Raw genomic sequence first — 144179 nt, forward strand, 5'->3', positions numbered from 1 at the left:
AAAAAAAAAAAAAGGTGGTAGAAAACGAGTTACGTGGGTGCGATATGAGCATGCTCCTGCTCTCTCTGTTTGATGGGGCCTTAAAGAAGCTTGGTGAGATTCATCCTATGACCGAACTTGCCAAAACTTGCTTTAAGAGTCAGAACGTGCCGTAGGTATAGCTAGCCCAGGTGCAGCACATAACTTTGGAGACAAGTAGAGCAAGTGTGTGTGTGTGTGTGTAAGGGACGCACATGGACTATATATGGGTTTGCACCCAGGCATCCTGCAAGCAGGGTGTTGCTGGCTGACCCTGCCCTATAGCATGCCTAGGGGCGTGCTGGCAAAATCTGTTGCTGGTGCTCTGGAGATATCTGTGACACCGACATTGGCATTTCTCCAATATCTCTGTCTTGCGTCACACTTTAAGGTTATTTGTACCTTGTAGCTCAGTTTGTAATAAATCGCACTGATAGCCATTTAGTGCAGCCGCGGACTGTTGTTGTACTTCCAGTAATCACCCCGCCTCCCTGCTTTTCGGGGCATCTGTTGAAACTTAAACTCGTCATCCCTGAATGCTAATGGCTATGGCTGTGGAAATAATCACAAAGTCTCTTTCAAGCAATTGTTGTTTGGGGATTTGTCCGCAAGCCGGTTCTTGATTGGGTTTTTTAATTATTATTTGTTGGTGAAGCTATTCCTCAAGCTTAGTTGTTGCTAATCCAGTGGAGGATACCCAAGACAGAAAACCCTGAAATTCCAGACTGGGGCAGTGACGGAGTTGGATGCTGAGGAAGGAAAAAGGGAAAAATGAACTGCTACTGCTAGACGTGTGTCGTACTTGGGAACGTGTCTGTACAGGCATAGGAGCCTCGCACGGTGGAAGCGTGGGATTTGTGTGTGAGGGTGCACGCTCATCCTCCCCAAAAAAGTAGAGAAATGTTGGTGACCGCGTTAGAAAAATCAGAAAACAGCATCGTGAAAGATTCTTCTTAGTAAGCTCTGATACAAGAGTCCTTCCTTCGTTCATTTTCTCTTTTCCTATCGGGGTCTTTGGCAAAACAAGCAAACAAAAAGTTCTTGGCCAAAAGTCGCTTGTGAAGCCAATGATATTAAAACACAGAATTAAAGGGCAGAGCCTTAACTGGCTGAGATGGATGTACCTCCGCAGCTTGCCTGGACCTATAGCGGTTTGCAGTTGCTGAGGGTTTAACTCGGTATAATTATTCCAGGGGTGTATAACAATAAATCATGTCGGAACACTAAATAACCTTAAGACCCTTGTTTATATAATGAATTCAAGTCTTAATTGTTCCATGGAATGAGATAATTGCTTGACATGAAAAATTAGCTTTATTTCTATAGGTGAGAAGGGTGGTTTACCAAAGTTATGGCTGACATGACCAGACGGTACGCACTATTCAGTGAAACACCCGCTAGAAGACTTTGGGAGGAAAAAGCAGTTACTTCGGGTCTAAAGTCGCATCCTGCTGTAAGAGTCTAGACAGAAGAATCGGTTTTGCAGTGTTAAGTCTGAGTCCAACAAATATTTCCTTTGCGCTGTCTGATGACTTCCAACTTGATCCGCGTGAGAGCGTAATTCCCACTGCCTAAAACTAAGGCACTCTGAAGTTACTTACCACGCTCTCCAGCTGTCATAAACGTCAGAGTTAGATGTCAAGTGACATCTACCCTAGATGAAATAAAAGGAAGTAGAGCAGGAAGGTCCTTGGCTGAATATTTGCCTTTACAAAGCAAGCCGCTAACCAAATGCTTTACTCGGGAAAATCAGCATGTGACTCATTTATGAAGTCGTATCATATATTCCTCTGTAGCTGCTGCAGCTATGCCTGATTTGTGCTCGGTATCCTACCTTTAGAGAGTTCTGTATTTGTCTATTTAATGTCTCCTGGCTGGCTGTAGATGGTGGGTTTTTCTCACCTGGTGGCTCCTCTGATCACCTGCTTTGCTTTCCCTTGATTGTTTTCTAAAGAAATCCTGCTACGTCGTTTAGCTCTCCAGTCTCTTCTCCCGCATCGCGTGTCGCCCTCGAGCTGCCCCAAAATGCACTCTTGCTTCTTGCTGCATCTCGTCACGCTATTCACACGTGGCAATGCGCAATGCTTTGTTCTTCCGCTCGTGTGTCAGTCACTTGTAACTCCTGGGAGGGGAAAAAAGCGCTTTTCACGCTGCCTACTGTCATGTGTACCTAGGGGACTACATTCACGGCCCAGAAGTAAAAAATTACGTCTGGGGACAATCAAATGCACTAGCGAAGCAGAGGTGGTTCCCGAGCGCAGAGTCCACGCAAGCGCCGTCCTTCGAAGAGCGGAGGAATCGCTACCCCGTGCTGGAGCTGAGGGGACTGAACGGCTCCGAGCGCTTTGCAGGACCCCGTCGGGAAAGCTGCAGAGGAGCAGGAGAATATTTCCGCAGCCTGACTTTACAAAAACGCTTCTCTTGCCATGTAGCGTCCTGAAGGTTTTACGGTGCCGCCGCTTTCAATGCGACGCCGTTGTCAGCGTAGGAAGAGCCGTGGCAAAGTGTTAGTTGAGACTAACTCGAGGGGAAAAAAACTCTGAGAACTAGCATTTTCTGATTTGTCTGATGCCTGCGTGCCTACCTCTAGCATGGCTGTAGCCCTGGCCCTGCCCTATTCTTCAGTCACGAATAACTAAACCAAGCAAGGCATAACCGTGGCAGCAGAAGCGCCATAAGCGCAGGCAAACGTGCCAGTAATCTTGCCCGTTCCTTTGGCAAACAGGCAGAGGTACAGCCAGCCATGCTTAGGTGATTATGCAAATAACTGGAATAGCATCTCAAAGTGCCATATCGTTCTGTAGTCTGAGTTTGTTAATAAGCTAATAGGTATGCATATTAGAAGGATTTGTAAGGTATTTACATGGGCACAATAGACGACGTTCAATCTTTTATCGCTGCGGCGGCAGTAAAGAAAATCAATTAAAGGAAATAAAATGCCCTGTTCAGTACTATGGATTAGTGCTGGCAGAGATTTCATTAAAATAGAAATCTTCTAAGAAAAAGCCTAAACTGATAGACTTCAGGGATTTGACTGTGGGGTGTGTGTGTGTGGTTTTTTTTTTTTTGTCTTAACTAACAGGCTTATGTGTTTTGCAAATGCGTTTCAGTTGATTTAAATGTTCCACTGGTGAGTAGTGCCCCTCCCTTTCTTACCACCGCGTTCCCCAAGTGAGAATCTCGTGCGCTAGCCTAGGAGAAAACTGTCATCCTTTAAACTATATCGAAATCTTGAGAATGAAACATCTGTCACGTTTGCTTCTCTGCGATGAGCTGCGACAGGCTTCCAGGGAACGCAGCTCAAGTGCAGTAAAATGGGTTTAAATGTAAGTAGGTGCTCCAGACCAGCTACCCACCAAAATCTCCCTCTACCTTCCTGCCAGAAACTTACTTGTTACTTCGTCTGTCTGAAAGGAAGACGAAGCACCGTCTTCCTCGCATATCTTCCTCTCGCTCTCCTAGTACGTCTTGCTGACTAACGCTGTGCTCCCGGGCAAATATGCTGTGCGGTGTATCCCTGCAGTCGACACATTAAATCTCCTAAGATGTGTGATAATATCCTAACTGTTCCTCCTTCCGGGGAGGCAAGAGGTGGAGGAGTCCAGCGGTATTTTAGCGTGTATTTTTTCCAGCGGTCGGTAACAGTTTCTTCTTCAGCCACCGGCACGGAACAAAAACGTATTGCACGCTCGTGTCCTTCACGCATACGGAGAAGGTCCAAGCGGGATATGCACAGAAAGAGATTTCGGAGCTGTCTTCTGGTGTTAGTGCCGCGTTTGACCTGTCGCTGTAAGAGCCGCTTGAACAAAGTGGTCCTCGAAAGCCAGTTAAAGCCAATAGCTTGGCAGAATAAAAATGCTCCTGGTTGAACCAGAGACTACAAAAGTCCTCCTGAATGGGCAGGTAGGTGATACTCTGTAAGACAGAATTGCTGTCATGTCTACTCAGTGCTCCCAGATGACCTTACACATGGATTTAATTCCCTGGCCAAGCCCCACTGAAATCAGTGCGAGTATTGCTGTTGCCTGCAACAGGTTTCCATGTGTCGCTGTGAGAGCGTGTGTGTGTGTGTCTACACCTACGTGTCTGTACTTGGCGAATTCTTCATTAAACTTTGTTTTCTTTAGTGAAGCGGTGCAGGGGCAGGAAGACTGCTCCGTGCTGGAAGAGCCTACTTTGGTTTTCCTCTCAGTAAGTCGGGCTTAACCGCTCCAAGAATGGATTACGCTGCTGCGTGGATTCAGCACGCGGAACCTTGTCCGTGTTGCAGTTTTCACCAACGCAGGCTAACGGCAATACTGAACCTTTTCAAGAGCCAGAACTCTTCTTAAAATGCCTTAAGGGCATGAAGAGCCCCTCATCTCCCCTGAAGCCAACAGGAGCTGCACCGCTGATTCCTCTGGATCTAGGACTAGAACACACATACGCAGTATCCGCGGGATGAGGTTGTTTTCACCGTTGCAGAGCCACGCAGAGAGCTGTATTTCCAAGACGCGATTCCATGCCCGACAAACTGCTGCGCGGCCTAACCTGCGTATGTAACACTCGGTTCGCAATTATACCGGAGGAAAGCATAGTGAAACATCATGGTTCCAGGCTGAGGCTGAACAACTTGGAATACAGCTAACTGCACGGTTTAAATATTTGCTCTTGTGAAAGACATCCGTTACGTTCCTCATCTGGTAAGTTGCTCTCGCGACTCGTTCCAGTGTTTGCTCTCTGATAGTGCGTTGCAAAAAAAGAAAAAAGAAAAAAAAAATTTAAATGGTCCCATCCTATTTTGGACGGCTTGTATTGACCGTGTAGCCTACGCTTTGTTTACAGCGAAGCTCACAGAGTTTTTGCCACCTAGAAATAGCTGCAGCTCCTCTGAGGCAGCAAGGGTTTGGTACGAAGAGTTAAAAGGAGCGCTGCTGGGAGAGCATAGATTGAAAGCTAAAAGGCCCTTGACGGCCCTTGGCTCCACCAAACGGCCTACTGTTTTTACGACTCGCACTAGACCGTTATTTGACGTTACAGCATAGAAAACAACATTTAAACACGCCGCGTGGCTTCCAGCATAACATATAGCGCCAGCTGACGTAATGCGTATACGCACCAGCGTAATAACGGCGTGCAGTGAGATCCTGGTACGTTAAGGATTTTTCATCTCTCTACCTGTATTTTTGTTCTGTCTTGGGTGGTGCGGTTTCCACCTATTACCGTACAAACCTAACGACAGGTACGTCTGTAACTGCGTGGGCTCACTGAAGCAACCTTTCTCGAGTGCACGGTCGCTTCTCGAACTGAATCACGGTGCTTGCTTTAGTTCTGTGTCGTATGCGTCTCGGACGTTTGCCTCTGTGGCAAAAGATGTTTCCTTGTGCAAGGAAGGCTTTCGGGCTGTGATGTTTGGGTAACTCCTGTATCTGCGCTGAACAACCTTTCCTTTAGACCTTTCCTTTAAAACTTTCCGCTTTATGCGAAACAGGCTCGTCACGTGAGCTCTGCGGGTAAGCTTCTCGCGGGTAAGCTCTTCAAAGTACACGTTCTTGTCTGAATATTTTGAGCAATGCTCAAAATGCTCTTCCAGGCCACATCTGCCTCCACGTTTTGTTTAGAAAAGGTGGAGAAAAGCAATTGCCAGACACTCTGCGTAGCCACCGAAGAGCGCGCGCGCGCTCGCTCACCCAATGCCCCTGGCAGAGCCTTTAAGCTGACTAGTTAGGCTGTGTGGGGCGGGATTATCGTGAGTGATAGGAAAAACCTTGATGGAAGCTTTCTCCTCAGTGACGCTTTAGGAGCCAGTGTAACGTGCGCAGCCTCAAAATCCTCTGCGTCACTGAACGGAAAGCAGCGCCGGATCTCGCTCCGTAGCAACGGACGCCCTCAAGGCAGGTCCGCGCAGCAGCAGGTGCAACGTCACGTCGGACCCTTACCGCAGCTTGAAAGAACTACGGCAATACAGGCAACGGGAATAACATGTATTATTAATGGCCCGTTCTGAGGATGCCGAACCTCACTGTGAGAGGTGATCTTGCCTGAGCGTTTCACAGCAAGAGCTGTTGCAGAGGACTTCAGAGCGGAGTGAAATATGACCGGACTCTACTGGTGCGGCCCTAACTCCATCTGAAGCACCTACAGCTAGATGAGGGAACACAGTAGGGCCAGGAGCTGGAGAGAGGGCTCAGTTCTGGGACCGTGCTGTCCACCCAAGCTGAAACATAGCAGCCCTTACTGGAAGGCGGGAAGGATCAGCCTAGCGGTGAGGGAGCATCTGACTATAGGATGCGTGCCCTGGAGTGTGCAAACAAATGTTGCTCCGTAGTTTATTATTAGCTTATTATTATCCTAAAAGGTGACCAGTGAGGCTCAGCATTCTAGACAGATGCAGATGGCATCAGTGTAATAGGGAGCCTGAGTCGTTCCTACCCCAGCCTTTGTGCCAGCAATAGTCTCTGACAGAACCGTTAAGATAATAATCCACTGTCTGCTGATGCGTGTGGCTTTTTTTTTTTTTTTTTTTTTTTAAACACTGACTTACTGGGCGGCACTCGTGAAGGACAAAGCGCAGACCGTTCGGCAGGATGAAGAACAGCGCCTTTGCAAACGCAGGGTAATCAATGATTCCTATTTTCTGAGCAGGACTGCGCTCAGTGGTAGTGCAGACAGACTTCCCTCTGGGTGAATAAGTCGCTGAAGCGGAGAACTTTATTTAGCAGCATTTGGCGAGAGTCTCGCAAGTCGCCACTGAATGAGTAGGAGCGGTACAAAAAGCCTGCCTTGTCTGAGAGTTAAATTCTGGTTTCCGCATGGGAGCGTGTTGGTGTGCAGCAACGCCGCCTCCCTCCTTCCCCGCCTACACAGATCCGCCACGTGTGGACTCAGTGAAGGGCTCTCGGGGTAAATTGCCCAGGCTTCCAAAGTCCCCCTGCTACAGTTCAAAACTAAACAACGGGGATTTATAAGAAAAAATGAGAGAACCACGTTGTATTTTGTTCTGTCAGGGCGCACCAGAAGCGCTGAGGCTCGCTGCGCTGATTGTCAGCCAGATCAAGTTAATGCCTTAGCAAACGTTGTTTGCTAAGGGCCAGATTGACCATAGAAGGGGGGGGAGCTGCAGAGCACTAACGCCCGCTGTAATCTGGGCTGCTTTGTTTATTATTTATTTCTCCAGGAGCGTATATGCTAGATAATGTACACGCGCATGGAGAAGGAGCTGCTTGCTTCCAGCACCTGTGTTCACAAGCTTAAGGTACTCTGGACATTATTGACACATCTCTTTGCATTTAAGCCAGGTACAGGGCTCCTCATCAGTGAGGAAACGCTGCCTGTGTTTGTGTTTTGTACTGTGGAGAAACCACAGTACGCAGCGGCACCATAGGCCTTGCAAGAACACGCATGCTAGATGCAGACATCAGCTCTTAGCCCTAATAAATGGGCTGGAGACACAAGTGTGAAGACGCTTCCAAGAAAAACCAGTTGGTCTGTTATTCTGTCATGCTTCCCAGCTTCACTGACCTATTTCCTAATTTTTTTTTTCTTTTTTTTTTTTTTTAAGAAAGTACTGATTCATTGCTGTGCTCCAAATTTGACCCTGCCTCTTCCAAACAGCTGTACGGCATGAACGTTTCCTTGGGAAATGGGAAAACGAGTTTTCCAGTCCTCCTCCTGCTACTTGAGTCTGAAGCTGTCAAGGTTGGTCCTCTGCGTGAATGCTATTCACGCAGAATAGCATGAATAGGGGACAGGTCTCTGCTTTTGAGGCTGTTCTATATAAAAAAATTAGCTGTTATTTATCTGTCTGTCTCGTGACTGTCCAAACTGCTGGCCTATACTGCTGTTACTAAGTCTCTCTTTCTCTGCAATTCATCTTTCACGCTCATTTAAACACAAACAAGCAAAACCGGAAAGGTTTTAATGTGGAAGATTTTTGTTTATTTTTTATCTTGACATAGAGGAGAAAATTATATTAAAAAAAGTACACTTGAGAGGGAGAACGACTTCCAAGACACTGTATTCCCAGTGCATGTTTTAGTTAGTTATTGGAGATTTGTCTGGGTTAATGAATACCTATCTCTCTCTCCTTTCTGGTCAAATTGGAGATCTGTGATTACAACCTATAGGTTGTAAAATTTTTTTGTTTTTAATGACATTTCTGAAGATGCAGAAAGTCAATGGGAAGCTGAGTGAATGTGTCCTAGACCTTCTACTTTGTAGCCTAATGGTGGTGTCCCCTCGCTGAGTCCGGCTTGGTCCTGGCTTAGAGAAAGCGGCAAGATGACCCTGGTCTTTCTTCTCCTCCCCCAGGGTCACCTCGCGTCACCTTACACGACCGCAGTGCCGTGTACACGACCGCAGTGCCGTGCACCGCCGGAACGAGCGCCGCGCTCGCTTCCCGGGGCCGGATGGCAAACGTGAGTCCCTCGGGAGGAATTTGACTGAGCACCGGAGACACCGACTTCGGAGGCGCCCACCACTTGCAGTGGAGGAGGTGAGTGTCGCCGGCCTCCCTCGGAGCACAGCCACCGGGGGGAAAAAAGCATAAGGTAACGCTTTTACCCCGCTTGTCCGCGTTACCAGAGTATTTTAACTGACGTATGACAAGCAAAGCCAATTCAAAACATTTGTCTGTGTGAGGGGTACATCTGGCTGGCACGCTACAGGATTGTGCGGGGATACCCTAGCTAGCTCTCTCTGAGCTAGTTTGAGTCCTGCAAGTAATGCAACCAGTCTCGCGTGGCACTCTGCCCAGACTAATCTATCTGTCTTTTCAAAGCCAGGAAGCCTGACGGGTCTGCCTTATTCAGTGCCTCAGTTGTCGCTAACGAGCGCTGTGTAACCGGAGCCGCAGAACAGCACAACAATCGATTTAAAACGGCTCTTGCAAGAGCTCCTTGCAGTTGCGTTGTCGGCCCTGTTCGCAACGATGCAAGACGAGAGTCCGCCTAGGTAGACCGACCGTCTGGCGTTAGCGCGCACGGCAACCGCACGAGCGCGACGCGAGGTAGGAAACGCATCTCCGTGACGGAAAACGCGCGTCCTCGCGTCAGCTCCTGAGTGCCTTCAGAAACGCCAGGGTTGGTCCACCTGCGCACCCGCTAAAGGTTACAGGTAAGACATCACGGCCTGGGGACAGTGCTCGACCTGTGCTTGAAAAATCCCACCTGCGGTCCGGAATGACCCTGTCTCGGCTATAACCGCCTTTCAAATTCTTCAGCGCGCCGTTAAGTCAGGCCTTCGGCGAGAGGGCAGCAGAGATGCTAAGTTTTGTTGTCTGGCCCTGGCTCTTTGCTTTGACGTTATGATCTGCTTTTTCCCTTCTTCTGTCTGTTTAACCTGTTTGATTTTTTTTTTCAAAGCTTTCGGCCATCTCCTCAAGTTATTTTTCTTTCTAGGCATTACTACGTTTTTATTTTGCAGTGTTACGGACACGCGTGATGCAGGCAAACTGATATCTAATGCTACACTAAAGCAGATAGACAGACAGACAGACAGATAGATACAGAGGAATCCCAGCTTCCCAGTATCATCATATTTATTAGACGTATCCTGTTATACACAGGCGACCCTAATGAAGGCAACGCAGCTGCTCATGTGTAAAAACAGCAGAACTTGATCCGCTGAGTTCGACGGGACCTGGCGGCTCTCCAAATTTTCTGAACCGAACTAGTCTCGTTTCAGACGTCACCGTCACCGGTTGGAGCCAGTCCCCTCCAATAGCAGAGTGGCGCTTCCCAGAGGCAGCGCTCTGTAGAATTGGTGATCATAACACGGCCTCTGCAAATATGATCTCAGTGACTCTATGTACGCTCTCAGCTGGAGGGGAAACTAGTGTACTGTGCCTTATGTAATAACTTGCAAAACAGTACTTACCAGAACGTGTCATAGCCCGAGTTCTTTGCGCAGGCCCATTTGTAAAAGTCGCGGAGAAATGCCAGTTCAACAGACGGTAACGAGTCAGAAACCTGCACCTCTCTTCCTGAGCGCTCTCCTCGAAACTGCAGTTTCAGTTTGTCCCCCGACCCCTCTCTATCTAGCCTTTCTTCTCAAACTTGGAAAGAGCAAGCAGAAGTACCTAATCCGGCTGTTGGAGGCCCTCCCTGCTGGGTCCTCTCCAGAGCACGGTGACCCAAACCTCCGTCCCTGCTCCCGCCGGGACATCGCCATGCCCTGCATCCGGGCTAAGACTAGAGCGCAGAGGAACTTCGGAGAGGTTTTTCGGTCCCTGTGCCTCGGTAAGTGGCAACGCTCATAGGTGGTCTTTTCCGTTTGTCTCCACGGCTAACGCTCTCCTCGGCTCCGATCGTTTCCCGCCTCGAGTACTCCTGCGTGCCTTTCGCTGGTTTCGGGAAAAGGATGTTTTCAGACTGCCCGTACGCAGGCAGCGTCTTGCTGAAAATCGCTTCTCCCTTAGCTAAAGCGGCTGCTCTAGCTCTCTTCCCATCTGTCCTCATATGTGAAAATACAATCCCGTTTTCTGTGATGTTACAAAAGTGGTTAGCCTGATGGTGAGAAACAGCACACGAGCGTTTTGGCCACGGGCTCCTTGCGCGTTCCTCCCTGTTTGTATTGTCTGCATGTTGTACCTGGAAAACGTGTTGTCTCCATCCTGTGGAGTTCAGAGTCTCGTTCTTTTCGCCGCCTTTGTGCAGCGCCTGGCACGAAGGGGTTGTAATAGTAAGGGTTTGCAATTGGCATGAAAGCCTAAATTACAATGATGTCTTTCAGTTATACGGAACGAATGTGAATGCTATTTACAGTAACCTGGAATAGCAAGTATCCTTCTGGGGTGTTTCTTCTGCACGGAGACGTTGATGCTTCCTGCAGTTGAAGCAGATATCTATCTATCTATCATCTGGAACGTCGAGCCTCTGGGCAATGTGGGGAGCTGAAAATCCAGAGGGGTGAGATAGACAAGCTGCCAACGATTGTTTTCAAAGGTTAAAAAAGAGAATAATTAGTATCCTAGGACTTTTAAGGGGAAAAGTGCAACAAACGAGTCGGTGGTGAGATGCTGGAAGCTGCCGCTGTTTTGTTTCTGTACCACCTGGCAGCCCAAAAGGATGCAACTAAGGATAAAAAATCTGCTAACGTTCGCTATTGTATCGTTAACCCCATGGAGCGGTGTCATCGTTGTAAAAGGTAAACTTCCCGGTTGCGTGGCAGACCGGGCTGGGAGGAAGCAGTTTTACCCAAGTGACGTGTTGAGCCCAACTCATACAGTAACTGCAACACCTGTGTGAGATGGAAAATGGTATCATTCCTACTGTTATTCGCTGAAACGCACACGGGTTCAGTACTGGGAGAAGGAACTCATCGCTATCTAGCCCTGACCGATATGCCAGCAGGTGACTGCTTTTGGAGCCAGTACTTTGGCCTCAGAGAAGACTATGTGCAAACATACAGACTCTATTGTGTCTTCCTCAGGACCCTTTTTCTGCCAGCATGTCAATTAGATGCTAATCGAAAGGTGCGCTGGGAAAACGTCTCCCGGCGCACGGCGGTCTGGAGCAACGCGCAGCACGTTCATCGTTATGTTAGTGAGGGATCCCCAAAGGCAGCATTGCCTTCAAGGCGTACTTGAGCACGCCCAAGTTTTCTCTTGTGTCGGTGGCAAAGCCACTGGTAAGATCTGTCATTCATAAAAACGCAAACACTCCCTAGGCTATGCAGACCACTTGGACATCGAAAAGTAAAATAACGATGTGCCTTAGTGGGCTATTTTTTTTTTCCACGTGCAAGTCAGGAGTGGTTTGTTATGTGTGTGTGTGTCCACTGTTGTTCCCCTTTTAGAGATGACCTAAATGAGGCACGGAGCTTGCGGCACTATGTGTTTAAATGGCGCTAGCTGGACCCCTGTGCCGTTTGGCCGCTCCCAGTGGTAAAGCACTGGTGAGTCGCTGGGATTTTTCACCCGGATACGGAGTTGCACCTAACGGTAAGTCCTGTGTGTTCCCTAGCTAAACAAAGGCACAGAAAGCGAAGAAGGCAAAAGTGGCGCAAACTCCGGACACCGTTGAAGTCACTTACCGCAAGGCAGCTCAAGGGCGGGGGACAGACGCGCGGCTCCTCAGTCTCAGCGTGTTCCAGCCCTCACATCAGGTGATCCTCCAGAAACTTGCGTGCCTTTCCAGAGTCACGTGAACCTCTTCTCTGAAAAGAGAGAGAGGCAACTCTCTGGCATGGTATTCCCGCACGAGTAAACGTCCCTGGACTTTCAGGTAACCAAATAAAGCTGAAGATGTAACTGAGAACGACTTTGCCTGTGTCTCCTTATGTTTCTTCTTCTGCCTCATGCAGATAAAAGGGATGTACAGAAACAGCAGCAGAAACGTATACACTTTAAGGTCAAGGTAACCTGGCCAACGCAGACCTCTGGGCTGGGTCACTGCATCCCAGTCCCTACTGCTGCTGCAGCTACCAAGAGCACAGACACGTATCAAGAACCATCAGTAAATCGGTCAGACGTCTTATAGTTTTCCTCTCCCCTTACAAGGGCACTGCTACAGATATGTGCCGATGTGTACTTCAATTATTTTGGAGGTTACTGGCCCAGTGGGGTCTGCTTACTTGGAGGCAGACTTCTGCTGGCTCTGGGCGTGCACAGGGACCGCAACAGGCCTGGTGAGGGCTTCAGGTCCACAGAAGGCACCAAGGGGAGAAAAACAAAAAGAGCAAGCAAATGAGTGCAACAGCAGCTCTGGCATGGACTGCACAGGGAACAAGGAGACTTCACCCTCTGTGCTGCTGAGAGCAATGAGCTAAGCTGCTGCACCTGGGACGGTCCTCAGCTCAGCTTCCAGTTGCAGCACAGGTCAGGTGGTCTGGCACATGCTAAGACATGCCCAAACACAAACCACAATGAGTCCGTCCGTCCGTCCGTCCGTCCTTCCTTCCTTCCTTCCTTCCTTCCTTCCTTCCTTCCTTCCTTCCTTCCCTCCTTCCTTCCTTCCCTCCTTCCTTCCTTCCCTCCTTCCTTCCTTCCCTCCTTCCTTCCTTCCCTCCTTCCTTCCTTCCCTCCTTCCTTCCTTCCCTCCTTCCTTCCTTCCCTCCTTCCTTCCCTCCTTCCTTCCTTCCTTCCCTCCTTCCTTCCTTCCTTCCCTCCCATGAGGAACTGACGTTTTTAAAACAAGGCAAGAAATATCATCTGAAGAACACAGCATAACAATTACACATGTTTACTACTGGCAGTAAATATTGCGCCGGTTTCTACATAGCCAAAGTTTTCTAACACTGCTGCAGGCCTCCTTGTACTGCCCGAACACAAAGAAATCCATAAGAGGACTAAGCACGGTAACCTTCCCCGCGCTCAGAGAGCCTGATCCATGGACCAGCTAAGGCAAACTACGAAACACATGCCAATGAGCAGAGCCGGACTGGCACCTGTACCTCAGGGGCTTGGTATGCAAAGGCCCACCCTTGGGCACTGCAGGTTTAGCCAGAAGCACCCACGCTCGCCATGCAATACCTTTGCACACATGCGTTGCTTTACGACAACCTGACTGTGAAACCTGGGAGGAAGGTGCTGCTGGGGTACAGGCAGGAAGCGGAGGGAGCTCAGAAATTGGCATTGGCTTGTCCTCGGCAAGCCTCCTTCCAAACTCTGCCCGTTATCAGTGTTTTGGCGGGGGCACCTACACAGCTCCTGCGCTGCTCCCATCCGCGTTGCTAGCGAGCGCGCAAGGCAACCGCCACGCGGCGTGTCACGGACACCACTGCAGCGGGCTGCTTTCTGCACCTGAGGCCAAAACCAGGTCCGGATAATCTGCAAATGTTTCAGGGCGGAAGTAGCGAGGCAATGTTTCGGTCCATTGGCTCTGCAAACGCTCAAGCATTTGTGCTCCCGCTTCACTTTCAGCACCCGGAGGTTGTTATCGTTAATCCTACATGGTCCACACCCCGTGTAAACCGTTAAGACATACGAGGGCTCTTCCTCGTTCCTCAGCCCACCCATCCACCGTAACGTGGCCGAGGCTAAGAAGTCCAGAATTGGGTCACTACGCGGCCCAATAAAGTAGTACTTCTGTACGTGAAACGCTGCAAAACTTTGCAAAATAACATCAAACAGCGAGAAACAAGTAACGCACTGCAGTCGCCGTTCAAGTGACGCAAATCTGCTCGACGCTCAGGGTTTAGGAATAGTTTCGGAAACTGCCTCAGTTCGCGCTTTCATACACAACTTTCAGTTTTGCTTTACGAACCTGAGATCTGGTGCGCAGGCCCCAGCCAGCCGCTAAACTCTTTCCTTTCGGTGCCACGCAGCAACCTCAACATCCAAATCAATTCGTTTACAAAACGCCGAGTAAATGCCTCAGAACGCTTTTAAACCTGGTTGCAAATGGCTTCGTAATTTCAGGATCGGTAACATAACAGTCTTTTGTTTATCCTTCCTTAGCCCGCTCTTTACCCCGGTACAACACTTTACAGTAGTCCGGATGCTCTCCGCTCACGAGGCTAGCATTTGCCGTCCTGTGCATTACATAAACCTGCGAGCCACAGCTTACAGCACGAAAGGATAGCTCAGCACCGCAGTGGGTCCCCCAGAGAAAATGCGGGAGGTCCGTTTTTGGCAGGATTTTAAGAACAGGCTCCACGCAGCCGTCAGTAGGAAACGGCTAACAAACATGCCCGAGCTGAGCAGCTGCGCTCTGCATTTGTCCGTCACTAGCCTGCAGGCTGCTACAAGCGCGAGCTCGTTGGAAGACACCTATAAAATAACCGGGCCAATAGAAAGGCACAGCCAAACAAATACAGGCTTCCTACCTACACAAGCGACAAACGCTTCCAACGGAGGAAAACCGCAGTAAGAAACGCACGCTCCGAGCGCAGCTAGCTTTCCAGCTGAGCCTGGAGAAGCTCTCCAGATGAAAACACTGTAATCTGGGGTCAATCCCAGAGTTCCCCACTCCCTCGGGACATCCCCGAGCGTGAGGCACCCCAGCACGAGCGGGTCGGAAGAAACAGCTTTCCAACGCCAGAGCCGAGCCTTCACCCGGCCCGCAAGGACGGGGCGCCCGCGGAGGGCCACCCGCCTGCTGTCTCCCGGCACCTTGTCCAAGGGTCCGGCAATAAGACACGCCACGGCCTGCAAACCGCCTAGGAGGCGGTCCCGGGTGCTCGCGCCTTCGTGCGAGTCCGAACGGGCTGCGTTTCCCTGCCGGCCCATAGCAATGCGCCCAACGCAGAGGCTGGTCAAGCGCTCGCCGTCCGTGACGTTTGAGGGCAGGTGTCATACCTCCCCGTCCTAGAGCTACGTTCTGCCGATGCCGATCCCGATCTTGCTCCGAAAGGGCTGGATGCTCAACACGAGATATAAAATATTTCTGAGCTTCTGTTCCTTCTTGGTACTCGGGAAGGACGGGGAAGTTACCTAAACGACCGACGACCTACTGGAAGAGGAATACAGAAAAGGACGTAGTGAGGAACTGGTGCCTGCTATCCAGTATGACAGACACAGCTTCGCCCTGGTTTGTACAGCTCCTCGCGTGACAGGGCTCGGTTGCACGGCAAGGATTCCTACGTGCTGCAGCCGTGCAAACGGCAATCAAAGACTGGCGCAATTTGTCCGCGTCTTTGCAGCGTGTTCGAGCTGTACAACCGTTTTTACAGTGTGCTGGCAGCTGGCAAAATACTGGCAAATAACGAACAGCGCAACTTAGTTAATAACAGAAAACCAAACACATTGGTCCTGTGACAGATCAGCTGATGGGGCTCGCAGAAAGCGGGATCTTTGCCCCGTGTTGCTAATTATTTCCAAACCTCAGAGGCTGTGAGCGCTCCACATTTCAGAGCTTCATCACTCTAATGGGAGAGAGATGGGCACTCCAGGTAGAGAGAGACGCATTGCAACTAGATTGCCGCTATCGCTACTACCCTTTGGATACCTAATTACCAATAAGCGCTCTAGGTCAGAGGGCTGCTTGCATCCAAGATCTGCTGGCACAGCAGAAGGGCGGTAGTAATGGCAAAAGTCAGCTACAAGCCGTCTCTGAGACCCCCTAAATCCTGCAATATTTCAGATTTGTGAATATGCCGGCAATAATCCTCAAGAGGCGATTACTACAAGCAAAGATTTTGGCATCTCAGCAGCATCCGAGCCACACCGTCTTCTCACCACACACTTGTATACTCTCTGAGCGGGGGGCCCTGAAGATCCCACTGCCCACCGAGATCGACCCGCGCACCTGCGAGCTCAAACGTGAGCTCTGCAAGCACAGTACTCCCCGGGGCAAAGAGGGGAGAAGCAGGAGGAAAGAACAATGTTTCTAGCGCATTATGCGGCGCAAACCTCGAAGCGTTTTCTTGACGTTCTGTTTTCTAGCACAGTGCACACAGTTTAGTTGCCTACTAGCATGCTGTTTTGGTGGTCTTGAGGCCTGGTACAACAGTGAGCTGGGTTCAGCTGTCGATGCCACCTGTGTTTTCCGTTTTTAACGCGGAGAACTCGCATCGTCTCCAGCCTAAGGAAAAGGATGCTGATTCCAAAGACAAACTGCAGTCAAACCGCGTTTGAAAGTTGAGCGCACCCGTTGCAGTTTGGAGGCGCTGGCTTTTGAGGATTAGCTACGATTTCATTTGCACGTTCCACACCGACAGCCAGCATCCACGACATGCACAGTTGCTCCATCTTCCTCTTTAGATGGCAATCACTAGAGCCAGCGGCCAAGGAGCGGAAGAAGTTCGCTCGAAAGCAACGTCTGCCGGCACTTCAAACTGCACATTGCGCAGTCGCGTTTGCTTTCCATCACGTTTCACGTGTGAAGAGCGCAGGCATTTCTACCGTTTTTAATTTGCTTGTGCAAAATGCAGAAAAGCTACCTGCAAGATTTTGAAGTAAAATCTCATATGTTTGGAGGTAGCATTTCACAGATGCAATGCATTGCACGGTGTCGTTGACTTCTACTACGCGACGCCGTAGCACGGATCAAATCGTCTGCGCTCACGCGATACTCGGATCCTAGAGATTCTCTTTCGTAACTACAGGAGACCTTTGGAGAGCATCAGTGGATAACTCGCGTGCGCATCCCTGTGGCCGCACCTTCAAGCGACGTGAAAGAGCCTAGCCTGGTACAGCCGTAACGAATTTAAAGCAGCTGTGAAAAATAGATCCTCTACGGGTCAGGCGGGCGACGTCTTTTCCCCCCCGCTAACGGTGCCGACACTAGAGCGGGGCAAACGCCCAGACGGCGGTTTAGCGGCAGTTTCTGCTCGTGATCTGCAGCGGCCATCTGCACAATCCACCGTGCCGCTGTGCCCGTGTTCGTTGAAGTCCCTGAGAGAAATATTTAAGTAAGGGCGGGCGAAACTATAAAAGCAGGGAATAAATTTCTAATGATAACCACTTTCGAAAGTTCTTCAGGCGTCCGCCAAGATTTCTACAGGTGACTGGTGCATGTATGCATCTCCCTGGCAACACAGCAAAAGGACCTGATCTTCGGAAAAGTGCTGAACATCCAGAACATTTAATATGCTACGGGACCCTCCTGAAAATCCAGGACACGCTGTGCATAAAGGTGAAAAACTTAACAACGTGAATTTAATTTGCATTACGCAGTACTTGACGTTGCAAATTCTCTCCTTTTTCCAAGCAACAGACGATACCCTAAAACGCTACATTCTCATAAAAGCGCACTACGCATTTTGTCCTGCAAATCCATGCCTGGAAGGACCTACAGAGTGAAGGTTTTTTCTCCTCTATATGACTATATAGGTGTGAGGCTTGGCGGTTTTTTTTTTTCCTTTTCTTTCTGAGACCACGTCGTCAAAAACTGCATAACGAGGACTCGGGAACTACAGAAAACATCTGCCCTCTCAGACATATTTACGCGAGTCCTTTCTTCTTGCATGGGTTGGGTCACACCTGGCCTTGCCCAGGAGAAGAATTCAGAGCAAGAGGAACTACTGGTCAGATAAACCACTGCGTCTCCTTTCTGCCTCCCTAAGGTGGGAGCGGGGCGGGGCGGGGGGGGGGGAGGGGGAAATCAAACCTGCAGCTCACACTCACTGCACTAAACCAAAAAAAAAAAATCCATGAGTATTGCTGAGACATGAGGAAGCAAACACAGATGAAGCAAACAGACCCTGGGACGATTCCAGGGGCGTGACACGACTTTCCAAAACCGGATGCTTGTAGTTTCCTTCTCCTCCAGCTATCTCGCGTTGCCTTGTCAGAGGAGGAGTCCAGCAAGGAAACTGATGCTTCATTAGGTTTCCTTTTGGCTTTGCTGTGGTAGCTCACCTTTAAAAGTTGGGCGCTAAGCGAGCGGGTGATGGAAACGACGCTATGCAGCCTCTTGCAGAGCCTTCCCCAGCGTCAGCAGTTGTGCGGCCGTGTCCCTGGGGATTTCTCAAGGACGGACGGTCTGTTTTTCCGCTTCAGTGTCCGTATCTATCCTAATTAGTTTGAACGGGGCTATGAGGATTAACCAGATCCCTTCAGTAAGAGGCTTTGCAGACAGGGTGACCTCACAGCCTCCCAAGTTGTGTGCGTGCGAGCTCAGCTGCAGATGTCGGGAGCGACGCGCGTGGGAGAGCCGCGTTCAGAAGCGGCACGTGACACTCCCGTAATGTTTTCCCTTTAATCTCTAGACAGCAGACACCGAATTTTTCCCTTACACAATTTTTCATACCACTCTAAATGCCACCAAAGTTGACAAGAACAAAAAATATACATCTACAGGCCTGACAGGAGAAAATCAGCCCCTGAATATTTCCTGTCTGGACCTCAAGTTTTTGCCGTCTCCCTGTCATACTCTAATCCTCCCGTCTTCTCATTTCCTTATCGAGGCTACCTTAGGTAAAATGAGGCTGCTGTGCATCTAAACAGGAGTGACTTTTTTCTGCAGCAATCAATGACTTTAGCCTATCTTGGGAAGTTTCGATAGCTTCTGCAAGCAGGATGCGCAGCCATGACAGAAACTAGCACGGTCGCAACAGGCCACCAAAACGCAGAGGCAGACAGAGCGGAAGCTCTAGGGCAGAAAGGTCGTCTTCCCATGGCAGCGCTTAGGGAAACGGCTAAAGCCACAGCTGACGTAGCGTTGTTAGCAGTCGCTAGGGGCTGGAAAGTTAAGGCCAAAAAGCACAAAGGGCAACTGAAAGGCACAACGTGCACAAAGTTCACAAAAAAGGTAAGGTCTGAGACGGCGGTAAAACCACAGTCCTAAAGTTACTTCAGATTCCTGTACTCCACGGCAATTTCTACTTAATGCTACCATCAGTGGGATTTCTTGCCTTGGCCATTTCAGAACTTTCCAGTAGCAAAAAGGCTGAGCTCTCACTAGGCAGGTTCCCGTTGCCGGCCAGGATATAATCCCAGGCTGCAGCAAAACGGTCCTGGACTGACACCAGAGCCAAGCAGAGCAGGCTGCGGCTCGCTGCATCTTGCCTGAAAGGTCACTGTTCTCCGGAGATTTTTTGCCCCGTTTGCAGCAATTTCTCTTTTGCCTTGCCGTTCAGTTTAGCTGGCTATTCAAAAAAAGATATCCTTTCTCCTTCCCTTTCCTGTCGAAGCTTCCACTCCTAACTCTGTCTTCGTTATTAAACGAGTCCTCCTGATGCTTTTGGCTACAGGCGCTTGTTATTTCACAGGGAGATGCTACTCTCCCAACTTTTGAGTTACGTTCTGCCTGTGTCCAAGCCTACCGAAGACAGAGGAGCTCTCTCTTTGACCGGGAGGATAAAAACGTTCTGCCTACACAACGCTGTACGTGCTGGAGAAGCTTGCACGGCTGTATGTCCCAGCGTTCTTCCGTTTCCCTCCGCACGTGCAGACAGCGGGCCGCGACCACATCTGCCTGTTGCTCCGGGTATAGCTGCCAGTCAGCTTGTCTGCATTTCTGCTGTCCTCCCTCCCGCCAGCCCAATGTAATCTGTTAATTTCGCTTTTGGGGCGAGAAGCCCCAAACGGCACACGTTGCAGACCGCGCCCTTACCGAGGCCGCAGAGAAGCCGTTACTTGTAAAGAAGAAAAAGTGATTTGTTTCAGTCACTCAACTCTTATCCTTCGCGGGCCAGGGTAAGCTGCACTAGGGACACCTCCTCGTGTGGAAGGCTCAGCCAAACGTGGAGACTCAAGCACCGTATCGCCTCTGTGTCGTAGCTATTACGCCCTAATGCACTAAGGATGGCTGAGTTAGAGACAGGTAATGTCTCTATATGACAACTCATTCTTTCGTATAGCTATCTCGATGTTGCTTTTGCAACATAACTGGAGAGTCTTTTCCCCCTTTGCACGTGGGATACCTCCCGCTATCTCCACTATGCCGCCTTCACCCGTCGGTATTTTTTTCTAAATGGCAACGCCGGAAGAACGAGTGACACAAGCGATAGAAATGCAATGGAATACTACGGTGGAAGCGAGAGGGTGCCGATGCACGTTGCGACCTTACAGGGAAACCCTTCAGACTTCTCCCCGCAAACCTCCCCTTAAATTCGGCAGAGCCGAAGCGGAAAGCGCCCAAGACGTGGCCCTGGCAGGCTGCGGGCCAGCTGGCCGCGGCTACCGCACGCTGCACCCCAGCCTTCATACCTCTCCTGGCGGGTCCCAACTCACAGGCGTTCAAACTATATTTACACGATTGCACAGAGGCAGCACCGAGGAGCGGAGCGACCACCTCAGCCAGCCCCAGCCCGTCGGACTGGCGGGGCGCGTTGCAGCCAAAACCGGTGTTGACGAAGGGACAAAGCACTCTGCAGCGAGCCCTGATACTGGAATAACGTCTCGTGCGGACTGCGTAATGCCTTTCAGCTCAGCGATCCCCAGCGGTTTACAAGCGGAGTACAAATATTACTTTCCTAGATGGACTGCAACATCATCGACTTAAGTCATTTAACGGTGTAAAGCAATATCGCTAACATTACCTCCTGGCAGCAGGTTTTGGGGAATAACCGGAACTGTCCTAGCCGCTTGAGGTGCGATGCAGTTAGGACAAAATCCATCAAGAGATATTTGACCAGAACCCGAGCCAAAACAGCCCTTCTTTTTAAGGAAGAATCGGAAACTAGTATCGCCTCTGCTCTTCCAGAATATGACGTTTTACGACGCAGGACAAGAACTTCGAGCGATCCACAAGGACTTCAAGGAACACGTCCACGATAGCAGGCCACAATAGCATCGACGGGGAGGTTACGTACAAAAGCAGCGTTACATCCGAGTCGCGCTTATTTTTGGTTTTCCTTCAGAAACGGACGAAACACACGAAACGGACGCTGCTTGGCAGAGGTCCCTGTACCCCCCCCCCCCCCGCTGCGAGCCCCTCTGGCACTCGGCCCGCGCTGCCCCACGCCCGTCCCCGCGAGCTCGGGGGCGGCCAGCAAACCCCCCGTTGCGGGCTACAGCACGAGCGTGCCAAAGCACGAGTGCCCCGTGCGTGACACCTCTGCACGTTACTAAAAAAGGTAGGTGCGTCTCAGCAGCTTCTCACACAAAGCCTACTTGTTGCGACAGGTTTGCGGGAGGTTTGTCGTCACGTCCGTTGCAACGTGCCGCCCCAGTGCGTCCTATCGAGAAAAGGATGACAAAGAAAGAGCCGAAGGTTTCGTAAGACTGGGGGAAAAGGACCGGGCTACCCCTGAGGCAAGAGCCACCCTGGAGTTAATGACCCTCAATTTCACCTTCAGCAGAGGAAGGGGGAAAAAAAAAAAAAAAAAACCCAGAAACTCCTATCTTTCATCCACACCTGCTTGATTTTAGATTTGACTTGACTTTAAATATACGCCTACAATTTGCGGCCTAAGCATACGCTACGATATTGCATGTATTCTCACCTATGCTGCGATGCAGTACGGAGCTGTTGCATGACACAGGCGACTGAAGTCCAAATACACCAAATGCATTTACAATGTTGGCACTTACCGTAAGGGTTACGGGGTTTGAACCACGCGCAAGAAATAGCCGAAATCATACATTGTGCTATAAAAGCTCCAGTACGTTTATCTATCGACAGCGCTTGATGCATGAAAGAATAAAACTCCACTACTTAACACAAAAGTCCAAACAGTCCTGTTTTCTAAAAAATCTGGTATTCATTTCAGTGACATCAGTGTCTATTGGCTTTCGTGACTCTGACTAGAGACTTCCCTGGGTATTACAAAAGCTAAAAAATAGGAACACAAGCGCCAGAACGTCTGAAAAACAGGTTAAATCCTCCCATTTATTCTGCGCTCTGTGGCACATCCACGCCGATTTTTCCACTGGTTACGGAAGAGGCTTCACATACGCGTTCGGCAATTACGTGCAAGACCCACGTTATACAAAGCAAGCTCTATTACTTCTTAGGGCAGAAGTAATACGTTAATTAAGAGATAATTACTGTCTTAATTTCAGTCCGCAGAGCATCACAGGGGAAGACAAGACAACGTCTCCGCAGACAACTGCCCTCTCCGCGTCGCGAGACGTCCAGCAACCAGTTGCGCTCCTGAAGCCGCCGAGCGGTTCAAGCAAACCCCAGCCCTCCATACGCTCAGGCAACACACCGCAACGTGAGAAAACGCGTCCACCTCTCCCGATACCAGGCCCTGCTGCACGTTCCAGGGGCTGCACGATACAACACGACTTTGCGTTCTTGAAGCTCGTGGGTTCCTCCACGTAAGGTACCCCTAGTCGTAACTTTGCAGACCCGGGGAAATCCACCAGCGCCAGAGCCTGGGGCGTTTGGGCCCGTCAGGGCTAAACTCCAACGTGAAGTTTGAGATCGGGGCCTTTAAGACGCAGAGCTCTCCCAGATTTTGAAGGCCGCTCCCTACGCAATGCAATAAAACAATAAACGTCACACTGGGAGGCTGCTGCGCGTTTCTGAACGCCTAACCTTCATTCACTCCTAATATTGCAGGGTGACCAAGACGAACACTCCACGACCCAATAAAAAAGGAGGCGTGCATCGCCGGAAGAAGCTCTCTTCCGAATTCTATCCCATTTCCAGAAACGGGCCGCAGCAACTGCTCCCGAGACAGACTGCGGACCACACATTTTCAGCTCGCCGGCCTCTTCGTTACAAGAACGACACAAGACGCGCAGCTTCCCAAGCACAGGCCAAGCGGCAGATGCAGGGACGCCACAAGGAGCGAAGCACCGAAGCCGCGGAAGAGAGAGTCCCTTCTCTTTTTTAAAAGTGGATGACAAAGAAAGACGCACAACACCTTGGTGCGTTTCCAGGTCTTTTTGGACTTGACTGGAAGGCCACCCGCTCTAATGATTCCCTGCCCTGATTGCGCAAAAAGCAGCTTCCCACTTACTCGTTTGCATCTATTTCTTGTCCCGCTTTTCCCAGTGGGATGATTTAGCACCACTGTCCCCCGAATAAAAAAAGCCTGATTAACGTGCAGAAGCTGACATTAGAGCATATGCGTGCATGCAAGTGATGGAAGACCCTCACGTAATTGGATCAGAAATTGAACAAAATAATGAAAAATTTAACACAGCCCTTGTCTTTATATGCTCCAGTGGGACGGCTAGGAGGTCAGGAGAGCGGGAAACAACCAGGGGCATTTTATATTCTCTCCCAGTAAAAATTTGCCTAATACGGGCCCATGATTAAAAAGAATGTGGTATCCCACTGCGGCACAGAGGTACAAGAGAGGGAATAATAAATCGGTGGCATTGACAAGGTGTCATTTATTATCCGCTTTAAAACGTCAGGTCATGTCGTTGCACTGAAATATTTTCTCTCTTGATGTATGTCTGACAAAGCAAGTTCAATGTTTGGCACTTTTCGATTTCAATAAAAGAAAACAGCTTTTAATCTGGAAACTACAGTCACCAACAGGAAAATAAGGTCAAATCAAGGCTGCTATTTGAACGTTTTTCTCACAAGCCTGTCGAAAGAGCTCGTTCTAAGAGGCTCTAGTTCATTGCAGGGCCCCCATCTTCCTCATGAAGCCCTGTTCTTCCTCACTCCCTCCCCCCCCCCCCCCCTTGATGAAGCACGTTTCTGTGATTTCGGTAACAAAGACTCAAAAAGACAGAAACGCTAATTTCCACAGAAATTGAGCGTGACAGCAAACAAACCACCTTCCCAGTCGTGGAAACTATTAAAGGAAAATTTCCCAAGCTGACATAAACTGCTTGCTGCATATGCTTACGGGGAATTAAAATAAATTATGAAATGGCATTAGGTGACAAAAATCTAATACGTGAAGCGGCCATCTTATAGGGGAGAAGAGTGGTTATGATTTCTGTACTTCTTGCATTAGTTGAGAATAATTAGAGATGAGTGAAATACTCCCGGCAAAAGCCTGCTTTTCCCTACAGCTATTAGAAACGTGAAGTTTGGAGAAGGGGGAAGAAGTATCGATAATGACAGAACGCAGTGCAGTTTTAAATTGCTTAAGTCACTAATTTTACTCACAGGATGCATACTGCCCGCCTTTGTTAGAAAAAAAGCAAACAAAAAAAAAACAAAACAAAAACACACACACGCACAACAAAAAAACCCTGTAGCCAAGGACTGCGGAGAAAACCTGAAGCTTGCTCCTACAAAGTACTCACAAGCACGCTTTCTACGGAGGCTGAACCTTAGTTACTTCTTGAACCTACTCCCTCGGGAGTACTTTATGGTCCCGCTTGGGAAGCGAGCCATGAATATAAGCAATATGCCAAAGCTGAGAGCTTTGGAGCAGGAGCAGAACCGAATTTATGGGCAGACCTAGACCCAAGAACGACGGCTCCGGACCTGTCTGCTCCTGGAGACACAAAACAGCTGAGGGAAGGGGTGGAAAAAGAGAAATAACTCTTATTTACTTTTTTTTTTTTTTCCCTTAAATTCCTGCCTGACAGTGCGATTTGGATCCGTGGAGGACTCTCTTTGGTTATTTTACGTCTATCGGAGGGCTTACTGGTGCCCGAGCACTGTCACCTGAGTAGGTGGCTAACGGTGCAGGTGTATTTGAGTCTATATCCAAGTCTGCTTTGCTGCACGAGGCTTCCAATCTGCCTTCACAGACCGAGCAGCAGCCTTGGTCTGGTATCGCGTCGTCCTAGCGAAGACCAGAATTTGCTCCAGCAAACCTCTTGTTTCTCCAGCTCTGCTGCCTCTCGGGGTTACTAATTTTCAGACTGCCTGTCCCTACCACAACTCCTCAGCATTTATCCCCAGCATTTCAGAAGCAAAAAATCGTGCAGGGTGAGGCGGGGAAAAGAACTTTTAAGGAATGAAACGAAACCACGTACAAAAAGGATATATATACACACATACATATATATATATGTATATTTTTTATATGTCATATACAAAGGTGTGCTTTACAGAATAACAGTAATTAAAAAAAACAGTTTGGCCCAGTTTTCTGGAAAATAACTGCTCCCAATGTGAATGGACAGTTTGCATGACATAATACTATAAAGTCTAATTTATGGTCGGCCTTCCACGAAGCACACGGCAAGTTTTCTCGCATTTTTCATATTTCTGTAGCCCCACTAGAATTTTTTTTTTTTTTTTACATCACCTTGAGCTGAATGCCTTGAAGACACCAGCAAAAACAAGCACCTTGAGCTGTGCAGCAATGTTTCATTTCGGCTATTATAGTATAGTTGTTTAGAGCAGTAGAATAATAAATGGCCCAATTGTTAGCAAGGGGGGTTGGGTCGTCGGGGTCGGGGGAATTATGCTATTTTTTGTTGTTTAGCAGCTGGAATTTTGATTCAATCCCTGACGTGGACGCATAATTAAAATTTAATTTGAGAACGCACACGAGAGAGAGGGAGAATATGCATACGCTATTCAGATCACAGGAGGAGAGATGTTTTCCCCTGCTCTTACAGCCCAGTTTAAGTGAGGAATTCAGAAAGTTCCTAGTGAGGTGGGGTTCGGCAGAGAAGCTTTTAGACTGAAAAAGCAAAGCTCTAGAATTAAGAATCCGGCTTCTCGTCATAGTGCACAAAACGTCATCCAAAACACACGCGTACCGAGCAGGCAGGAACCTAGAACTGGCTGTTTGGGAATACCACCCATACGGGGGTTTGTGAAATCTCACTTCTCCGGGGCGCAGGTACCTGACCTGAGGATGCGAGAGAGACACCCTCGTCCTCCCCCCCGAGGATGCCGATCTGGGAATCCATTGCTACGAGCAGTAACCTACGTCTTGAAGAAACCTATTCTGCTCACTGTTGTTTTATGCTCCTGGAGGAAAAGGAGTTGCTGTTGTCACTCATTTGGGGGGTAATAACGTAGAAATCAAAGCTACATCCTTTTTTTTTTTTTTTTAAATCCACAGTGATATTTTATATAAGACTTCCGTCATTTGAACGATGGGATGGTAACGCTAACTTTTCCTACAGGCTACGTTTCGGCAGTCTTATCGCACGCCTGTTGACATAAGCGCAAGCTTTGCCATGAGCTGCGTTAGCAAGAACTTACCGCTCCTCAAAGCGGTGGCCCCAGGAAGCGTCTTCGACGCTAAGTAAGGTACCAGCAAGAGAGTTCATTTTACGTTTCACCGTGTGAACATCCAGCTCTTTCACTGAAATCGCGAACGGCGTTACGGTAAGGCAGACGACCTGCTCCGATTTTAGCAGCCGCAAGTGAGCATTCAGCACCGATAGCCCTTCCCGAAGCTGCGCCGGAGGCAGCCGCTGCGGGGGTCGTGCGTCTCCCCTAGGCTCCGAAACACACAGAGGGGCAAGCTCACGCTTTCAGTGCTAACAGCCCCTTCGGCAATAGAAACGATGAGATACTGCTTCTCCGCTGCTGTACATCATCTGCCGCGTGCCTGTAAACTCTTCGCTTAATAGAAGTGCACTTATAAATTAGAGACCGTTCAGACTTTCCTGCAATAACTTCTGGCAGACGAGTCATAAAAACTAAAACAATCACCATGTACTGATGTGCAGCCATAGCACTGGACATTGTTACTGTACCTTAGACGTCTTAGGAGACAAATCACAGAAATGCCGGATTGCAAGCTGAATTACACAGGCTTCGGAGCACCCACCTTTCCCCTTTCCCCGTCCTTGACCAGACTGCTACGTTCTAGCACACGTTCCCCATGGGTTTCTACGTTCTCCACACCACACTTCATCGCGATAACGAACTAGGGCTACGGGAGAGGCTGTTCTAATGATAGTGGTGACGCACAAGTTTTTCTTTCTCGTCCTGATTGCAGCTGAATAATTATTACTTTTCTAGCCACTCAAACTGTTTTTTTTTTTTTTTTTAATTTTAACAAACTTTCTGTGACCAAGAATTAAGTAGTGATTTGCGTATCTGGTGGATGCCCCTTGTCTGGTACTGGCATTAGCTCACAGAAACGTTTTTAAAACAAAAAATGATGTGAAAAAAACAAAGCTGTGAATACCTGCAGAAAGGAATACGAAAGAGTTGTAAACAACTGTGGGAACAACTGGCCAGGATTAAAAAGGGTAGAAGAATCCTTTAATCAACAAGAAAACCTATTTCTGTAAAAAGGATTTCACCAAAATATCGTGTTCAATCCAAAACTAAAGGTAACATTTAGGCACTTGAGACTTACTAAATTACAGTTTGGCAGTTAAAAAGTGATTTTGAAACATCTGCAGTGTTTCATTCCAAAAGGACCAAAACGATGCATTTTGATTTTTCCAAATTTGCTTTTTCTGCGAAAGCTATTCATACATCTAGGTCAAATTCACCTAAAATTCTAACCCCCTAAAATTCCAGGACTTAACATACAAAATTATGTCCGATTACTTGCAAGTCATTTCTTACAGCTTCTGTTCAGGTCTGATAAAACGGTACTTGAAACGGTGTTTAAAAAGTAGGAGGAAAACTTTGATTCAAAAACCAAATGCATCCAAACTCCGTAAACAAACTACATAACTTCTGTACCGAGGTTTCTGCTTTCTCAAACTCCAGCTGTCTTTTGTTGGGCAAAATTCCAGAAAAATTAGAGTTTGCCTGAATATGCCATTAGAAACCGGTTACCAAACACTACCACTACAAAGAAGTAGTAAACAGTCCTTCTTTCTCATATATAATTTTCCCACCTTTCCTTACTTAGTCTAGATTTCGCAGAGTAGTGCATCTTCCAATCATTAAAAAGCACGTATTCTTTTAAAAAGACATCTCAACCTTCGCCGGTAACAATCACATATATATATATTTATATATATAAATATGTATGTGTATACATGCCGTTCTAAATGTTGTGAGAAGCTTTTCTCTACAAATCGCTCTTTACCTTGACATAAAAGCACCAAGCTACAATAAACAACAGTGCCGTATCCTAGCATCGTACCTGCCAATTTCCGTCCTAAATTATAGCAAGGGCACATGAGAAGGCATTGACGACGTTGAAACGTGCTTTTGCTTCGTAGGCCACCTTTTGATAAAAGGGATCCCCACGGCCAAGAGGGGACGTTACGGCCGGGTTCCCTGCGCGTCGGGGCCGTGCGAGGGCAGCTGAGCCCAGGGGAAGGCTGGAAAAGGAAAGGGAGCTACACAGGCGTGAGGTTTTTCTCAGCCAAGGCCGAAATAACCTACAGGAAAAGAGAACTTGACAGTTGTAGGGGATTGTAGTGAATTTTGAGGGTTTAAGTCAAAAGTAGAGGAAACTAGGGCATGAAACCCAGCCTGGTGTTTGCACACTAGTTCAAACGCGTAGTCTTCGTCCCAGACCTGCGCGCCCACCGCAGACTGTCGCTTGCCCCGCCACCAGACGAGCTGCACAAAATTTAAGGGGCCGTGGCTCTGCAGCAAGCAGTGGCACACACAAGCAGCCAGGAGCAGAAGCACCATGAGGCCGGCCAAGCTCGGCAAACGGGGCATGTGAAGTCCTAACAGAGAACAGCAAGTAAGGCGAGATGAAATGCTGTACAGGGAGGTCAAATAGAAAGTCATCTCCCGTCCTACCCAGAGCGAGCGCCAAAGGATACCGGAGAACATTCCTATTGAACGGGGCAAGAACGCTCCGGGCTCAATACCTTTGACCGCAAGATCACACCCTGCGCGAGAAGGGTGACTGAAGCGCACAGATGACACACAGCAATCTTTTCCACCACTACATAGAGAGGATTTAGAGCTCATATTACAACAAACATTCGTGAGTAATCAGCCAGCCATCGCATCAAGTGAGCCAGACCTTGATCCCAATGACGCTACTGGAAATCCAGAACCACGCCATTCGTTTCGGTAAAGCTGCTACAGTTCAGCAATTTCACCAAAAAAACTGAGCTCAGAACTGGGACCACTGGAGCATATATCTGTTTAAAGGTACCTCGCAAGTCAGTGAAGAGAGTCTCGTGAACACTGCTTTTATCCCGGAGTAATTCCGCTGGGCCACTTTCAGAAACCTTAGTTTGTACCAACCTTTGTGTAAAAGTCTGGTGACGGCAAGTAAATCAGAGCAGGAGGGCTGTAATTGAAAGGGAAATGCAGGGCCTTGCCAGCACAAGTGGTCGCACTTCAGTGGGTCTCCAAGTGGCTATTGCCGCTGTATTAACGGCAGAAAGACAACATGAAGCGCACTTGCTGATGAGTGGCAGGTCCGCCAGGGACTAGGCAGATGCCAAAACAAAACGGTAGCAGAGCATTTTTCTCAGTGCCTTGAGCCGTGCGCCCCCAGCCGCTGGCCTGCCGAGACATCGTCCGTAAGCGACAGCAGGCGCGTTTCGGTAGATCCCCAGCCCACGGCCTCAACAGCACCGCCCTGCTGGAAGAGGCAAGGAAAACCCACCAGGTACTGGCTGTGGCTGGACTGGGTAATAAACACGAGCAGCTGTTTAGGAAAGTCAGTGAGATGGAAACCTACGCAACCAAAACCGGGGCGTACTGCAGAGAGCCTATCAAAACACTGAAGGAGCGAGCAGCCACCACAGGAAGCGTGGCAGAGGAGACCCAAACGGCTCTGGGAGGTATTAAGCGACCGCAGAACCGCTCCCAAGGGGGATAAGCATTCACGAATCTATACGCTTGGAGAGGTGCTATCGAAAGCCAACAGAGCGCGCGCTCCCTCCTGGCAGCACTGTCCCACGTATCCTACCACCGTGATGAAAACAGCTGGTGTAAGGGAGGCCTAAAGACAATTTTCCGCTCAAAGCAGTAAATTCTGAAGTACGGCTGCTCATGCGCCCAGACCGACAACAAGGAGGTCTAACTGTACGGAAAGCACCCCTAGGAGACGCTGAGGCTCCTGTGTGTCACAGAGCTGAACTGCTCACCCACTAGGCAGCACCAGGATTCACCTGGTTGACAGCCTCCTTGCCTTTCAGTGGCGTGCGTAAGAACACATAGAAATACTGTGAAATCAAGCTCTAGCACTTTACATAGAAGCTAAGGACCATCCTGAAGCAACTTGTATTTCTGGTGAGTGAGAGGAAGGAAGAACGATACCGCAGAGGTCAACGACCCCTTCAGATGCCATCCCAAAACACACCAGCGGTGAAGCGTTCAAGGGACTCGGGTCCGAGCGTAGACCAAACGCGAAGTGGAACTAACCCTCCTCATACGACTGCCAGGAAGACCGTCCACAGCTACGCACGGTATCTTGTGAACATTCAGATATCAGAGTACAAACCGGCCCCGGGGTATCTGGCATTAGAAGTCAAAGTGCAACAGGAAGAGGATCTCTGCTAAGGAGAACTGCCCTCTAAACAATTTGACAAAGTACTGCAGAGGGAATATCACTTGTCTATTTTCAGCTTGCTTCGCAAAGCTACTGCTGCCTCCACAGGCTGACCTGTGTGCCAAAAGAAATTGCAGGAATACTTCTTGTTTTCTGATAACCGTTTGCATGGGCCTTTCCGTTCAAGCATTACCGCATTGTGTTTTAAGAACTATATCTTTATCTTCAGAATTGTCTTGGGGACAATAGTTTTTTTTTTTTTTTGAAAGCAGTTTCTGAATTTTTCTTTGTCCCCTAGTGGTATGAAAATTAAATATTTAAATTATTTTCACAATTTAGAACCGCATTTCATACCTGCTCTGTCTCTGTACTGAAAGTCAGAGTGCGGCGGTTCAGGGCCTGTCTCTCCCACTTTTTAGCTGTATCATGCAACAGAGGTGGCCAGAGAGCTATAAACCAACCGGCAAAGAGGAAACTAAAGCACACAGCGACTAAACGACTCTCCAAACATAACTGAGAAAGTCAACTGTGCTGCCAGGAGAAAGAACGGGTTTCTCAGTTAACGCGACACTGCTTTAACCACTAATCAGCAACGGCCTTCCTAAGACCCACACAAAGCAAAAAATTTGATGACAAAATCCAGCCGAGATACTGTCCATTTTCAGTGGCAAGGCGCCACACGACCCCTGTCAGGGGCAAAGTCTAACAAAGCACCGTTGCTTTATTGCAGCAATATGTAGAGTTTGATTTATCGCTAGCCAACCTCCTCCTTTCACTGCTTCTGAGCAAAACCCAGGTTTTTTAAAATGTTTGCTGCCGTAAATAATGTAAAGCAAAAGAAAAAAGTACTGTTAATAACAGAGCACTTTTCAACTAACAGAACGTTAGTTTTAAAGGGAAAAAACAGCAATAACATTTTCAGGTTATTTTACCGCTTGGATAGAAACAAGTGCTGGACTTTTCTTCTGAATCTTTTCTTGCAGAAGAAAACGCGTGTAACCCACGCCTAGTTCTTTGCCTCTGTATCCTTAACCTATACCGCTCTAAACCTGCGTCTAAAGAAAATACAGATTTATTCAGGCTCTCTACTTTTTCCTTCTATTCATAACTTTCTCCACTGAAAATTTCAGTTGAAAATCTTTGGTAATTACAGTTTGTGACTCTGTCGTGCATCAAACTTGTCACTCTGACTCAGAGTTACAGAGCTCGGCGCAGAAACCAGCAAAGGCTTCCTGGAAGCCCCTGATGTGGGACGCTCCGATACCGGCCGGCCTTTCCATTTCATGCCACTCACAGCTTTTCGGTGCTTTGTCATCCAAAACTCACGAAATCAGAGAGGGGCTCTACGGGTTGCGCGCAGCACAATTTGTCAGCTCGGCGTTCATTTCACGTGGCTGGAAGGGGTGGGGTAGGGAGAATTCATTTCAAACTAGAATCGAGAGGCCAAAGTGCAGATCAGCTCCTGGCTCTCAAAACACTGCACTCCTCAAAGCTGGAGCAAGCAAGCAGTTGCAGGGGGAAAAAAAAAAAAAAAAGAATCATAAGGAAGTCTGCTATTTTACCATCTTATTTTTTCCCCTCTTCACTCGTTCGTACACAGTTCTGCTCTTAATCTACCTTTCCAGTAAGGATAGATCATCCTATTAAAAGGAACCTTCCTTCCCCTTACTTTCCCGGCAGGAAGACAGCATCACTGTGTGGGACTCCGCTTGAAATGAAGGAGGCTTTGGTAGGTGCTCAAAATAAACCAAAGACCTGTAGAAAAGAAATTAGGTTCCATCCAGCTTTCCCCCCCCCCCCTGCTTTTTTTAAATTAGCTTCTTAAATTTGGTTTTTGCACGCACACACATCACAAGCAGCAGCTTCAAGCGTCAGGAAAAACCACCAGATTTTCTCTCACATCAAGAGCGGGTCAAACAAAGGACGTTGCGCACCTTTCCAAGAGCACCTTTGCTCAGCAGCCTGAGCACAAAACGAGCCAACATCCCTTGGCAAGCGCTTTCTTTACTGGCTTTGACAGAGATCCTTTGGCTCTAGCTGCTGCCCGAGGTGCTGGGAATCAGCTTTGATGCCGCACTCCCTTTTCCGCACGTTCGGGTTGCTTTCTCTTCTCTTTCTTCCTAGTGACTCAGGCGCTTTTGAAACAACCGACACCACCTCTCAGCACACGTTTGCTGCAGCACCGCGGAAAAGGTGAGCTGGTTCTGTGCAAACTCTTTCAAAAGGTTTTTCTAGCAGGGACAGATTTTTGGTTCTTTTTGGAAAAATCTGGAAAACATGAGAACATGAGGAAAAAAAAAGGAAAAAAAAAAAAAAAAAAGACCCTCAAGTCTGAACACAGGGCAACAACTAAAACTAGACATCTGTCACCAAAATCCTAACTCCATATCTCTCAGAAAGAAATCAAAGAAAACGAGCTTTTTTTTTCCTCAGACAAATCTGTCTGCATACTTCGGAAAAACACTTAAGATAGCAGAAAACAACTGTCCCACTGTATCATCATATCCCTGCCGACCGGGTTAACGTTTGCACCCGGCGACACCCTAGCATACCTATCAAGCAAATCCCTTCTCTCCCACTTCGTACAAGCTTATCAAACTCATGCAGTCATCCAGCAAGTTTGAGGCCAGCATCCCGGCTGGTTGTACTTAAACAGCTGCTTCAATCTGGCACGTTATATTCAGAGTAGGCAATATAGAGTATCTGCATTAATAATGCAACACAACCTCGCAGTGGCTGGACTGGCTTTTTCCCGTCTCACTGGGTTTTTTTTTTTTTTTTCCCTTTAGCATCTCAAATTCTCTTGCTTGTTTCACATGTCTCCAGTGCTTCAACTTAACCTCTGCGCAAGGATTTTTGTAGGGCACGGGCAAAAGGCACCTCCAACATGGCTGAAGCATATAGCTCCTTTTTAACACTAATGACTTCTTTTCCTCCAGAGACGGTTACCGTATCTCCCCTGCAATTCATTAGGTCGGCGCTGCTGATGTGCGATGCGCAGCAGCTCGAGGCCCCACCTTTTCCTGCTTCGCAGGGCTGCTGTGCCTATGCCGCTGCCTTTCCTGGGACCCCTGCGCACCGGCAGCCCTCGCCCTGACCCGCAGGGCTTCCCTCCGTCTCCTGCTGGGTTCGACCATGGCTTGAAAAGCAGGGTGAGCATCCCCAAATACTGTGCTTTGAGCCAAAAGGACAATTTCTCCCTTTTCTAGGGCATTCGAGTAGCATCCCTGCCACCTCCTACAAAACAAATTGCTGTAAGACCAGGAGGAAAAACAAAAGGCAGGCTATTTTCTCTCGCTATCAGCGAAAAGGGAAATAGGCTGCCATTAGTACTGCCGTTTCCTCGAGCTACTTTGTCACATCCTTTAAAGATGCTTGGGAAGCGATCTCAGTCAAAAAGGTGCGCTTCAAAGCAGGCACAGCTCTGCTCGAGCGCTCCTGGTGCCTATCTCGTCGAGATGACACCAAGAGCGGGTGTTTCTGCAAGGAGAGCAAGGGTAGCAGTTAGTTAGGATTAGTGCCCATTAGGAAGATATAAATCAGGAGTAGCAACAGCGGAGACCGTGAAGCGTCTTTCGTTCGCGCTCACGTGACGAGGGAGACGCTCGCTGAAACTACAGAAACTCAACGTGCGCTGTAAACGAGATCTTAAAAAACGCACAGAAAATCAGGTCTCCAGAAGGAATAAAAGGCTGAAATGCCATCCTAGCTGGCCGAAGATTACCCAGAAAGGGAACTTTTTTAAAGCAGCTGCTAGCCTAAGCAGGATTTACCTGGTAATACAAACATATCAGAGCTTATTCAGAAAACTGCAGGTAAGTACTGTTTGCTAAGAGTATTATCGCCACTGCAGCCTGCCAGCACTACTCGCTATCCACACACCAACAGTTTCTTTCTTCTTTCCCACAGACCAACACTTACTCTCTTCTTTTCCTCTCAGGACCCCTCTTTTAAAAATTCTGAACCCAGACTACCACGTACACTTTCCCATCCAAACATTAGGACGAGGTTTCCCAGTAGGTCCACACCGTGGTCTTCAATCAGGAACCCGCCTCTGCAGGAAGGACTCTGGGAGACTGTTTCTTCGCTCTTTGCCACAGGGGCTCCTATGCTGTGCATCTTCAAGTAGACTATGAGCGCCTCTCCAGATTTCTTGATCTCCAAATAGAGCAATTAACTTTTAGACTTATGCCACTGTTCCTTTCAGCAGGAGCCGAATTTCATTCCCTCCCGGTTATATACAGCAGACTCTGCTGACCGCAGAAGTCCTCTGATTTTTTTTTTTTTTTTAAACCTTGTCATTAGCCTACTTCATCATAAAACAGAAGTCATTGACAGACCAAAGATGGTCTATAACAGAGATATTTTAACCAGGACTGTAAGAACTCCTCACGACAGGCTGCCGCAAGGCCTTTGATCAAAATTGCAGCGCGCCCTACGAGCGGAGAGCTCATTGTTTCGAGTGAGCTCTCCTCTGCCCCAACAAAACTGCAACTCTCAGCTTCCCAGCCAGACGCCTTTCCTTCCGCTCTGCTTAGATTTTCCTGTTATATGAAATCAGCTGCACTGGGTCACCTTCCGTCACTCTCAAGGCATAATCGCGACATGGTCGGGCACTGGGACCTCTGGAAGACCGTTTTCACGGTGCACGTTTCCCTGACTGAGAGCTTGGGAAAGAAAGTTCTGCCGAGGTTCAAAATATTGTTATTACTCAGCGGAGCGTGTCCTAATTGCTTGAAAGAAAGCTCATGACATATTCTACCACTTCGTATTCACTATCACATTTTCCAGTCAAAATGATTACATTCTGCACCAAAACAAATAACCCATTCTTCACAGGCATCCCCCAGACAAAAATAATTTCATGAAAACACTGTGCTAAATTTCACTTTAGAGGCAAAATCCGAACGAAAAAAGTCACCTAATGCTTTCGACTGTATTTTTTCAATTACAGTGAGACACATAGCAACGTGATGGAAAACAACCAAGCTAGAAAGAGACCACCATTTGCGTCCAACTTTCTCCGCTCTGAGTGAACAAATCATTTGGTGCTCTCTCTAATGCTTTGTAGAGAATCCACATTAGACAGCTCTGTTTACCGGCCACTGGACTGTCAAAACGAAGTTAGAGAACAACGGGCAAGTTATAACGCTCCTCTTTCTGTACGTGCACATCAGTCTACACGAAAATATCTGAAGCACTTTGGCCGTTATACTTACTTAATGAATTTATTTATCGGAAATACCATTTCCTCCTCCCCTATGTTTACGTTGTTCACTGTAAATCAGCAATGCTTACGTGGTTTACACTGGACTACTTCTGATTTGCACCAGTGAAGTAACAGCAGAATTTAGATGTCTAACTGATGGCCGCTTGGATTTACCAGTGCACTTCAGCTGGTACCGGGGGCTTGCTGGAGAAGTGCCTCCCTAATGACAATGACCTGAATTATATTCTGCCTAGAGGATAACGGGAGCGTCTTTCACGGGCAGGTACAGACCCTTCATCAGGTTTGTCTGTGACATAAATGCAGTCTGGTCTTCGTACTGCCGGGCAATCGCAGTCCATCATCAGTGCCCATTTGTTGCGGCAGGAGCTTGCCCAACACGCTGACGCGGAGCTTGAAAGACCTTTAAACAGGCTCTGTGAGATAATTCTGTTAGCTTTATGCATAAAGCCTCAGCAATTTAATTGCTGGTCTGGGATAATATAAATACCAAGTATAAAGCAATTATACCATTATACCATAAGAAGGTGGAAAGCAGTGTGTTTGTCTACCTGCAGCTGCACCTGCAGTCCTTTGTTCTCTGACATACCAACTTTTTCTGACATCTAACTATAGGTTTTTGTAAAGGATGGGGGAGAGGGCTTGTTTATTCTTTCAGATTAACCCTCTCCAGAGTAGCTTGCCAAGACACAGGTTATATATCCAAGCACCTAGAATAAACTGCCAGTTTCACTAAGGTGCTAGGTGCTAGCACTGTTTGGCTTTCAGAAACTTTTGACCTCTCGTCTCCCAGCGCTTACATTATTTCTTGAATTGAGACGACAACTGTTGACTGTTGCTATCTGTTATTTAAGATAAGCGTCTCGTATTACAAATTCTCAAGGGAAACCACATTCAGATAAGACCGGCGGGCTGCCAAACCCTCCAGAGGCCTGCAAACCAGGGAGGTGCGCATCCCGTGAAGCTATCCAGCAAAGTCAACCGTTAGGTGAATAAAAGCAAATACAGTTTTAGCAGCTGTAGACGAAACAGTGGTAAAAGAGAGAAGGCGGATGGAATTTAAAGGGCCTGCTGTTTTGCTACCTACATAAAAGCTCATGTTTAGCATAACGTGTTTTAGAACATCTTCAGGATGTTTTACGAGATTCCGCTACTTAAAAGGTCAATTCAATAATACCCCCCCCACACACACACGCATATACATAGGTGTTTGCCTTGCACAGGTTGTGAGCTTTCCTTGGATCTGTAAAGCCTGCTTAGTGCGAAATTGATTCCAAATGTTTAGACAACATAACATTGAACTTTGCAGTTTGCCAATGAGAACAAAAAGCGTAGCTGCAAGCAACACATAGTTCCTACTCTTCTCCAGCAAACTGCAGGTAGGAGAGAATTCTTCACACTCATCTGCGTTTGCAATCACTTTCGTGTATTTTACGCAAGAGAAAGCAAGCATCGTAAGCACACGTGGAAACTTAAAGCTTCCAGTTTTATGCGTGATTCTCCTTGGTATTCATTAGAAGGAAAATAATAGCAAAACTTTAGCCAACCCAGCCATTCTGCAGAACTCTTGCCACCTGCAAGTTGCATACTAGCACACGTGCTCTGACACGCGCGCTTACTCCTTCCTGCGTTCATTTTCGGTACGGCACCGTTCACCTGTCAGCTATTAGTAATTCATCACTCTTCAACAAGTTAACACAGCGAAATAGCACGGCGTGTCTTGCGACGGGAGCAAAATCCAATCAAAAGAAAAAGCCTTGTGCTCACATTATGGACCAGACGCAGACCACATATTCAATTACTCTGCAGGGTGATTATTAACAACAGAGCAACGCAATGAGTCTGAGCGAAGATAAAATTCCTCTGGTTAACAGAGTCCTCGAAGCTGAATTTTCTTCACCAAATTAAAGAACTTCTCCCCAGGCATTTGGGGTCTCATTAAAAGTCCATTTAAGCCAATGAGAATCTTCCCATTGACAGGCATAACCTCGGATTAGGTCCTCGCTGCATTAACATTGAGACGTTTGGGGCTCACTTTTTAGGGAAATCAGTTTTCTCTGACTGCCTTGGAATTGCCTCGTGCATCCAGCACAGACCCATCTGCTCATATCAAGCAACTAGGCTTAAAGAGATATAAAGAAATCTCACCACATATGTACATAGAGTAAACCAATCTACAAATACAAATTACGACAGCGGATAATTTTCAATAGGCCTGAGATTTCTTTCAAAACCTCTTAGATCTCATAGGTGTGCCCTGAAACACACGGCCTGTCCCCTCCTCACTCTTATTTCTGAGAATCTCAGGAATTTTGCATCCGACTTCGCTACCCATAGCTATATAACTTTAATCCACAAAGAGCCAACGGCTACCGGAAGAGGAGGGTTGCCTACATCCCTCCTAATTCCCACTTTGGTTCTGTAATCCCAAAACGGTGCGTCTCAAATTCCCCTACCACCGATCTTCTAAGCCTGTACAACCCCTGGACATCTTAGTTTTTGACATTAAAACTCGTCAGAGGAACTGCACTCTCCCCAGTACCTATTTCTCATCCCCTCCTCTTCCTGAAGCTATTCAACTCTTTATTAACATAAATAGATAAATAAATAATCAAGATTTAAGACAGTAAGAGCAGGAGCAAAGAGGACTATGCAGCCTAATAAATGAAGCATTAATCCAACACTTGTTATGTATTTTAACATGGCATGGGACAAAAAATACACTCAGACCTGAGAAAAGAGACTGGAATAAAAGCCCTTTTGTCCCAAGCCTCCAGGGTTACAGACTTATCCGGTCGATTGCAGACATCGTTCTTCTTTGGCCTAATACACCTTGACTTACATCAAGCACAAGGGAACAGCTTTCAGACAAAAAGACTAAGTCATTCTCCTCTCTACCCCCATCCCAATGCCTTACTGGAAATAACGCACAGATTTTTAATAGCCAAGGGTCAACCACCAAAATTACCAGAAGAAGCGATGATAAAATGGTGAAACCAGATCATGACCCGATACCTTTCCGGAAGATAGTCTTTAGTGAAGAAAACCAGTATGTTTCAGTTACACTCAAAGGGAGATGCATGAAGGAGAAGCTGGCTGCGTGAAGTAACCGCAGACAAACCACGCAAGTCTAACGTGTCCCTTTTTCTTTTAAGCTCTATGAACTTTAGCGTTCAGCATGTGCATTTAGTCAGATGCAGTGAAATCTGTGTTGTTCCTAAGACCACTGAATGTCTTTATTGCAAAACCGATCCAAAAGTCAGGTTATAAATTCTGGGGATGTGTGGAAAAAATTGCTAAATGAGTTTTCCTGGGCTATATCACATAGATAATCAAACGAGATGATCACATAGCTCCCTTTTGGCTCAGGATTTCATGAATTGGCTCTCAATTTTCTCTGACAAAACCATTTTTGGATTCTGCACATTTCTCTAACGGAAGACGAACGTTTGTAATCTGGCTGTTAAGGATATTCTTTACAAATACAACAGCCAGCTTCCCGCTTGCGTGCGTGACACTATGAACAGAAATATCAACCGATTAGAAAAAAGTATCTGAAAAATTCAGTATTACTTGTGTCATTAATCTGAGACGATCTCCAGAACTATATTCAAACTGGAGGTGCTTGTGGTTTAGCTACGTGTCTCCTCTCGGTCTTGACGGGTGGTGAACAGCTAAAACCTCTTGCATCGAGCTGAGAACGTGCTCTTGTTATTTCCAGATGTAAGATCGCTGCTCGACTCAACCCAGTAGACTGCAGTGGGCTAATAAAGTGAAAGGCAGACTGACACCAGCTTTCTCTCGCGAGAGATACTTTTTACAGCTCCCTCGGAGCCAACTCCGTTATATATAATTCACATTTGCACTAAAATTCACAGCCCGGGGAAGAGTTTGGATTCCCTCGCTTTCCTAGACATTTGGATCGACCTTGGAATAGCTGAAAGAGGATGTGTTGCTGCCCATGTTGATGCCGTGAATAAAAAATCCAGGGAAAAAGCCCTTTTTCTTTTATTTTCTTTCTTTCTGAGAACATTCTATAACTTCATAGTGTAAAGTACATCTCATTGGAATATGGTCTTATATAAGCAAAACTTGTAAAAGATGGCAGCAAATTCTACTCAGGGTTTGCACAAATCTCCAGGGCATTTAGAAGAAAATGCATACAAGTAACTAGCTGATTCATTTCGTCTATCAATTACAGACAGTAGAGAATAAAGGAGAAACTAATAGAAACTTCACTATGCCAAATCACTTTTACTGGTTTACTTAAAACATAAAATACAACTCGCTCCAAAAAAGCAGTTCTGACACAGCAATACCACGGGGGGGGTAAAAAAAACCCCTCATTTTAGCCAAAAGGCCAACACGACCCAAAGTTCTGTTATCCAAACATCCTGACATATAACTGTTAAATTCTCCTGCCAAAATAATTTGCAACAAGAAACGGTCTTTGGCAGATTCTGCAGCCCCCCCGCAAAAAACGCCAGGAATTTGGAAGCACCGTTTTTTCAGTTCACTTCCAACGTAAAAAAAGTCACACGATGGTATGGTAAATTACTGGCTGAAACCTTGCCCAGAGCAAGAGCTACACCAATCAGAACTTTTCCAGTGAGAGACTGGATAAGATAGATTTGCATAATCGCCCTATCTCAAGCTATCAGTCAGTGCATGGATTTGGGCAAGCGCGAAAATCTCGGGTTTGGGTTAGGACTAGAAAAGTACCATAGGGCTAGAATCTTCCAGTGTTCAACCACTACCGTTTTAAGCATAGCTTTGGAAGTCAAAACTCGCTCATTTTACCTCAGGGCTTGCGGCTTCGTTGTCTTTCTTTACCTGAACAGAAACAGAAAAGCTTCTGACGTATAAAAAGTTTCAATCCTGTTCTCGGCAGGTTTCTAACTTAACTTCACAGCTCTAACGCGTTGGGAGTTTATACTCAAGTCTAAGTGTCAGGTAAGAGGGGACCTCAAGCCCATTTACGTCCTCAAATGATTTTTCGGAGTGGGGGGCGGGGGCAGGCAGGAGGGTTAACGCTAGAGTATACATTTTATGGGTACCAGAAGTATTTGAAATGCCTATTTGGTGATCAGGGGAAAAAAAACCCTAAACCTACCTCAATATTAGATAATCTTTCAAACACTTAAATGCTTATCTGAAAACTGAACGGGCATCACAGCCATCACTAGCCACTGGTTTTCTTTCTGTGAAGGGTTTAGGATTTTGGTAGCATCAGACGCTAATGCCATCTAAATCAATACAAAAACACTTAGAAACTAGTATGTTTGAATCCACACGACAAGGCTGTATTGCTTCAGTGATGGGGTTTTAATTTTAAATGAACCAGTGCAAAGACAGCACATAGACAACGGATGCTGCTGGAGTTGGTTGCTACCTGTTTCTGCAATGGGCGCCTCTAATAAAAAGGTTAACGGGTTCTACAGTAGAAGAAAAATCACAGCGTTAGCACATAAATAAAGCTGTTGGAAACGTGAGATGTACTTAATTTATGAGACAGAGCTGCACAGAAGTTGAGGAACAAGAACCAAAGCCAACCCTGAGCTGGGGGCTTAGGGCAGGGGCAACCAAAGGCAGGGGTTTCCCTGCGGCAGGTCCCAGTCCTGCTGCATTTTGCCCGCATTGATCCTAGAGGATGGGCTATTCTCAAGGACAACAAATCCCTCCTGGAAAACGCCTCCCCTGGTCCGTAACTTCCTGGGTCAGCGTTTCCCTCCTCCTCCAGCCCTTGCGTAGTCCACGTGAAAACGCCGCGTGGAGCAAACAACCAGCATGAGGTTGTGCTGCTGCACCTACCCGGGGCGGCAGCATTCCGGCTGGCGCAGGACACAGACGATAAAGAGCGTTGCCCAAATACCCCTCTCTCACCCATTGCCTCTATTTCTTGGTTATCTCTCAGTACATATGGAGCTCCATTTCCCAAACACTTCCAGAAACGAGAAACACAGCCTCCCCTTTACTTTAACCAAGCTAGTGAAATAGAAAAAAGGGACCCGCTGTGCCACAGCAAAAGCTTTTCGTCCTCATTAAATAATATTTAATATATAAAGGAGGAATTAACATTTTTGAGGAATTTGCGAGGAATTAACAAATATTTAGTGGCACTTACAAAAAAAAAAGAGTTTAAGAGGAAAATAACAGGAATTATAAAGGCAATCTAGCTAGCGGCAAGAACACGTTAATTTTCTTAGCAGGTACATCCTGCTAACAAAATATATTCACATTACCCTAGCAGCGTGTTAATGCCATTTGCAGAACTCAGTAAGAGTTAATGACAGCAATAACGGCATGAGAGTGAGAGTCGCTTTGGGCTTTATTATTCCTTTGTTATAATTCTCAGGTTCTTTGTTTTGGCCTCTACAGAACGGTAAACTCACTATGTGGCCAGCTAATTGAATTTCTCTTCTTTAGTCGAATTTCTCTTATTACACAGACACCATAAAGGACGTGCCATCCAGACAGGACTCCCACAATACTTTTTTTCCCCCTCTTTGGATCATACAAGTTTTGTTTTGTGGTGATGAGTCAGATCCTGATTACAGGCACGCTACTGAAACACAGTGCAAGGTCCGCAAATGGCGACAGATATCCGACATTGTCACAGGGCTGCTGCAATCAAGGCAACAACTTGGCCCATTGACTGCATATTCAGGCAGAATGAAGGCTTGAAGCAGCCTTGAATTAATTAGTAAATATAATCACATTAAGGCATGAACTTAATAATAAACTGGTACGGTATTAACATTATGGCCATTAAACCTGTTTAATTAAATTTAATTGAGCTCTCACATTATTATGGCTGCACTGAGCTAAATAACCACATCGCCTTGTCCCTCGCCAACCCGCACCAGTTGGGGGAGGCGGGGGGGAGAAGAAGAGAAAGAAACTGCACTTCGGTCAGATTCAATCAGAGCACAGCAAGGGACTCAAGACAGCCTCAAATCAGAACTGAGCTTGATAAAATTAGAGAATAAGATCTCTACAATCCAGGATGGAAAATATATTAGGCCACTTTGCCTAACCTCTCAAATCCCCTGCCAGTGCTAAATCCATAACTTCTATTAAACACTATTCTTTGTCACTAGCGTGACATTACTTTTGTGCAGGGGACTTTCACGCTCCCACTGACAAACAAATCTTTTAATATCAAACGAGAGCAAAATATATGGGAAATATAAAGAAAATCGCATTTACATATTTGTGGTCCAAGTTTATAAAAACACGACCGAGTTGCTTTTTCTGAAGAGTTTCCTGCGAGTTTGAAACGTGTGTAATTTTATTTTTCGGAAATTCTATAGCACACCGACCTACCAAATCTCATTACGTTTTAGAAACGTTACTGAATTAGAAGTGCCGAAGTCAGTCCTTCCTGAAATACGTAGCACCATTAGGTCAATATTTACTTTCATCAGCGCTGCGTAGATTCCTAACGCATCTACAGTCAAAGACGAAGAACTGAGGTATCGTAACACTAAGTTACGACTCTTACACTTTAGTAGCCTCTCCACTGAATTAAATATACAAGGAAAACTCTGCACGTTAGTAGCCCCAGTCCCACCCAGAAATGAAAAAGACCTGGTTTGATTTCTTTCCTAGGTTAATTCTTTGCACAAAACTCTCGTTCACTAGCACAGGGAACACGCTCTAAGCCTGCCACTTTCCAACCAGCATCTCAGCAGGGATTTTGCACATGCCGGTGGCACCTATGTGCTTTTCCACAAAATCAAACTGTTTGACAGGAAATAGTCAGTCGGACTAAATTTAAGTGACTGCTTTCCCTATTTTTTGTCAAAATAATATCTGGGAAATAAAAATATTTTGATTCAGACACGTCACTGGACTGTTTCTTGGCGGTTAGAGATAAATTACCGCATATCCTCATTCTTCAGTAGGTGCTAGACACATTAAGGAAAGACCGTGATTCATTCTGGAATATGTAAATTGGCTGGGGGGCATAAACAGCACAGATACATGGAGGCACGAGACAGTAAACTAAGACTCCTCTGAGATACTGTGACAGTGATCTTGAATACAAATATTGCAGACTTAGGCCAAAAAAAAAAAAAAAAAGTTTGATTTTTCACCAGTAAGTCAGGTCTCTCCATAGAAGAGAAAGCTCATTTTTCAAACAGTTCAAATCATCAAGATTTACAATGTTTAGAACAGATCCTGGCAGGTCTCTGTGCAGCAAGCCCCATTAGACTTTTCACCTTGCCCGAGCGTTTTAATCGTCTTTGGAGACGTCTTCTAAATATGTGTACTAAGAGGCATCCTGAACCGCTCAGATTTTGTGTTCCATTGGTTTGGTTTGAGGCTCACAAATATCATACCGCCTGCTACATCCATACCATCCTGCTACCGAACCACTTGTGACGTTCCTAAAAGGAGATCAAGTTTCAGTTTAAAAATTTTCCAAGATTTGATGCCTTGTATGAAATTAAGAAGCGGCAACAATTGCTGTCAAAATCACACAATTTTCCGCATATTTCAGGCTATTATGAAATAACAGACCCTACATGGCAAGGGATATTTGGCAATTAAGACAGATTTTAAGCTGCCAAAAAAAAAAAAAAAACCAAAACCAAAAGACGAGGAAAAAAAAAAATCGAACAGCTTGGATATCCCATATCAATCAGAAAGAGAGACCAGACCATTTTGTTGGCTGCTAAGCATCATTGTCAAACAGGTCAGAGATGTGCGGATTGAAAGGCTGCCACCCTGTGAAAATAACACGATGGAAAGTCTTCTCATTCTGCTTAACAGCGAAAGACAGACTATAATTTTTGCAAGTAGTTAATCATTTTATACAGAAATGAGGACAAAGGTTTTTTGGCAAATACACAGCACCCTCCGAAAGCCCCATAATCAGTGACCGCGGACAGCTAATTCAAACGTTTCAAATACCTGTAGAAAACTGCATACTTTGCCAGACACTAGTTCATGTAAGCCAAGGACCACTAGAAAAAAGTCAGGTATCTGCGTATGCCACTCATATACTCAAAGCTCAGTAACTCATCTCACACTCATAGCGACAAGCTAACAGTACAAGTAAAAAGTCCTAATTTCAAACCACTACCCAAGCAACTGTAATTCTCTCCGTGATTGAAAGCAGCTCCTGTATCAGCCTGACTCCTGGCTACTCCACCTCTCTTTTTAGGATACTGGTACGACTAAGATGACAAGAAATGATGAAGGACCTCAGAACTGCTGCTCGAAATCAATGTATACCTACTGGAACGTCACTCTCATAAATATTTCTGAGAGGGGAATGCACATTATATGCTCAGCACTGCATGCTGTGTGTGATCCTTATTAACGTTTCATAAACATTTGTTCAAAAAACAATATGCTTTCCTTTGCTTCTAAGTATTAAGTGGAATTACGGCAGCATCTGCTCCCAACAGTTGAGTGCACAAGCTATTCGCGCCTTGCTGTAAATTCCATGATGCATTAACATGCCATTAAACGCACCTTCTGCGGTTGCTTCCTAATTTACATACCTTGTAAATCATCGGGTAAAAATCAAGCGAACTGCGGAGCCATCTCCTACACGTTTCCCTTCTGTCGCCGAATCCAGCGCCATCCCCGTCTCCCTCCATCAGAAGCATCACCTATTAAAACATAAAGACAATGACAACAGTTTTGAGAAACTTATCGTTAAAGGTGATCTGATGTATGTTTTTTTCCGGTGATGCCGATCTGGCTAAATAAAGAAGCAAAATTCGAGAGCCGACACATACAGGTAAGCTGGAAAAGATAAGCGTGGTGGTGTGTCCTTTTCTCTCCAGCATCCTCATTCGGGATTCTTACTTCTCTTAAATATAGAACTTCAACTACGGCAATGAAAAGTGGTTAAAACAAAAGCCCCTTTTTTGTGGATTTGTGAGCTTTTTCCACAGTCTTTTTAATGTACTTTCCACTGTAGTTGCTGTCTCCGTACCTGAGAAGAAAACTATAGAAAATCCAGGCTTTTGCAGAACCACGTAACATTCGGAGGAGCACTTCTCTCTTCTTCACTTCAGTAAATGTCCCCTAACTGCTTCATTCCCTCTAACTGCCAATTCAGTGACTTTGAGCCAGCTTTTAAGGTGATAGCTGGAAAAGTCTTCCACTCATGGAAACGTCCAGGCAGTTTCCTGCGTTGGCTAGCAGGGCAGTTTTGTAAGTGCAGCAGCTGTAACTCTGCTGTCTGCAGACTATACCCTTCACCCACCACGGTAACTCAGCCTCCAACGGCCCAGCATTTGGAAACCGACACCTGCACCAGGCTGGCAGAGCTGGCAGAGCAACACGCCGCTGGCAGAAAATCCTATCTGTTGGATTGCTTCCCCGCCAACGCACAAACGAGCCAGGCCCAGTAAATTCGTCAGATCAGCTTTTTCTGAACTTAATTATTTGCATGCACGTCTCACAAACTTTGTTCTTTCTGTGAGGCTGGATAAAAACGTTTATCCTATGGAAACGTTACCTGGCATCTTTATTGTATGGAAAGGGAAAAAGCTGCGTGAACTGCAAGGCCCGAAGTCAGCATCAAAGGAGGACTGGAGAGAGGCAGGGAGAGGAGGAGGAGGAGGAAGATTAGAAGGCAAAACGGAGTGCCCATATGCATCCAAGGTGAACTGCAAGACTGCCAGCAGTAACTCATTTATTTCCCTTTGAACCTGTCAACTTCCCGTGGAAAAATACATTTTACACTGAAGAAATGAAATAAGCTCTTATTTTGGGGTCGGACGTTCGCCTAACATACGTGACTTCCTTGCTGCGAGAACGCAGCCCGCGGGAGCTCTCGGCCCCCTTTCCTACAGCGACAGCTTCGCAAGCGGCTCAGATCACAGGTTGCCCCTCAGAAGGGGAAGAAAAAGAGAGAGACGGGAAGCTAATAAATAATACGAAGTCTCTTACATTTAGTGACAGGCGTTATGAAAAAACCCCGCAGCCCTTGGTAACGGGTGCGTCCTCCTTGCCTGTTGCCTGTGTTTATACTAGACCTATCAGTCTTCGTGACCCCGAGCCCTTGAACTGCTGCTGCAGGGAACAAAGGAAAGCACCGTCGCCGTGCTTGGCCGCCGAACGCCAAGACTCTTCCCTTGCTTTAGCCTTTCAGGAAACGCGAGAGGAAGGGGGAGGCCTGGAAATCTTCTGGAAACCAGAGAAGGTGATGCTGACCTGGGGGAGGTAATCCTGCTGTAGACCCACGGGTACAAGGAGGAGCCCCCGCAGGCAAACCCAGGACTGAGCCCCACTCACGCCACTTCCGAGGGAGAGACCATTTCCCAGGAAACCTGCCTTCACAGGGGTCGCTTAGGGATGGCTGTAACTCTCCACCGTGAGGAGCAGAAGTCGCAGCTTGAAAAAGCAGCGAAGTCGGCAGCAAAGGCCACCCTCGCGCGGCGCGCTCGCCTTGTGAAAGCTGCCGTCCTTTACAAACGCTTAAACCCTCCTCGCTTCTCTTTAGGCCGTTTTGGCCAGCCTCTCTAAACAGTTCGCAGACCGCGCAGCGCTGCCAAGCCTCACGTCCAGCTGCTCTTTCAGCGATTCCTGCCACTGCCCCTATTTATTTCCTCCTTTAGGGAAAGAGCGAGCCTAACCCGCTTCGCTTAGTGATGCTGACTGAAAGCAGAGCGCTGAGGGCACTGAAAATTTATAGCATGTGTTTGCTCTTCAGAGACTATCCGGTCATTTCTCTTCCCCCTCTCATTACAGCGCCGCTGTGTGCTTAGTGTCATAGTCTCTTACCGCAGCCTCGCAGTTCAGAAAGTTTAAAATCAGAGCCGCCTCCCAATCTGAATTCGGAGCGATCGTCTATGTCCATTGGGAAAGCTGTCAGTTTCAGTCTTCCGCAGTACAATTCTCCCCTTGTAACGTGGCAAGCACCTTTAAACGTTCATTCAGGAGTGCCTTAACAATTATCTCTGCACCATCCAAACCAGGTTTTGGGAGTCCTAGCTTTGCAAAAGCCAGACCCTGCAATTGCCCGTGCAGAGTTCAGGCCAACGCGCTAGAAGGCTTCAGACACCTGCCCACGGGGATCTATTTCCCGGGAACTGATCCCAGAAATCACCACAGTACATTTCTCACTCTCTAACAACACCATCAGTGTGCATAAATAAAAAAGCCAGCTGTCTAAGAAAACACAGCGTTTGGACCATCTTTGTGTTTTCTGCCCGTACTTCACCTAGCACAATCTGACCCCGGTCCATGACTCATGCTCCCATGCGCTGCCACAGTATAAATAAGTTACGATATCGTTAGCACTCGGCAAAGTTAACTGAATCCAGAAGCACCACCTAACACTTAGCATCTAAGCTATAACTCCTCCAAACAGCACAAATGACGAAAAAACTTCCGAACCTCAGATACTCTTTTTCGTCATTGCCTACACCGTTCATTAGTGACATACTTAGTTCCTCAGTGATTTAAAATGTTCCTTCCTTCCGGTTTTTTTTTTCCTTCAAGAACACTGCTATGTTTCTGTGACAGACACAGCGTAAATAGTTAGAGAAATGAAAAATTTGCTACGATAGTGTTTTTTCCTAGACAAGGAGCCTGAGAAGAATTATTTAAAGGAGGCCTGGAAAAACTAGCACAAATCTGACACCAAACGAAAACTTTTGACCCAAAGCAAAACTTATTTCGTTCATATTTTTCCCTGGAGGATTTTGAGTAAACAAAACATTTCCATTGCTTTTGTGTTTTTTTCTGCTCCTTCTTATTTTGATATTCAAATAGGAGAAGAAAAAAACTCCTAGAAACAATAGAGATTTTGTGCAGCTGAAAAGTTACATCCTTAAGGGAGACGAAACTTGCTCGTGAACATTTCCACTTCCTCAAAAGGAAAAATGTTTTGTCAGGAAAAAAAAAAAAACGCAGACAAATGTTACTCAAAGTACTTTAAGCATATCTCAGCCGTATTTATGACTCTGAAACGTGGAACGTTTCAGAACTCCCTGCTCTATTACATTATTCATCTGCCGACTGTCCTTCATTTCACATCCTTTATAGACGTTCAACATAAAGTAAGCTTCATCCTGACTTTGAAACTTATTCTTGTCCTGTCATCTCTCTTCCCTCCCCATTCATCTAGATACTTGACTAACATGAGTTACTACAACGTTTACGAGGGGACACGTGTATATATGGTGCCTTACGTTGCCCGTTATCAAATTCATTGAATACTAAGCTTTGGCCATCCCTGTCCTGTGGGACATATCTACTGGACTCTGTGTAAGATCAGTAGCTATTCCAAATAACGCTTGTACTACTTCTCAGTTGCTTGTGTGTCTTGTTTGCTTGTTTGTTTTTTAACTTTGGTTGTTTTTCTTTTCCCTCTGTTGCTTTCAGGATGGACACAGGATCCTCGGGAGGCGCCATCCGCTCCTACGCGCAGCCAAAGCCGGGCTGGACGCACGCAACAAAGCTATCGTGCTCTCTCTCTCACGGTCCTAAAACAACTAACTGTTTTTCCATCGTTTCTTCTGTATCACTGAGATCATAAAGAAGCCCTGCTACAGGATATGCAAAAATATTCCCACCGTAAGTCAAACTACACAGCAGTTGCCCTGAGTTAGACTAGACAAATATATTTTCCTGTACCAGACTTGCTTTTTTCTCTGGGTCAAATCTGCCATATAAATATAAAGAGGCGCTTCGCACGGCTCATACACATAGCCACTTATAGCGCGAAATAAACGTTGCAGCCATACGCAGCCTTAGTCTAAAAGCAAAACCAGCTCCCAGAAAGCTTACGTTCCCAACGCTGGTAGAGTCTTGCTGTGACTTGAAGTAAACCCGTGTACATGTTCTCTCACGGGAGCAGAACGGCTCTCACTTCAGAAACAACTAACACCGGGGGGAAAAAAAATAATGATGATAATAATTCCAAAGTGCTGGCAGCCACTCAAAGTCTCTCTCGAAATCACTGCAGCTACTTAATTGAATAAACTAACAAGCAGCTCCTTTCCCTGTCCGTCCCTCTGCTTCTCTCTCTCCGCCAAAAATCAAACAAGACAAACACACGACGGTTTACGCTCGCACTTCTGCTTGATGTCATTCTGACAACCTCTCATCCCACTTCTACCGAGTCCAGCGCCTGCTGCAGTAAATCTGAATGTGCTTTTAAGGAAATGCCAGTGATTACCGTTCATGTCAAACTCTTTCCCAACTAAACACGCCAGTATTATGACTGGCCCCGTGTCAGAGACACTACAGGTAGATCAGAGAGGGTCAAAGGAACAGAAGCCAGCCTAAAGAAACGCGCGGTGACAAGTATTAAAGGTACCAGATATTGTATTACTAGATCCTCCGGGAGAGATCTCCTGCATTTAAATGTCAAAGGCATATCCAAGCCAACTGGGTGAAAACCTCCAGCTAATTCCCAGAAAAAACATAATGCAAGTCTTCTCCTGGAACCTGGGCTGAATATTAAGTTCAGATTCCTATTCTAGTCCGGGTACGAATCATGTGACTTATGATTTCTCCAGAAACTCAAAGTGGATAAAATCCTGTTTCCAATTACATTTTTGGGGAGTATTAAATACAATGCTCAGACCTGATGACGGTGTGAATTGATTTTTCTATAGCTGCTCCAAAATCTCTTCGGAAAATTCTGCTGTTAAAGCCTATACTACTGCCCTATTAGACAGCTGTACTGAACACAAACGTTTTCTTGAGCAGGGAAGAGAACTTAGAAACAACATGTGGACTAGAAGAAAGTTCCTGTTTTGCTTGATTTGAGTACCACTCTCGAACTGGCAGCTACTGAGATAGCCAGCAACCACAACACAGTCTTCAACCTACCAGCAAATGTTTTCCTAGTGCTATTCCTATATTCTACAAGCAGAAAAAAAAAGGGTGAAAGATGAAAAAGAGTTACAAAACCTACCGGGAATGAATGCATCTGCTACTTGTTGAAATTTTCAAGGCACATGTGTTTCCATTTTCCAAATTACATATCTAGCATAGAGCTGGTTTCCACCTCCTGCTAGCAACTTTTTTTTTTTTTTAATTAGGAGGCAGCGTGTGGGAGGGAGAACAACATTTTACTAGAGCACTAAGATCTTGAAGCTGTAATTAAATTTAGACTCTCACTGTTAACTTTTCCACTCCTAGCTGTTCAGCTAGCACTGGCTGCCCCCCCTCCAAAAATAAAAAAAAAGAAAGCTGTTAGAGTACTTATAACTTGGCCACCAAGTTCGTCGTGGCTTCATATATCAAAACAACAACACTGCAATAAATTTTAAAAAAAAGGCCACACTGTTCAAGTCAGATATGTGCAAAAGGCAGACTGAGGATAACGTAACTCTGTTAAGTTCCTGCTTTTTAACCCACGTGTTCTGCACTTAAACCTTTAGAGAGTTACTTACCAAGGTGCTAAAGTGTGGACTGATGCTAGATCCAACAGCGAGAGGTGCTGTCGCCCAAACACTCCTGTAAGCAGCGCTCTCTGACAGTGCGATCCCCCAAGCCCTGCCTAAGGCTACTGCCTGCTGCGAGAGAGCCCAGAGCTCCAGAGGTGCCTCGGCTTGACCAAAACGCCAGTCTTGCCTCCGTCTATGCCCCACACAGCTGCACCAGATTCAAGGAGGTGATTTATCTGCGAGAGTGCACTTAAATGGTTTGGCCTATGGCCTTTATTTTTTTTTTTAATTTCTCCCCCAGACATTTTCTTAATTTTATCTATGAGCCGCCTTTTCTAACAATAAAACAGAAACAGTCCTTGGATACAGGACTGAAATTTCAGTGCCCTAGGGTTCGTGTTAGGTTTGTTTTGTTCGCAGACATTCAACGTTTTCCCAGTGAAACGTTGGCACCAATCCTGGTATCCTCCCTCCGTCTGCAGACACTACTCGTTTTTCAAGCTATTTAGACAGATGATGTATTCTGCAGGATATCATAGTCATCTCCACATCCAAACGGTGCGGCTTGCAGATACTGATTTAATATAAATGACGACCCTATTTTTAAAACTTACAGCTCCACTTCCCCTCTTTATTAACCCAAATTAGAACCTAGGCTGCATCTTAGGTTTATTTCCCAACTCTATATGCTTTTCTGCTTCAGTTTTGGAGAAGTTCTTTAGAAAAAAAGAAAAATCAAAAAATCTGCAACTACATGTTAGAGATGGAGTGAAATTCAATGTTTCCTCACATTTCTTGCTGAAATTCTCACAAAGGATTTAGAAGAAGGAAAGAAAAAAAAAGGAAAAAGAAAACAGGACAAGCCAATCACAGCAAGAATTTGTGACAAATTATATAGGATATCCCGTCTGCCATCTAAATAGGATAACGTTTCCTGAACCGTGCATTCAGACAGCGCAATTAAGAATGCAACAGTACTTCCTGAAGAAAACAGAAATATCACATTTTTATAGCTTCCTACACTCCAGAGTCCTGAGCACCAATTTATTCCCATTCCGGCTAAAGTCTGCAACAGCCCTGCCGATGGATTTCATTACCCTGATCTTCGTTGCTCCACTTCTCTTTGCAAGACCTCCCTGCTCAGCAGCTCTGAAGAGAGCCGGTGCTTGCTAGTGACAGAGCAGTAACAGGACAGAAACGTCAAGTGCCACGTTATTGCAGGAGATGAGAAGGAAAAAAAAAAAATAAGAGAGAGGAAAACATTTCCCCCTCTGGTTTTGGTACCAGCGGGACAAATTACATTCGTAGCTCCTCCGACAACAGCGGTGAATCCAAGCTCCCCCTGGGCGCAGTGAGGGTCCTGGGTCAGCTCCCAAACGCCCGCACACCAATCCAAGCGGATGGCGTGGCGTTTCCAGCCCTAACATCCATTTTAACCCTGCTCAGCTACTGGCGGCAATACTGGAGGTTTCTAAATTTGCAATAAACGCAAAGTTCTAGCGAAAACGGTCTATTCCCACGCTACGGTCGCAAGGGCTTGTATGCTGCAAGATCATAAGCTGCTAACCAGCGGTTTTCACAACAGGTCAGCTCGGCTGAGGAACTCCGATAAAAACTCCTCTTTATTTCAGCGGGAACTAGATGCCCCAAATGCTCTTAGCGAGCCTGCGTCGCGGCGGCTGCTGCCCTAGCGGTCCAGCGGCTACGAGGACAACCGTCTGCAGCAGCAGACGCTGACGTATTTTTCTGATCTGATAGCGATACGGCAAGCAGTGGCCAGCCACGAAAGTGGTGTGGGGCTAAATTTTAACTGCCTCCGGGGTCAAGAAGCTCCGTCTTCCCCACAGCACAGAAAGCGTTGACTCGACACAGCCAGCCCCACGAAGAGGAGGACGACGATGGCGGCACGTCGGCGGCACCTTCCGACTCACGGGGATGGGTTATGCAAGTGCCATTGGGGCACTTACGTTTCTCTTATATTTATCGCCCTTTTTTAGCCAGAAAAAAATCGGCAGAAACCCGGCCGGTTCCCAAGCAAAAGCAGCGCGCCCTAGTGCCGCAGCCAGCGGCATCATGAGCTGTCACGATACCAACCCGCGCGTTTCAAAGGCAAAAAAAAAACCTGAAAGGCAAAAAACCTGATGGCTGGCTTAAAAAAACCCAGCGCCTTGAGCCCCTCCCTACCAGCGCCACAGCCCGACGCGTCTCGATCTGCTTTTACGCTTTGGCGGTTTGACCTCACTTGCTTTGTTTCACACCCGCAGCAAACGCTTCCCGCATCACTCTCGCTACCGGCCTTTCCAGGTACTGCTTATTGCCAGCTCCCGGCTCTTTCCGAGCTCCTCACCTTCCTCTGAGCACGACGCGGGCTCAAAAACGAGAGTTAGGTCATCCTGCTGGACCAGGATCCTTGCCCATCATCCTGTTTGGTACAGCTTTCCTGCACCTCTCTCCCTCCAAAATTCTCTTTTTCTAGAGGTAATGCCCTCCAATTCATAACTTTGAAATCATAACAGGGCTAATTCTGCTATAAATACTTTTTAAAACACTTATATATTTTTTTTTTTCAATGGACCATGCCCTCAGCATCCATGTTCTGTTCACTTTCCAGGCTTGGTGGCAGTCACATGAATGCAGATGATAAAAATGTATTTTTTCTTCATATCTACATAATTTTGTACTGTATTGTAAATTTATTACGTACTAACAAACCCAAGCATACAAGCCAAAAAAAGCATTCCGTAAAACGAGATGAAATCGAATTGCATTTAAAAAAAAAAGTGGTAGCATATACTAATAAAAAATCATTAGAATTCCACTAATTCTACGAATAATTTGGTTTTAAAAATTAATTCCTTGGGGCTATTTCTACACGACGTGACTCCATTCAGTGGAATCAAATAACACGGCACAGGGTAACACAGCGGTGAAAGAGCACCTCTGTGCTTTGGGACAAAGACACTGACTCCTTGTTTTGGTTTGAAGAGTCTTCGGAAATCTACCTCTCAAAATTCATATCCTCCGCCCTTCTCAGTGCGAGTGGTTAATCGCCCATATCAGGTTCAAGCATGCACAAAAAGCGATCCCCAGAAGAAGCACTTAGCTTAATTCGCTTTGCTTTGTTCGTCTCACTGCCAGCCGGTGCAAAACAGTTGCACGTCAGGCGAATTAGACCACTTCGGAGTAACGTCGTGCTTTCGGCGGGACCAACACAGAAGATTGCCAAGACTCACTTTCCGCCACATACTTAACTTCACCTGGCTGCAAAACAGGCGTGTTAAAGATTAAACAAAATTCTGAAATCTGGCACGAGCAAAGACCTGCGACGCGGCGAACAGAAATCTCGTATGAATCGGGGAAGGTCACTTATTTTCTGCCACCACCGACCCATCTGCACAGCGAGGCTACCAAACCACCTCCGCGCAGCCCGGCGAGTCCGATTATAACCTTCTTCAAGGTCCCTCAGCACCTACGTGGAAAACATCATTACTAAGTCTTATCAGGGCCCAGCCTCTGAACGTACTAAGCAATAATGGAGCAATTGCGAATATCACTATGTTTCTTAATAAAAACAGAAAGCTTTCTTCAAAATGTAACTCTTTATGATTTATCATTGATCTTTGGAAACTGCTTTTGTGCCCGAGCATGCCATTTATGAAGCAACACTTTTAATAGCTAGCTGTGGGAGAGGCAAGGGGGCTCTAAATTGACAAAGCGCTCGTTTGCTTGGAAGTCATTAGAATTAATGTTTATCTTCCTTTTGCATGCCTATTTGACAATTCCTTCTCTTATTTTTCTAATGAGCTTTGTTCATTTAACTTTTTTTTTTTCTTTTTAATGGATTATAAGAGCAGATGCGGAACGGCGGAGGGGCTGAGCAGACTCGAAAGCGCAAGGAAACGCGAGGACAAACTCCTATCTGCAGCCCCCTTGCGACCCGCAAGGAGAGAAGCGATATAGGACCATCCGGCAGAGTGAAGGATTAAGGAGAAGAGAGGGTGAAGTAAAAGCAGGTGGGATCAGCTTATACAAGAATCCCCTTTAGCTGTGCTCCTCTCAGCAGAGCAAGTCATCTGAAAAGCAGGAGCACACCCAGCAGCGATGCAGGTGACAGATTTAAAATTTGCCCAAACGTTTGCTGAACGCAGACCTCTGGAGTTACCGTTGCTTCCCTTATATCACCCTTGGTCCTCTAAACCTCAGGCTCGTCTCTTCAGCTAAGTGCGTTTAACTTGCACCAAACGACTATGCATACACATACGCATGCAAACGCATTCAAGCGCGCACACACGTTTTTAATAACCCTAAGGAAAACCGTAAGAGAGACGTGCTTCTGGAGAGAATCTAGGCTACGAGGAAAAAGCAGCAGAATTACAAGTGTTTTGCTTTCTCTCATTTTGCTCTTACTGAACGAACACATGAAGAGTGGGGCTTTCTCCACGTGTGCCACAAATACCCTTTTTTCCCCCGCCAGAGGACACCTGAAAGCTCTTTAATAACAGAATTTTGTTTTCCAAAACTCCTCTCCCTGTGCAAAGGAGATGAGGGGTTTTTTTTTTTCCTTTCTTAAAATACTCTTCTTAGTGAAAAAAAAAAAAAAAAGAAAGAAAGAAAAAAAAGAAAAACCACCTCTCTCTACTAAATATGTGACATCTGTTTCATCATGGAGACAGAGGGGACGACGACAGGAGCCCTAATTTTTGCCCTAATTCCAGGGCAGGAGAGCGGGGCCTGCCCTCTCGGCAGCTTCTGAGGGCCGTTTGGCCTAAGAAGCTCAAAGAGCCGAGGGAAACGTTGGCCAGGAAAAAACCCCAGAGGATCTTGGGTTTCAAAAGCGATTCAAACGCCTCTTTTCACTACAAAGGGCCTTTTCGTTTCGGATGCGAGGGATCAGAGGGGGCCAAGAGGCGAGGTTAGGAGGGCAGGCATGACGTGGGATTTTCCGTCGGCGTTTGGTTCAGCCCCTCGGCGCAGGCCGGGGTGACTCCCAGGCGGGGAGCTCGCGGCTCTTCCCCCGCCTCCAGCGCCCGCGCGAGCTTGGCCAGACCCGCGCATCCCACCGCAAGCGCGGGGCTTTGGCTCCCCGGAGGTAGCCAGGCTGCTCCCGAAGAGAATAACATAACTGCATTAGTACAAGAGCAGGCCTGTTTCTAATCACTGCGGGGATTAAAGGAGGAAGGGAGCCATCATCTGAAAGTCTCTGCGTGCTGGAAACATCAAGTAATGACCTTTATTACTAATGACCGAGGCCCTCCGGCAACGAACCTAGACAACGCTGATTAAGAGAGAGAAGCCTGCTGGTTTTTACAGTCGTGTGAAATAAAAGGAGTCTTTGTGTTAATAGGGAAGGGGTATGACACAGAAGGCGACGTAAGAACGAGCGAGCTATAAAAAGAAGGGATTTTTGTTCCCCCCTTTGTGGAAGACAATAAGAAATTAATCCATAGGTATAAGAGCTCGAACCGAGGGTTCATAAAACATTGCAGAAGTAGGTCTTTACAAAATACCGCCGACTAAATCCCATGCTGCAGATTTGCAGCTTTACTTCTCTTTCTCTAAGGGAGGGACAGCAGCCTTCTTGCAGGAATGGCATAGACTGAATAACGACCACTTCGCTTAGTGTAAGTGACTCACGTTAATATTTTGTCAGTCATATGCCCATTGTTTGACTTTTTTTTTTTTTCTTTTGTAACACCAATCTGTTTCTCCTAGTACTTTAGCCAAAGCCTCCAAAATGCCCACCTTGCTTTCTTAGGAGGAAAGCAAAGACACGTTTCGCGCTCTTTCTTTCCAACCACCGAGACACTTCATCTACGAGCAATACCTTCTTTCCGGTATTGCTAAGGGGGAACCCGAAACTAAGAGTTATTCTGATTATATACGCTAAAAATCATCACCAGAAGGGCACACAGTGCTATTACAAACTAGCTTAGATTTAAAGACGTAGTGCAAACCACACAGAGAGCAGAACTGCCGTTGAGCCGCTTTACGAAAGCGTGCTGTATTACGCTAAAAGCCAGCCCTGAAGCGACTGGCGAGCAGAGTCAAGGCAATGAATTTGGGAACGCCAAAGCCCGAGGCTGGAACAAAGTCGCAAAGAGTCGCAGGACACGGCTGAGAGTTAGAAGACACCTGCTCTGCGAGTATAACTCCAGCGGAAAATCCTTCCGGTCTAGTCTGTACCATTCCCAATCTCCCCTCCACCCCGTAAGAGCACTAATAACACGTAAAGCAGAATAACCAACTTTATTGTTAAGTAGCGGCAGCTCAAAGCTGCAGTGAGGAGCCTGAGCACCGATGCTCACATTGATGATAAGCAGCGCTACATGCGGCGTGAGACGTATGAAAAACACGTTACAGAAATACTTCTGTGGGAAAAGGTGCCAGAAGAAAATAAAAGCCATGAATAACGGGGAAACTCCAGGAGGATAAGGTAAGTCGATTACATGGGACAGCCAGCATCAGGGGCAAAGCGGCTGCACACCGAAAGATGGTTGGGAGCCTATTAATTGAGGAGGCAGGAGTGACGCTGACTCTCGGAAACATTTATCTTGTTACTTCCTGTAATAATATGGATACAGTAAATTTGGTGGCGTTCAAGTCATGGGAAATTATGCCTGCCCCTTTCTCTCTTGTATTGGCAAAGCGATCAAAATAGTTGTTGTGCCCCACTGTTTTACCACAACAAAAGTGATTTCAGCGTAGAAGTTCAGCTTAAATTATCCCAGATGAGGGGATGTAAAACCTGAACTTTTAGGCCTTGGAGAAGGCTAGCGTAGGCGTAACACAACTAGAACGGCTCAAAAACTCAGTAAACAAGGTAGAGAACGAAAAATAAAATAGGCTAAAGAGAGGGGGAGGTTGCAGCTTAACAAGTCACTTCTGTTGCCTCAAAGGTGAAAAGCAGCAGAGAGAAAACAAAGCGGAGGGATGGGAAATGCAGCCCTTTATAGGAGGTGGTACTGAATTTATTTTTGCTTTGAGCTTTCGCCCTGTGTTTGTCCATATTAATCTTCCCCTGCCTGTTTAGTCGTGGCCTCACCACAGCCGCAATTCTGCTTTGCCCCAGCAATCGTCCTCTTGACACAGCGCTGGTGCAAGTCCACGTGTACATAGCGATGCCTTTTTTTAGGCGAACGCCACGTGACCTCACTTCCGAGCGATTTAGAAGCGATGACCCGTTTATTTGCTCATGCCTTCAACTTGCTTGTATCCCTCTGGCTTTGACACTTTCCCTCGACGTCATCTGTTGACACAGAGCCCGTGAAGTTAGCTGTGGTTTATCCATCCGTGGCCTGACCATCGGGCTGCGCCGCTCCGTCGCCCCGTCTGGACGCAGTCGCCTTGCACCGCTTTCCCGCCGGCAGCGTTTCACCTTCCTTCAAGTTATTTGCATATGGCACAAACACCAGCAGCACTCATCTCCATGCTTTTGATGCTCTCTTTCTCACAGCCAGTCCTGATCTTCCCGTGTTGCGCGGCGAGCTCAGTCGCTCCATGAGATTTTTGGCCCATGGGGAGAGCAAACGTCATACGCTCTTTATGAATAATCCAGAATACGGCACTGCACTAAATGTCTTTTGCAAATCTACACAGGTTATAATCGTCTGTGTTCTCTTTGCATTGCCGCTGCAATTTTTGGAAGTCTTGTCTTAGCCAGATTTATCGAGAAAAATTCACCCTTTGTAGAAATGTGTTGGCTGGGTCTTCATATTTGTCTGAATGACTGATGGTCCCTTTAAAAATTCTTTTCTGCACTATCTCTACCACTGAGACTTATGCTCCACGTTTTCACAGTTCTTCGTTAGCTTTTTCTTAAAACATTAAAGTAGTATTTGCTCCTTTCCAGCTCTCGGTTCTACAGCTACTTAGAGATCTGTCATGAATGAGTTTTTTCCACTGTAAAATAGCTATTCATCAAAAGTAAATTAGTTCACAGCACTGGGATGACTTCCATTATTTCCTTGGCTTAAAAGGCTGACTTTTTTAAGCAGGTGTTTCTAATCAAAACTATTTTTTATTTGGCTATTTAAGCCAAATATGGTTTTTAAATGGTGGTAACGTAAAAAGTGTTTCACTTCAATTTCAGAATAAAGCTTTTAGGTGTCCCTGAGCTGAATATTTTACGCAGTCTGCTGGTCCAAGAAGTTCAGCGCTTGCTAGCTTTTCTATGCGCTTTGCCACCACCTGCCAGCAGAAGAGCACCCGGAGCAGCCGAGCGCCGGCTGGTGTGCAGAGCTCGGATAAAAGCGGCTGGGGAGCCTCGCGGGGGGAAACGTCAGAGCACCGAAAGGAGGAACGAATTCAAGCATAAAGTCCCTACAAGTTTAAACTCTCAACAGGAAGGATAAAGTAGAAAAGGGCAGAGCAAGTTGTCTGCCGAAACGCTCATAAGCGAGCACAGCCTTGCACCGCCAGGCTATTGCGCTGAATGAAAATCGCCCTTTCTTAGGGAACGTTATCCTAACTCCTTGCCACCCCACCCCACGTTCACTCAGCTGATAACCTCCTCGCTTTTCTAGTATCCACAGCGAGGATGCGCTCCCAGTGCTTTTTCCCAGGGCTCTCCCAAATTTCTAGCACAAACAATCTCGTAAAATACACAGCTCCTTGCAAAATAAAGAGAGTTAAGATGCACGCAGGTAACCGGACAAGGGAGCGCCGGAGGGGATGCCCTCAAGCAGCTGTACAAATTTAGGCTGTCCTAGCTTTCGTGCTCAGACTGTTGCTTTTCACCTAATGTAACTACAGCAAGCCAAAAAATAACTTCTAGGAGAGAAGGGGGGGGGGGGGGAAAGATAAATCCTTTTGGAGAACTTAAACACTTAATTTCCTTTGAAAATGCTTATTTGAACTGATGGCCTATTGAAGTCAATGCCATTTGCTGATAATCACTAGCACCCATCTTTGAAAAAGTCTAATTACATGCTTCTTTTAAAGGATTGGTTTTCAAACGATTAAGCCAGATTGATGTACACGAACCACAACTTTGACTCTCAAAGCCTTTATTTCAAAAAATGGCATCCAGGGCTGGATTAAAGAGTAGAAGTTCCTGGAGTAGTAAAAGATCATAGCTCATTTCAAATATGGTCTCTACTCAGCTTTACCCATGCCCACAAAACACTGGGCCTGAACACATTTTCTCCCTTATTTTGCAGCTGCAAATTCTACGTACGCCTGAATAGTGCCAACATTTATCTCTCAAAAGCATGAGCGTGGGAATAGTTCTAATTTGTCTGTAAATTAAGACATTAGAACTATGCATGGCTGTGTACACAAATGTATTTGTACCTGAAAAATGTAAGCCTGTAAAAACAGAGGCCAAGAAATGAAGCGTTCAAATTCCTAAAAAATCTCATCTTCCTACCTGAGGCAGTCTTATTGTACTAAGCAATACTCCGGGAGATGACCATTTGCAACAAAAGTACAAGAGGTTGTATCTTGGCTGAATTAATACCACAATTAGGAACCCCTACATCTTAGTTATTAAAAAAGAAGTCAATACAAAGTTAAGAAAAAATGGGCAGTTCCTTATTTTTGTCAACAAAGCAGAAAAATGAGCTCTAAGAGCTCTTAGAACAGTAATATCATCCAGAACATTTTTTTTATTATTATTATTTTCTCCAAATGAATTGTATACCTAAAACCAGAAGGGCCCTGTTAATCATTTTTGGGATGGATCATAAGACCCCTGAACATATTTTTCTCAAATTCCCCGTCTACAGTCTCCCTTATGGCAATTTCTAGTTGTTGTTTGAATAGCTGAAGTCCGTCAGTTTGTTACCAGTCTTCTGAAGAGAAAATCGAGCTCATTGGGTCTGGTCAAGTTTTTCTTTACCAAATTCTTCCTACACTTACTGCTGTGATGCTACTGCGTGCAGCTCCCATTAACCATTTGCAATTTGCTATGATTTGAACTATGCGCTTTAGGATGAACTATGACATATTTTTTGGCAGATACATGCAGTCTGCTCTAGGGCTGTTCCTAACCGACAGCCTAACTTGGCAAAATCCATTAAGTTTAGTTAAAAAATATTTTAGCCTATAAGGTTTCGCTGCAGGTAGGAATAAAGCCTGCTACACAATAAAAACTGTTGCTTTAGAAGTGTCATAGTTCCTCAATGGCACCAATACTCATTACTATGACCCTTTAGCATAAATGCCTAAAAATTCTGATAACCTTGGGCGAGCACCCCCTTCAAGCTACATTATACGGACACACAGAAAATACGGTTCCAGCCCCAAGTAGCTTACAGGGCAAGTCCGAGGGAAGAATACAACCAGGTATAACAGAGGGGAGAGAGAGCATAAGCCAACAGCTCATCGCTACAGGCAGAGGTCACAGCGCACCGGCTGCCTAACCTCACTTTCTGAGCTGAAAACGCTCTTCAGCGGATAAAGCTCTTCAAAGGCTACCGCTAATAAGAATCAGATTTGTTCCTAGGTACATCTTTTCTAAGCAATTCGTTTGTTCTCAGCATTACAGTATCCAAGCGTGCCATTCTCTCCGGTTCGTTTCTTGCAGACTATGTGGCGATTTTACAGAAGAGATCACGGTCGCAAATATATCAGTACATAAGTACGCTGTAAAGGGGGGAAAAAACACATAATCCTCTCATGACTCAAAAAGCTATTTTCTCCTGGTTGTCTTTGTTATTTTTACAATCATTACCAAAATTCAAAATTAGCAGTATGCAGCTGGCCTAACTGCCTGCAGGATCACTCTTTTCCAGAGGACGGAAGATCCACTTTCCCCTCTTTCAGAAGAGATAAAGTTCAGGTTTACTGGCTGGCTAGAAAGGGTAGCGATGTTTCTGATAACGATATGATCATCGTTTCATTCCTTTTGTGGACAGTCCGAGTAATCCCTGACCAACACAGCTATCATTTTTTTCTACGCATCACCTTCCTAAAGGTTGACAGTTGAGAAAATGCACTAAAATCGAGTTTGATAACAATGCTCAAGGTTTGACCTTCCAGTTGAATGGAAGGGAGCAGGCAGAAAAAACAGATTTCTGCCCAGTGATGCTGGGAAAAGAAACTCCTTGCACCAGAAGAAAAAAAAAAAAAAATTCAGAAACGAGAAATTCCTTGCCGCTGCCTCCCAGCACAACACTGTCCTCAGGTGGGCCTCCTTCAAACCTCACCAATCAAATCTGCAGTTACTCTCTCGAGTGCAGATTAGCCAGACACTGCTCTGCCATATTATTCGTTCATTTGGGAGAAGTAACAGCATCTAGGAAGAACTACTGTAATTTGATTCTTTTTCCATAGACTGTATTGTGAGCTGTATACAACACTGCACAAATTCTCCATGGAAAACACTCAAATAACAAATAAATAGATTTTCTTTCTCAATGAAACCATATTAACTAAGAGCAATATACAGAAGGAACAAAGGACTGAAACTTCTGTAAGAATCACAGAGGGCACGTAACGGGTTGTGCATCCTACACCCTGAACGACTCAGGGTTCAAAGCCACGGAAGCTTAAACAAGTGGCACACTCCTTTCGTTACAAAGCTTCAAGGTTGCAAATAATTTATATGTACAACAGTGGCTTCGCATATCAGAACAGGTCGTTCCAGGACAACTTCCTTCCTCTACTAGTAGAGATTCATATTGGCTTCACAAATTCATAGGACATCCTTTAGGATAAACCCATCGTTACTGGCATAAGAACTTGGCCCTGTGCCCTGCCTCACAGGCAGGTCAGATTTTTAAGTGGAGTCAATAAGATCAGGTGGTAGCAAATTTCTTATTTATTGAACACAACATTCCAAAATATTTGGGTTCTTTCCCTTCAGTTGAGAAGGGAAAGTTCTCCTTCTGTTCTCCCATACATATATCCCAGGGGTGTCGCCAAACATTAGTTTCCTGCAAGCGAATCACTGCTCCTTAGACCTGCAAAATTGGGTGGGAATTCTAATGAGGTGCAGCATTCGGTATTGCATTATTAACACCTCTTAATCACATCCCAGTAGGAACCGCAAGGATAACATCAACTGTAAAAAGTTTGTGTCTAAGTTCTCAGCAGAGCTTCAGGAGCATCCTGTCCTTAGGGCTTCCAGTTTATTCTGGCTGCTTCACACAGCCTTATCCAAAGCTCCTTTTTGAACTACTTGCAAATTTTCTACAGAAATACGTCTCTCTTCATTAAACTGATAAATCAGATGTTCTCAGTAAATGCCTGCTTTGCTTTTTAATTTAGTTGATTAGAAAGCTGAGAGGCAACATTTCAATGTTTTTAAGACTTTTTTGCTTGTAACCCGAAGTATCTGGCTTTATATTACCAAAAATGGCAAGAGAATCTGGCTTTCTCTTTTCTGATGTATAGCAAATTTTACCATTTAATATTTCAACAGAAATGCTTGTTTTGTAATAAATATCAGAGAAAAATAAACCGTTCCCCTGCTAGCTCCAATACAAGTCACTGTTTGTTCTTCAAATGGGACTGATCTGTTTCCACAGATAACCTCAAACAACCGGCAGACAGGCTCCATCAGCCCAAACGTTTCTTCTTAGCATTAAGATTTTAAGCTAAGGTAGACCTAATAACCCCACTCTATTCCCAGTATATTTTTGGCTTTTCCCTCATCGACTGTATTGTTCTTAAACAAAGATCCCGCTACAGCGACTACTCACATACCTACTTTGTCACGTAAAGGAAAAAACAATGAATATTCATGTTGGTTCCTGCCAAGGAACAAGCCTTGTTCAAAAACATGGACTGCATCATAACTTTTTAGACTTTGTGCCAAGCTGAAGCACATCGAATCACTAGTCTGTTGAAAAGCAATAAGGAGTAGGAGAAGAATATAATAGATCTTTAAGCCCTGCATTTAAAAGCAAATATGTCACAATATAGCCCACTAATATCAACGTTACTGTTTCAGATCCAGATTTTGCAGTTTCTATTTCAAAGATATTATTTTCATGTCATTTTCATTACCGAGTCTTAAATACGACTCCGCTGAGATGAACCAGACAATCGCAATCCTGCATTTGAGAATTAGCCAGAACTTTTAAAATAGTTTAAGTTATATGAGGAAGAAAATAGGGTAAGTACTTCTCAGAAGAGCAAGCAAGAGAGGCTGAACAGTGGGGGAAAAAGCACTTGCAAAGCAGCTGGGCATCTTCTCATTTGAGATACTTCCAGATGAGTTAAACTTACAGGTCTGAATCCCACTACAAACTAAACTCTTGAGAGGAAAAAGTAACTACACCACGATGCATCCAGAAGATGCATTCACGATGAAAAACGCGCGACAGTCTTGGCACTACGTGTTAACTGGAGCACAAAACGCCACCATCCGTTACCACGAGCAACGATTGAACCTAGAGGTGCTAAAGAGCTCTGCACAAGGCGCCCTCAGCTATTCGGAGTACGGATGCTGTCAAACCTGCTGGCTCCAGGAGGGAAGGCAAGCAGACGTAGGAGACTGTCACTTCAATAGCTATCTCTCTCCAATTTTCCCGCAATTCTTTTCCTTCCCCGTTACCTCACTTGGATAAATTTTGCTCCTGCCCTATAGCAGAGTGCCAAGTCAATTTTGTGATATCTCTATGTGGCCTGTAATGATTGCAGTTAACTGACCAGGCTGCTTCTTCGCCTTCCTCAGTCCGCTTTGGTCTCCTCACCATGCATGTCTTCTCTCCCCAATACAGTGATCCAAACCAGTATTGATCGGTATTAATCTACAGTGATCAGTATAGATCAGTATTTCTGCTCTCTCAAAGGTATTTTGCCTTTTTGTTTTTTCCTCTTTACTACAGAACTAACATCTGGTGCGATATTACCCTTGAAGAGACTTTGTCCAGCGTCATGCAGACAGGGGAACAGACTGAGGCTTTCTACCTCATGCTTCTGTACCCTATCTTCTCTCTTAACCGGTGCGATTTGGGGATCAGAAGTAAGTTGCCCTGTTGGATGATTATGCAATACATACTCAAAGCCAGCAAATTACGATAAGGTTGAGTTAATTTGGGTGGACAAGAAGATATTCTACAATTGCATCTTGCACGCTGCGGCCTAAAACAATAAACATCAATGAAAAGTCAGAGCTAGAAAACTAACGTACACTTTCACATGCAGTAAACAGGACCACCTCACATACATACAGCAATTCCGTCTGTAGATCCCCAAACACTATGAAACTGGACTCAATCTTCCACACAGAAAAACTACGGCACACAGAGTCATCCTAAAGTTCAGCAACAAAGGATACAGCTTTATCCTACCTTCCATACGTGTTAGAGCATGTTTTAATGAACAGGTGGCTGTTAAGCAGCATTATTTTTTCCTCAAATGCATTTTAGCCCTTAGTAATAAATACATTATACATTATTTCAAACGCAGAAATATTGGCAAAGAATTGTCTCTACTATAAACACTTTCATAAAGACTACCTATTTACTAATTCTACGTCTAAACTATGAGTCAGTTGGAAAAGAGGAATGCGTTGGCCAAAAAATTTTGAGATGCCCAGTATTTGGCTTATATAAAACCAGCGCTATCTAAGCTGGATACAAACCCCTCGCTCTTTGTCAGAAACAAAAACTACAGCTACAGTTCACATCCCTTTACTGTCACAGCACAGTTGGTCATTATAACATTTATGATGCAATGAAATAGACCATAAAGCACTGCAACTTGTTGGGAACAATAAACATGCTCTTTTTTTGTGAGGGTTGCTTTACAAACAGTATGTTTGTTAGCTGCATCATCCATTTATTTTCTTTCTTTTTTTTTTAATCCAACAACAATGCCTTCATCTCTAAATCTTTTTGATCTGAATCAGAATAGGATGGGCTTGTTTTAAGGTCCAGTGAGCTCCTCTTCCCCAATAAACTAGCAAGCATTCAAACTCAAAAAATACCACACCTTCAGCAACTGCTTATATACATGAACTCATACCTCAAACTCAGCAGAGTTTTAGTGACTGGAAACTTTCATATATAAGCACAGTTAAATGTGCATTTTCTGCATCATGTAAAGTAGTATACAAATCCCTACGGAAGACAAATTAATCAAAAAAAAAAAACCAAACAACAAAAACCAAAAAAACTCACCATGACTGAAAGACAGACGCTTCTCTAACGGGAGTTTAAAGCCGTTTGAAATCTTTATCATACTCTAGTCTATATTAAGATAGCTGAAGCCCCCACCCCTAATTTGGCTTAAAAATGAGGACAAGAAAACTATATTCTGTTTGTTTAGAACTGAAAGGATTAGAGCAGAAGCAGTTTTTTCTAACTGGAGAAACCTAGGAAACTAGAAGGGACGCAATTACACAAAACAGACTTTAGCTGGTCAGGAATGCCTATTTCTTTGTGCATATGGACTTTGTATTAAGTCGATAAAGAAATATAACAAAAAAGGTAATTTCCATGAAGATAGATAGCTTGACAAGGAGCCAGCGAGCCCTTCTGAATTCTCCTGAGCTAACACAAGATTAGCACCAATTCACGGGACAAGCTCTAGGCAGCCTTGTCCTCTTTCACTCTCCACCGAAATGCCTCCTGTATGGAGAAGACACGTTGGAAGAACCTTTGTTTTTTTCCCTATTTCTCAAAGCTAAATCCTATCACTGATGGAAATGCATACAGAATAGTGCGCGTTTCCTCACGTGTCCTGTGCAAACAGAGAAAATAAATGACTGCAATTTCCATTTTACAGTCAAGCTTCAGGGAGGCACAGAAAACTCAAGTAACATGCCCAAGGTCCGATAGACGTGCGGTGGCGGACTTTGGAAAGATAGACAGGTCATCACTACAGTACGCCTCTCTGCTCTCCATGGACCAGACTGTCTCTCAAGCTAATTGCCTCAAATCCTGTATAAACTACAACCATGCTCTCTCTACAGAAAAATTTGATACTCAACATTTGTAATATCTCCAAGATGCACCAACAAGATTGCAGAAGACTGACGTGACTAATACTTACTAATTTTTACTTTAGTACCTGGCACAAAGTTCATCAGAGAAATGAATTTCTTTCCCATAAGATATTTCACATTTTCTGAAAATTTGTGAAAAAAATGTCCTTTGCTGAAACAAAACCTCTCTGTGTGTATACATACAGCCTTTTTTTTGGCAAGGAGTATCTTCTGGCTTGTCCCTAACCACCCATCCTCCTCTTCTTCCCTTCCTTAGGGATTACTTTTCAAGGTTGCCCAGCCCTGTGGCCAGCTAGCTCTGGGAGCAGAGGAGATTGCTCCAACACTTGTGCTGACAGAAGCAGAGACCGCTGGGTAGGCTGCTTGAGGAGCAGTTGTTCAGCCAGATGTTTCAGGAGCCCGAGGTTCAGCACAGGGGTCCAGCACTCCCAGTTCTACAGCCAGCTGCGCCACACTCTCCCCTTTATAGGCTCTGGTCCTGGAAAAGCTTTTTTGTGTACTTGATTCCACTTACAATGATTGCATTTGCTGATTTCACTGGGATAAGTCACAGCCTGTGAAATTAAGTACCGTCATAAGCATATTTCATAGCTATTTGTAAGGTTGGAGAGTTAATAATAATTATCTCGCAGTATTCCACTAAACACATATTTGCAACATGCAAATGAAGAGATACGCCTGTACTAGTGACAGATCAGTTACACTGATGTTAATCCTGCGTTTTTCCTTAATATTAGGACAGCTTCAAACTGTTGGAGAAAGAGAAGTGGCTGTAAAAGCTCTAATGAAAGAAATACCTCCCAACAGTGAGTCAAAAGACATACATGCATAAAGTGCAAAATTATTTAAATACTGCAGACCATTTTCTCCAGAAATAAGTAGGGGAAACAGATTTTTTGTTCGGTTCCTTAATGTGCTGTTTCGTTTTAGTCCTGTTTACGTTGTGTAATTGCAGTGGGCTGGTGACACGCTATTGCCCTGCACACTTTCAAAATTTCTCATCCTTGAGAAATATAGCCCCAGTCACTTGCTTAAGAAGCGCCACGTGGAAGCCTGCAGAGGTTCCCTTACGAGGTTGCTGTCATTGCATTTATACCGCTTTGCCCAGCGGCGGCTAAAGTTTGTCATGATCATTTTCCACAGGAGAAGGGACGTTGGAGTGAAGTCTGTTTTTGCAGGTTTTAATTACAGAAAGTATATGCAAAATACAGGGAGGGTATCTCTGACAGGCAATATGCGATAACCCTCCACACTAATTAGCACTCCTTTCACTTTGTTTTGCAGATAAAGCAGGAGGGTAAAGCATTATGCATTTCCCACTTTCCTGTCCTCCTCTTTCTTCCTTTCCCTCGGGCAGCAGAATTAATAACTTGCTGAGTAACCGCAATTTATGCGGTGTAGCCATAAACAGGGAATCAGCCTCAAAACCTCAGGCTTAGCTAGTGCTTTACCTACTACCTAACAAAACAAAGTAAAACAAAACCCTTGATAACTAAGACGCGTGGGATCATTACCCGCATTATAAACAAAGAAAACGTTGCACAAGGAAGCAAAGGAAGTGAAACGAAGCACACAGGAGGTCGTTTAATTCCCAGCCCCTCTACCACTGTGAACGCGGATCTTGTTATGCCAAGATTCGTCGCTTGGGGCAACAGAATATAAATTGGGCATAGACAGTTTCGAATGGGAGGTAAGGAAAAGCCTTCTCACCAGCAGGACGTTCAAGCAGTGAAAAGGCTGCCCAGGCTGGCTGCGCTGTCTCAGTCTCCTGGGGGGTTTCAAAACCCAGCAGGACAAGGTCCCAGGCAAACTGGTCCAACCCCATAGCTGGTCCTGCTCGGAGCAGGAGGTTGGATTGGTGACCTCAGGAGGTCCCTGCCAGCCCAAACTCTCCCGTGACCCGCAGGGACAGAGGACGGCCATAGAAGTCTGCAGAAGGAAGACCGAGACTAAAAGAGCTTTAAGCTAGCCACTTCACGTTTTGCCACACTGGACAGAACTGCTGTGATCTGCCCAAATCTTCCTTGCGGGGTGGTGGCTGCAGCTGCTGGGGGGTTTTTATGCGTGCGTGCGTGTGCGCGAGCAAACTTCTGCTGCCACTTGCGGAGCCAGCAGTCCTGAGCACTCGCTTTTGAGAAACTCTGCTTGCAAGTGCTTTGCAGAAGCAGTGACAAGTAGCTAAGAAAACAATTCAAAAAGATCTACAGGAAACACAGAAGACAGCTAGTCACTCTGCTTAGGATGATTAGTGTGCGCCGCAGAATAAAAGAGAAGGGAAAAAATGGTATATTATCTTCTTAAAATTGCTGAATGACACTTTTACTTTTGCCGTCTTTTCTGATATATTCCAAAGTCATATTTTCTAACTACTTTTAAACAGCACTCTGCATAAAACAGCAGATAATGAAAAGATATTTTCAAATAACAGAAGTTTCTTTTTGTGGTAATTCTGGGAAGTGCAAAGACAACAAAATGCCATTAAAGGAAAACTACCAAAGAATAGAAAGCAGGAGATGCAACTAAACTCCCTCTCTCTGCCTAAAACCGTAGAACATAAAAGATTTTTCATGTTTACTCCTCCGTTAAAAAGTCAAATATTCTACGTGCTGCAAACATTCCCTCTTCAAACTCCGGTACAAGAGTTCCCATCAGTACAGCTGTGTGCTTCCGTTTCCAGCATTGTGTGATTATTTCAGACGCGGAGGCAGAGACGAACGACGTCTCCGTTTCTGCTGACTTGCTGGGCTCAAAACGCCCAGCAAGGGGATTCACTTCAGACTCCTTCTCCCCCTCCATCTTTCTATAAACAGCGCGGCTATAAGGGGAGAGGGCAGAGGGACCAACTAAAACCAATATTTCTCAACAAATAATTTACTTCTGCTCCTATTTCCTTTTCCCCCACCACCTGTCTGCCTCATCTCTTAAACTAGGCTGTTTAGAGCAGGGACTTCCGTGCTATGCGGTAATGCGCAGCACGGCACAATAAGCCTCTAATCCCGTTTGGGACATACACTTGCCACAGTAAGACAAAAAAGGAATTAAAAAAAAAATCTGCTAGGCTATCACAGCTATAGAGAAAATACAGGCAGATGAAAGGGAAGCTTGCTCACCATATAGGCTTTTTTCCAATAGTAAATACAGCAATTTCTATTAGATTATGCCATGTTTGCAGAATCAGCTGTTTAAATAAGCCACTTGGGCTGCTCAGACAGCATTAGTAAATCTTGTCCTTGAGGCCGCCTGATCAGCAAAGCATCTGCTGCATTCTGCCATTTTCAGACTTTGTTCTCGGGACCGGACGGGAGAAATGCTCAAATTGGATGAGGCCTCACTAGTACAACGTCCTAACTCTACTTCAGTAAAACTATGTGTAAAGAGCAAATAATATAAGTTTCTAGATGACACACATGAGGATGACACACTGCAGACCAGAACCATGTAGGAAACTTAGGCTCAGCATTGCAATGGCAAAGGTTTCGGTGCCTGGTACTAAGTCCTTAGGGTACTTATTACAGTGCACGGGAGAAGGAACAGAAAGGGGGGAAATACTGCAGAATGGGATGCAGGTAGCAGGAAGGATGGTGAATTGCTTTGTACTAACATCAAGAAACGCCGAGGAGAAGGATGATGCCCCACTCAGATTTTGGTTCTGCCTCCACTAGCTCCGTTGTCCTTGCACTGCGTTCCAGAAACACCAACACTGGCATAGGCAGGGCAGACCGGAGCAATTTTGCATAGCACAGGCCCAGATCCAGGCTGTCTGCCCTTCAAACAAAGCCAGAAAGTGTTGCTGGACCTGGGCCACCCCTTGCAGGGCCAGTCTCAAGGAACAGAGCGCAGGTATTCTCAATAGTACCTGCATTATCCATGGTTTCCTAGCTTATTTTTGCCCTCCATTTTTCCAGATGTTGGAGAGTTGCCTGCATGCGATGTTACACAAAGTGAAAGAACTTTTCCTGAAGAAATTAAGAAAATCCTTTTTGAAGATTTGTCTCTCAAGAAGCTAGAGCTTTCTTAGCGTTGCAAGAGCTGGGTTAACATCACTGCTCCAAGGCAAGGCAAGCAAGGTTTTTAACCAGAGCCTTTTCTCTCCTAAATGACAACTTCAGCACAAGACAGCCCATGTTCCTCAATATGTGAATATGCCTTCTGACAGGCACAGAGGATACCTCCCTGACTACCCCACGGGCGATGCAGGGAAAAAAGCAACTGGTTCATGAGTCCCTGAAGCGGTAAGCCTTTAAGGTAAGCCTGCTTACCATCAGGATAAAACGGGTGGTCCTGAATAGGCTGAACAAATGGCTAGGGAATTGCATGCTTTTAAGATTTTCTGGCAGCAAAGCAAGGCTGAGAGCATCTGTATACTGGAAATAGGACATCTCACCGTTTCCTTTAGACGTGATAGCCCACCGTGGAGCTAGACTTCAGCAATTAAAATTGCTGCGACTGTGTAACAAATTGACCTTTGAGGGAGAGGAGTTCAGTGGTTTCATCACAGTAGTAGGAACACTGAATGGCCAAGCTGTCGTTTTAGCTCTGATTTAGACCACCTCTGTAACCATCTACTCGTCCGTCACTTGCCTGCCTCCAGTTTCTTCATCTGCAATGTGAAGGTAATACTGACTTGTTTACCGATGTGCAGGAAAATCAGTAAGCAGTCAGTACTTGCAAACCTTTGGCTCAAAACGGACAAGCGGCCATTTCCCAAAATACACTAGCATAGCATCTGATCTGAAGCGATGATAACAATTCACACACAAAAATTAGCTATAGATCACTGGCGTGACTTTACTCAGGTGGTCACCCTCTGAGCTCCGATTTGCAAAGTAAACCCATCTGAATACACATGGGAGAACGCTCTGGGTTGTGGAGATTTTCACCACGTTTCCAAGAGATAAGTAACATATTTACAGCTGAAGCAAGTTCAGCAGATGACTGTCAAGCTGGTCCAAGGGCTGGAGCACTTGCCCTGTGAGGAAAGGCTGAGGGGACTGGGCTTACTAAGCGCAGAGAAGAAAAAGCTTTTGGTGGGGACCTAATAGCAGCCTTCCAATACCCGAATCATGCCCTGATAGTTTCTGCTAAGCTCATTTCCAGCCCCACAGAGGAGTAGAGAGGTATCTATCTGCCAGAAAAGGGAACCAGCTCCAGGATCCTCCCCTACCACTTACTAAGAAAAGACTTCACATCTTCACATGCGCTGGGGAGAGGCGGAGGTGCCTGCCTTGATCAGTGGCTTCGCAATGTCAAAGAGAAGCGGAGAACAAACAAACGCAGCCTCTCACCGAGCTTCAGGCTCCCACCCGTCGCACTGAGCACCAGACAAAGCCTGTCTCCCTAAAGGAGGGATGGGGAGGATCTTGTCATGTTCCAACTTATATCGCACAGACATGAAAAGAAACAAATTCTTAGGATTTGCTACAGAGATTTTACTTCATAGACTCCTGCAAATGTCTCCTCAGTTGGGGAAAAAAAAAAATCTTACTTCGAGTCGTCAGCTTGCACATGTCTTATTATAGAAGCCTCACCACTGAAACTCATGCATCCTGATGACAAAGCTGGTACACACACATGTCATCCGAGCTGTTTATAGCCGCTCTTTCATTTAACGCGTCTCATCTGCCAGGGTTTTTCCTTTTTTTTTTTTTTTTTTTGCAGGTTTTGTCTGCTTTACCATGTTATCATTTAAGTCTTTATCTATAAATCAAACCGATACATAAACCACTTTGTCACCTTTTGTTTCACAGCAGATGTACAGTAAGCAGAGACTGCTTCTGAATAGGAAAAAATGAGAACATAAACACAGGCTGAAGCATGCACAGAAATTCCAGAAAAACAAAATGGGTTCTGTTACTGATAACCAATGGCATAGAAGGATGTTCATGCAACAAATATAAGACAGGGGGGAAAAAGCAAGATGATAACACTCTTCAGCTATTCAAATACGATGTCTGCCTTTTTATAATCAGGCCAAGAAAGCAATCTCTCCACGTGGAAGAATTAGAGCTGAACTACTTGTAGGAGGCTCCTAGGAAACATACACTGAAGCGGCAATTCAATTGCATTAAAGACAACATAAGACACTTTTCTACAGCGTTAGTGAGTTTTGCTGACAAGCTCTGATCTTTGGGAGCACTCCCTGACCACTCCAACCCCATCATGACTCCTGCAACGCTATTACTACTGAGACCGTAAGTGGTAGCAATGCTACAGCTGCGCTTTAATGCAGTAGCAGAATACATAGTACTGACCACAGTCCAGAAAGCTTCAGAAAGCCAGATTTAATGCTGATGAACAGGCTTTTCCGCACTGTACAGGCTGTCATTTTTCTAGATTTGCTAGCATTATTAGGACCACGCTTTCAACTCTAATAAATGTGCGTATGACTCTCTTCTTCTAGAGGCCCGTTTTCTCATTGGAGGGTCAACCTGACCCACAACACAAAACATTGATTTCTTTCAGTGAAAGGACAGGCACTAAGCCACGCTGTGGCGGACAAAGACCTATGGTCCGTTCAGTCCAGCTTTGACACTGACAACACACTGCAAAGCAAAGGCACGCCACTGAAGCTCACATCTCAGCAGAGGACGAGCCACTGTATCCCACGCATCCTGATCTCTCAGATCAGCTGAAGTGTTGAGCATGATGTTTAACATCACATCCAGCATTTCTGCTAGCCTAAAGCATAACTCTCATTTTCCTTGTTGTCGACCTACATATCCAACTTCTAGTAACTTCTTAATCTCTTGATCCCAGCCACTTTAGTGCATAAAACGCAGGTGAAAAATGTCTTGAAAACAAACTTCCTCATGAGATTTCAGATACTTCTGGTTTTGGTGTGGGGGGAAAAAAAAAGCATGAAAAGAGTCTTTAATCTGTTAAACCTTAACAGCTATAAACATCGATCAAATGCTAAGACTGTTAATAATTGCTTTCAGTAGAATCCCAAGGATCCTGATAAGTGCTAGAGAAAGACTGTGGGTATCATCTTCTTTCCCATAAAACCAAAATGCATCTGCCAGAATCTTCTCCTACATAAGCAGTGACCTTAGCATTGGTTAAAGCAGTTTTTGGAAAACTTAAAGAACACACTTCCTTTATACCAAATTCAATCTTTATATGACAAACATTGATGAAAGACCAAAACCAAACTGAATGGTTTGGGGGGGGGGGGGGAGAAAAAAACAAAAAAAAAGAAAAAAAGAAAAAAAAGGCTTATCTTTAATAAAAAGTAAATTACAAAAGCAAACAGAAGTTATAATAAGCAATTTTCAGTGGTAACTCCAGCAAAATCCCTGATGACAGAGAGTGCAGTCAGCAAAAACTGGAAGCATTAGTTAATTTATAAGCCTTATTAACTCTAGTAGCTTACTTAAAATAAAAAGTAGCATGTGCATTGTTATTTGTACATTCATGCCTAATCCAAGTTCTAGTCCTCTTTAAGAATACGGGCAAGACTGGAAATTCCCACAAGGCCTTAACGAAAAGCAGCAGCACAGAATATTTGGGCCAGATAAGAAAACCATAATACGCAGAAAAAAGGATCACATACTATCAGATCTCCAGTGTTCGGAGACTTTAATTTTGCCATAACAGCACAACTTTGAGATAGGGCAACGGCTATTAGGCAAATTCTAGCGTTACGACACTTATTTTCAGCAAAGCCAGGATGGTGACCAGCAGTCTAAGCAGGCTTTAAGGCTCCGCAACTGCTATTAGGCAAATTCTAGCATTACGACACTTATTTTCAGCAAAGCCAGGATGGTGAGCAGCAGTCTAAGCAGGCTTTAAGGCTCCATCCTCAATATTTAAGGTGAGTTTTGAATGTCTAAAGTTCTTCATCAAATGTAAAGTTACCAAGACTTGATCCAAGATTTGCTATTCCTGTCTTGTATAAATTTGCACTGAGGTCATCAGATTGCTAGAAACAGAATCCCCAAGTCCTTATCTCCCATCTCAGTCTGAATTGTTTCTCGATAGTAACCACCATAACACTATAAGATGTAATAAGTTAGATATCCAGTATATTTGCCGACGCCTTTTCCTCCTCTATACAGACAACAACTTTGCTATAGAGCTTGGAAAGAAGCTGAGACAAAAACAAAAAAACAAAAACTAAGAAACAACACAAATCCTCAAATTCAAATTTTTGATTCCTCTCAGCCCAGGAACTGCAAAATAGATTTCCCAAGTCTCGTGAGTCATAACCAGCTGGGCAAACAACTTAGGCAAAAAAGAAAGAAGGAAAGAAAGAAAAAGCCATATTTGACTGAAGAAAATCAGTCTTGGTTCCAGAAAGCCTTTCCTAACTGAAGTTTAATCAAAATTGGTGCATTTCCACCAGAAGTCTGAGTTTTGACAATATTTTCCAACAAACACTTGTCTTCTCTAGAAATTCCTCACCACCGTTGAATTGTTTCCATTCAGATGTTACCTTTTCAACTTCAAATGAGACCAAGAAAATTCCAAGAGATCTACAAACTAAGCACACATTAGGCAACAGTAGAAAAAGATTGCTGGAGACTGCTGCCCTAGGTTACGTTCACCAGCTTTTCCCAGTGCGCCGTTCATTCTGTTATTGACCCTCCTGGAAATCTAATGATACGTTTAGATATTACTGGAGTCTGATTGCAAACTGCAGCTAAAAATGCTTCTTGAATATAAGTTGTTTTTATAGAGATACGCTCATTTCAGTTTTTCTTTTTTTTTTCCTGAATATCTAAGAATCTTAAACCAATCTAGAATTAAAAAGCGATTTTAAAATCCAACCTTAAGATACTTGGCCAAGCACAGGAGAGCAGGTCCTTGGCTGTCTGAATTTTTTCATTCACCTGAGTGGTATTTGTATCAGGGCCTATTACAGTACTCTGGTTAGCTTGGAAACCCGCACAAGAGTTTGGGCATCCTTGCCCATATGCGCAAGCGCAGAACTCCACTGGCAATGTTAATTTCCTTGCTTTTATAAACACAGTCTTAAGATCGTACAGCTGTAGCGTGATAGGCCTTTTCCTCCAAAATTAGTTTACATGCCTTCATGTTTCCTTTAAGTTAGAAAACTATGTTCCTGATATATGGAGCATTCTGAGGTTTTTAAGGTCACAAACTGCATCAGTCTAAACAGATGTAGGAGCAGTATTGTTAGATGATTTGCCTCTTCCATACTTCATTTAAAATCATTAGTATGCACTAGAAAAAAAACTGAATTAAGTTAATATTTGAAAAGCTACGTTTAGTTCATTGTACCACAACGTACCTAAAGCAAAGGCTATTCCAGTTTGGAGTACCGAATCATGTTCTTATTTACAGCAGTTCAGAATGGCACCAGCACCACGGAAAGCAGCAGAGTTATTTTTGATGTATGGTAGTGCAACTGGGAGTCAGAATCCGGTTCTAAAAATATGCAACATAAACGCTTTTGAGCCCCAATAATAGCATAAACAAGGCGTTCCTTATTATAAATCTATATTTCTAGAAAAAGTATTATTTATGCTAAAACAATTCCCTGCATAGTGCAAAATTCTACGGTCCTACCAGTGGAATGCCATTTTATGGGACAAAAAGTCGATGATATTAGTCTTGTGGCCCAGACTGATTTCTGAATATTAATCAATAGTTTCTGGGAGTTTCATGTATTGGTAATGACACAACAGTTCTATCACCATTTGGCCCTTGCCTCATATAAATCAAACTCTTTATAAGGGCCCTGAAGAATTACTATACACGATTCAGATTTTGAATAAAAGCCTCTTTTCTCCGAGAGACCAACCTAACAGATGAACCACGCCTCTAAATTTGTCCCAGGTATTAGCCTGTGTTTTCCCGAGTTCTTTAAGTACAAGACACATGCTTTCCAGAATAAAGGCCAAGCTGAATATTCAGGGCTTGGGTCGTATTTTATGCCTTGCTAGAGAACCGGCTGTGGGCGCAAGGCTAGACACAGATGGGAGAAACAGTCGGCACGGTAGGAAATCGGGACACAAATGCCTGCAGCTGTTCAAGCCTGGCAGGTAGCAGTCGTCACTGCTATACCAACCACCAGCCTCGATCTGAACGAGAAAATAAGACCACTCAGCAACGAGGGGAAGAACAAGAGAAACTAGCCTAATAATTACTTGATTACAGAGGAGAAAAATATCACTTAAGAAATGAGATGTCCTCACTGAACTGAGAAACAGAAGCGCACCAGTCTCTGTAGGATTCAATTAAAATGCTTCGAGCTTTGCTTTCAGACACCGCGAGATGCTTGGTGGTAATAAGCTCTTGACAGACTTTGCCACTTCTAGAAATTCTGTATCCAAGCTGTGCAATACACAATACCTTTTCCAATAAAAACACTTTATTTTATCAAATTTCCAGAGCCCAAGTCAATTAAGACACAAGAGCGAGCTACTCGAACTGAGAGGTCATCTACAGGGCTACTTACTCCACAGCAGAACGGATAATCTTCTCAACTACTTTACAAAGCCTCAAAATACACTTCTCAGGCTATCCAGAGATCAACACTAATGTGCCCGTCCTTTAGCCAAGCCCAGCACGATTCACTGGAATATGTTTTTACTCTGCAAAAGCGGAAGGAGAACTAGCTGCTTGAGGATGATGTGGACACTAGGGTTTCATTTCAGTATGGAGCTTTCACAGCAGCACGGACAAAGTACAGAAATATCACCTTGTGTACATTTCACTTTATAGTTATTAACCTCTTTGGACACTGCATGCATTAGTGTCTTTAATAAAAAAAAAAAAAAACGCACAAAGGAACCTCAAACTGACGTTTCTATTTTTTCCCCAGGTCTACATCACATTTATAGGTTTTGTAGCCAATTTTGCCCTTGATTACTTATGCATAACTCTCTCTGAAATCAGTCAACAGAGTTTTGCATATACATGGCCAAAGGCAGAGGAAAGGCATTAGCGCAGGATTTTTGGAAGCATTCAGTACTGACTGCTTTTTCTGCCATTAAAGTCAAATGAAATTTTACTACTGACTTCCAATAGGGACCGCAGATAAATCAATAGTGAACGCTTGGAAAAATTTTCCCCCTAATTTGCACAAACTGATGGCAACGTGTCTTCACGCATCTCAATATCTCAGCCTGGCACTGTTTACAGGATAGAAGCCTCGGGCCTGCTGTCCGTCCAGCATGTCACTGCAGCACAAAACGGCAGCGCCAGCGAAGAAAGCCAGCAAGCAAATGCAAATGTCTGAAGCGTGCAGGAAGGAGGGACAGCTTGCCCACCGCTTTGTGACTGGCAATCCACTTAATCTTTTAGAGGAATATTAATTTGCATCATATCTTTCAGTATCCTCTCTTCTCCTCAGAAGAGGGGTTCTGCATTTTTCCAAGGGGAGGCAACCATCCTTGACCTTCTCAAGAGCTGCATAACAGTTTAAGCATAAGCATGAATCCTGTGTCTTCCTGTACCCTAAGCTGATCTCAAAAACTGCATCACCTCAGTTCCTCTCTATGTTTTACAGTTCTTGAGTATCTCCCGGTGCATTACAATCCAAATGCTGTGCAACCTTTTAAACTTATTCTTACTATTTCACAGAATACAATAATTAAGGGCCACTCTTATTGGGGCTGAACACCTCTGGCTCATCTGTAACTTTTTTTCTGATCTAATGTGACTGGTAGCTTGAGGTCATTTAAGAAACATGACTTGTTTTCCTTTTTTTTTTTTTTTTAAATACACAATTTTTGTTAGCTTACAGCTCATTATGTTAGCAAAATGAGCTACTGTTTAATCAGACTTCAATTTACCCAGGGCCTTTTAGCTCACTGATTAGTATTGTCGAGGCCAAAATTATTGTTTACTGCAAGCGTTAATACTTCCTTGTCTGCGCTGCTTATAATTCTCCCTCCTGTGTCGAAAGCCGACCCGAACAAGACACCAGTTCTGCAGTTATGCTTTCACCACTTCGTGTTAACCGATGAGCAGCAGCTTGCTCCTTACTGTGACGTGAGCTCCCAAGCTCTTCTGTATCCAGTGACTAATTCCACCATCAGTCCCAGAGTGACTAATGACATGTACTTGCCTTTTGGGTGGTATTGTGTCACAAAGCCCTCTTGAAGTCATAATACATTATATTTTCTTCTTTACCCCTGTCAAGTCTCATTGACCGTCTCTCCTTCCCAGAGAAGCTAATTGGATATGTGAAGCATGACCTCCCTTTCATTAACCCACACTGGCTTTCTGACCAGTCTGTGTCTGTCCAGCTATTCCACAACTTTATTCTAATTAGTAGCTCAAATCTTTCCTAATTCAAAGGTTACATGCGTACGTCGCAGTTCTCCCATTTCTCCTTTAATCCTTCACTAACTATAAGGATTACATTGCGATGAATTTATGTGCAAATGATTGCCGATTATGACTAGGAGAATCTCTTTTTCTTTCTCCCACACAGACACACTCCCAGTGAAAATGGAAAAAAAAAACTCCAACATGAAAAGATCACCATTAGAACTAAAAGAAATCTTATTTGTCTTGAATGAGCAGATAATGAATCTGCTATTCTCAGCGGATCATCATTGTGATCATAAAGTTGGCAGTTAAATTACCTTCTTGGGTAATATCTCTCCCAAGAATTGAAGGTTTTCAAGTGTTCAGATTCCATAGCAAACCAGCAATCTGTAAAATGTCAAAGCTCTAAGGATTAAAAAGAAATCTGTAGGAACCAAGTGGTTGTATTTTGATTAAATCATATTCTACAGAAATCTGATATTCGCTCAAAGTTAAACTCCTTTGTAAAATCAAGACAGAGTCAAAATTTTACTTCCGAGACAAAACAGGGAACGTGCAATCCCAGATTACTCTCTGAAAATTTTTGAAGAAAAAGGATTGTTTTCTCAGACAAATTTTCAATTAAATTTCTGTATACCTGTGCATATAATGAAAAATAAAGTTGAATTTGAAACTTTTTCCCCATAGCAAAACATTTTAACTAACCTGAAAACATGCATTTAACTACATCTACCATCTCACTTTCCTCTCATAGAAAATAATGTGCACAGGAATATTTTGATACAGAATCAAGTTTTTATATTTCAAAATCCCTCAGAAAATGGAACATTTTGTACTCTGATGAACTCTAGAAACTATAAGCAGCAGGAAAAGCAAATAAAGAGCAAAGCCACCAACACCAGCTATTTTATCTCCCATATTGCAAATGCCTGGACCAGTGTACTTACAAAGTGCATCTGTATTAGGCACCTAAATAACGTGGCTGCTTTTACTTGAATGCAGTACAACCATCAGATCTAACTAACTTCTGCATCTCAAGCCTGTAAAGTATATATTTGAAGTTTAGCCAACTTCAGTGCTGACGTACCAATTCAGGTCTTTAGTTTTAAGCATCCAATTTCAACTCCGTACATACAAGCAATCTTAACCCCTGAGTGTGGCCTTGCTTGTACCGCACCTTAAAAAAAACCCTCTAAACTCAACCATTTCACCTATTCTCTATTCTCTCCTTTCCTGTCTTAAGATCTGGTCAACCTTTTGCACAAGACTGAGGCGTTATCCATCTTATAGGAACAGCAGGAAAAACACGTATAATGCTGGGCTGCTGTGGTTGTAGAAGAAATACAGCAAGTACTGCTAGTTTCGGTCTAGAGGTTTGAATCAAATCTTTATCCCCACTGCCAATATGCCACAGATCCTGTATTCTGCTAGCCCAGCTCCAAACTTATTTTTAAAAAGAGCTATATCCAAGAAATAATCCACTTGTCCTGAATTCTTCATTCGAATCCAGATGACAGCACCTTCCCTGCTCTCCACCATCACATCGTACATGAGAATTTTAGTCCCACTCGATGTTCAGACATTCCTAGACCCGGAGTTTTGTTCATGACTATTTCTACTTTCAAGCAAGATAAAAACAAAATCTTTCAGTAAGTTAGCCAACCTCCTCTGTTCTCATCACTTGCTACTACTTGAAATTTTAAAAGTGTATGGAAGAAGCTACCTGCCCAGCTGCTCACCAAGCCACTTAAAAGCACGCTTCTGATTCATTCTTCCTCTCCTCCAAGCCTCCCTTGCCTAGTGAACACTGATTTAAAGAAGTCGTTCTGTTTCATAGAAATATCCACATCTTCTGACATAAGTTTCCTTTCAGTATTTCCCCACAGGGCCTGCAGCCTCTCTCATCAACCTCTTACTCCTTATACTTTACATTTGTATAACCATTTATTATTCATATTCATGTCCTGCGTAATTTTCCTTTCATTTTCAATCTCAGCTTTCTTGATCATTTCCTTACCTTTTTTCTTTTGCCTCCTTATACCTTCTCTTTCAGAGCTAACATCTCTGATTTATCCTAAGGGATTTCTTGGAAACGAGATGTTAGCTCTCAGTGGGATTTTCTTGGCAAAACATTTTTAAAAAAAATAAATTATAGATATCTTCCCCGCATTTCTCCTAGCCTTGATTTCCTCCTGTATGTCCCTGGTTATCCATATTGATCGTTTCTGCCACTTCTTGAATATTTATTTCCTGAACAGATACATATTGTACCTGCTGAGTTCCCAGTAATTTGCCTTTGGTACTTTATACTCATTTCACTTCCCAGCGTGTCTTGCTCAGAGGTGTGCTCAACTACATTACTGCAGAGATACATATCACCGCGTTTGACTACAGAGGCAGAATAACTACAAGTTCTCTCATAGCAACTGGAAGTGCTAACTTTGGGCCTGAAACATCTCATTCCCTATGAAAAAGATAGTATTCAAATTCTCGGACTATTACTGTATTTCATGAAAAATCTGAGTAAATGAAATCTACGTTACTAAGTTTGATGGGGGACAGATTACTCCTAATTTCTCAAAAGGAAAGTGTATCAGAATATCCATTCTCCCTTTTTTTTTTTTTTTTAAATCTATGTGTCTGCTGCAGTAGACAACATACTCTGCATGCTCTCCCCCTTCTGTGAGGTATTTTACATATCTATACACTTTTTACCATATTCACGTTTCTTTAAGAGCCATTTACTCCAGAAAAAAAAAAAAAAAGCAAAGCCAAGATGCTACACAGTGCACACAGTCTACCTGCTATAGGGTATCTCCACATCACACAGTTGTATTTTCTCTTGGCAAAAGAGCTGTTATTTGACCTTCATCTACTTGTAAGGAGAGGAAATGTCACTGTATCTTTGCATTTCTCAGGTCTCCCAACTCTAAAATGAATGCGAAGGACCTCCTGAGTATTCCAGGACTGGAGAAGGGTGTCGTTGCAGTACGGACTGTACCACGTTCAAATAGCTTTCATTTAGAAAAGGGTGTCCAACTCTCTTTGGGACTCGAGTTCTCTTCGATCCAAGATAGCGACCTAGCTTCTTAACCAGAGTTCCTCATCCCACAGCTACAGCATCTGCATCACAGAGAGTATTATGAAACCTGCATGTCTCATCCCGACAGCTGAAAAGACGACTTTGACAATAGGTGAAAAATTCACCTAGTGGATGCACGGAAGTAGTCTGGGATATCCAAAATGCCTCTGCTCTGCTTACTGTTATTTATACTACTCTTATTAGTTGTGTGATGAGTAAAAATAGAGAAGGAATGAACAGCAGAGATGTGTGAAAGGGATAGGTGGCCAGAGGGGTAGTGCATATGTGGATGAATGAATGAAAAGTAGAGAGGCAGAGAGGAGAGAAGCACAGGCTTTTGTAAAGAACGGAGACAAAATAGGTGCTGAAATTACCTCCACTAGGAGAGTGAGATTACCAGCACCAGAGGACTGAAACCAGCATTGCAACGTTTTCCAGAGAAACCCAAGGGCTCCCTCTATGGCCTCCCCTGCTAATTAGGGTCTTTTGTTACCTCTTCACTTCTCCTGAAAGCCTCCACTCCGTTCTTGGTTTGACTTCTGATGATACAGGACATCTCTTTAAGCTGGGCAGGCAGACGGTAGAGCTTATGGCTCAAAGCCCGTCGCACCCTCAGGCCACTGAAGACCACAGTGAATATATCCACTTTTGGTACCTGATGCTGCAAAATGGCGACTATACTGGCAAAGGTGCTGCATTTTCTGCAGGAAGTTGCGAGGGCTCAGTCTCACACAAGCTTTAGGTTTTAGCCTTTGGGATGCATTTGGTCACCCTAGCTCAAATCACCTGGGATTCGATTTTGCGCAGTTACATTTCAACAGATACTGGTGAAGCAGTCACTATTGGCAGCCAATTACAGAAATATTCACAACTAGTTAAAAGTATGCACAAATCCAAAATAGAATCACTAAACAAATATGTTAGGCTTTGGGGTGTTTCGTTTGTTTGGATTTTTTCCTTTTTCCTTTCACATTTGCATTTGCCTTATCCAGCGGCAAGGTTTCGCTCATCCTTAGAGAGGTGGAGACAGCAGCCAGTGGTAACACCACATCGTGAAACTCAGGATTTTCACAATGTAATATTGCTGTCTGCCCTTGGAGCGAACTATATTGTCAATTTTGCGTCATGAACGTTCTGTATTGTCACTGGCAAAGGATGTAGTATTCTGAATGTCTTTCAAATTGGATAATTTGGAAATGATGCAGCGCGAGCATCATCATGATATTAAGGATTTTCATATTGGAAGAATACCATCAAGTCCGTAAAAACAGAGCTCTCATTTAGATGAAGTGCTGTACTGTATCATCACTTGGAATGAGCGCACTCCTGTCCAAAATTTAAATGCTTCGTGCTCAAGTTTTACCTCACTATAGATAGTGAATGGTTCCCTAACAAGAAAACATGCGGGGTTTTTAGCCCTAGTTTTTCGATCTAAGGAAATCCAGATCCCATGGTGGTGGGGGGGGGGGGTGTTGAAACTCTTCCCAAGAGGAACGACATTCGGTGAATAAGCCATCAGAGTGGGGAACCATAAGACGTCACCTCCCAGTCTACTCTCCGCCCTTCACTCCTTCCTCTTGGTCTGAAGGAGGTGACTTGGCCACTCTGGTTACAGCACCGGTAACACACTGGCAGATTTCTGCTCCGGTTTGTACAATAAGAGATAGGAAGCAATGGAACTAGTGTGGGATCTCATCAAAAGCAGAGACGCAGCGTACTTCCAGAATAAATAGCTCTTGGGATGTTGTATACAAATGTCCTTGGCCTGATACTCCTACCCACTCCCTGCTTCTGCCCACCATTAACAAGTATCCAAGCAAAAACCACCTGGATTTACTGTGATGGCAGCCCAAAAGAAAAGAAAACAAAAGAGATGTTGAGAAGTTTCCAAAGAGTGCAGCCTCATACTTATCAGTACGATACTTAGGGATTTGCCCACAGGGGCAATTCAGAGCTCTGAGTATCATGGAGATGTGCGTCTACTGAACACTTACCAGGGAGCTGTGCTTCTTTTCTCAGCTGCTTCCTGTGACCCCCAGGCACCTCTCTGCAGAAATAAGATTTCCAGGCAGCAAGTGAGGTAGGTGCCCTTCATGCCCACGCATTTCATTCCTGCCCACTGTTTTTCCAGGCTCGTCTTTTTCTTCAGCAACAAGAGTGGTCTTGGATCACAAGTTAACGAAAAAATCCAACTGAAAAAAAAAAAAAAGATTGATTACAAAACTGTAAAGCAGAGCCCAATGTCTGAACTCAGCTTCATCAGTTATGTCCATGTAAGCAATCCCCTGCCTTCTTGTCCCCCCCAAAAAAGCCTATAAAAAAAGAGAAATCTTTTCCTTTGGAAAGCCTTGACACCTTTTCTGCCAAGTTGCTTTCAAATATTTTTGGTTAAATCCTTGCCTGTACAAATAGCCTCTTCAAAGCCTATTCACTAGCTAAGTTACTTAAACAGGGCTTAAGTAAACAGAATTAGGGTTATACTTTTTTCCCAAAGGAGAACTTAATCCTCCCACTCTCGCTTCCAAGATTATTCATTTTTAGAGGCAGGTGGAAAAAAAAAATCTCATTTCAAGGCAGTAGATGGTAGGACAATAAAGATCTAAAGGTAGAGAATTTCAGGAGCACAAAGTGTTCCAAACACACGCTTATTTACCACTCTGGCCAAAGGTGCTTCCCATGTGCCAACTCCACTGGGAGCAAACTGTTGCGGTAAAGTCTGGCCTGTTTTTTGCTGGGGCAAGGAGGTGTTTGTTTTTCAATACACAGTGAACATTTATAGTTAGTCCTCCATTTACCAAAACGTCACTGCTCTTATTGCACACTAATACAGATATATTGGAACTTACAAATCCATTTAATGCAAAATCATTTAAGATTAACACAATAAACAAATGTTGGATATGGAATTGTCTCATCATAATCATGTCTTACATCACCAGGTATTGTATATCTTTTTTAAATGCTTCCAAAAATAGTTTCATTTATGGATCCAAAAGAATTTTATAGTAAGATAATTAAACCTGAGATTCCAAACTGAGGTAAAGACAGCAAAACATCCCCTTTTGACAGGCAGACATTACAATGAACAGTCCTATTAATGCAGTTCATCAGCAAGTTTGTGGCACAGGTTAGAAATCCTATAATACATTTAAATCTCAGTAATTGACTCTAGGAATTAAATCACAATATGTTTATAGTGACCACAGATATCACTATAAATCATCAGTTATGAAAAAAAGCGCAGTTCTTTATCCATTGAAACTCCTCGATTCTTACTGTTAAAATTAGGAAGATGAAAGTAACCCAGCTTTTGTAATATTAATTTCTACTTTGAGGGGTTTTAGCAAAAAATGTAGATTTTCCTTGAACTGAATCTGTGTGACAGATCTGTCAGTAACCATGATGGATGTCATGGTAATCATACTAGTCAGCCCATGACCAGCGATACAGCTGAAAATTCACATCTCGACTCAATTTTAAACTCCTCAAAGTTTAGAAGCGTGTTTGGATCAAGGACTTTGTTCCACCTCACACGTTGCTAAAGAGAAAGCGTGTGCAGCAGCAAAAACAACATTGCTGCAGATTCACTTTTAGGATCAACGTCTGCTATCAGATTCTTCCCTTCTCCATTCCCTTTCACCACAAACATTTTAAAAACTAGTTCCCGGGCATGTTTCTGCTCTGGTTCTCGGGTTTCCGACACAGAAAATCATTTCTGCAATAAGTGCCACGTCCGTCACACCTAAATCGCTAGAATTGCCCCTAACTCGGGGCATTGTTAACTGGCCACTTAGAAATGGCACGTGCACACGGGAAACGACTGCCAGGTGAGCAAGCCAAGACCGTGCATGCTGGCGGCCATCCGCAGGAGGCATCTCGTATCACGCAGCCACTTTCTGGGATGAGGTCTGCGTAAGCGCGATGTAATTGGCAAAAAAAAAAAAAAAAGAGACCGGATGCGAGAAAGGATTGACAGGAGCGACCGAAGGCTCGTCCGCCCACACGCCACCCCTCGACACGCTATCCAGCCCAGACTGTTCATAGCTGCACAAGCAAAGCGGGAGCGCGGAGATGCAGGGCCAGGTCTTCGGCATTCGCCCACGGGTGAAATCAAAGCAGCTCTGAACGAGTAGGGACGCACCATAAACCACCACACTGCCGCTAAACCCAGCGTCCATTTCTTTCCCCCCTCCCTTCGAATGTTTAAAACCATCAGGATGCTCCACAAAACCCCATCTCTGCCACTGCAACAGAAAAGTCAACAGCATCTCTGTTGAAGCAGTTATTCCTGTAAGATAGATCACTGCTAAAAGCTAAGAACAGCAGCAGCTAACAGCGCGGTACTGACCGAGCACATCAGAAAGCTAAGAGGTTAATATCAGAGGAGAAACTAATACGGAGAAGATCTTCTGAAACTCTGAATAGCTACAAAAACACACACATACACACAGAGTTTCCCCTTATCTTGAGCACGGACTTTTTTTTTTTTTTTTTTTTTTTTTTTTTAAACACTGCACCGTTTGCTCAGACGTGAATGTAACGCATGCACTTCCGAAGGGGGAAGCTGGCCCTGCAAAGGACAACTTCTCAAGCCCCCGGGTCTAACGCTCAAAGTCACTTCTGATATTTCTTCAAAAAAAAGGTTCACATGTTAATCAACGCGGGAGTGTATCTGCACATTTTTATACAAGTTCCTGTCAATAATTTAAGGGTTATTATTATTGCTGCTGTTTGGTTTCCCTTATTCCAATTACTCCGTGTTGCAGTATGATATTTTAAGTGCCTCCAGTTATGTTTGCCTAATGCTGAGGCTGAAAACAAAACAAACACATCAATTAAAAATACTGCAACCACTAAAATGGGATGTAATTTGAAAAAACAAAAAAACCCACCATATACTAGAAACTTTCTTTATACCTTATTACAGTCCATACTCAACTTTCTGAGGCTTTGGAACATAGAATTTTTTTTTTTTTTTTAATTATTTTAGTTCAAGAAGTCCTCAGTATGGTAACGTTCATTTTCCATAACAGCAACAGAACCAGGGACGCTCCTCAGAACTGACAGGTGTCATTCAGACTCAATGGCTGATAAAGCAGGGTTTCCTTATTAAGTGGCTATGCTTGACTTACAAACACAAAACTGCATCCTGGTCCAAGGAAACAAGCAGTGAAGCACAAGCTTTCGAATCAACAGCCGTATATATTTGAGGGGACTGAATATGAGTTCTCAGGACCTTGCAAGGATGGAGCATGTAATAACTGCGTTCTCAAACAGTACTTCACAGATACAGTTTTCTGTTGAAGTTATGAGTTTGCATTGGTGTAAAAGCAGAAAAAGACAAAAAAAAGTCTTTCTTTTTGGGCAGTTCCTGATCAAATGACACGCATCAAGACCTGTGCACGCTCACAAAAAGCAGAAGAGAAAGACTTTTCTCAATTCACATTTGGCATCAGGAGAGCATCAGCTGGGCTTTGGGTCCACAGCTGCACGGCAGAAAATCTCTCCTGTGAGCAGGGCTCAACAACAGCTACGAAAGAGGAGTAAATTGGAGCCTGTCTGCAGATGCTGCTCGAAAGAGGAAACCAGAGCTGGAGCTATGAACAAATTTTCTGCTTTCTCAGCTAACCCCAGCTGGAGTGCTGCTCGCCCTCCCTCCCAGCCCTGACCTTCGCCCAGCCCTCATCAGGGCGCTCTGCTGCGCTAATCACGGGATATACTGCAGTGCTGCACCTGAAGAACTAAAATAAAATAAAAAAAAAAAAAAAAGGAAAATCGAGAACAAAAAGACATTTCAAAGAGATTAAAAACTGTCACAGTTTAAGGGAAGAGATATATATATACTCATTACCTTGCCTCCCTTTCACATTATTTTTCTCCTAGGCTTTTTATTGGCATCTGGTCAGCCTGTCATGACACAGCCCAATTAAAATTATATATTATCACAGGTATCCTTTCCCTAGTGCCTGAATTCCTACTGGAGAGGAGATGCTTCTGATAGCACTTTGATGTCCTCTCTTCAGTGTTTTAATTTCCTGACAAATTTATCATGTGCAATTTGCCATCAGGGGTTTTCAATCTCATGACAAAAATAGACAGAGAAAGTTTGATGTTTTCAATAGTATTTCAACCTATAGATTGTTTTTTTTTTTTAAAACTTGTATTAAAACTGCAGATCCCTCCAACGCGTGCAAGCAGATAAAGAAATGGGCCTTTGGGTCTGGTCATGCTCACAAGAACTTATGATTCTGTTCAACCACGACAGAGCTAAGGAAATATTTAATCGTCGTATCAGTGCCCAAAGTCCTGCCTGTACCTAGTCCCCAACGTGCTGCAACAGCAAACAGAGAAAACGCCCTTTTTAAAAGAGAGGCAAGAGCCACAGAAGAAATTTTTCCCCGTTTCGCAGCGTGAGAACAGACGCAAGCAGAGATTAACAGACTTAGAAAATCACACCGGAAGCGGGTAACCAAGGTACAGGCTGGTATTTTCACCACAAAGCTCGTTTGTCCTTTCACAAACGTCAAACAACGCTAGAAACGGCAGGTGACTTGCGCAGCACTTTCTTTTCCTCCGGGAAACCATCGACTGCCGAGATCCTAACTCCTAATGCAGTAAATATTTTGGCCAATTCAAAGTGTTAAGGGATTTCCTTTCTTTAGGAAGGAAATCTCTCTAGGATTTCTTCAAAACCGTTACCTGGCGTTCAAAATATTTCCTACGGGAGCTGTAACAGCGGGCAGCGTTTCTGCTTCTCTTTTAACCGGGGAGGATCCTTCCCGTGCAGGAAAATGCACTTTTTGAAACTGGACGGGGACAACAGACCATAACGAATCCAAAAGGATCACTAGGCCCTGCTGGGACAGGGATTCACAGGGGAAGGAGATGAAAGTTTGTGGCTACAGTTCCGGGCGTTTTTCTTCTCCCAGCATGTTTAAGTTTAATTTTAAAGGCTCTTTAGCAGGATATTTCAAAACTTGCACAACTATCTGCGCTCCAAGAGGATCTTCCCTTACAGCTTCTGAACCGCAAGACTCCTCTAAAGCAAAAAAGTGTATACCTGAGCTCCAAAAACTTTAAGTTACATTCTGTACATTTACACAGAAATATATGACACACATGCAGGCCTGCACATACCTTTATGCATGTTTAGAAAATATTATTTGCCATGCTATATATTTTATCATTATGTTTACAGTTTTGTTTATATTAATGGCAAGTAGTGGCATAATAAGTATTTTCTGAGGAATTTAATCTAAAGGTGCTACAGCTTTCACACATTTCAGTCATCGTTAAAGATTACGCAACCTGCTGCTTTGTGAAATTTCTGTATCCTACAGCACCCTCCCTCTTACTATTTAAGAAGCAATTTTAAACTTCAGTATCCATGACCACATGCAGCTCAGATATTTCTGTTACTCAAGCAAGTAAACCTTGAGCACTCTTCTGTTCCCAGGAAGCAGATAAAAGAAATTATGTGCATCTGGCTGAATAAAATCAATTTAGACATCTTCAGTTCCCCCTTTAGGGAAACACTTTTGCATTTGGCTAGCTCACAGACATCTGCGTGTGCAGGACGTCCATGAACACACGCCCATCCGCTGTCTAAAGGAGATGCCTGTAAGGCTCTGCACACCCTCACATCCATCCGCATTTTGTAGTTACACTGGACAGCCAGATACCGTACCGAACACACCAGCTCATTCCACGTCGGCTAGCAAACACTTCTGGCTTTCAGGTACTGCTCACCTGGATTTGCAAGCAGGCAATTATATATTCGTAGCCCTTTACCAGACTTCTCAGACCGTCATCACCTCTCTGTTCCCCAAATTATCATGATCTCAGCCTACAGAGGCGTGAGGATCCACGCACCTCACAAAACCATGTTGTCTCTCACTCTCTTTTATGGAAAGAATTTTGCAGGCAAGGTGGAAAAGAGTTTCAAGCAGCTTTTTTGCTAATTCTCCATTATAATTTTATGATGTTTATAAATTTATAACTCTGTACACAAGCTTATTAAGGTTGAAGGCCCATAGGAGTTGCTCTTTATGAGTAACAGTTAATTTTTTCTTCCAAGCCCTGAATGGAATGATTACGAAGGATCCCAAAACATTTAATTCCTATGTGTCAGCAGCTGATGCTGTCAACAAACCCTGGGTTTGAACACTGTTATAATGATAAAAAACATACTGCCGGGGACACCTACAGTTGTCCGTGCTGACACAAAAAAAAAAAAAAAAAGAAAAGAAAAAGAAAAGAAAAAAGGCAGGAAACAAACCAAACCAAAAACCAGAGCAAGCCCGTGTGGGTCACCGCAGCTGCAGCTGACTTATGGAGCAGATGTTTGAAGGCAACAGACAGACGGATACACACAGTCTGCTCTCAATTCATTTTCTCACTGCAGACAGCAAAAGCCAAAAAGGCATGTGAAGAGATATATAGGAATGACAGGGCCGAAAAAGAGGGAGTTAAGAAAGGGAATAAGGGGATAAATTGCGAACAGCACAGAGGTGACAAGGACCACGAGAAGCCTCTCACAGCAAGAAGCACGTCAACAAGCAGAGGGACTTTGAGACCCCCTGGAAGATGCTGGAGATGTAAGCCAAAGGACAGACGGCTGCAGTCAGAGTTGGGAAGTGTGTTCAAGACAAAAATCCCAGTGGTCAAGAGATCTGTGAGACCTGTGGTAGAGCCCAAAGCGATGACGGGGGAAAGGCTGAAGAAAAAAGAAGCGGCATAAGTATTACAAAACCAAAGAAACAAACGGTAAACATCTAACTTTTCAGTTTCCATTTCTTTTCCTTCCTGTTGTCAACTTTCCCCATGCTCCCATTTAGATACTTTAGTCTTTTCTACTCCAAGTATCGACGTTCATAGTATCTTGATTTTCAACATTTTGGTCCTGCCTCTTTTAACAGGTCCTCTAACCTCTCCCACTACGACTCGCTCCTTCCAGCCAGCCGTAAGAGGTGTGAACGCAAACAAAAGCTACGTAGCAACGTGTCTTGGCCTAATTTGTCGTCTTCATTTGATCTACTCTAGTCCTTTTCCTTCCTCTCACTTTCATCCCTTTTACAGAGTAATGGTTCACTTTTTCCTCCTGCTTTTTCCTCTATCCTGGCTGCTGCTTCAATTCTAACATCTATTCCTTTGACTTTTTTGCTAGCCGGTGCCTGTCTCCTCCATAACTTTTGTTCACTCTCCCCCTCTTTCTCTGTTTCTTTGCACACTGCCGTATACACGCAGCCCCACGCTACCCCTTCTGCTTCCCGCATCTTGCTGCCTCCCCATCACCGCTACGCCAGTAGAGTACGATTTCCCCCGGGTGTCCAGAAACATTCATCTCCCTTTCAGCAATGTGCACTGCGAGGACTGAGCTATACGTTAGGTCCACTGACAACAATTGCACGTGCATTGAGATACCAGCTTCTGAAAACGCCGGACGGCCACAGCCGAAATAGTTAACGCTGAGCAGCTGACCATGTGAAACACGGGAGCAGAAAGAGGTAAGAAAATAAAGAGAACAATTCTCTCTTGACAATTTCCTGACAGACTTCTTCAGATGTGAACAGGGTCATTTATAGAAAAATTATGTCCTAATTAGCATTTCACTTTTCTTTGGCATTGTCAGGAGTTTAATACCCAATATCTACATAATAACGAGACACAGCTAATTCCGCTATTGCAGGTAATTTTCCAGAGGACCGCAGAAGCAATTTATTGAGGCCTACTGTGAAAAAATATATAGTGATGGTGACAGCTAGTTGTTTTCTCACCTTCTTCTGCATCTGCATAAGGTCAGTTTTCCTTCTTCTTGAGACTTAGTGCTGCAGACGGTTCATATGGTAAAAGCATTTGCATCAGTCATAGAGGAAAAATCCATGCAGTAAGGCCAGCTAGCTAGGCTTCTTGTGAGATTTCCCCGGCACTGCACCCACGTTCCCTCAAACCAGAAGGTCGCTCTCCTCCCTTCGCCGTGCAGCGGAGCTAACAAGCTCAGGCTCCCACGGGCAGCCGGACCCTGCTTTGGTGCCTTATTCCTGGTAGGAATTACAGGCAGGAAACAGATTTCAGACGGACAAAGCTGGCTCAGATAGATTTTTCTCCTTCCTCCCGGTATTTAGTTCTAGCCCTGCTGAACTGGGGGCTCCTAAAGTGTCACGCTATTAATTTCCTCTCTAGAAAATCTGGAAGACAAAATAGGTAGCAGGCCAGAAAAGAAATATGAGACCATAACCACACTGTCCTTATTCCACTCCTACGTTTTCCCCTGTACAGGTCCCTTCTTAAAACTTCCTGTATTAGGCAAAAACTACTTGTGGAAGTAAGAGAGAAAGTGCCCTTCTGGCTATGAAAAACATTTACTAAAATTCAGTCCGAGTGCCAGAAAAAAGAGGGAGAGGGGGGAATTAAAAAAAAAAAAAAGGGAATATTCACAATTTAATTCATTTTTCTTAGTGAGGACTTCTATTTTTAATGTCTACAAGTCCACCTTTCCCTCTTCTTCTCTTTTCTATGTTTCTTTTAGTTATAGCATATCTATTGTGTTTAATTAAATGCCACGTTATGCTGAATTCCCGATTCTCACACACTCCTTTTTACAAGGCCATGCTATTTGTTAGATCATCTGTGAACACACTGTATTAATCATCTTGAATAGCACCACAGACCGCACACAAACACTGAGTTTCTCAGAGAAACGTGATGGATTCAGGCACATATTTTCCCCATTTAAAACGAGCAAACAGCACAAGCCCAAGTCTCCCGCAGCTCCTGAAAACCTCTGCAAAACCGCTCTAAAACTAGCGATACCTCTAAATATATAGATGTAAGTTGCTATATAGATAGATGGGAAGTGAATCAAGTCTGGTTAGAAATAATAAGCAAAGACAAAGTAATGGGCCAGAATCGCTTATAGCTCCATTGGGAGCTGTCCATGAACAAGAAGCGCTTAGTACTGGTGTGAGGCAGAGACAAAATAAAATTCTTCTATTTAACACTGGTACCCTTCACCTGGATAGGAAGGCAAGAAAAATGCAAATAAAAAAGACATCAGAATAACAAATAACTGCAGAGAGCCACTCCGGACCTATTCTGAAACAACAGAATATGCTTTAAAAAGCAGTAAAACCGATAAAAATCCAGTCATCTTGAAAAAGGACAGTCTTCGCTGCAATAAAGGCAGTCAATAAAGAAGCGCTCTCATTTAAACATCAAATGCACATTGTTTTGCAACACCTGTTATTCAGCCATAATAGCTTTCTTAACCTGTCAAAGTGTTTAAGCTGAGGAAAAGAAATAGGCCTCCAGCTGTGCACTTTGGTGGAGAAAGCCTGTGCGAAGCGATATTAGTTTAATGAAATGTGTACAGATTGTAATTGTGGTAATAAGAGGGCAATTCCCCCAGGGGCAGTACGAAGGCGGTGAGCGCAGCCAAGCAGCAAACAGAAGCTGCGGATTGGAGAGAGAGAGAGAGAGAAAGACTGAAATCCTGCTGACGGACCCTCGCCCTCCAACCTACTTGTTTCACAGCCCAGTTTTACCAAATCTCCTTTTCCCGGCAGGATCCAGAAACAGCTACTGCCCCTGCTGTCCTTCTTGGCACACTTGGAGAAGGAGATCAAAGCCTGCCTGGCTTCTCAACGGTGGAGCCTGCTAGTGTCTGCGATACAGGCTCATAAATACACGTGGATAAAAAGAAAAGAAAAAAATACTGTATATATACATATATATATATATATATATACATATACGTATTGCACTACAGGGTACACCAGCATGCTTCCCACCACTCACTTCTGTCAAGTCTGCAATTCTGCAGGAGAAAAGCGCCCTGCAAGTTACAAGGTGTGTTTGCCCAGGAGAAGAAGTTGTCAGAGTCCCAGGAAAATGAGGACCAGGACTAGAGAGGGGATAAGGGAAGGGCATGGGCAGACAACTTGCAGACCTTTCCCTTCAGGTCCTTAAAAGAAGAGCAAACAGGCAAACACCGGTGCTTCAGCTCGCCTGACCGCGTGAGCGCAACAAACCCAGCTGCACCGGGGTCGGGGCGTGCATGAAAACTGACAGCATGCAGCACTTCCCAGGGTCAGGCTAAGGGAAAATGTCAAACCAGCAATGCTTATCTCAGCCAGGAGGGTTGCTGGGCTACAAAGTCTTTATTAGCTGAGTCTGCTGTAGTTAATTCGACAGCGTAATTCAATAAATCCATCCTCGCAGTGGTTTAGTGGGACTAGCAGACATCACAGAGATGCGCCAGCTCCCAGAAGTATCTTCTTACAGAAGAAGCAAGTGCTAACAGAGAGGTGCAGGAGCAGACTGACCAACTTTCCCCAGCTTTAGGGACATTCAGGAAACATGGGCAAAAAAGACAGCTCCACTCCTTCCAGGATACAGACATAGACCCTAACTGGAGAAGAAGGAGGTTGAAGGAAGGAGGAAAAAAAAGTTTAGTAGAGAGCGCAAAAATCTAGGATTCAGGCTATTTCCAGCTGTCTCGCTGGCTGAGCACTTCACACGCGTGAACCAGGAGGGAACTACAGCAGCTCGTGGGGGAAAGGAGCAAGCGACCAGGAAAGCCAGCTACAGAAGCGTAAGGAGAAACGTTTGTGCCGCTACCGAAAGGGAACACCTGGGAGGCCAGAGAGGGCTGCAGAAGCGCCAGGACACGGAAGGCTGAAGACAGTCTAACCCTCAGGATCGCACACTGTTCCTGTCTACACCACAGGCTCATAAATACAAATGTGTATGCACCAAAAGTGGAAACAAATGCATAAAATAGCGCTTTAGAGTACTCTAGATTGCCTTTCGCCCTGGGGGATCGCACCAGATGACCCTTCCAAACTAAATTATTCCCTGGTTGTGTACAAATACTAGGGAACACAGCGGAGCGGGGGGGGGAAGTGGCATGGGAGAGAGAATAGGCAGACAGAAAAAGATTGCAAGTGAGAACTGAAAAAACACATAAAGAACAGAGAAGAAAATGAAATCAAGGAAGAATGAAATGTTTTAAAGGAAGGAAAAATGAATTACAAGATCCTGAAAGAAGGTATGAGAGAAAAGGAAAAACACATTAAGAAATTTTAGACCGACAAACATAAGCACCAAAAAAAAACCCATGAAGTCCAAGCAAACCACCAAAACAAAGGAAGAGGTACAAATAAAGAAGTATTCTATTCCCTTTTATAGGCAAAAATGAAGGAGGTGAAAAGAGCATAAGGAAAAATAGATGCCAAGCTAAGGGAAATTCCAATAAATTTCTGTATTTGGAGTTGCAAATAGGGAGAATTTTCAGCCAGAATCCTGGTTCAGGAATAGAAACATAACAACTCATCCAGTTTCTCCTAGCAGTGACAGATACTATGCTACCTCCTAATTCTCACAACTACCTTATTTAACCGTGCTATATTTGAAAAAGAAATGGCTTCAATAGAAAATTCATGGAATAATGTTTTCTTTCCATGTGAATAACTCACCAATAAGTGCTGTGCTGCTGTCAATCCAAAATCAGAAAAGCAGCTGGGAAATTTAGGTCGGAAAGCAACCTCTTATCTAAAAAGATGCGGCATGGAGCTGCTTGAAACTCTAAGTGGCAGATTTTGGGTCCGAGTGGCAAACTCACCCTGCGTTACACTTTATTTAGAGCACTACTGAATCCCTTTTTTTAAGGGAACAGATCTGCAAGACGCAGCGAGGAGAGTCTTTCCTATAGCTGCTGAAGGCAAGCGCAAAGAAATATTGCGGGCAGCGAGGGACTCTCAGCTGTGCATCTGAGATACAACTGGAAGGTTAACAAGAACCATCATTGTTTCAGCCCTTTACGTTTCCGGCTCTGCTCGCACTTACTCCTGCTCCCGCGTAACGGGAACGAGCAGAAGCTGTCTGTCACCATTGAGCGACACTGGCGAGCTGCGGATCCGTGCTTAGGCTGCCCAACGGCACTTGAGGGGAGCTGGTGGGCTTCCTAATCCGTTCCCCTGATTGCAAGGAATAGCTCACAACGGGAAGGCTGTAATTAGCTAGGACAACGTTGAAAGCCCAGCGTTGAGGTTCATCAGACTTGGAGTGACTGCAGGTGACCATAGATAAATCTACACCATCGATACAGACACCCACGGGCCTCCCAAAGCGCTTCAGTGAGATGGGGTCTCCATCCAGGCTAATGTGAGCAACGCAGCTAGCAAAGCGCTGCATTTGAATGGGACTAGAGGGACACAAGGCAGACGTCTGTTCCTCCGTCCTCTGCCCCCTTTAATGCTGGCTGGGAGAACTGCCTAGACTTCCCCAGCTGAGACCTCGGACTGTGACGTGACACCGTCACCTTTCATCAGCCACATCTCCTGTGAGCGGAGACGTCACGTAGATCAACGTGACTGATGCAACCTGACACACCGTGTCACCGTGCCAGGCATGCCAGCTGCGAAACCCAGAGAGGAGAGGAAAAAAGAAGAAAGAAAGGGGGGGGTGGAAAAAAAAGGCTTTGGAATAAGGCAGTTCTGATGAGGATTATGGGCTGGGGAGGGAAGGGGGGTTGTTTTGCTTTTAAGAAAGCTTCCACTGCCTGCAAAAGCAGAAAACCAAGATGTAGAGTTAAAAACATCAGCACTGGCCTGCTAAAGGTCTACCAGAGGCTGAGGCAGACCTGCCGCGCTGAAGGGCGGGACACAGCAAGGCAGAGATGTCTCTCCTCTGTTTTGGAAATCACGGGTGCACCTTTCTCTCTTCCATGCCTGCTGAAAAACCCACGCAAGTGACCTGAGCCTTTCCTGTCCCCGTGGCCTGCTCTTGCACACGCCCGCGGTACCCCTGCTGCATCTGATGTATTCTTGCTTTCCGAAGCAAACAGGAAGAGAACAAAGACGTTCTTCTATCTTTCCCTCGAAAATGGTAAAATAATTTGAAATCAAGACTGTAAATGTTGATGAGAGTAAGTACACACTGATGCATTTGTGCAGTTCAGATATTTAATATCAGATTGGGGAGCATAGAGACATGTGGGAGGCAGCTTTCCCACCAAAAGAGACAACCCTATTGCTTCTTCATTTGAGGCTTGTGAAGAAGCTGTACAACGCGAGATTTGCCTTGTGAAAGATCTCCTCCTGCAGTCAGGCCCTGCGACTAAAGGTCTCCTGAGTCACAGAAGCTTCAATTAAGAGCATCTCAGCCACAAGCGCACAATTTGCCTCAGTCGTGATTTAACGTACCTCAGATGGCTACATAGACTGTGTCTACATTTAGCAATGCAAAGGCACAAGCAGATTGACTGAGCAACATTCAGGCAATTTAGAACAACTCACTGCTTCTGTTTTCTTCTTCATTTTCCTATCTGCCCCATAATCCTTTCTTCTTCCAAACAAGAACAAGAAAATCTGGAAATTTGAACATAAAAAGCTGCAGTACCGTGCAACCATACAGTTGAAAAAAAAAAAATCAGAGTGAAATATTCACATAGGTTTCCACTGCAATTTTAGCTAAGCTACGTTTTATGTATTGACCCAGATTTTACTAAATTCAGTCCTTGTTTTTGAACAAGCAGCTCTTTGACACAGAAAACGCTGTCACTGAGATGCCAGAGTAATTGTCTGCAGACACAATGTGGTACATATATTTGCGATTTAACAAGCATTGTGCCTGTCAATAATCACCAATTAAAAAAAAAAAAGTTTAAGTAAAACAGCCTGAAATTTTGGCACATTATGCACTTTGTACTTTTTGCTACTATTTTCTTAGATAAACGCAAATCTGAATTTGCAAGGATTTCTGCTCGAGTGCCATGACCTGTTCTAGCACCTCCTGTCATATCAAGTACCAATCTTAGCAATTGGAATTTCTGACTTCATCATGCTCGAACCGTGGAGCTCCATTGCCAAAAAAATTTTATACTTGCAGAGGTGAGCGTTAAACATTGATGTCAGCAAAAAAACGCCTCCGCCCTCTTTTTCCCTGCCTAAGCAGTGCTGAAACACGCAGTCAGCCCGGATCGTCCTCGCCAGGCAGCCCCGTGCGACAGGCAGGCTTTGCTGTCCAGTCCCTCTCACTTACCGACCGGCTTTGGGCAGTTTAGCTGCCGATGCTAATCATAGAGTGAGAGGTTTTAACGGTGGCATCTGCCTGTCAGTGAGTCTGTCTGTCTTCCAGGGCATTTTTCCTTCTTTTTAAATGTCAATTTGTTTAACCATAGTCTGGTCTTAGCTGCCAGCCATGTGCCACGGTAGCATTTCCAGTAGAAAAAAAAGCAGCATGGAAAAAGAACAACAAAAAAAAAATCTATTAAACAGAAAAACATTTAATTCTGGCTTAGCCTCAGGCTGCACCCTGCTCAGGGACTGACACAAGCTGACTGCTCCTTGCTGGTATCAACACATCCTTTTTATAGCCTTGTTGCTCTTTTGCCTTAATTGATTTTGTCGTTAACATCACACTGTCTGTAACTTGCTGATGAGCCACAGCCATAGCGGAGGGCGGGCAGGAGAGCCCACTAGCTTAGTTATTGTGCGGCCCCCTCCCTTTCACTGAGAGTTTCCTATCCGGATGACACGCGCTAGCTCGCTTTAAAATCAGGTCTCGACTCCACTTCGTGGAAGTTATCCAGCTCTTCTTCCAGTTAGAGAAAAAGGCTGGTTTATTAACTCTGCTCCCCAGTTCGGTGAAGCACGTAGGCGTCGAAGCACCTCAACAGCACTGCTGACTTCAGTAGGACCTACACACAACCTTAATTTTAAGTTCCCGTTTAGATCTCGTTTGCTGGTTCCTCGCCTTCGGCACTGGTGGAAGGGCTGAGATATTACCTCCAAAGGGACTGCCTATTATCAGCATTGCTAGGGAGAAAAGGCAGGAACGGCACAGATTTGAAACAGACGTTTTCCTGGCCAGCAGCCTAGCGGCTGTGTTAAGGACCTCCAGGATTCAGTAGGTCAGGCCTTGGAGAGCCCAAAGTTTTGGGGGTGATTTGGTATTTTTTGTATTTTTCCTGAAGTTATTTTTTGGAACTATTTTTGCAGATAAATTTGCTAGCAAGATCAAATCACCAAAATTCGGTAGGTAACAGGAGCATTCTAAAATATCCCAAGATTTAAGTTTACAAGCTATTGATAACAAAAAATTAGTTTCCATTTGGAGAAAAAAAACATTTCCATACCACTCTCATCCAGTCAGAACAGGGTGAAATGAAAATACCGAATGCTTTCATCGATCTGCTTGTAATAAAAGCAGGGAAAGCAGTTAAAATGCTGAGCCAAAAAAACAAAACTAAAACAAAATCCCAAAAAGCAAAACTGGGATCATGTATACAGCATCCAAATATCACCACTTTTCCCGGTCCAGCATTGGATATCTGAGACATAACAAAAAACGTATAATGGTGACTAGAGGCAGGCTTTTTTTAAACAGAAACTGAAATTCAAATCAGGTTCCAATGTCCAAATATCTGGTCCATCAACACTATCGTCTTATTCCTTTATCTTTACCACTGCCTTTGGAGTAGGCTGAAGCCAGCAGCCTGGATATGAAATGCTGCCTCTCCAGCCACCCAGATCTGAGTTTCAGATTCATTTTCTCCTCTTTCTTTTCTCTTTGTGCTTCTCCTTTCTTGTTTTTAATTTCCTCCTCTGTAAAAACCAATACTTTATCTCAAGCTTCTAGGCAGCCAGACAATTCTTCTACGTTTCTTTGTATTTAGCACTGGACTGAAATGAAAATTGGAGTAATCCGATAAAAAAAAAAAAAAAGGCACGTTTGTTTCTGCATGTGCTGCAGAGATGGGGAGAGCCTGATCGACAAAGGGGTCTATCAGCATTATCTAATCACCAAACTATTCCCCTCACGTGGCGCTACTTTTTTAGCCCAGTTCCTCGGAAGACCTGAGCTGCTCAAATCACAAACCAGAACTACCGCTGAGGGAAAAAAAATGAGCAGCGAGGCCCTAGAGAGAATAGTGACTGCCAGCATACCTGTTTCTTTTACCTTCCCTCTCATTAATCCTCCCACTCTTCTTTCATTCCACTGTTTACGGTGCTTCCCAGATTTGCTTAGCTTTTTTCCTCTTGGAATTTGACTAAGTCTTCCTTCCTTCTTTCTCCTTTTCTTTTTTTTTTTTTTTCCTTCCTTTTCTGATTCTCTCTCTCATACCAACAAATGCTCCATAGCTGACAGATTCATTCATCTCTAGCACCTTATCTGGTGGAGCATATGTTTCTTTTCTTTGAGGTCAGATTAACTATTCCTTATACACAGTACAAAGAAGAAATGTGTGTTGGCAGCAAGTTCTGCTACTCTTAGCCATCGTTTCTGTCCACTGCATTAAGCCAAAATAACATGCTCAAACATGCCTTTTGTCAACAGCAACAAAAGCAAAAAGCAGCTGAACTCTAGTTAATAAATCATCTTCTGGAGGTAGAAACCGCCTGAGAAATATGATGCCAAGCAGTTACTGCATGTTCTTCTTACACAGAGGAGAAAAGAGGAGAAAATTTTAACTGGCTTTCTATAATTATAAAGTTCCTTATAAAAGGAACTTTATTTTGTTTTTTATATATGTATGTGTTTGCAAATATATAAAAATATATATGTATACACATATACACCATACTACATGTGTATGCATATAATATGTATTTTTATATGTACATACACACAGACTTTTAAAAATATATTTTTATATATATATATACACACACACACACACATAATAATATATGTAGGTGTATCTCCACTGAAGCAGTTAAAAAGGAGAGCTCATTTTGGATTCCTGTATGTTCCTTTAAACACGGATTCACCCATTCCCAATTGGTCATGTTTTGTAACTACAAAACAAAAGTGTTGGCATTTAAATTTGAAACTTGCATCTCTATGCCATATTGCCAACTCTTAAATTTATATATACACACAATATATGTGTGTGTGCACATGTACGTATAAAACAGAATATAAAACCCTTGAATCACATGATAGGCAGCTGCAGCATTTTCTTTGACTGTTCACAGGAAAGATCCAAAAATCACAATAGCCAGGAAGCAATTAAAAGAACTTAGATGTTTTTAGAAGTTACCATATTGCAACCACACACACACAAAAAAATATATATATAAAAAATATATATATTTATATAATTTATATATATATATATATATATTTTTTTTTAGTGACTGGGGTAAAGAAAATTGGAAATAACACCTGCTCAGAGGTCACGTCCAATGCCTATCCATCACTTAAATGTTAGTTTGGGAGTTCAGCGATTCCTAGGCCTTATGACAACCCTTTTCCAGGAGAAAACATTGGAAGACTAAACATGGAAAGGAAATAAGATTTTTAAGCAACTCATCTGCATTATTTGTCCTCCACCAGCAACCCTACCCACTGGTCCTGTCCTCCACAGACAACTCCTTCCTTTTATTCCACCCTCAGAGAGGGATTCATCCACTAAAGACAAATTCGTGGGCTGTTTCTGAACCTGGAATTGGTCTCTGACCACTTCCTCAATAACAGCAGCTCCTCTCCTGGCTAAAGAGAAGGAAATAACCCTTGCAAATCTGTTACCACACTGAGCAAAAGATGCAGACAAGTTAGCCGAGAAATCCAAGTTAGCATTAATTAGACCCAATTCTACACTTTCTAACGGAAATACTAACGGAAAGTGGACAATACTGAGAAGGAAAAGAAACGTCTAGAGTTACTGTAGACTCTAGCTACTCTTTGGTGCATGTCTAGCACCAAGAACTTAGCCAGCTGCCAGAAAAATTCACCTACCTATGTCCCGAGGGTACCTACCTACCCAAGGCTGTAACAGCATCATACAAATTACACACAACTACCCCACTGCAGCGTTCTTGCCATTTACTACATCCCCTTGTGGGGACTTTGAGCCACATATTTTGATCCACTGTTAACCCTTCTTCCCTCGCAATATTACCGTTGATTTAATCTTCCAAAGGCTCTAAGAAGGGAAATTGAAAGTTTTAGCCCGTGTTCATTGTTTCATTTCTGTAACAGCAGACAAATGTAAAGTTTTTATAAGTCACAAATTATATACATACAGCTATTATATAAAAGTTTATGAAGTAACATACAGGCCACTGGAAGGGAGAGACTTTTACCAAAAAAAACCCAGAACAAAACAAAACCCCCTACACCCAAAAGTCATAAGTGAAAAGTAAGGATGTGCCTTTTTCTACACACAAGGTAATTTGTGTTTAACTGCAGTTGTTTTTCCCTGCTGTGGCTGGTCCCTTCAGAGCTGGGAACAAAGTTAATGAAAAAATTATGTGACCATTGATTAAAAAAAAGAAAAATAAGAGTCAAGGCATTTAATACATTTCAAGCACAAGGATTTTTCATTAACTATGTCTCCTCTAACATCTACAGCACTTTTACCTGTTTTTACCAAGGGAGAAGGAAAGAACATGTTATTACCTGTAGTTTTTCACCTCTCCTTTTTCTTTCCCCCCAGTACAGCACAGCTATACCAAGTATTTGTCATGACTGAAAAAAAAAAAAAACAAAAACAAAAACAGGGCTTCCAAGAAAGCTGGTATTTGCTGCCTGTCTTCTGTACCTCAAGGTACAGCAATTCAACCACAGGAAAACAAAAAAAAAACAAAAAAAAATCCACCCCAAACCCCTCAAAATAGCATTTCTAAAGGTGGATTGGGAAGTTCTGCTACCAGGGAGTTTTGATTTATGGTGGGGGTTTCACCTGGCAACTGAAAGATGCATGCACATATAGGAAAAAATCAGAGTAATCAGAGCTCCAAAAGCAGCTTGGCTCAGATCCGAAGCAGTGCTCAGGCTCTCTGGGGTAACTCTGAAAAGGAAAGAGCTGTAAAGGTAGTTTCAGCATATTTGAGGGCTTCCTCCACCCCTGAGGCCTCTCAGCTCCAGGCAGGTCAAGTTAAGGGTTAGAGAAGCGTTGCGTTTGCTGAGGAAGAGCAGAGATGTAAGGGTGACCAAAACAAGCTCTTTTTTCCCCTTCCACAGCCAGAAACAGGAGATGGAAAAATATCTGCAGTTTCTGTCCCCCAAGGTAAAGCTTTGAAGAATTTTGTGACTCTGAAGCACTAATTCAGCATGTGGTATTATCCCAGGCACCTTCCAGCTTGCTCCCTCTCATAAATCCTGCATTAGGCTTGGAAAGATAAGGTAGCAGGCTCCCTAAAGTTTGGTCTCTCTCGCTTCTTCCCTCACAGAACTTGACATATAATTCAGTGGGTACACGAAATGTAAATCTCCTCACGTTGCTGTGAAGTATGGGCTTAATTTTCCAGATGATCCTAGGTCTAAGCAGAAAGGACAACTGGCTGTTTTATACAGCACCGCCTGCTTCCGGCAAGAAAAGAGGACAAACATTTCGCTGCCCTCGACTCCAAAAGCTGCCCGTTATGCCCACAGTCACCAGGGTCATCGCATGGCGGTGGCCTGAGAGGAGAAGCACGGCACAGGGAAAAGCGAACACGCAGTCACCCACTCAGAGGGTGGGTTTGCAGCACCTCCAGAAAACACTTTTTGTGTCTGCATAAGACGGGTAATTTTTGCTGGAAAGAAAGGCATTTTCTGTAAACATCCTTACCGAAAGCAAATAAAAGAGGTAGTCGGGATTTTGGTGCCTCTTACTTGTCAACTCTCTACGGAATAACTCTTTGTAAAATTTAAACTCTTTCTTTCAAAGCAGCATTTGTTGTCCCTCAACCTGTTCCGCTAATGTGTGCATGTTTATAGAGAACGTCAGGTTCCTTCAACAGCGCAGATAAGGGAACATTTTAAGACTTTTAAAGAAGGAGCTCTCATAATAATAATGATTATGTTAAATGTGGTTATGCTGTACTTTCACTCAATTCAGATTTTTTTTAAAAATGGGCTGCGAATTTTCATTAAGAAAAATCACTAAATTTTGATTCAGTCAAATCTGACAGATATATATGTGACTGCCTAATTTATTCCAGTAGAGAGGGGGAAAAAATAGTCTCCTTTAGGTCCATCTTACCAATTGAGTTAAAAATCTCTAAGGATATTCCAGATACAGAACATTGATAAGGGACCTGGAAAATACAAACCTATCTCAATTTTCTACAGCAGGCCAAACAGGCTTCCCTTATTCACGATGCCTCTCTACAATGGCTAGCAGACAACATGACCATACAGACAACTTCATCTCTATTGCAACATACTATGTTTAAAGTTTTATGTTTAATATTAAAAATGACCTTATTAGTATCTATTTATAGTTGTGCTGACCTCCTTAGTCAATTATTTTCAAGGGCAGTTAAATTTTAAAAACAGCGTGATATTCTTTTTTTCACTTGGGCATTGACTACCAGTCCCTCTACGTATTTTTTTTCCAATCAAGCAGGGTTAAATAAGTCCGCTTCCCTTGTATAAATCAACTTCAACAGGGTGATCTGTTTAGATTTGTTACCTCCCAAGATGGCATTCTTGTCCGAGTGTTAATCAGTAAGTGCACTGAACATCTAAGGATTTAAAGAGTGATTTCCACGCACACAGAAGAATGTTCACTCGCGGTAATATTCATGTCTAGTAGCTCATATTTGCACACAAATTGGTCAAGTATGCAATTATTACATTTGCATTAATTCTCAAAGCGTAGCTAAAGAAAGAAGCAAGGCAGACGTTGCTGCAACTTTTTAATATGGCGATATGGTAGGTTACAATCAAAGGTGGCGTTTTCCTTGCCACGTTTCACCATAAGAATGAACACTGCTATAAGCCGTACAAGACTGCACCAACACACGACCTTCCACACTGGATTTAATGAACTGTTTTAAAAAGATAAAGTGCAGTGGTAGGCTTGAAACGAGAGTTTAAAAAATGCACACTTTTCCCCCTCATTTTGAATGCAGCTGTTACAGTGACTCTTAAAAGGAGGCGAGAGTAAGGCTTCAAGCATTAGGATCTGCGATTAGATTGATTGCAAGTAGCCTATTCATCTCACACTGCTTTTTTTTTTTTTTTTCTTGCTTTTACAATAGCTCCAGCATCATCATTTCCTATACCACATTTGAACAGCTGTCCGGAAGGATCACATCAGTGTATCTCTAAACCTCACCCCCACTTTCTGCAGCATCATAAAAACGCATGGCCAAACCTCGTTTCCTCTATCTCCGCTTGCATTTCTCCTCTTCTGAGGACCCTCTGTGAATCATATCAGCCAAGCTAAATCATGGTATTTAAACGGCTTTGGAGCTATAAACAACACCCTCCTGGGTTCTGCGTACCTCTGACCTTTACCAGACATCATAATTTTAATTTATATAGCTGACCACAAGCTCTCATGTCATTCCTGTGAAACCTAATCGGTAAAGGATTACCGCCTCTCGACAGGCCATAGACTACCAGCAAATTAGGACAGACATTGTGCAACAGGCACACTTGCAGAAGGATAGCGCTTCAGCTTGCTGTTCTGTACTACTCTCAGTTACCCGTTATAGAAACCTCCAACAGCAATAGAACAGAAATGCAACCAATTCTGTAGAATTCTATAAACCCTAATTTAAAAAAAAAAAAGTGTAAAATTTTGTAGAAAAATGTCAACTTTCCGAGCTTAACAGTGAATTACACGCCAAGCTGTGATTCTTGGACACTGGAAACTCCTTTGGAGTAATAAGCACTCAAATCTCTATAATGAAATTTCACAGACATTTTCCTTAGAGCTGGAGAAAGAAGATTTGATCTCAAGTTGAGATTGTGACAGCTTTTTGCCTCAGAGGAAAGTACCGCCAGCTCGCTTTCACAATCATAGAAATCCCTCCCCCGTGAAACACTAAAATGCAACATACAGGATTGGAAGACGTGACCATGGCTAAGTTATGGCATGAATTGTCACATTAATGCTAGAGATATGGGAATCTGAGCAACAGAATGCTTCTTTTGGTTAGAAAACCCTTATTAAGTTTTTATTCCACTTTTTTCCTGCTGTAGAGAAAGCATGCACTGTGTTTCAAGGTCTAAGACAAATCGTTTGACTTTTGAGCATTCAGTCATCTCCAAAGTATTAGCAGTGGAAAGGCGACTAAGACAAATATGGACTTTCCACAAAAAAATATTTGGAAAGACTTGAATAAAGACAGGAAAAATCCTATTTTGTTTTGCTCTCACATGCTAAAACCAGCAAGCCTAACGCAGCTCAGACTTGATTAAAATACTTTGCTAGAGTTATGTATATGATAAATCTTCAGAATTCATCTTACTTTAGAGGTGAGTTTGGCACTCGGCTTTTGAAATTCATAGTTTGCTTGGTAGCAGACTTCACTTTGTGTTTCCTATGGCTGTAACAGGCTTTTCATCTACATTTTTACTGCGTTTCAGTTCAGTCCAGCATGAACTCTAGGCAAGGTCTTCTATATGGTGAACAATCGAGAGCTGCTTTTGAAGAGAGCATACCTGTCTGAATGGCACAAACAATTCTCTCCGTCCATGCCCTTTATTTTAGAACAAATGGGTTGGTGTAAAAGATACTTCTTCATGTGGAGCATTGGCAAAATACTTTTCACATGAGAAAACAGATTTGTGCATGCCAGACTTGCTCCCACAGAATTATATGTGTACAAGCGGAGACCGCCCACTGTCCCCAGCCACAGCCCACGATGGTCTCGGCATGGCCACAGCAAACTCTGCTAGGCTCTCTGTGAAAAACGGTCAGCAAAAGAAGGGACAACCACGGCATTTCGGCACTGACCATTCTCCTGCTTCCTGAGGTTCAAATCATGTCACAACAGTCCAACGGTGCCACTAATAACTTACATGCCTTTGCAGTACAAAGCAGCGGAGTCAAAACGAGAAGATCACCCCAAAATGCAAGTGTTAGCTTACATCATCTACACTGAATTCAGCAGTTATTTTTCCACATACGGATTTTTCCACATGAGGTTATTTTTTTGTTTTTTCTTTTTTTTTTTTTTTTCCTGAGGCAGGAGGAAGCAAAAGCTTGGCAAAATCAGAGTCGACAGGAGAAAGAGGGTGCCAGAATAGCCAGTGACTCATTGTATATTATCCCAACTTTCACCTTCATAATCCTATTGGCAAAGGCACACAGTCCTCTCCTAAAAACACCCTTGTTAAAGCGCAGCAAGACATTTTTCCTCTTTGGTAGGCAGCAAGTCCTCCAGAATTGAGAAAGGGGAGAGGGAGGTAAGGTGGAAAAGCTCTGCTGACCTTCAGAGAGCAAATGGGCACAGATTAGCTAATCAGCTACGCCCAGGGGGCAGCTCAGGGCTCCTCATGTTCTTTGGGTCAGGACTGAAAAGCTGCTGTTGCTGACCTCCTGACGAGGTCACCAGCGATGTGCCGCTGGCAAGGGACCGCAGCAGGGCCAGCCGCGGCTCCGCTCTGCCAGGAGGCAGCAATTACAGTCAGGACTGTCGGAAGGGCCTAAAAGAGTACGTCAGAAATTTGCATGCTCATATAGTTTTGGAAGTCTCATCCATTTACGCTGGAAACGCTGCACTCGCAGCACAGCCTTTCCCTGTCATCTAAATCTGTACATTAACATTCCTAATCTCCATTATTTTCCCCAAAACTGTATACGAGAAAGAGATGGGAAATGAGGCTTTGTAGATAAAGAGTGTTTAGCTCTGAAGGCCAATCTGATGTGCCAGTTCAGCGCTCTAAGCTAATTTAACCAATTATCCAAACCGACAAAAATTCACAGCACACATGCACGTATACATATACACATGCACACACCAAACGGAGTTGCTGAAATCTCTAGCCAAGCTTGTTCCTGGTTTGTGCCTTAACCCTGGCAAGCCAGCACCTTTCAGCATCTCCCATAGCGGCACCAAGACACAAATAACTTGATACACAGTTTTAAAAATCCAGAAGCTCCTAGTTACACAGGAATAATGTTATGGGATGAGTTTCTCAGCTGTGGCAACAAAATTGCAAGGATTAGCCAAAGTCATATCACGCAGTCAATTTTAAGATAAGTGCACATTAAATGTACATTATTTAAAAATTTTTGTTGCGTTTGGGCCTGCTCTTTTAATCTTCTTTCTGTTGTCAGTGCTGCAACTTCATAATCAGGTTTAACACGTGGCAGCATTTAGCTGTCTAAATGTTTGAACAGCAGCAGAATTTTGTAACCCGAAAAAAACCTAATGCTAGCACTTTCACCCTCCGAAGCCATGGCTATGTTCACCAAAAACTCGGGCTATTTATAGCTACTTATGCTGTGAATGAAGTTCACCCAATTAAACTTGGATCCATAAATTTAGATATCAGCTCGGGATAATGAAATTTCAGCTGCTCCCGACTCAAACTGACAGCCCAGAGGAACACTCTCGTGCCCCTCTCCTGAGCCATCCGGCCCCCTGTGATTTCAAATATTCATCTACAGACCAGTGCAAACAATATCCCTGAAACCTGGTGTTCCCAAAAGGCTTATAATGCTAGCACGAAGCTGTTACTGTCATTTTGCTTGTAAAGCATAGGTGAGCAGGTGCATTTTAAAGCAGAAGAAGAAATATTAGAGGCAAAGTAATTGTCATTTAGTACCAGAAGGTTTACCAGATTTAAAAGATTTCAGCTCCACGTTAGTGGGTATCTCTATCACTCTCCCTAAAGAGCTGGTAGCATTTAGCCAAGTTCTAGGAGTAACCTTTAAGATGCTGCTTACAAGGACGCCACCAGGGATACCTTCAAGATATACCGTCTGGAAACTTTTCCTTGATAATGGGAGGAGGAAGGAGAGAGGGGTGGAGGAGATAGGACTGCAAAAAGTACTGCTCTTTATTTGTAGTGTGTTACGTGCAAAAGACTGCTTAATCTAAACCAAGACAGAGCAGCTAAACATTTTAATTGTGTCTCCACGGTATGCCTCTCCAGGCTCTCAGAGCACAATATTAAAAACAAGCCCGCTCTATTTAGGACCAGAAATAATCATCAGCTGAGGCTAGACAGACATACGCTGTTTCAGATAAAGCTTTTTCCCCCCAAAGAATTTTCAGCGTAGCAAGGCATGCAGGAGGTTATACACAAGCAACATCTATATCAGCAAATCAGATGTAGACAGGGAGGAAAGATCCATTAATCAACTCGCATATAGGGTGCAAGTCTACTCATTGCTTCATTTTAATGGTTGAACCACTCTTCACATCCCAGCCATTTCGTTTAACCCTACGTGAAAAAATCTGTTCCTGCCAATTTAGAAGCAGTGTTGAAGGTTAATTTCCACATAGAAAGACTTTGCTCTCTCACATGAACAAGTTTTGCTGCAAGTGAGAAGCTATGTATTAACAGTAAAAGCTGATAACTTACCTTTAGGGCCTTAGTAGATTTGAAAATATCGTGTCATGGTTTACACTGATAATATACGATCCTTTTGAGCATGTTATTTTCAAGGGGAGGAAAGAGTGAGGCCTTTAACCCCTATCAGCCCATGGGAAAAAATTGCAGGTGTCTGCATATCACTGGCAACCGAGGAATCAACAGGCTATTTCCTGAACTGGAGGTTACAGCACCGGGACACCTCCCCTCCTCAGGTGTAACCTGATCAAGGAAAGCTCCTAAAGAAATGCCAGTAATAGCCTGAAAGTCCTGTTTAGCAAAAAAAAGGACAGGTTTTAAGATGCACCCGTAGGGTAAACCTCCAAATATCACAATCACCAGGACAACATGAAATGTGAGTTAGAACTGATGGACTAATCTCCGTCAGATGTCAGATCTTTAAAAAGGTCTGCCCTAGGAAGTTCATGTATTGATACACTGCCTGTAGCTTGTTTGAGCAAAATCTAGCAGCTTTTTGGACAAGCTGATTTGCTCATTACCTTTGCTGCCAATGCCAGTCAGAACAGACGGACAAGCCGGGTACTGTAGGAATGAGGCAGATTCAGTGCAGAGATCGGTAATAAAACTCCTATAAGAGCGTAAGTCACCCTCTGCCTCTCCATTAGTGTTTATGAAACCTCCCCATACCTCTGCTTTTATTGTATGATTAGGGGTAGAGAGGTACAAAGGAGCTGAGCAAGCATCATTGTTTTGAATGCAAGTGTCCATCATAGTTAATGGAAATGCAGTGACAGAGCTCCTTGGACACCTCAGAAAAATCTCAACCTTAGTCTTTCCCAGAGTAACGTGACAAAGTGGATTCACTCCAGAATGATCCCCACACTTCAGCTCCCATTGCCTTCTCTGTAGCTCAGTCACTTACGTCTTCACTCATTTTGCTGAAAGATTGCTACATCAAGCTCAACCCAGTCCTAAAACACTAAAGGTAGGACTTGGCTATTAACTCCAATGATCTCACCGCCATAAAGCTTCCTCACCGAAGTAGAGAGCTGGATTCCTGGCATGACTTCACACGTGGGAAAATGTCCTCATAAAGAAGAGCAAGCAGTGCAGTACCAGACTTGCCTGCTTCTGCTGTCTGAGGTCCCAGGCAGCAGAGCGTGGTCCTCTGCAGAGCTCGAGGTCTGCCTCGGCCGACAGAGGTGCTCGATCTGCCCGGTGCCACCTCCTGCCGCTTGCTTCATACTGGGAGACAAATGACGTCACAATCACACCACTCATTTGTCCTCTGACATCATAGTTCTGTATGCGTCCCAGCCAACAGCTCGCGACAGCAACTGCCTTTTCGTTAACTCCCAGCAGAAGAGCAGAGCAGGTTTAATTACAGAAAATACTTTAAAAAAAAAAAAATTAAGTATAGACCTAAATGAGATCACACATGTTACGGGAAAAGTCTATACCATATATTAGCCCCTAGACTTTCATTTGTTCACCTGCCACTGTCATTCAACATCACCCGATCTTCCTACAGCATTTCTAGCATGAGTGAGTCTAGACAGGACCACTGTTTCTGCTTTAAGCAACAGTTTCTGAAGAGCCATCCACATCATTCTACAAAGTTTTTAAAGGCTCTGTATCAAACAAAATGTTAAGGAGTCCATCTTTGTTTTTTCCAAGCCACAGCCAGGTCTTACAAAACTGGTGCTCTTGGAGAGCATTCATCAAGTAGGCACTCAGGAAAAAAAATGTGCTGTGATGCATTGCTGAAGCAAATACTAGCTCCTGCTTGAAGTTACAGGACTTGTTTCACATGTATCCCTCTCCTTGGCACTCAGTAACAAGCCAAATCAATCTGAGTATTCCTACTCAGTATCAAAAGCGGTCCAAAACAGCAGGCTAACTGGTAACAGAGAACGCACTGAATTATAACAACAGACACACGTGAAGCAAAATCTGTGCACAAGCCACTGATGAAGTCCTGCAAAGAACAGCCATTGGTTAAGTGCCACACTTTTTTAAAAAGGCAAAGGCTGATTACTCTAGATAACTGAAGTGCACAGAATAGAGCAGAACACGAAGAAGAAGGTGACTATATTATCCAGGGAAACGTTGAACTTCTGGACAAAAATAGAGACAATCCAAACACCCTTTCATTGTACTGCTATCTAAAACTCCCAGTGTTTGCCGGATTACTTTGCGAAATCACTTTTAAGCACCTGAACAACAAACATGCACCGTTCTTTGTGTGCAGCTTGCTAATGCTGATCCTTCTGCAAAACATGCAGTGTGCTGGCTTGTTTGACTTGTATGCCCCAGAGCGACTGCTTTGTCTGTACCAGCTATTGCCATAGCCAGAACAAGAAGAGAGCTACCACGCGTACATCCCATGTGCGTTTTGCCTACCCTAGAGGTCAGTTTAATATTCCCCAGCAATGTAAGCAGGTCATATAGCATACATCTGTTCTGGCAGCAAGACTCAGGCAGGTTCCTCCACTGTAGAGGTAGCCTTTGCTCATTGAGCAGATCCAAACCCACCCCATGGCCTGGGGGGACCCATTTTACACCAAGGCCAATCATAGCTGCTGTTCCTTTAAAAGGATAACTTCTTAGATCACTTTCTTACGAAAGGCATAATCATAATCCCTTTTTTTTTTTTCCCTTAAAATGCAAAAATTACACCTAGCCCTTCCTAGTTAAGACCCAGAAAAACTGTGACTATGAATCCCTTCATGTTTATTTGCCAGATGCTGCCATTTCAAAATGCACACACCGGATATCAACAGACTACCCTGAGTTACATCATCCACTGTAGCACCAAGACACAGCAAAGGACAAGCCAGTCCTACGAGAGGCAGCGGCCTTGGAAGGCTAGAGCTGAAGGCAAAGGCTTACTGTGCTCTGCCGCCAGCCCTGACGCCAGGGTTGGTCTCCCTTTGACTAACAAACCTGCTAGTCCTGCCTTGCACCAGGTTCACTGAGAAAACCCAGAAAGCCAGCACAGACCTGGCCGCCCTGTCCCAGCCACAGAAAACCTACCCTGAGCCAGATTAGGACATGGAAGCACCCATAAGCTCTCCTTAGCCATCAACATATATTCAAAAGTAAGTGGGGATGGCTAAAGACACTGACCAGAGCCTGGGAAGTGGCCTTGAGCCATGGCGACGATGTTGTGTATCCAGCGCACAGGGGTCTGTCAACACTGCGCTGGATGCACAGGCACGGATTACTCTGCATTAACAACTCATCAGTTTGCAAGCCATATCAAAAAATAATAATAATAAAGAAAGAAAATCAAGACAGTTCCATGCTTTCAGCCTCTATAGAGGATGGAAACAGTGCAGAGAGGAAAGCCAGCTACACAGTTTAGGAACATCAGGGTTCTCGATATGTTTCTCAAACTGCTTTTATAACATCTTTAATATCTAAAAAAGTCAATAGAGGCTGCTCAGACAGAAAAAAAAAAAATCAAAGAAACCCTCAAAGAGTATAACAACATAGAAGCGGTCAAAAAAAGAGTCAGCGGGGAAGAAAACAAAAGATGTTTTCATGAAGGAACAGTGCACACTAAGGGAAACAACCAAACAGAAGCAAGGGACAGCGTGTGGCAACAGGACAGAGCAAGGTGCAAACATAAAGTAAGAATAATAAAAGGCGTGATGCATGAGTAAGTAGAACTCTGCATGAGAAGAAAAGAGAGGTTGCTGGACCTGGGAAACCAGTACAAAGGCCGCACGTCAACACAAGAGAGCTTAAACACGCTTGCTCTGAACACTGCCCGGCGCACAAGATATAAGGTACGTGATATAAGTTAGTATAGGGTGGGGGACAGTGAAACGGGCCCCACAGTTATTCCAAACTGCAAAGAGCTGCTCTAGCAGAGGTGTGCTCCAAACAGAAGTGGGAGACTAATAATAACTGTTACGGCAAAACCCACGTAATGAAGATCAGTTGCTTACCAGCAATGCACCGAAACACGCACCTTTTTCCTTTGATTTATGCAGCCAGCATGACCTGGTCCGACCCGTAATAAGTTTCACCCCACCAGTATGAGATTTAACATATAGGACACAGCCGTACAGAACGTAAAACGCAAACTAAGGCGTACCTCTCCAGCTAAACGCGCCGAGTCCTATGCCCCTGTCTGCTTTATCTAACGGACTGAATAAGACTATCCTACGCGTTATTGCCAGTTTAATGCTTTCTAGAATGAAAACTTCACGGAGCAGCTGGAAGTTCTAGGTGAGAGCCTCAGCTGGCTCAAAGAGCTGCAGCCTCACTGAAACCTGCGACTTTCGAATACGGTTGTTTTTCCCCTGCCTGTGCAAGGAGACAGCTGAGTCGCAGTTTGTGCGCTTGGCACCTCACCCAGAACTTCCCCGTCAACTTGCCCTAGAGATACGCGTGCTTTTTCTCTCAGCATACCGAGTACCCAGTTTTACAAATAACTAAGTACCTCAGCTACGACTGACTCTGAACACGGTCAGCCTCATACGCTAAAATCACTCTTGTAAATCCCCGCACACACGCACACCATGTAATGACTGAGCGTTACAAAACAGTGGCTGCTTTGGAGGTGACAAAGCAAAGAGAACTGACTCATCCATCCACTTATTTCCCTATTCAATATGATTAACTGGCTGTTTGAGTCAAACTTTATCTTTCTTTCAAAGGCTTGCGGTGACAAGGATTATCGCTACTGAGACACTCCAAAAATGATTAAGCATTGTTCCCTGAGCCCAAATCTACTCTTCCACCACATCTCCCATCCCACACACATGCACGTGCCTGTTAACACCCTTGCTGGACCGAGCCTACGGTATGCTTTTGCACTATAGCAATCACATTACAACTTAGAGCTATCAGGCAAGAGTGACACAGGAAGGCAAAACGTCTTCAAAGCACCAACAAAATATCAGAAAAAAAAATCAGTTTTCTCCATAAGCCACTTACAGAAACTTTTGTGAGACTAATGACATCTTTATTTCTCTCCCACCAGTTAATTTTGGACAGAGTTAGATTGGTAACTTTTTTTTTTCTTTCCAGTGACTCTCAGCCCCAGTTAGAAACAAAAATTGACACCACAACCATGGGACAGGAGATTCTTTTTACAGAAAGCTTCTAAGCTGATTTGTATTTGCTTTGCAAATTCTGAAGCCCCTAAACAAAATGAAGAGGAAAAAAATAGTGTATTTATCCACGAGCAGCAGCAATTCATTATCAAGTAATTAGCTTGGTAATAAGTTCCTACTTCTCAGTTCGGGATGTTCTGTGAAGATTGTTAATATGAGTATGTTACAGGTTGAAGGCACAGTACAGCACTCAACTGCTAACAATCCACAAACAATTTGTCTTCTAATGACAGACAGGAGAGGCTCTAATCACACCAAACATTTCAAGGAAAGATTGAATGTTTGCCAGACAACTCTCCATTGATTGCCTTTAAAGCATAGTGCTGGGCTGCTGAAGGGAAAATACAGATTCTTGGCTCCAAGTAATTAACTTTCATGCTGCTTCCTTCTTAAACCCTAATGAAGCCCCCTTGAAGTCTTCATTACCAAAGGGTATTTGTTAATAAAAAAGCAGACAGCTAGCCAAAAGTTCTATTTCCCCCTCCTTCTCCATAAATTTTCCTCTGTTACTCATTTCTCAGGACTCAGTAATGTCTTTGAAGTGAGCAATGATGGCCTGAAAAGCGCAAAGGGCGAGGGATACTTAACAAGACCAGGCAATGAGAACAAGCTGGGACAGAAGAGAGAAGGAAAGGAGGGTGTGAGGGTGTTTCACAGAGAAACAAGCAGAAAAGGCAGAACTGTATCAATGTTTTGGGAAATGGCATTATCACGAAATTAAACTGGAACAAGTGCTAAAGCTAACGGAAAAAGAACATTATCTTTAAAACACACTGCAACTTGGCAGCTGAATCTCTGGGAGCTAAAACATTTTTCAGAGACCTTAAATAAATTGAGCCTAGATTTCATAAGGAGTAAGATTCTCAATTGACACTGGTGGCAGAGCTTCCAGGAGGCATCTGCTCATTTATTTAAAGTGCTTAGCGTATCTGGCAGGGCTCCCCGCAGCACAGACTCCATCCAAGGACGGAGAATCCTCTTGCCTTCTGCCACGGATAAGCGCTGAGGAGCCAGTTGGGGTGTACTGGCCACCTAAGGGAACGTGATCCCTTCTCCTGGCTCTCTTACTGAGGAAGCCTTTGGACTGCCCTGACTAGGCTGAGACATATCAACGTATCCCCATCCTACCCAACAAAGCACCAGCCTGTTTTCCTACAAGGGTCTGGTGCTGCCATGTAAAAGCACTTTTTGGTTGATCTCTTAATTCCCAAGATAAACATACAAGTATTTGTATCAGAAGTGCCCAGAGTATTGCACTTGGAGGCTTTGTTGACTGGTACTTGGGTGCAGGAGGATGGTCAAGATATGAGGTCTGTTTCCTCCTCCGTTGTCCAGCTGCCTGAATTCAAGCCAGCAACCAGCAGCAGAAAGGAACAAACATTTCATTTTCACCTATTTTGTATGTTTAAGAAGTCTTTTCAAGACATTAATCCACACCCTTCCCCATGTCCAAAACCTACATCAAAAACGAGAGCTAATCTCCATCCCTTCTCATGCATTGGCAAGATAGTCTGGCATACAAAGAGCCACACTACCATTTGCTAGACAGTCTGTGTCCATAGAGAAGACTTTGTGGGAGTTTGCAGGGTAAGCTGCTGGCTTCCCCCTACCCAACCTGCCCCCCTTCCCCAACACTCCAGTTTTGGAGGGGCATCTTTCACTTTGTAATCGGAGCAGGTAAATGTTAAATAGCATATGCGAGCGCACATCCTGGCAATTTCTAAAAGGATTCAAACAGGATACCCTCCTTAATCCTCACCACTCAGTGTCTGCAATTGCTGAAAAGACTTTTCTGAGACACTAAGCATCTGAAGAGATGGCAGGGGCTCCAAGTCCTTCAGTGATTTCTGCTGCCCACTCCAGCAAGCATTGCTGTCAAAAGTACTCTTTTTTTTTTTTTTTTTTTGTAGAAATGCTCTTTTAATGCTCTAAAAATAGGTCCCATTTCAGTGATTAATTCAGCTATTGGAAGAGCATCTAAACATAGTCGAGTGTCTTAGATTTCCTCAGGCTCTCTGTCCTATTAAGATATACTAAAGAACACAATTATTGATTTCCTTTGTTAGGCTGCTGCTTATGCCTATGGTTTCTGTAGCTTGCTGTATAGTAGTTTAGTCTCTCCAGCTTGGATTTATCTTTCTGGTTTCAGTATTTTTGTCAGTTCAAGCCGTAGCTGTCTTCTGATCAGGAGCTGCAAGAAATGTTTCACTTATAAGAAAGAGTTTTCCTTGGGGGGCGGGGGAAGCGCAGATTAATAAAAGCCCTTTCTTTTAAAAACATCTGTTAAAAATACAGGCAGAATATTGCATTAAACAGCTCAGAAATAGGGCAGAAGCTAAAGCTGCATGAAAGAGAACTTAACTGGAATGTGATAACAGTATAATAACAGAATCCAAAAAATTTAAGGTGGCTTACATACCCAAAAAAAATTTGCACAACATGAGCAAATACCCTGTCAAAACAGGCAAGGAGTTGACACTTAGATTTTTTCAATACGTGACTCACTGTAACAGTTGACATAAATTATGAAAGATCCCAAAACCAGCCTTTGTGTCCCAAGCCCGATATTGCTTTACACCACCTCATCTGGCAGATGAAATCGAGTTTCCTTTACAGATGCCTAGCTACCAGCCAAAGCATCCATTCTGCACCTTGGACATTATGGATAACAGAGAAATAACTGACCTCCCGATGCGGGAGAAGAAAAAGCTCACCTATGCTGCCAGATTTTAGTGCTCTGTAGTGCCCTATCAAATAAAATAGCAAACAAATGCTGATTCAGGGACAAACAAATCATTTCAGATCACCCTGAAACAATGTTTTCCAAAGTTTTTGCTTTGAGAAAAACACTGTGAATTTGACTTTTTAACCCAGACTCAGCAACAAAACCAGATATACTATTCCCCTCTCACTAGCTCCAAAGCAGTACTACAGCTTTCTTAACAAGGATGGAGATTAAGGAGGCAAAAGGAAACTAAGAATATGATCGCTTATGATACATGGCATCACAACCGCTTATATGAGTTTTTCCCCCACTTTCCTCCTTAGCTTTTTGCAACAAGGACCCAGGACTGCCACTGACAGATAATGAGAAAATCCGCTCTAGACGGAGTGGCAGAAACCTTTGCCCTCCTGCAGAGTGCCAGGTCTTACTACTCTTCTTCACCCTGCCATACAAACGGAGGCTGCAAAGGCCTCAGGGGAACTAGGTGCGAGAATGAATGAGCTTCACACGCATCCCGGTGGGGCACATCCGCAAGACGGTACAAGCTGATAGGAGACACATTCCCTTCATCATCACACTTCCCCGCGGATGCTTCTACACCACAACTCCTCACAGCAGGGAGGAACAGTGACAAGTAAATGTTCAGTCCTGGAAGGTAAAAAGCTTTCAGTATGTTGTTTGCAGAGAGTTTGTGCCTTTCCTCAGGAACATACTTTTATGTGCTACTGATATTTTGGGCTCAAGGATAACGGGAATGGAAAATAATGGTCCATTTTCTATTCTATTCTCTTCTACTCAGATCCTTATGTCCACACCGATTATTGTATTATCTAATTGGTTTCTAGCAGCCCACTAAGCAACACGACCAGCATCTGTCGCACGTTGGCTTCCCCACCTTCTCCCCAGGGGTAGAAGTATGTGCAATGGACTGTTTTGTTTTGCTTTTTTATTAGACACATACACAGACCGTTGTACATTACGTTAGAAAAGACAAGGTCAAAGAGCAGCACTTCTCACTTAGCACGGGAAGTTCTTTGGTCCCAAGTCCCCGCGGGAGCACAGTTCACAGCCCTAAGCCAGGCTCAAGAAAACTGTACCTTTTGTGGCTTCTTGTCTTGTTGGAGTGATTGTGGCCACAATGCTCACCTACAGATCTATCATCAAATCCTTACTTTTCTTCTAGTAGAGAGATACAGGATCTCTGGTGTTATGTTACCACAGGAAAACAGGAAGGAAAGTTGGCAGGAGAAAAGAGCTGGGATGAGAAAGGGTCATGATCTTACTACCAGCTTCAGCATCTGATTAGACTCAGCAAAAAGAAACTGGCTTTATCCTCCTAATGGATCAGGCAGCCTCAGTGGCTCCCTCACAAACCTAATCACTCCAAATGGGACCATGTGTCCGAAGCTAATCCCATGTGGAAGCTCCCTCGGGGAAGGACATGGGCTATCCGCATTAGCCTAGCCACTGCCAGAAACTAACAGGCATGATCTTTTCCTTTATGCAATCTGTAGTGACTTTCACTCCCGTTTTTCCCCTATAGTGAATAAAAATCTAGGCTAGGCATCTCCCTGGGGCTATTCTGTTCTTCTTTTCTGCCTTCTCAAAACAGAGGCCAAATATATCAAGACCAGCATGTTTTCATGTACTGCATCTCACTGCTTCCTCCTTCCTTTGCTCATCCCTCCTCTCACAGACTAGGACATCTACAGGCCACCTCACTTTTTATGAGAAACACTGAGTTGTAACTTATCTCCATAGAAAGAGCAGCCCAAGGGGTTTGTTTGGTTGGTTTGGTTTTTTTGGAAAGTGTTACAGGACTCGACCCTAACACACACCTCATTACAAAACACGGGCAAAATCCATCCTTTTCCTAAGGGTTTATTATTAACAGAAAAAAAAATAGCGAGATTTAAAAACAACGGCAAGCGAAGCTGACCCATTTTTAGATGTTAAAATAAAGCTCCAGCACCCTCTATCAGGATATTTTAAATGCTGGCAACAGAACAGTGATTTATTCCAAATAGAAGACATGCTTTTAGTAGATATTTAGTTTTTACTGAAATCTTCATAAGTCTGTTTTAATTAAAAGTGTTACTTCTGTTTAAAAATTGACACGAACCACCACCATCCGGGCTCTGCTTCACACAGATATTTTTCAGTGCTGTGGAGCAAATTGTTACGCAGCATCACTCAGATAAAGGCCTGCAATAAGAGAAGCGATAATGAAGACAGCAGCTGTTACTAAATTATAAAAACAAGACAGATTTGTTGGCAAACACTAACAATCTGGGTAACTTTTTTGCAAGTTCGACACTTCTGAAAACAGTTCCTACTTGGGTTTCTGCGACGGAGTGGGATGTTGCTGGGGGAGTTGCTTGGTAGAAGACTTACGGCTTTGCTAACGCAGCCTGCGGCTCATCAGTGATCCCCACCACAGAAAATATAATTATCATTCATCTTGATCTCAACAACTCTCTCTCTCAATTCCATTAAAAAAAAAAAAAAGGGAGAGAAAGAGAGAGAGAGCGATTGTACCAGGGAAGCTGTCTGGAAAGAAAACCTAGATGTCCACCACCCTCCTTTTTCCTACATAACAGATATCACACACAGCAGCAGAACTGTTCCTCACTTTTCCTCCTTCCTGTTGTTCCTCACTAAAATCCTTAACTACTAGGGGAACAAGGCCCTCTATTTCGGTACAAAAGGACACAGCTGCTCACCAGGGGCACCTGCTCATTGCATCTGAACTGGGGTCAGGGTGGAATCATTCAGTCAGTGCAGAACTGTGCCAGGTTTCAGGTAGAAATCTCAAGGAAAAAGGTTTCACAGCCATTCTTCTACCCTGTGGCAATCACTGTGATCGAAATCTAAGAGGGCACTGCAGTGGGTGTCCCAAAGGCCAGGGGAAGCTCCCCGTTTTAAGTAGCAGGGTCTCCCAGACAGGTGCAACTTTAGGCACCAAAATCCTGACAGCTCCAGTCAGGAGGGACAAGTAGTCAGCTGAATGAGGGACAGGTAAACCTTGTAGATGTAACCTTGGTAAAAGCAGAATAAGCATACATTTAATTTCTTCACCTTCATCTTTTATAAAATTATTTTGAATGTTATAAATAAATGCTTGTGTCTGGATTTTGCCTTGTCTGATTTAATGTGATTTGAAGTAGCCAGATAAAAATTACATAAGTGTGTGTGCCTAGTTATTTATATATATATATGCATACATGTGTATGTGTAGGGGGTGTGTGTGTGTGTGTGTGCATGTGTGTGTTTGCATTCTTTACCTCAGCACGAGGCAAACCTATAAAGCCAGGGAAGACTCAAGTGTCCTCCCTGGAACGTATGAAGACCTTGAAGGCACTGTGATGTACAATCAGCCACAGAGGACCATGCTTGAGACTATCATTTCACGCAACCAGCATGCGCATACCACTGTTGTCTCTTTCCTTATTTTTAAAATTCAAAGTTCAGAAATCATGTTATCTAATCACCTACATTAAAAGGCCATATAGTTTCTCTCCACCAGACCTCTACATAACAAAATCATTTGTACTTGGCTACAAACTTTTGGAAAAGCACCCTCTCTTGTATGTGTTTTAGACCCTTTCCCCCACCCCAGAGTAAAACAGACCAGTAAGAGCCTATTATTATCCTAATTCAATGAAACTCTTTTTGGCAGAAACCTACATTTTAATTTTGGGCATCGTAGCAGAGCAATTTCTAAGGATGGATTTGAATTAAGTGAGGACAGTCAGTTCACACGTAAAGAAATTCTGTGAACATGAGCCATGGAGGCCTCCCTGGAGGGAGGAACAGGGACATCACAGCAGACATCTAGCTCAAGGTGAGGCCCAATCTGCGGTCAAGGCTGAGCTCTCTGCAGCCTTGGGCAACAGAGACAGCAACTCAAGGAGGGCAGCAACCTGCTTAGACAGGTGAGACCTATCACGTGAGAGGAGCCACAGATGGATGCAGTTGATAAAGCTGATAAAATAGGAGTCACTCACAGGAAAGGTAAGTGGATTTAGGTGGAGTTTAGATAGGAAAAAAATGAAATCACATTTCCCTTCTAACAGAAAAAAAATCACCGGCACATGTTCCTTGCCTTTTTGCAATACTTCTGGAAGGCTTTGATATGCAAACAAGTGCCACCCAGAAACAAATTGCTTTGCCTCAGTCGCTTCTCTTAACTTCCCAAATGCAGGCTAATGCCCTGCAGTGCCTCATGTTAAAGGGAGCTTATCCCTTTCTCGTTAAGGGGCTTCAAACCTTCCACGGCACACTACACACTACAAATACAAAGCAAAGCAAAAACTTTTCCCTCAGAGTCTCTAGAATTTGTGCCTCCTTGCCCAGCTGCTCAAGTCTTCTATTACCACTGTATACACAGAGCCTCAAAAGCCAGGGAAGTACCTAGTGTTGCAGTAATAGCATTAGCCTCACAGGGAAAACCACCTCCCCTGGAACAAGTTCACTGGTAAAACTTACTGGACGCTTCTGTGTAAAATCGTGGCAAAGAACAAAAAAGAATAAAGTAGAATGGGCCACTGATTCAAACGCCACTGCATTTGTTTGAAGAAGAAACACAGGCTACTGTGATCAAGCTTCCTCCACCTAGATTAGAAAAAGCAAAGATACCCAAAGGTAGAAAGAGGCACTGCACGCTGCAGGGTACAGCGTAGTTATGGCTCCTTCCTCACCAGGAGGAAAGGACCATTAATGAGAAAAATTGTTTGGGCGTATGCTAAATTTTATACAATAGGGACCAAGTGTGTCTTGGCACCTATTTATTTATCTCCTCCTACTGACCCTTGGCATGCAAATGAACAGTGAGTGGCTCTTGCTGGACAAGAAAGGCATATCCGAGGGGGGGACCTTTAGAAAAAATAGTTTTGTAACCAAAAAAGAAGGGATCAGGGAGTAGATAAGGACAGATAATATTGCTAAATATAACAAGTCTATCAGGTAGAAGAAAGAAAAAAAAGACAAACTTTCTTAGCTCTTTTCAAGGTGGCAATTGGATGATAGTAAGCACATGGAAAAGGGCCAGTCAACATTAACATAAAACAATTTTCATTTTTCTAAGTAGTAGCTTAAACGTAATCTTTAACGTGTGTGGCAAACACTAAACAATGATACTCCATATACGGATACTTTCCTGGTCCCTGACAGCATGATAAAAGATCTCTGGTCTTTTATCAGAGACTTGATGTAAAACATACATTATGTCATCATCTTCCACGTTAACCTCCCTTAGTAGTCACTGCCCATCCAAATACAAGTCAAACTAGTTAAAATTAGTAACACATGCAATGCAGGCTTTTTTCAGCAGATCTGTTTTAATTATTACAGAGGCCACATTGTCTAATTATGCTCCAGAACAGAACTGCTCCTATGGAAAAATTGTTTTCTATTGGGTATGTGACACTGGATGAAAAACCTGTCCAACCATGTAATTGCCTGATGGAGTCCTTCTAGTCTTTTGGGAATGTAACGTGTCTACTAATAATCACAAAGGACTACAGTCTGCCTCTGCTGACATTCATTCAGTCTTAACAAAGTCAAGAAGACCTGTGCAGCCCCAGTCATTTTGTCAGAAGAACCAAACGCGAGAAGGACACTGGAATCTGATCCTCTAAACAAGGGCAAAATACACATATCAGGTTAAGTAAACGCATATTTTTCCAAATGCCTTACCTAAACAAAGCAACTGAGCAACTGGAGCAACAATCCAAACAGTAAAGGTCGAAAATTCTGGTCCTAGTTCTGCTACAGACGTTGTGTAAATTGAGATTTGTTCCTTAAACGCGTTGCCACTCCTTTTCCTCAGCTACAAAATGAAGAGTGATGTGTATTCAGTGTTTGCTTCACAGGAGAGCTGTACACATTTGGCCCCAAAACTGTAATCGAATCTGGCTCTTGTGATCATGCAACACACAACCGATTTCAATGGAACTTTTGACAAGGATCTTCCAGCACAAATTCTGTAGATGCAACGAACACATAAAATCAGTGAGAGTTTGCTAAGTGCTTAGAGTTCCTGGGATGACAAGTGCTATATAAATGCAAACGATTACTGCTACAGCATATCCATCCTGAGAGACTAGAATGACATTTCTGGAGCTTTTCTGGGAGTTGAGGCAAATAATAGACATCTTATAATTTACTATAAAAAACTCCTTTATCTTTAAACAACAGCAACAAGAAAATGAAATGCTGAAAAAAGTGCACCATATTTTCTTACAAAAATAGAGAAAACTGTTAAAAAACAGAATCAGCAAGCTATTGAGGGCGGCAACTGAACAACTGGATTTGATGAAATAACCAGTGCTGATGATTGGGTAGCATGCAGTATAGCTTTTTATTTTTTTTTTTCCTAAATTTTGAATGTCTTTCTTATCAATATTTTCTAGGTGGGTACAACTGTTTCTAGTGCTCTCACAGCAATAGCTTTCATCCAGTTCTTCAGGGCATCCAGAGGTGGACTGGCACAGAAGCAGCTAGTGGTAACCTCAGCAATTTACCACAGAGGAGCTAAGTTTTGGCATCCTGCCTTTGAGGAAGACATGGCCTCCTAGCTCTGCATTTTGCCTGAACAAGGATGCCCTGACACACACCAAAGAGCCCATTTTCCACGAGCTTGCTGCCCCTCACTTCCAGCTGATGCCTCAGCACCGACATGAAAGTGTCCCCTCTGGAGGCACCATTTCCTACCAACCCGGGAAGCCGACTCCAGATCAGCACAAGCAAAGAGCTCGTCTCTCACAAAGGCAAGAGACTTGTTTTTTGCGACAAGAAACTGTTCCCGCCTCCCAGTACCAGGCAGAACTAAACTTCACGAATTCTAAACTTAGGAGATCTCTGCTCAGCTACTAAGCAGGTATTTTTAACCTTTGGGAGAAGCTGTGGTTCCCAGCTATTGCCACACAAAGACCTATCTTCCCAAAGCACTTTCCCCCCACCCTGCTCACTTCAAGCACTGAAACTGTGTAGATGAAGTTTCTTTCCCACAGCATCCCAGATTTGCACTGGTCACAGCACTAAAATCACACAAAGACTAAAGTCACATATAAGACACGCAACACCAACTGACCGCCCATGTGCTACAGAGCAGATTTTAGGTTCCTTCTCTTTCTACAGGAGCCTCGAAGGAGGACAGTATTTGCTTACCTCAGACAGCATTGAGACACCTACAAGGGCGACGCTCTGGAAGGACAACGCGGGTGAAAGACCAATTTCTCACCCTCCAGTTGCCTGTACAAAACCTGACCTCGCCATTCAGCCAGAATAACTTCTTGCAGAAGTACAGCAAGGGCGATGCAGTCAGCAGCCTGCCCACCGCTCGCAAAGCCAGCGCAGCAGCAGCCCCATGCTCCCCACCGCAGTGCCTGCACCTCGTTACCTCGTTTGGCTGAGGGAGACACCTGCACCCAGAGCTCCTCCTGCAGACGTCCCCACTTCTCTTTGTGGATATGAACATGAAAAACGTGGTTCAAATGTGTAGTTTACACCCATGCATTTTGGCACTTGCATAAATTTACTGGTTTGTAGTCAGGGTTGGGGGCGGCATTTGGTTTTTGTTTTGCACAAACCTCGGTTTCACCAGCTCTCTCCCCAGGTGTCTCCCTCTTCTCAGACTCTTAGCCTTGGCTCTCCTTACTGAAGGGGTGACCTGTCCCCAGCCCACCTCTCCTGGAGGCTGCTGCCCTGTTCAGCTGACAGGGCCCTAACCACCATGGTTTCTCCTTAACAAACCTTAAAAATGAGCCAGACTGGCAAAAGTTGACTGAACCACTGAGACCAGTTGTGCTCATGTGATCTAAACCACACCGAGAAGGGGAGTTAGCAGCTCCTGGAGAGGCTGGAGGAAGTCCCCACTCCAGATCACGGACACAGCCCAAAAAGAGCCCTGTTTTAAGCCACAGGCTCCCTCATCTTCTTAATGGGACTGTTTCCGACCTCCTCACCTTCTCCATAGGGACTCCAAACTGCAAGGCGCTCTGCAACAGAAGCTGCACTAGCTCTCACCTTGCCAGCCCCAGGTGTGAGCCCTAAACAAGCCCCTGTCTCTTTTTATAACCTGCCCAGGCCATGATTGGCCCCCGTCTGCAGGTGCTGCAGTGGCAGCTGCTGGTCCACTGAGGAAGCCTCCAGCCACTGCTACTTTTGAGCTTATTCACTCACCCAGTTTCCATCACCCCTGCTGCAGCTCCTCTGGTTCAGACCTTTGGGAAGATGTCAAGCCTCTGCTTCCCCCCTCTGCCTCCAAAACGCACACACACAGCTCCCAGCCACCGGCAGCTCCTCAAATAAGATCCCATCCTAAAACCATCACCACATCACTCTCTCCTGCGTGGAGGACTGAGTTTTGCCCCCTGCGCTGCCAAGGCAGCTGCTGTCCGCTGTGATGGGGCAGGTCACCGTGCTCAGGTGGAGGCCAAGCCAGGAACTGGGTGCTCCCAGCAGCAGGGACGTCCTGATCCTACAAATGGCTTGTTGCAATCTGGCTCTGTCTTCAGAAAACGCCACAAAACCTCCTTCTGTGATCGTGCCTTCCCAGCACAGCGAGGGTGGCATTCATCCACTGGTATCCCACGGGTATTAGCAACAGTAAAAAATGTTCAGTGACATAAATGAACCTCCAGAATAAGAAACACCTCTCCCAAAGTACTATACAAGAAACACTCTCTGTATAAAAACACTCACCATATGAAAAGTCTGCATACAGCCCCTTTTGAAGACAGGGGATACTTTGCCCAGCACACTGTCAGGGTTAGACTAAATACCAAAGTTTTTTGCTGACTCTTTTTTTTCTGTAAGAGTGCCTGACACCTGTAGGTGTGTGCTGGCCCCTGTGGTCATTAACATATTACAGTGATTGGCTTCTCCCATTGCAAGACAAGGTGGGGCAGAAACTGGCATTTCCCTCCAACCTCGTTTTCCATCTGGGATCATTTTTATTAACATGTCTTCTCCCTCCATTTTCCCGTTAGAAAGAACTGGGAATGAACAAGAAATTTGTTTAATCACCTTCTGTGAGATCAGCTGAATTCTAATGCTGTTTGATTACAGCTAGTCACAAAAATGTCAAGTGCATTTCCATTTAGAGTGCTTGCTTAAACAGCCGTGCAAATGGGGACCACCCGAAAATCAGCGTACATCATGAGAGATTTGAGCTTCCTTATGGCACATACTTGTTTCAATCCACTCTCTCGCTCTTTAAAATAATGCATTTTCACAGCACATCATTTCCCTAAATGAGTATGATACATCACTGCTGCAGATTGACTCATGAGACCCATTAATAAAGGCCAGGGTTTCTCAGCAGCTTTTCTCATTGGGAAGGTGTTATCATACCGTCTAAATTTGTAATGAATATGACGCTCTTAGCCTATGCCCACCCCACTGTTCCAGCTTCCCCTGTCAATTTGGTTCAAGGTTTTCATTGCATAGGCAGTGACATCATGTTAGAGAATAAATAATGTATTATTCCTTTCCCTAAGTAAGTAGCTATTCATTTCAATTGCAGCAAAAATGCTTAGAGTAAAATGGTTACCCTTGTCATGTGGGATTCACCACTTATAAAACGTCTCTGCCCTGAACTTCAATCCTATTATATAATCTGTAGCATTGCCCTGCTGTATATGATGCATTTTTAGTATTAGACAACAATAATAATATTCAGGCAGCCTCTGATTTTATGCTTACAGTTCTCCCACATTCATTTGCTTTGCAAAATGAAAAGGGCTGATCAGAAAGTTGAACTGGAGACTACAATAAAACAGGCAAGAAAAAAACACTAAAAGCTCTGTTTTAGGAAATATGTCTATTAAAATGGTTTGGGGCATCTTTTTTCCAATTAAAAAAAAACTTTATGATGAAATTCTGATGAAAAGAAAATTTGTTTCATGTAAAAATCTGGGGAGGTTGGTACTGTGTACAGGAAGAAAACATTCTCTAACACATCCTGGAAGAGTAATATGTTAGATATTAATTATCTGATTAGGACTGGGAATTTCAGAAATCCCTAGAGCTATGAAAAAATTCATTTCATATAGCTTTTCACTGACAACTGGACATCTAATTTCCTGAAAGTTTAAATTAGATTATTGAATGTAAAGCATACTCATTTGAATCGATGGAGCAAATGTTTTGGCTCCTACAACAAATGATTTTGCAGAGGACAAAACTATTAGTTTTGATGATCTCCTTTCCTCTTTCAGTTTAGGTCTATTCATTATTGACAATAAATAAAGAAGAAATTATATATACTTTGGAGGCTTAGAAAGAACCTTTCTATGCAAAGCTTCACTGAGTTTGTGGGATCTCGAATGACACAACAGCAAGCTTTACTGTACTTTCAGTCAGCTGAAAATGATTATAGGAATGATATTTCTCATGATGGTACTTCCACTTCCTCTTCTGGTCAAAATTAGGAATTGCAGAGATATTTTCCAATCCTTTCCAGTTTTAATCCACTTTTTTGAATCCTCAGACATTCCAATGAGCTTAGACCATGGTCATTCATCACACTTCATGTTTCTTCTCCAGGTCTGCATGAACTAACGGCTGTTAGTACATAGAATATATTAACTAGTGTATCTTCATAGCCCGTGCCTTCCTGCACATAATAATAGCCTTTTAAGGAACCCATAGTGCAAGTGAAAAAATGGAAAGGAGAGACATTTAGAAACACCACTTCTGTTTTTATTCCATTCATTAAGAAGAGCTGTATCTCACAGGCTTAGGTTCCTATTAGGACCTGGTGCATTTTTAGCTATTTCAAATGCTGTTACTTTACATATAACTGAGAAGTATCAGAAGGAGGACTGTGCAGAGCTATTAGTTTGGGAGAAAGTTTTAAACAAAGGAAAACTCTAAAAGAACAAGAGAACAATAGCTAAATGCCAAAAAGCTACTTACAGTATACAACCTTACCATGAGAGGAGTAGGTACAAAGCAGTAGGTTCTCTTCTGTGCCTTAATTCCGCAGAATCAATTAAAGAATTCACAGAATTCAGACTAAGACCACCTTGATATTAAGCAAAAATACCCCAAAAGCCTAAGATTTACCTAGTTAATTGGATACATTCTTTTTAGGTCTGGATAAGATTCTTTAGCCTTACTCTCATTTATGATTCCCTGAAGCCTGCTAAAGTTTCAGCTCTGGTCTTGTCTGATGGAGTTCAAATTAATAAGTGTCTTAAAAACACAAGAGGTTTGACCAACTTTGCAAGAGGCCAGTGAAATAAACGGAAGGTGCACTAGGCCAGTAGGACCTGAAAACCATATTACTATGCACACCTGCAGGCTACATTGGACCCAGGAGAGGAGTAACCAGATAATTAGATAGACTGACATTTTACTGCAGGTTGAAGTAATTAGGGATCAGGCAAAACAGGAGAACGACTTTCTAAAGATTACACCGTCATATATATTGCCTGGGGTTTAAGGAAAGGAATAGCATAGAAGAGGCAACTTGATACACTCTGATGTAGGGCAAGTTTACCAGTCACCGACAGGACCACGCTGCAATATTTCCATCCAGATCTGGACTTTCTTGAAATTTGCGTTTGCCATAGTTGGTGTCCTGGTTTGAACTTGCATCCAACACAGTGGCAGAATGCTGATAAAGAAAATGAAGACTTTAATGCATTTTCATATATTGAATATACAGTAATGCTGCAGTAGCTCCCAGGAATCACCTGAGCTATCAGAAGAGAACATATCTCTCAACAGCCTGTACGCTGTGCTTGCTTCACAAATCATTCTGCACACTTTATCCATGCAGAAGAAGGCAAATAGGTCCAAATCCCAATTTGGTCTTTATCATTATGTCTCATAGCCCTCTCCCATAATGTTTTATAATTGTGCATCAGCCACAGATGGCGAGCAGCTTTCCCTTCTGCTGGAGCTAAAGATGCTGCAATCAGTACCAGCAAGGAGAGACAGAGCCTCTGTCCAATTAGATTAAAATCTGGAAAGCCATGTTATCTGAGAGACGTGTTGATTCTGAGGACATCAGCAACGTTTCATACTTCAAAGCCACCGTCATGAACTGAACCACAACACATTGGCACCAAATCTGAAACTTGTCTCTAACTTCAGCTGAGCATCTGGCAGTAAAAAAGGAAATGCAACAAAATGGAGGAAAAAAGTGGACGGTAGATGAGATGATTCATTGTTTAATAAACGTTGCGGCTGCATAAAAATGATACGTGCTGAACAGCACTCCACCTCACTTCGTTATAAAACCATTCTCGCAGAATTGGGATAAAAAACAGTTGACCCACAATACAGCGTGTGATTAAAAAGCCACTCTCTTCAATAGAGAGGCTGAAGTATAGGTAATAACTGTTCTCCCTAGTTAACTTACTGTTGAAAGCTGATGAAACTCAGGATGGGTGGATGTAGAGTTTCTTCCCCTTAGCAGAGTTCTTTGCTTCGTTTTGTCATAAGATGCTCAGGAAGAAGCTACTATTCTGCGCTCCTGACCAAAATACCAGGTCAAATTGTATCACAAGTACCCCAAGGGGGTAACACATGTTCCCTGTACATGGGAAGAGCTTGAGAGCCTACTGCTATACGAAGAACACCTGCCTGGAAAGAGAAAAAAGAGAGCAAGACCCCCTGTCATGTGATCAGTTGCCCTCTATTTGTAATGCAAAGATCTGTAATAAGAGCCATCTGTCTTTTACAAAGTCCTCCTATTCCAAACACTTTTGCCATAGGCCCCCAAACTGGCAACCAACTGAGACTTATCCTGAGGCGGTCTGTAGATAAGAAGAAAAGACCTGGATTAAAGAGGTGCTTCCTAGGATGCCTGCTGAATGGTTTTAGGAAGCAGGCCAATACACAGAAGCCATTACTCACCAAAGACAAAAAAATCAACCTAGCTGACAATTAATTTCGAGAACTGAGGCTTACAGCCCAGGCTATGCCTTTCCCTTTTCAACATCTGAGTCTATCCATCAGTTCACTCCGAACATCATACTCTGTAATAATGGCAGGAATCCTTCCATGGCAGTATGCATTAAGTAATCACGCTTTTGCATGCATATTTGCGATAGTAAAATTTCAGAGGTGCTACGTTTAAAATAATTAAATAAAATAGTAATAGCACTTTTGTAACAGCCTTTTAAAGTGGCCTTATATAAAGAGATCACTCATAAGTCGGACTGAAAATGCACCGTCTTAAAATGGGTTAGAGCAGATGCAGAAAAGCAAAGGAGCTTTTTTTTTTACTTTAGCTGAATGATCACAATTTATAGTAGCTGAGCTACCCTTTAATTCTGTAGATCTCATTGAATTCTTCTGAGATAATAAGAGGTATTACACAAATTTGATAGATAAAGGAAAAGAAAGGAGCATTATACAAAATTGTATACATAGTTCCATTATCATTACTACAGGACACGAACAATTAATACAGGATCTGAACAACTTTTGATTATAAATCAAACTCTTGCCTAGCAGAATCACATTTTCATCAAGTTACACATAGCAGAGGACACACTGTTTATGTTACACGCCACGTTGCCTTGCACGTTGTCTTCTGCTTACCTAGCACAATATAGGAAATGGGCTTCACTGCATTGAGGGGAGATTTGTGGGCAGCTTTTCTACAGCATTATCCATAGAACAGCCTTTTAAGGTCAGCTACACCCTTGGAAGAAGCTTCAGAAAAAAAAAATCCCTACATCAATATTAGGATGCTCTTTGCATATTGGTACTGCAAGGGTTAGGTGTGTATCTGTTCCTTGAATGACTTTTGCAAGCTATACTAAGAATCAGTATAGACTGGAGTCTGGTCATGGTCCCCCAAGCAAGAATGCAGCTGCATGCCGTTCCTGAAGTGAAAAGTTTGTTTTCTGTTGTCTCTAAAAGAGTGGAATATTCCTCCAACAAGCAGGGGAGGAGGTATGGCGTTCTGCAGCTGGTGCTATTGCTAGTTATTCTCTCTGATAGCAAAGATGTCAAGGTTTAGTCTCTTGTTCTGTTCGGCATTAAAGTCTGAGAGATCAGTAACCCATCGTGGCAGTGAGTCATGAGCATGAGCAAGTATGGGAAAAACACCAAGATCGGGCAGATTTCAGGGTGGAAACAGCAGCATCCATAGAACTCTGTTTAATTAGGAAGATGATCAAAGTAAGTATGCCACTAAGTCTTAAAAAAGACAACTACAATGGTCATTTGGAAGCTAGAAACCCCCAAATTCCCCTCTTGTCTTGTCAGGCCTTTAGAGCTGGAGCCTCCACAGCCAGCAAGGTGAATTAGGATTTCACATCACCACCAGCCCCACATAGCCTGCAGGTGATGGATGAGTATAAAGGCATCAAAGACTGTTCCTAAGTTTGTTTTGCCAGCTTCAGGAGATCATGGAAAAAATGTTGTCTCATGCACCTCTTCCCTAGAATCCTCCATGCTCACCAGACTCGGTTATGGTCTGAGCAGCTCTCAAACAGCACAATGACAGTTTTGGCCAGATAAGGAAAAATAGAGTGACCCTGCTGCTGGGCCTGATCAGATCACTTTCTCCTTACTGGCATCTTGGTGTGTCATGTGCGTCTTTCCCAGTGTCTGTAAAAGCAAGACAGAGAAAAAGACAGAAGGCTGAAGCAGGAGGCCTCAGCAGAAGAGCAGCCACCCCCGTGCCTGAGGCAGCTCTTCCACTTTGGGCAATTGCCTTGTGAAGAATCTCTGCCGGATGCCCACAGTGCCGTGATACTGTCCGTCTCGTCATGTGTATATTGTTCACATAGAATATGGCCATTTATTTAGGTCTCTAGTTTCACACACACAGCTGTGATACTCCAGAAGAAAATGAAGAAAATTATTGTTCTGTCTCCAGTTAAACAGATAATTTCCACCTCTATTTAAAACTGTCCACCACCATTCAGTCACTCTGCTCTGCAGCATCTGTGGTGATCATAGCTCCAGGACTAGGTAAATCATTACCTTGGCAGATTTGTCACATAACTGTTGGTGGTCTTACTACTTGGAGAATAGGACTGGGAAACGCACCAACATGTTCCTGAGAATGGGATAAATTTATGACTGGAGGTAGCTGGCCTGGCCTCTGGTACTAAGGGACAAGAAACCATAGTAGAGGGAAGAGAAAGGCTGTGGAGGGATGATATGAGTGGAGAGTCTAGGAAATGGTGGCCAACCACTCCAACGCTTAAGCTGGAAGATGTGATTCTGATACACATTACTTACTGCCAGTAAAAGCACTTCTTCACAGCAGCCAAGAGAAGCCTCGCCAAGTATGCCCTGATGCTGCTACCGCATATGATACACAGATTGCTGTTCCTGTATGTGGTGTGAGTGTAAGGTTAGCTGGGAGGCCTGCCAAGCTGGTACATGACAAGGAATTGCTATCTTTACCTCTCCAGCTAAAGTGCAGTTTTTTAGGCCCTAATGCATAAGCTGAGAATCAGTGAGTGATTGAGGATATCCTGAGATTGGAGGTGGGGAAAAAAGCAAGCTGGGGAATGAAAACTGCCTGGGTCTATTTTATGGCATAAATTCCGTTTAGGATAAAAGTCACCAGCAGCAAATTTTTCAGAATTTCAAAAGGCTGGATGTACAGTGCAAAAGCATGGCCAGCAACACTTGGATCGGGAAAGACCGCTCGACCAAACCCAAAAGAATCCAGAGGCCCTTAAAACATGCTTCCTTATCTGGCAGAGGAGTTATTTTCTGCATTCTGGGCCCCTTATTTGGCACTAGCTGTAACCCAGGTTCGTTCAGTCTTGTGCTACTCAGCTACTGGGTACCCTAAGGCCCAGTTTTGTTAAGATCTGTTGTGTAACCCAACTCTACTGAAAGAAGCTGTTGAGCTGTTGTGCTAACGGGTAGGTGAGAGACCACATGGTAGCAGTAGTAACTCAAGAGAAAACTGCCAACATGAAAAAGTATGAAACTGAGGAATACGAAAAGGAAGGTCAGAAGGCAACAACCCAGCAAGAGAGAGGATCAGCCCAATCCACTTCACAAAAAGGCTGGCTCCTGCCTATCAGAGGCCTGTCCATCAGGTTTGCAAGACGACTGCACCTGGAGGTGGCGAGCACATTAACACTTACCCACTGCTCTTCTCGTCTCAACCATTACTGTGCGAACAAGTAACTAAAAAGTGCTGTGCACTCGTAAGTTGTGTTTATGCTCCTGCTTTCCAGTTCCCACACACGATAAGATGCCCAAAGGATGGTGATTCAAAGATCTGAGGGTTACATAGGGATTCAAAGTCCCACCAGCCCCTGAAGTCTCATCTGGTCCTCCAACAGCCCTTTCTCCCTCAGGACCACTAAAGACTGCAATCACAGAGCGTGTCACCTGAGGCATGCCTGCTTTTGGCTGTGGCTCTGGCTGCGTGATGCTGCCATGCTGTTGTTCAGTAAGGATGAGTTTTCCTGTCAGTTACTACTATATATTTCCAGTGCTGCAAGCTTATGAATCTGAGTTGTGGATCAGGATCCCATTGTGCTAAGTGTGGTGTGAATATATGTGGAGCAAAAACTTAAACCTTGCTCCACATATTTTACAATTCGGCTATATCTTATGTAGGAAAAGAAAAAACCTTCAATGTGCTTAGTTTACTTGAGAAGGTTATAAACCTTAAGACAGGATGGATATACCCTTTTTGACACCTAGGTATCCACAGGAACTGACAAAACATTAATCAGGAACTTGGAGAAAAAAAATATAGCTGACTGAATTCTTGCAAGTCTCAGAGAATAGCTGATAACTGACATTGGGTTTCAGAGTATTTTAACAATTTCACAGAATATTACCGCTCCATGTTTTATGAAATTCATATGTTCAGGGTACCATAAACTCAACCAAATATAAATATAATATAACCTTTTATTTCCAAGGCACAAATGATAGTGATTCAGTTTTGTCATATTCTGCATATAATTCACACATAATTATATACCTTGTTTGTACGGAATCTAGTCCATAAATCTTTAAACACAGCATTTTAACCAACTTTCAAAGAATGAACAGCTGGATAGAATTGTAATGATATATAATGGGGAAGCATAAAAACTGAAGCATTCTACCTACCGAATAAATTTTCTAAATTTTATATTTATGTTCTCTTCTGTAATTATTATGATATATATAACTTTACTTTCTTTGGTACTAGGTTTCTTTCTTTGTTACTGTATCAATATACACATGACACCAACACCTACAGGTCTGGTGAGTCTGGATGGGTCCCAATGGCTTTGGAGATACAAGATACACATCAATTTTCTTTAGCACTTTATAAAAAAAAAAAAAAAAAAGGGAGCATTTTAGAGTAGGTATGATCTCAAACTCTGGCACTTCACAGGCTTTCCCCTCTAGCCACTGTGGGGCTTCACTCAGCTATAGGATTTGTCCACCCCAGTAATAGAGTCTGACTGAGCTATGTTTCACAGAAGGCATTTCAGCGGGATTCATCTCAACTAACTTTAGACATTTGGAGAGGCACTTTTAAGGCATGATTCATCTCTTTCAAGAGTAATTTGTCAGGTGAATCACTGGCTGGAAGTGCCTGTTGCTCCCCAGTGACTAGAAGGGCCATCTAGGCAATTCACTCAACTGCGGACGTTCAGGATTTAGACATGTGAAGGTATATGAGACATACTGCACCCCTACTCTTCGCCTGAAGGATCAAAGACAGAGAATGCCTCATTTAGGCTTTCTACTGCTACCATTTTGCTCATTTGTGTCTCTCACTGCTACAGATAACTGCACCTTTCAGTTTTGAATGAGCTTCATGTAATTTCTAGCTGTTAGCTCTTCTTATGACTTTCTCTGGCAAGTGGAGGATGCCTTTAACACCAGTAATTTTCACAATGAAAATGATTTTCCATTTGTCAGTCATATCACCGCTCAATCTTCTATGCAGTCTTTCAATTTAAATGTTGGTTTTACATTTACCTGTGCAGCAGAAGTTTCCTCAGAAAATGCACAAATATTTTTGTCTATGAACTGATGGGCTCTGAAGTTTAGTTATCCCACTGAAAAGCTGACAGCTGGGTTTGTTTCTCCCACTGAGATGTAGCTAATACTTACTAATTTCAAGAGGACTTGCTTGACTTCTGCAACAGAAGTGTATCAGTATGGTGCAATAGGGAAAAAAAGTACTTTATAAGCCAATTAATCAGCTCCAAAACTATAACAAAAATTCCTTTTAGATGTCAAATAGTCTTTATCACTTCAAGTGTAAATTGGTCTGGTAAATATTTTCTCCAGTTTATTGAGCCAAAGCAAGATTATGCAAGGAGATGTCCTACTATCCTCTGCAATTATATTAGTGTGAACAACAAACAGCTTGCCACATTTTCTATGTAGAGCCTAATGGCATTTTTTAGGGTATAATATACACTTTACTCCGGAAAACAAAGTAAAAAGAGCTATTTACTTTCCATAGTATTATCAGATATAAAACTGGCTATGGCAACAGTTTCCCTTTAGGAAGTTTAATGTCTGAGGGTAAGAGAGTAGATAGAGGAAGACATCAGAAGATAATACAAATCTTCAGCTAAAACAGTGGGTCTATCTGTTAAAACTTTTGATTCAAAATAAAAAAAATCCTTAAAAAAAAAAATTTCTGATTTCATCCTCCATGAGAAGTTCAAAGCAAAACTCATTACACTGAATGAGAAGGAAAACATTGAGCTCCATGGACTTTGCATTCGGTAATAAATTCCGAAAGACTGAAAGAATGCAGGAGGAAATCTGCTAATCACGTGCTCAACCTAAGTATGAAAAAATGTAATCAAAAATATTCTGAGAAAGCCTATTCTCTGCGAAAATCTGGCAGAATCAAGAGATTTGGCTTCTTTAGGCAAAGATGATAAAAGCTGTTTAGACTGTGATATCTAAAGTAAAAACAACCTCCTACCCTTTTGGAGGTCACTTATCATTACTAACTGTACCACGTAAAAATTTCCATTGAAGAGATTACTGATTATTATGTTTTCACCTTGCTCTGAATGGATCTCAGACCACTGCCTACAATACAAAAACCTGCCATCTAGATTTAGATGTTCATAACAGATTTCTATCCCTATATGGAACCAAAGCAGTGCACCGATTGGCATGTCCAGCCTCTTCAAATCAGTTCAGACCCAGATCCAAACTTACCGGTTAATTTCTCTTCCTCCCACACAACAAAACTAATATTATCTGTGACAGTTCGTATAAGAAATTTTGGAGCCCATCTCTGATTTTGCCAAAGAGACCAGTAAGTCATCAGTTAGTTAACAAGAATTAACTGGTTATCTCCTGTCTCACTAGAAATTAGCTTCGAAAAGGCAAATACTTTTGTGAGAGATCAGAGATGTGATTTTGTTTTACTTTTAAGCCAAGATAACACTACGGGATTCATTTTTCATTCTATTTCTGAAGTAAAAGAAGTAATCCTGCAGGTCTAGAAAGTTGTTGAGAAGTTTTTCAGAAGGAAAATAAGAGGTAAATTATCTTTAGGTTTAGGTCCAGGCAGTGCTCATTTACCTTCATCTTGTCTTGAGAAATGACAATTCCACAAAATGGGACTTCTATTTCTTCTTAATCAGACAACCACATTTATATCTTTTAGAAGATATTCCTTCATCAGCTGATTTCCTCAGTATCTTTGCAACTGAAGCAATGCTTTAAGTAACAGCGACACCAATTCAGTGACACCAATTCAGTGACACTTGTTTTAAAGATCCATTTGCAAGCAAGGCTCTTAGCCGAACAATACCGTTTTGATTAGGAAAGAGAGCATCTCACAGCATTGCATTCTTTGAAGCCGAATTCATATTTTTTCCACGATATCATGGAAAAACAAAACATGAAACGTTGAGCTGAGGGCATGGCATTAAATCAGAAAAAATAAAACTCCAGAGTACCTTGCAACAATGTCCTGCAAATTTTCACCCAACTATCTTTATACTGTTGGGCTGATGATATGTCTTACCCAAAAGAAGCGTTCCTTCCTCCTTGTCAGGACGATCCATGCGGTCCATGTCACCTCCTGGTGACATGTCACCAGGACAACTGCCTGATGACAGCTCAGTTGTAGTTTTTAAACACAGTTAGTTTCACAGGCCAGCTGAGAAATCCTTCCTATACTCAGGTCCCACGAAGCTTTAGCAAAGGATTCTCAGAGCAATTCAGAAACTCAGAGAAATAAGTAACTATTAGAAGCTGCATAATTTTTTTGAAATTGGTTTCCGATTCTTTCCAGTCCTCCCAGTCTCACCATTCAGTTGTTGTTCCCAGCAAACTTGCTCACAGTTTATTGCCTGTGGCTGGGTTTTAAATGTGTCCAATTAAGGAAGTGAACGACTTGTAGCAGTTTTTCCTGATCAAAAACAGAACTTTGGTAACTTCTTGTGTCCAGTTCTTTAAAACTGAGGAAATTAATTGACAGTTAGATGCGTGCGTGTGTCTAAAATTGGTAATTCTCTCATTCTATTAATTTGAATGGAGATTACTTCAAGGCCAAGAAGGCTGCTTGTCGTAATAAATTCTGTTTAGGTCAGGGAGGCCTATTCTTACTTAAAATGCTTTGGCATTTAGATCAGAGGTGCTTGCAGGGAGAAGCTGTATAAAACTTGCTTTTATGATTATTTTTGTTTTCAACCATTCTTAATGAATGAGTGTGAAAAAGGATACAAGAAAGAGAGTAACACAAAACAGATGGAGGAATTTTTACCAGAATGACACCAGTACAGATTTGCAGCAAATAATTTAGTTAAGACACACTTGCATGGTTTGCTTAGCTGAGCAGAACAAACAATCAGATAAGCAGGATGCAGCATATTCACCAGTTTTCGCTGAAACAAAATAAAAAAGCCAGTTCCACAGAGCATGCTGCACATCGAACCCAAGACATGGAACAAACAGAAAGTATGATTTATTGTAGCATTTATATTACGGAGGATAGTGTATCAAGGAGCAGCAGTGGAAAACGCTTTTTGAGCATCTTCAGTTTCATGCTCTCCTCTGGCCCACCACCGAAAAAGAAATAAAAACATGCCATTGACCTAAAGGTTCCAGTCACGCAGAGTGAAGTGTAAAGCACACCCTGTTCTGCTGATTCTGTTTGCATGCATGCCTAAGCTGATCAGAGTATCTTTTCCATATCAAATAGGCTAAACCGGAAGAAAAGAAAGAAAAGAGGTGACTTGCAGTTAATTGGCCTAAATGGACCATATGCATTTTTTATAGGATACGCTGGATGCCCTCTTTAAAAATGAGATAATAGTCCAGAAAAGTGAATTATATATGAATGGAATTCTGTGATGTCCATTTTTCAGAAAACACGCATATAACCTCTTTCAACTAGTGTATGTACATATACTGAGTATCTGAAAGTAGGATAATTTCCTTTCTTATGATGGAATACATATAACACAGGGCTTATTTTTCCTTCACAGATCATGTAGTTAGCCTTACTCAGCACTGACTGCAGGATTCCCCCCTACATCTTTCTTGCCGAGAAGAAACATTAGCTACTGAGAGACGCAGCGTACGAGGCTAAATATAACGTTAGTTAACAGTGCTTTCAAGAACCCAACTTACTGTACGTACTTCAGGGAGAAATGATTTCCATACTACAATCAAGCCCTTTTGGAACACACTTGACAGACGTTGTATTCAGCCCAACAAACGAACAGCATTAACCACAGGCTAGTAGGTATCTCTCTTTTTACACCTCCATTTGTTATTGCGTTTCCAAGTATACTCCAAAAAGGTACTTTCTCTCATCTTCACCTTTTAGACAATATTCCCTTAGCAGTCAATCAGAATATATTTGTACTGATACTATTTTTGTGAATAAAACAACTATAGAACCTGACTAATTTGTATAGTATGAAACATCTCCTGTGAATTTTCCTTTTGCTTTCTGGTAGTAGAGCCACTCAATATAATAAAACCCTCAGAAATGTAAGTGAGTAGAGCTATCTCTAGCTAAAATCTTACCTTGGCAAAGAAAACTGGCAAGACTTGAGCTACGGTCCAAAGTCCACTATGACTTACTTTGAATTTATGTAGTTTTTCCAGGAGGGAAGGCCAACTGACGAATGTCAAATACACTCCAGGAGCTAATATTAATTAACCACGGGAAAATTTACACCTAGGCAAATGCTTAAAAAACTGCAAATAGCAGACAAAGGCCTAAGGAAAATCTAAATGCTTCCTCTCTTGCTCTTAAGTCTCAAGTTTTCCTTTACTTTGCATCCACACCATATAAAAGTATTGCTTTATCCATCCTTGCCGTGCCTCCTTTTTCCTCACCTTGACTCAACTGTTGTCACCCCACACAATCAAAAACCGTTGATAGTAAAATGGACCAGAGGGGTCTTCACAAGAGCACTTATGAAAGATTCAGATGCGCTACATGCTTATCTGCGCACACATACAGAAAGTCTGCCAGAAAATATATCGCAGCATTGCCAACTTTTGCAGGTGCAAGACAATCAACTTATGCACTCTGCAAAATTGCTCAGAAAGGTTTTCAAGGAATATGCCAAGCCAGGTCAGATCTGATTCTACTGAATCTTCAAAATCACAGCACTTTTTCTGTGCAAAATCTGTGTAAAAGTGTGTGAGTGTGTGTATATGCACCTCTGCCAACATCTTTGTCCTACCTTCATTTGCTGACACACTCCAAAACTCTGATGAATTCCACTGCTAAAATTACCTTCTTCTTCATCCTTTCAAACTGTATCACCAGCCACCATGAATTGTTCCTTGGCTTCTTTTTGTCCAGTTTATTACCTTAAAGTCTTTGTCATCAAGGCCCCTCTCCCACCAGGGCCATTCCAATACATATTTCACAACTTTCATCTCTCATCCCATTTCTCCCTAAAAAAAAAAACAGTATTCACATTCTTAGCTTTTTTTGTCTTTTACCACTTCCTAAGTGTTCAAAGAGCCACACACAGACTTTCAAAATTATTCCCTCCCATTGACTTTTCAGTGAAAGGAAATACAGAATCAACCATTCTCAGCGGCATTAATCCTGAGAGCCTACTGAAATACCCACAACTGGTATTGCAAGCATTTCCTCAGACACCTCATTTTTTGTGCATAAGACAGCCACATAAGTCAATGCAGAAAATCCAAAAAAAGCTTCCTTCCACGCTTCTGTCATTGTGACCTGGCACCTACGGGCCCAGACACCTTTGCCTATCACTAATCCTGTTACAACATTCAACATTCACCTCTCACTGGTTTAAATAAGCATTTCTTGCACTATCGAGTTTTTGGTCGTACGGCTTCTGCTACCAAACCCATTTTGAGTACCTCTGAGAGGCACTGATAGGGGTGGGGGCATATTTATTTCTGTGAGTGAAAAGGACTGATGTGAATAGCTATTTTAACAAGGAAAACCTATGAATGTACTTGGCAGTTGGTGGCATTCCTTGTGCACGTCTAGGGTGCTGAGATCTTTCTAGGAAAAAATCATCAGTGCACTCATTATTAATAAGCCTGAACAAAAAGCTCCAGTACTTTATCCGTCCACTTTCTGATTTGGTGTGACATTAATGACTACTGCTTGATTATTTGTATAAATAAAGTAGCGGCCATCACCTTCCTATGATGATGTTGCTTTGAGTTAATGATGAAGTAGGACACGGGGAGGATGCGGGACATGCCAATGTTAATGAAGATTTATTCACTAGTGACATTTGATCAGCTCTACTTGGTGAAGTCTTAGGTTTCATTAGTTAAAGACATAAAGCAGCCTGCCTGATTAAAGGGAGAAAAAGCAGTGGGGAGCTCACATAAATTACTACAGCTCAATTAGGTGCAGACAGTTTAGTGAGTGTTTATTACCAGTAGAAAGGAAGATTTTCCAATTATATTAAAAGGTTTTGAAAACAACTGTTATAGCGCGCAGTGATTTAGACCCATTGCCGGAATAATACATTGTGAGAAGCAGCATTGATTAAAAGTAAACTGGCAAGTTATCTGCACTGCTTCATTGTTTATCAATGGAGCCCCTGCTGCCTAGGTACAATTTACCTCACAAGATCAATGTGTGGACTTGGCTAATTTTCTCCTTGGCCTGAAGATTTATATGGATGTAAAGGGTACCTAAATCATGGCTGAAAATACCAGCAAGATATATTTGGGATAATCATCAAGGAAGCGAAGGTGTATAAATCATCGGAAATGCATCTGTGCCATGCTGGGCCCTTTTAGGCTGGTATCCCTGCTGCAAAGCTGGATTTAAAGAAAAGACATTTTAATCAGAAAGGAACTTGATTCCAGTGAGGTTCCATAAGCTCATTGTGAAAGCTGAAAAGGCATTAAAACAAAAGTGGAAGTATACAGAGTGCTCAGACAGTGGTCAATCAGTGTTTCTGACAACTGATTGAAGGCGCTCAGTGTACAGTACAAGCCCATGATTCATGAGTCCCAGTGTCCTACAGCGCGAAATGTGACTTCCAACAGTGCCGAGTCAGCTGGAGCCCAGGTCTGCGTTGCCAAAGGTATTTGGGATACGGGCTGTGAAAGGTAGGGGGTCATTGTCCGTGGCTGTGAATGACTGATTGTTTCCCGTGTGGAATGGCAAAGGGGGAGGGGGGAAGAGAAGGGAAGGAGGAGAAAAGAAAATGAATGATATTTAAATTCCCTATACTCCTACTGTGCCCTTCAGATCACAGAGGCCTGCAGCTGCTTCTAATCCCTCTCTCCCAGAATTGTTTATTGTGAAGACTGGAAGAACTGAGACCAATAAATACAGAAATAAAATAATTCTAATTTTAAATGCCTGTTTTCGTAGCTCTATACTGAAGCATTTCTTGTTTCTTGTCTGTAAATAGGACTCAGAAGAATCCAAGAATTATATCATCGATGTCTCCTCACCTCTTTATTTCCTTGTACTGCAACATTTGCACATGCAGCATTTTTCCTCTTTTAACACATATCCCCAAAGTCTGAGTTTAAATCAATGCTATTGGAGATGCTGACAGTGTTCTGACCGATTGCAGTGAAAGCAGATTTGTGCCCTTCCTTTTGGCTCTAATGATCAGTTCTTCACTAGAAAAGTATGTGTGCGCATAGGGGTTGTGGTGGTGAGGGGGAAGGAACAGCAGCATAGCCTCTTCCACAGAATAACGAAAACTAGATATACAGCGGTTGTTGTCCTTCCTTGTGCGCGCTCTGGCAATGCCCCAGTATATGGTACACACCTGCAAAAGTGCATTCTGCCACAGAGACTCCCTCGCATTTACAGACAGGACGGGCAGTCCTTCCTGCGTAAATATTTTGACTTGCACCGCAACACATCATTATTTAAAAGCACACATGTGGAAGCAAAGAGTGATTCACAAACTGCAAACAAATTTAATTGCCTTTTTAAAAAAAAATATGTTTCATTAATGTTGCAACAGTGTGGTACTTACTCAGCTGAATAATCCCATTGCCTTCAGTGGATGCACTCACTGCATACTATAAGGGCACACACTTGAACCTTAAACGTCTTAATTCTTATCTCGTAATGTGCAGTGTTCATACAGTCCATATTATGATTTCAAGTGGTTTGCCCTATACAGTTAAGCAGTGAAGTTTTCCCTGGGGCATCTTCGATGCATTTTATGAGATGTCACTGCCCTAACTATAACTACATTTCACTGAAACAACGAGCAATCATTTTTCATCAAAACAAGGCATGTTCAAACCCTTCAAGGCACCCCAGATAGTACCTTTTTACCAGTTTGAATAGCTGCTCACGAATAAAAGACCAATGTGCTCTGTAATCTAAACATCCCGTTGGTTAGCAAAACTAGGCTTTGGTTTGTTTTCCTTATAATTGGAAGAGCTTGTCATTTAGGGCAACAATTAACATTTGTTATGAACAACTTGACTGTAAATGACTCCTACTATTACACTAAATGCATTTAATTATGATGTATTGGTGCATAGCAACCTTTTGCAACATTGCAAGCCAACATTCATTTTCACTTAATTAAACTCTTTATAACAACACTTTGCTACACAAAGGGAAAAAGAAGCAAAATGGGTAAACCCCCAAATTCCATAATTAACTGCATTCAAAATAAAGGTCATAAGATAACTATGCAGCAGATCTCCTAGTATTAAACTACTACTCTTACTAAAAATAATCTTGGAGAAAAGGCTGGAAAAGCTATAGGAATGCAAAGAGATTTATTTACTACTCGTTGGAGTTCACCGAGAGCATTGCCCCTGACTACTGACAACCTGAGAGAGCCGAGCTTTGGTATCCCAGAGCTCTGGAAACATTTGGAAGGCACTGTCCATGCAAGCCTCTGGGAAGTCAAGTAGCATCTCTTGTGTACTGATATTTTTAATGCAATATGGCAAGGTATGCTAATTTTAAAACCCTGTGTGCGAAAACAGTTGTGCTCAAATGATACACTAGGATTGTTTACAAATATGTTTTTTAATTTTAAAATCTGGGTTTCATAACAATTTCAGCTAAACAGCTTTCCAAAGGTTCCTACTGTGATCTAGCTTTTCATACCACCTGAAACCATCTTTAAGCTGTTGCTTTGATGGATTACAGGTAACCACTTACGGTAAAATTCCTCCTGAGCTGAAGTACCTGCATCTGGGTCTCTCAGCTTAATATGCTTTAGGATTCGGACTTTGTGTCCTACCTATAGAGTTAAGAGACTTCCAGTACAAAACACACCTTTCTTTCACAGAGTCGGCTTGAACAAGCTGAAAGTCATGCCCTGGGACAAGGACACCAGC

At 43.8% G+C, this 144179-nt stretch overlaps 1 long non-coding RNA gene across 2 annotated transcripts; it reads right to left on the bottom strand.

Annotated features, from left to right (window-relative positions):
- Window positions 1-7917: 7917 nt before the first annotated feature.
- LOC138067142 (uncharacterized) lies at window positions 7918-109785 on the bottom strand. Of its 2 annotated transcripts, none has more exons than XR_011140837.1 (5): window positions 109617-109785; window positions 84350-84547; window positions 45277-45387; window positions 12031-12153; window positions 7918-10888 (listed from the first exon to the last, which is right to left on the bottom strand). It is a non-coding gene; the product is annotated as an uncharacterized lncRNA (long non-coding RNA). The 2 variants fall into 2 exon arrangements; XR_011140838.1 differs by having other exon boundaries at window positions 7924-11235.
- Between the last annotated feature and the right edge of the window lie 34394 nt (window positions 109786-144179).

The sequence above is a fragment of the Struthio camelus genome, chromosome 4 (assembly GCF_040807025.1).
Source record: "Struthio camelus isolate bStrCam1 chromosome 4, bStrCam1.hap1, whole genome shotgun sequence".
NCBI classification, from domain to species: Eukaryota; Metazoa; Chordata; class Aves; order Struthioniformes; family Struthionidae; genus Struthio; species Struthio camelus.